The sequence below is a fragment of the Xylocopa sonorina genome, chromosome 11 (genome assembly GCF_050948175.1).
Source record: "Xylocopa sonorina isolate GNS202 chromosome 11, iyXylSono1_principal, whole genome shotgun sequence".
Classification (NCBI taxonomy): domain Eukaryota; kingdom Metazoa; phylum Arthropoda; class Insecta; order Hymenoptera; family Apidae; genus Xylocopa; species Xylocopa sonorina.
This window is the reverse complement of record NC_135203.1, coordinates 5,419,856-5,549,752: the sequence shown is the minus strand read 5'-3', so window position 1 is coordinate 5,549,752 and position 129,897 is coordinate 5,419,856. Positions and strand designations below refer to the sequence as shown.

Below are 129,897 nucleotides of genomic sequence, written 5' to 3'. Positions count from 1 at the left end.
TTTTTGTAACCGCGAACAGGAACGAGCATCCAGTACTACGAGGCATTTAAATCGTTAGTAGAAGGTACGTGTAGATAATCGTTAAACGATAGAACATTAACGACGAGCCATCGGGTTAATCGTAACGTCGACGAGCCCAAGGGTTACGATTAATTAGATCGCGCGTGGACGCATAGTCTTTGCTACCAACCGTGCATACACATACTCATAGGAAATAAACACGTGCGCCACTAGTGTGCACGCGCATTTGCAGCAGTCGCACGTTTCGAACGGATACACACGAGGAATGAAAAATAAAAAAAATAAAAAAAAAAAAACGAGGGACAGGTTTCACGTAACTTTCGATCCAAAGACGCCCCCAGGCACCCTCCACTGCGAATTTTTACACCCTCCGTTTACTTTCGCTATCTCATTGTGTTATCCTCTCGTGTGCGTGTTTAGGAACAATGTCAGATGAGATGTTTAGCGGTCCTCGAGGACGAAGATCAGAGCACGTGACTCTCGTTGCTTCACGAGAACCGACTTGTTCCTCTCTTCTCGAGACATAGGGTGAATTCGAGGAGCGAAACGAGGATAGGTAGATGCGAGAGAAAGGAAAGTACGAAAGGATCGGTTTAATTGGGTTCACCGCGTCGTATTGAACACCGCCGCGGATTTATCGAGCGTAAAAATGAAAGGAAGATGAGAAAAAAATGGGATCGAGATGATTTCGTGTGTGCGTCGTTGTAAATAATGAAAAGAAGACGAAGAGGAGGTAAAGAGAAAAAAAAAAGAAAAGAAAGAAAGAAAGGCGAAGAAGATTACGATCAACAATGATAACACGATGAAATTTATATTAAATACATAGCAAGTAACGAGGATAGGTTTCTAATAACGATTTATTATAAAAGTGAATGTACGTTGATGTCTAAGATTTTTAACGAGATGGTGAAAAGAAAAAAAACAAAAAAAAAAAGTAAGAAAATACACACACACACAAAGTGGTTATTATTAAACTATGATTATTAACTTATAACTGAGAAACACAAGTACTAATTAAACAAGAGAGCGTTTGAATACAGAACCACACTTTTTAGCCAGGTCATGAATTCTCTCACGTTGCATATATTAATTTTGTAACAGGTACATTACATGACACATACGATCACGGTCACGGAAGCCAGTACAGACAGGCGCCGCGTTATCATCGACCGACCGTTCGATCATCTCTTCTCTTTCTCCTGAACACGGTGAATTTACATATAAATTAAACAACAGCCGCGACATCGTGTTAAAAAAAAAAAAAAAATGGAAAAAAATGGAAAAAAAAGAAAAATGGAGAAGAAAAAATTCTAAAGATAATATCGGACGGTGACATTCGATTAATCGAACCGATAACCGGCTTGGGGAAAGAAACTATCGACGGTTTTAGATAGTTGTCTGACAATCAAGCGATCCATAATTTCTAAATGTAGCGCAACGATATATTTACTCATCGATTACTTTTCTCTCGGTGCAATTTTCTTTCTTCCTCAAAGAGAAAAAGAAGTGACGCGGCCCGAGGTGCGGCATTCGTGAACGGGATCGATTATAGATTGCGTGTGCTCACCAAGTATGCACGTTCAGTACAGTCGTTCATTACAAAGCATTACAGATACAATACAAAGTAGCGTAGCGTTCATAATGGTAGTCCACTTGTAGCGAAATAGTGTTTAAACAGTCTAAGCAGACAAACAACCAAAAAAAAACCGGAAAAAAAGACATAATCGTCAAAAAAAATTACAGGTAACCACAAAAAAAAAGAGTACACAGTAAACGTGAATATCGATCTTCATGGGATACGTGCAAGACACGCGCACACTCATACTCGTACACGTGCAGACGAAGAAGACATTTACACGCGTATATTCGGCACACATTGCGACACTTTCGAGGAGCGCCGCGACGAAGAAGCGACGCTTCTCTGAGAAAATAAAAAAATAAAAAGTATATATATTTAAATGTACACTCGCGCATTACGCGTACAGACACACGATACACACGTACACACACACACACATGCATACACAAAAGCGACGCGATTTCGACGGCCACGCGACGGAGATGACGCACGTGCGTGAGTTCACTTGCAAAACCAGCGAATGAAGAGAACGAGGAAAGAGGAAAAGAAGAGAGTCGACGACGCTCAAAACGTAGACTCGTCGGCGTCGCGCGAATTATATAAACTATATTGTATTATGTATGTCGATATACGGTCACATATATCGATGGAAAAACGAAAGTAAAACGAACGAAATGAAAACGAAGAGAGATATTAAAGTAACTGGAATACGTTTAAATGTGCCGGACACGAAGACCGGGCGTCCCTCGTTGAAATAATAACTAGTATACACGTACATACTCACTCACAGAACACAGAACAGTGCACGCGTACGACGGATTACGTCGTCGGCGTCTAAACGTTTCATTTTTGAAAGTACCTTGCGCGAGTCGTCTCGAATCGTCGAAGTACAAAGGTGATAGGGGAAAGAAAGGAAAGAAGAAATGCTCTCTCGATGGACGAGACGCGTACGATCCGCGGTTCCACCCCGGTTCGGATGAACAGCTCGCGGAATCGGTGAAGAAATCAGGTTTCCTTTTCTGCGTATGAGACAGTTAAACGATTGGGCCACGCTTTTGCGTGGGTTGTACGAACCGAGGGATTCGTACGGTGTTAAATGGTAAAAAATTTTCTGGAAATCGCGTGCCACGCCACTTTCGTTCAACCCCTCCCGTTCCACGCCCCTCCCCGTCTCTCGTTTGGACAGGCATTAATGAGTTCCTGGAATCAAATTGGTTGTAAAAAAGAATTTATATTTAAGCGATCGCCGCCTGTTCGATTCGAATGGTTGTAAACGCGTCGCGAATCCCTTCGCCATGGAACGCTTCTATTTTTCGTTTTCTTTTTCCGAGCGAGCGAAGAAAATCGATTTGGCGTGTAGGAGAAGAGAAAAAAAAAAGAAAGGAACTGCGATGATTCTCGATGCGTATCTACTGGGAACGCTGAGACACACAGAATAAACGATATATACGCTTTGTTACGATGATTTCTTGAATTTTATCGATGTTTAGGTGTACGTTTATTGTCGCTGTTTCGAAACGCTACTGCGAATAGGCGCTAGACGCGAAGGGAGATCGAGTTAGGTTCGATTATTTGCCAATTTTCGTATTAATCGGAGCTCAAATTTTTGCCCCACGGGAAATCGTGTTGCCTCTTTGAAACGCACAGACGTGAAACGACGGTTGTTCTCCTTGCGTCGCGTGAAACGTTTAAGTGAATTGTGTAACGTGCGATGAAACTGCCATTTTTTTTCTTTTTTAAATCGCCGATATCCTCGGAAGAGATCGATTATTGTCGTAGCCGTAGCTTGTTCGTTGTGCCCTGCCCTGGTAAATGAATGTTGAAAGAAGAAACGAAACGAAGGAACAGAGACGGAGATGCTATTGGTATGGAGGGATGTGAGTTCGCAGCGAGAGCGGATGTCCGGTTCGATCGCATTCTTGAATTTCGCGAGTCTTTCGGTACTGATCATATACAAATCGCTCATCGTCTCTCGAAGGCGAGCACGCTACATCTCACAAGCGGTACTTCTCATAAAGCACATAATATCCCACGGGACAATTCGTGTATCAATTGTACAAAATCAGGAAGGAATCGTTCGTACATTTACATTTGTCGGTCCCGCTTATTTATACGCGTATGTAATCATTTTCTACATCCTTTACTTATTTATATCGATTCGAAACGCTTTATGCTCAATTAAACACACGTTAGTGCATCTAGTTTACGAAAAGAATTATTATATCTTTAGCATTATGTACCTTTAAATGTTAATATCTTCGACTGAATACAATTTAAGGCGACTAACCGTTCGATCCGTTCCACCATCGAAGTAAAAACGAAAGATCAGTTGAACTTGTTAAATAACACATATCAACGATATTTTTTACAGGGTAGAGACACGTTTTGCAAACGGCTAGGGAATAATAATTTTAGGTGAGAGAACGAAGTGTCGCCGTGGATATCGTGTGCTCTTTGAGATCGAGCGTGTACACAGCGTATACGTAACAGGAAGAGAAGAAGAAAACCGCGGCGGCGTCTAGTATACGAAATCGCAGGATTCGCGATGACGAGAGAACGATGATATTTCGAAGCGCGCGACCATGCCACTTGTTTCAATCGATTCGACCCCATTAATTGGAGGCCCCAATTCGATTTTCACTCGAGGCACGCGTGCAATCGTATATGACCCACGAGCAACGAATCTCTCGACTTGCCAACCACGCAGCCGACGGTAGCTTAATCCTGCGAACTCGCCCAGACGCGATAACAATTGCTTCAAGTGCAACACTGTCGCCACGTAGAGGACAGGACTTATGAATCGACGAGGAGAAAAGTAGGGAATAAAGCGAGGAAAGAAAAAAGGGAAACGCGTCTGAAGGAAGAAATGCTCTCGAACGAATCGTTTCCCTTCCAGCATCCCCATCCCCATCCCCGCCAACTTTGAAATCTGTAAAGGTCTGTTTCAGATGTTGTTTAGAGCTGTTTATCGATTTAAAGAGAAAAAAGAGGAAGGAAACGAATCGAAAGTGAAATATTTTTGCGGTGCAAAATTTCGCAAACTTTCGCCCCCGGAACGTTTGCAAACGAAAAACTGAGTTCCTCTGCGACGCGTTGAGATGTGTACAATTTCTGGAGCCTAAAATCGTTGTACGATTGTTTATTATAGAACGAAGTTTATATTATATAGAGCAATGCGGAGAGAAAAAAAAAATGAAGATGAAAAGGAAATTGTTAAGTGTGCTTGTAAGTGTGCTGTATGATGATTTTCCCGGCGTTAAACGGTATTCGTTTCTTGCGGCCGCAATCTCGAATAAGTCTTGTTCTTGCACGTTCGCACGCGTTTGTACTTGGACCACCAAAGAGATGCACACTTCGTTAAAGTACGTATTTCTTCTCCAGCCGGCACTTCTGAGCGAACCATGCAACGATACACGCCGACGGTCTATTTTACCGCGCGACGTTAGAATTTAAGTTTCGATAGTTAGCTTTAACCGGTGCCATTTTTGTGCCATCGCTTTCCTTCTTCGCGGGCAATTAAACGAGCGGGAGACGTTCGTCGCCATCGGGTTCTGACAGTGATCCGAAACGACGCGTGTCCGTCGAACGATTAGCTTTCATTTCGAGTCTGATTTCCATCGATTCGCCGCAAAATTGAACGGGTTCGCGGAAAAGACGAAGAGAAGAGACGAGCGCGAGCAAGAAGCGGGGCTAAGGCAGAGGGAAGGAAGCGACGTCCGAGTAATCCGAAGCGTGAACATTTTGAGTAATATCGCAGAACGTGGAAACGAGATACGTTTTAGGCAAGACGCGTCGAACTAAGGTATAGACTTCTCGTGAAAGTAGAGCCAATGGAGAAGAAACTAATCGGGCGGAAAGGCAGAGCTGCTTCGGTCATCCACGTGAAAGCATACTCGCGATCGTACGGTCCTAAGTAAGAGCGGTAACAGGCGGGAAAGAAAAGCGAGGCGACTCACCTCGCAACTAAAGTGGGATGAAAGGAAGCCCTATTCGAAAGGCCTAGATTGCCGTGCTCGTTCGAAGTACTTCCCTGCAAGGATGCACGCAAAGGGTAGCGCTGTTGTCTCGCGAAAAAAAAAAAGATATGAGGAAAAAAAGGGGAGAGAAAAGTCGATTTGATTTGTGTATGTACACGGTGAGCCCGAGGTTCGTGCGAGGGCAGATGCGTTTACGCGGAATCGAGGGAGGTGATCCGTGGCTCGAAAAACATCGATTTGCCGAACCGCTTCTTTCTCGTAAACGCTAATGTCCTGCGGCGATTAATTGTTATTATACGAACGAACTCAAGACGGCATGGTATACAAGACTAAGAACAAGACCTAAAATGGGGATATAATATTTTATAACTCAACTTTTGTACAGAATAAATAAATACTTGTACTGTGGACCAATATTTCTTTTATTTCATTCGCCACCGTTTACGAGACCGATATCGCGGTGAGAACGAGATCGTCGGAAACTCGGGAAGTAAGCTGTAAGGGAATGTACGTGAACAATAAATTGTAACTATTAATTGGAAACCAGTAAACGATGCTATCTTTAATGGAATCTCTCTAGTCCACGTGTATAAAAAATTATAGGATCTATATTGAACGATTCGCGTTCGATTTGTAATCGAATAATTCGTTTTCTTCTTTTTCGAAGATAATTATCAACTATTTATTTGTTACTTGAATCAGTGGTATCACGACAATACTATTTTTTGCTTCCGGTATGCGCCACCACCTCCCAAGCCTATGCTCTTGACCGACACCAGCGATTAACTCTGTCCCATCCGGAGTGAACCACAGTGCATTTATAAAACCTGTTAATTGAATTTCGAACAATGGATTCAACGATCGAAAGGAATCACCGCAACGCCATAATCTGATAACTCCGTTCCGCGATCCTATAATCGATAATTAGGAGGAACCTATATAAATAAGAAATGTTATCATGCACAAATAAAATGTACGTTTAAAAGATACTTAAATACCTGACGCGACTAGGTCCGTGTTGAGAAACGTGGCTATACTGGAAATCCACATCGGTTGATCGTTGCTCGCATCTCTCCCATGCGCATTTGGTACACAGCACAGCGGTTTCTTCTTTAATGAACCCCAAACGCATAACTGTCCGTCATCCCCGCAACTGAAAAAGTTCTCCTCGTTTATAAGTTTCACAGCGTCTATGCTACCATTGTGTCCGTTGAATATAAGTTGCGATTCTTCTACGATCTTCCATATTCGAACCGTCCCGTCGAAACCGCCGCTTGTGATAGCTCGTTCCCGCGCAAGCGCATCAATCGACGTAACACCGCTTTGATGACCGAATCTAACAGAATAATAAAGTGATACTACTATCGAAATAATACAACGCTGCGTTAAGATAGTAGTTGTACAAAGAAAGTACTCACAGAGATTCAACGTACGCCATATCATCCAGATTCCATACTTTTACGCTTCTATCGTCGGAAGCGGAATACAATGTATGCGTCTCTTTACGAAAAACTAAACCAGTGACGGTATCCCTGTGACCTTGTAAATCTTTTATGAGATCTAAAGTATCACCGCAAAATACTTTAACATGTTTACAACCACTGTCTCCTGCTACCTTTAATGACAACAATCTTTATTCGCACGCTCTTGGATATAGAAAAATATTGTAACATGAAAATCTGTATAAACATACCAAAAATTTACCATCGGTACTAATCGCCAAGCACTGTACACATTTCATGCCATTCTGACTTGATTTTGTCTTGCCTTTAACAGCCTTTAATTTCGTCCTTTCTTTCAGAGACCCTAATATATAATATTCATTAATACGTTACTGTTTTTCATTAAAATTAAACAAATTTTAATTAGAGATAACATACATTTAACTAAACTACCATCTTTCGAACCGGAATACAAAAATTTCCCATTACTAGAGAGACATAAACAAGTGATCGAACTTTTATGCTCTTTACATCTCATAACGATTGGTTCACCATAATTCACATAGTTCGCAGCTACGGTCTTTCGCAATCTTCCCTTCTCCTCTAAATATTCTTCGTGCAATCTTTTTGTTACATCCCCTTCCTCGAATTCCTCTCTTTCTTTTTCTAAATTTACGTACACTCAAAGATTAGAATACATACAGTACATCGCATAAAGAATATGAAAGGATATTTAAATCTTACCTTTCTTTTCAACTTCTTGAAGATATTTCTTTGCAAGTCTCAAACGCTTTTCCTGCGCTGTCTCTTCCTCATCCTCGCTCTCATATTCTTCTATGTGTCTATGATACACATAACGATTAAAACACATGTAAAAAAGTCACAATATAGTAATGCGCCTTTGTATACCTTTGATTTTCTTCTGCGAGTTCTTCATCTGTACTGGCAATACTTTCATTGTCATCAGGCACAGATTTTGCAACGTATTTCTTTTTTCCTTTTGCTGTTTTAACGTGACCATTGAACTAAAAAATAACCATAACATGTAATTGTTAATACTATACTCTCATTATATCCTGTATTAATCAAGTTTACATATCAGAAATGAGAAATGTATAAACGTATGCGAACCACAGATTATACCTTTCTTTTAGCTCCACCACCACCCTGTTTATTTCTGATAAAAAAAGACATATTCACAAACTGTCTATTTAAACGAACTTTAACCTATTTTAACATAACCACATGGCACATCCTCTACGTAAACAAGCGCTGCCAATAATTACATCTAAGAAAGTTCCCTACTAAGTAGAAATTATGGACACTTTAATACCTTGTTGGCGGACCTGCTACAAAATAAATCACTATAGACGAAGCATGCACTGATTAGCTATGATTCTAAATTTTAATTGCATCATCTACGACTTTAAATTATTTCTAAGTTAGCTTATATTCCGAATTATATTATCACAATGAATTTTACTATTTATTTTATAAAAATTCCATTGTGGAGGTCCTTGACTACGATATTTCCTTCTAATTAACTCTCACGTTGCTTGCTTTTATATAACAATTTTATTTAACAAATAACAAGTCTTTAACAAATAAGGTAAACTGAAGTAGAAGCTTAGAAATATAAATCGAGATTTTGTAAAGGAAAATTATGATGTGTTGTCTTTGATGGCGCAGAGATAAGTGAAAATGTACCTTCCGAGGAGCGGAAGTAGATGGGAGTGAATGTATTTGCTGAGATGCGGAAATCGATAACGCCACATACTTAAGACTATTAGTTCCATCTCTCGCAGAAGAAGTAAAACTAGTTGTGAATTAGTTTCAGTACTTTTCGTAGAGATGGCGCCAGTAGTTCTTGAGTAGTTTACTTCTCTGTCGATAACGCTGTGCGACCAGTTTGAGCACTTTTCACAGAGATGGCGCCAGGGGTCCCAGAGTAAGGTCCGTCGCATCTGTCTCACTCTTTCCTATAGCTTTCTTACATATCTTTCTCTCTCGAGCCGTTACAGCAGGAAATTACGATAAAACTAGTAAAATATACAATAAATTACAATAAAACTATTGAAATATATTATATCTCGACAATATAACTTTGTCACAGTAATCACAGCACTGTAATGTCACTTGCGCCGCGGGACATTATATATTTATATTATTTATATGTAATAAATACTACATATTCTGCAATTTTATTAGAAATAGAGCTTTTTAAACCTCCATTGTATATCATCATATTATATACGATTTTTATGACGATTTAAAAAGGTATAATATATATGGTTTTCAGTAGCTATAATTGTTGGCTAACAGCAACCAAGATGTCTGTCAGTACTCAATATGTTAAGCATCTGTTGAGATCTGACGGTTTTAATTCATCAGAAACACAGTTTAACAAATGTCATTCTGCGACACTGGTTAAAAAAATCTGTGAATGAATATATAACGGACGTGATAAGCTGGTGCTCCAAAACGTGGTGTTATCGCGTGCTATCACAACCATCGACGAGTGCGGACGTAGATGGCTATGGAAGCGATGTCACACGGCGCAAGTAACATCACAGTGCTCTTACTGTGACAAAGATGTGTCGTCGGGGTAATTTCTTCTGCAATCGAGAAGTTCCACTTCTCTTTCGCCTACTAAGAAACATTTCATTATGCATAAATCACATATGTTTCGTTATTAAAAATATTTTCATTTACTTTCCCAATTCGCAGTATATCGTCCCTTGATTTCAAGATGGAGCGTTATACAGAAACACATTGTGACTCACTACTCAACGTATGTTAATTCATCTAAGTCTTCCATTCGTCGCATGCTTTTTGGCATCTGTGGCGTGTAGCAGTTCAAGATTAGGATCCCGCCGAGAGACAAACTCGCAGTTTGTTGGCCACATGGTCGTGGGCGTAGGTGTCCGTGGATCAAACAAAGACAGTCCTCGGGCGGAGCTTTCGATCGTGTAGCTGACGCATGCGTGCCTATCGTGTTCCTGGTCCCCCACGCGAGGTCGCATTCTCTGGAACAGCATGTGGGGTAACACACAGACGCGAGGGAAACCGACGCGTCCTTATTTCTTCTTTTTTTTATTCCATCGCCCTCTGCGACGGCCATTTTGTACGACGACTTAATATTCATCTCTCATTTTCTCTATTCGCATCTGTAACTTTATATCACCGCGATTAAGTTCAATTGTCGCCGTGGTGGTCCTTTGTTCCCGTGGACTTGGACCGTATAATCGAGTCAGTTAGCGCCCTTACGTAGCGAATACTAACGATTACAGAGCGGATTAGTCATCGATCGGTGACAATGACCGATCCTCCCCATCCGTTCTCGTTCGCGACACAGACAGATTATGGAAATCGAAAGTTAATCCAATTAGATTTCGCGCAGTCCTCGATCAATGTTTTGACGAAGTACAAGCTGTTCTGATAAGGTCTCTTCACCTGCGATAGCTAAACAACTCGATACCCACGATCCTCCGTTTCTCAGTTCGTATTCTGTAAAAATGAAACGACTAAGAAAATTGCGAGAACGAGTACGAGTATAATGCATCAGTGTTACACCACGGTGTTTAACTCTCTTCAAAGAGTGCCAAATAATCGATGATACCTTCTTACAAGAATTTATTCATTCCGGACGTAACACGCTCGACACGTTTACATCAAACGACGCGACGTTTAATTAAACATTCGACGCTATTTATAGTAGCGATAAGGGAGTTGATTAATCGAGACGGGAACCATAATGGAAGACAGGAGCGCGGCGGTGGTAGCGCGAACGCGAGCCCCTGCGCGCGGGTTGAACAAGGCGTAGGAGCGTCCTCGCGGTGGATTAATCATTTCAACAGCTGCTGTCGCATTAGCGAGAGCGGATAAGACAAATGAACGTCGTGGAGCTTGTTAAGACGTAATCCGAGAGATGTGTCTGCGTCGTCTCCCGCTTCCACCTTCGTCTCCGTCATCCTTCGCCGCCACCGTCACATCCGTCGTTTCATCCGGGATTAGACGGCCCCGTGTATCGAGTCGTCATTTTGCCGCGACGATCCTCCTTTGTTTAGAGATCGGACACAGAAACCACCGTCCTCGAATCGATTTCTATTTTTACTCGTCGTCGAATTAAAAATCGTACGGATCGTTGGAGGTTCGTCGCGTTTAGATCGCGGGAAGGTGTAAGCCTGGCATTCGTCAGGAAGCGCGAAGATACGATCTTCAGGCTTCCCTTGTTCGATGTTGGACGTTGTCAAACGCGATGTCCTCTCGTTGCCTACCCACGGGTTGAAAGGTCTCCGATGACAGATAGCGTCGATGCGGGTGCCATTGAAAGACGTTAACGCAAATCGCGATCGTCATCTCGTTTTATGTGGCGTTCCATTCTCTTTCTTGCAACGAAGTTCAGAAAAAATTAATTTCGATCATCGTTGAGCAGCTCTTTTAAGAGCACATTCCACAATTTCTCTCGTTTTACGTTTCAGGAAATTTTAATCAACTTATGGCTGCATTAACGCGATACCGTCTCCTCTCTTGTATATAGACCTCGACTTTTCAAATACAATACGCAGCCCTGAAGAAGCTGTTTGATTCTACTTCGCTTTTGTCGGGCCGAGTATTGCGCCTCTCCATTTTGTCATCCCCTAGCGGGGTTTCAATGTTGTAACCATGGAGACGTCGCGTTTCCGCAAGGGGAACGTGTAAAGGGTGTCGGGCGTACGTAGGCAAGTATGGTGAGGCTGCCATTGTTAAAATTCGTGGCTGTGCCGCGCGTTCAATTTGATGATAATGAAAATACGATACGAGGTCTGAGCACGGTGTGACTGACGTGTCTTGACTTCTTCTGTAATTTAACAGAACTGTTACATCGTTAATTGTAACGTCATTTTTTTTTTTTTTTATACAGCCAGTAACATTCTTTTTACGATTATCATGGTATCTTCCATTTCTTTTACCATATTTATATACACTATGGTAATTCGTAACGCAACATTCGTGGTATAATTGTTTCTAGATTAGTAACCAGAGTCCTTTCGTGTAATTTGGGAGTTTGCGAGTGGAAAATGTCGCGAAGGAGACGAGAATGATTGACGAGAAAATTCGCACTCGAGCTCGTCAATCTTTCAACGTTTATCGGCGCGTCCTCGGCGTTAAATGGCCAATGAGTTTCATAGGAGCCATTAAGGGGTCCTTGATTCGTAATGAGTCTCTCAAGGAGAATCTTACGATTATCCCCCATTAGGACGATAGAGAGAATAATAGTAACCCGGACTATCGGACGTTTCATTCGAGAAGTACCTGCTACAATTTTACTTAAAAAAATGGACTTTCAAAGTTGCCAACTTTTTGTTCCTCCACGTGAACAAATTTCGCGCGAATGTACAATCTGTTTTCTACATTTATGCTCTTCTCACGCGTGAAGTTTTATAACGTTTCGAGCGAAATGGAAGGCTGGGTGCGCACAGCCTGACGGAGGCGGAGAAAGGAAGTGAATGAAAAAGAGAAAAAAGAAATAATCGACAGTTTCCAAGCGAAGAAACCGTTTGTTAGTTCTGGACCATGTCACGAACGCAATTAGTGAGTGATTCGTCAAGCACTGCGAAGTCCTCGACAGTAATAGCGAAGGGCCCTCCAGCAGCTCAAGCACTCTTCCGGTAGCGACTGCATTTTGATTTGCGCTCCAATGTGCTTCCTTAAAGTGCAAGTTCACTTTAATGCAAACCAACGAACACCGCTTCAACGGTCACTCTTTTATCTTTCTCACGAGCCTGTACTTTTTCCTGCGCAACCAATTGTACAACATTTATCGCGCGCTGTTGACTTCGCGCGTGGAAGCTGCAGAAGTTAATTGTTCCGAGAGATTAATTGAATCTTCATCTGTACACTAATGAAATTCTTGAGATTCGACAGAAATGGTTAATAGTAACAACTCTTATCCGACGGAAAGTTGTTGCTATTCTAATTCGAATTCCTTTTTACTTTTACCAGCAATTATGAGCTATACTCGTTCATAATTTCTCACGTTCAGATACGAATCACGTTCCTCGAATCGAAGAATTCTTTAGAAGCGACCTATTCTACTTGCACTGATCTGGTCTTATTCTACTTATATAGCAATCCTATTTCTCTGTAAGTAGCTGGTGTGTCATGTCTCGAACTCGCAGATAAATACGATACGGAAATATCGAAAACCGTCGTTTTACTTTGACGCGTAGGGTATCGTGTTCTTGACCTCGCTGTGGAGAGACGAGTTTTCAAGGAAAAAGATTCGATCGGTCGTTGGCGCGGCTGTTTACACGCGCGGGAAAAGCGACGACGTTGGTTAAGAGGTCTAGGTGTAACCAGACTCCTATTAAACCAACACCTTTTGTAGCCAGAAACGGTATTGTCGAGGCATTATTGTATGCGGCACGGAGCGTATTATAATTCATTGTGCTCTCATGGTACGCAGCGTTCTTTGGCGCCTGGCATAACACCTGGTAGGTGTAACGTTGCCGCCATTTTCCATTATAAGGATAATTTGATACATATCGCGAACAAGGGTGCCACAATGGTTCCGTCGGGATTCTCCTAATCCCCCTTGGTGAATTCGTTGACGATACTTTCTAGGTAAACGGTAGTCGCAGCGGCGATCTTGATCGAATCTTGCGGTTTACACACGGATTGGTGTTTCGCTGTTTAACTAATGTCCTAGTACGTATTTTTTTTCAGATAGAAAGTGGATATCATCCGAGTATCTTAGATGTACCTTTAAAAAGTGTCAGAGGAATAGATTATCAGGCGTTTCCAGTATTACACTTATATTTTTTCAGACGCGTATCGTACGTACAGCAGTCCTGTATCCGGTCGGATTTTGGTCACGTAGAAACCCCATATAACGAAGTTATCCTAGAAGCTCCTTCTACGGGCGGACCATCGTATAACGTGTCTCGATTCCAAGAGCCCTGTATACTGGAGAGCCCATAGAACCAAACTCAATATGGCGGAGTCAATTGGACGTTCCGTACTTTAGGGTTCTCCCTTTCTCTCCCTCTCCCCCCTCTCTCACACACTCTCTCTCTCTCTCTCTTTTCTCCCTTTATACCCCCGCACAGAGTTTCTGCTTCTCGAGCATCCGGCTCTCCCGTTTTCTCTCGTTTTCTTTCTCTCTCGGTCGCGAGCATAATGGAGGCACAATCGACTTTGAAACACAATCGATAGTTACGGAGACCAACGAGAGAAAAATTCATGGCTCACCTACTCATCGACTTTGAATGGCACACACGAGGCCACCCTCATGGCTGGAGCAATTCCCTCCGCGATTCCGCAGTTGGGGCATTATCGTTGCACCATGGGGAACCGTAGGGTGTTCACCATTTTGTTTCTGACACGGAAGTATACGATGAAACCTTTGTGTCTATCTCGATGATATCTTTTTTAAACAATTTCATTTTTATCAAAGAAATTCCGTTCAGAGGCGATCCCTTAAAATCCAACGCTTAAGGTACATGTGTCTACGCAAAAAAATATGGCATATACTTAATTACTATGATACTCGATGACTACGCAGCGTCCATCGTCTCGAAATAAAAATTCCGTCCAATTTTTTTCTCCGCCGACGAATTTTCGAATCTTGGTCGATACTACGGTCCTGGAGCAGGGTCGCTCGGTGGCGTCGAGTTAAAAACGCCGATCACCACGTCGCATCGCCATGGCGACCAGCGTAGACGTTATAGAGCGCGCCGCTCATTTGTTTGTCATTTCCTCGCGGCGACTCGCGGAAACAAAGGACGAGGTACAAAGCGTGAAACAAAAAGCAATCCGGCAGCGACGGGCGAGCAAGCGCGAAAACCGTCGAGGGGGGCGGCTTGTTGCCGACTCGTTGGGAGGGCGGTGAACATCGTTGTTGTTACCTACGTCGTGGACAGAGGGATGAGGCGATGGGCTCGACCGCGATGGCTTGCGTAGCCTGCCGGACAGAGAGAGAGAGAGAGAGAGAGAGAGAAAGACAGAGCGAAATACCGGGAATTACCTGTTCGGAAGAGAGCGTTTCGTCGTCATTTTTATTTCATTTCCGCGGAAAACTCGCCGGCCGGCGGAACATCCTCTGCCGGATCCTTGCGACGACCGACCCGATCTCTCTCGACGCCCCAGTCTCCCGGGAGATTGGAGGAAATGTCGCGCAATATGCATTTTCCTGATCTCGTAAAACTTTGATAGATTTCTTATCTAAATAGAGGCTTCGAGACCCTGTCGTCGTCACGAAAGCACAGATAGTTTTTGTTTGTGGGTGTTTTGCTCCACATTTCCTCCCCAATGATTCCCACCCCGATTTCTTCGTCTTCTCATAAGGGTATCTTAGTGTTTTCTTTTTTAGATCGGTTAATTATTGATAGCAATGAGTATTATTGGTTTTACTCTTAGTTTGGTATTCGTAGATCTTTGTAGACTATTCGTAGACTAATTTCTGCAATGGTTGAGGCGTCGTTGATCACGAAAAATCTAGCACGCGAGTAATTTAATGGTAACGATCGCGTTATATTAGAGCGCTTGGCGATCCGCATCGGGTGGCTTAACAATGGTGATAATATCTGTCGCTAAGAACGAAGGCATTCTCGAGGGAAGAACGTCAATAATGACTCTGGCTGTCCGTCGTTGTCTCGTTAGCAACGATGACTCTTCCATTCTTTTCAGAACGGACTGGCAACGCTCCGAAACTAACTTCTTCTCGTCTCACGGTAGCCGAGTGTCGATTACACCAGCCGTGGATATAAATAAACCGACGTAGAAATTAGTTTATGGACCGTCTCGTTCTCGTACACGCATAGTTCTCGATTAGCACATTCTCATCGCAGACAGCTTCGCGTTGAACTCCACGCTCGCAAAATGATTTCTACTCGAATTATTCCTCGCTTCTCGCCTCTTCGAGTCGAACTGGGATAATTCACTTTTAATACCGATTCCTAAGCAATTATATCTCACGTCCGTTACACGGTTCCGAGGACGTTGGGAAGACGTACCTCCGTTGATTTTCTCCGACTACCGTAACTCTTTTAACTACCGTAAATAAGTTGCAGCGATCCTTTTTTGAAATCAGCGTTTCAATTAAACGCGTCGCGTGTTCCGTCGCGTTCGCAGCTTTCCTGGCGCGAGGAGCAGATTGCTCGCGTCTAGATTTTCGTAGCAATTACGAAGATTCAGCTGGAAACGTTCCCTACGCCGTTCATCGATGCCTTCGAGCCGTGATACTAAGTAATTAACAGGCGTATTATCCAGGGTATACCAGCTACTGCGACCCCCCTGGCAACACACCCTCCCTACCCTTGCTCTCTGGATAACCGAACGAGAGACCCATTGACTTCGTTCATTGATTTTACGTCAATCTGCAGAGAGAGCACCCTTGTGGGGTCTCCGTGATGCATTTACCATACGCGATAAGGGCGGTACGGGATGGGTTAGGGACCGCTCGACACACCCTATGAAAGGGAAATAGAATAGAAATGACCCCCCACGGGAGTCGCATTAGGGACACATGGCCAGGCGACAAAGCCCGATTTTCTGCCAACCCTCCCAGGATCTTAGGCATGTATACGGTTACATAACGTTACGTGCTTGTCATCCCAGGATCGGAGGGGCTGGGACCGAGGGGTTGGAATATACACGCGTTACCACCCCTCGTAGAGGCAGGAACGCCATTTTGTGTGTACGTCCAGGATGAACACCGGAACGGACATTTTTCTATTCAGCGTCTCGGCCCTCGTGGCCGCTGGTGTGGACATTATCGAAGTCAAGATCGCTCGAGATACTTTTACCTGCGCTCGAACTCGTAACCGTCGTCGCTGGTTTTCTCGCTTCTCGTTGATAACATCGACGGAATTTCAAGTTACATCCTCTGTTAGAACTTTGTTGTACGTTAACTGGTACGGTTAGAGAATACTGCTGTTTGTTAATGCCTTTTTATGCTCGTACGCGGTAACAGTCGACGGATGGAGGATAGAAGCATCGATGATACCAGCGTCTTCGCGAATAGTCGAGGGATCGCCACGGAGGATCCACTTTCACGGCTCGAAGTGGTGAAACGGCGGGATTGATCGCGGCAAATGGACTCGACGGTGCGCACCGTGTAAACCGGAAGATTTGTCGATTCATATCGCCAGGCCCTATGGACACCTGTTGTGTCACCGAGGATAGTTTTAGTTTCGCGTTATCGCGACCGGTTGAGTGAGTTTTCGTGTAAACTCGACGTATCAGCCTGGCCAGGGTGGCGTTGCGGGGCACGGGAGGGCAAAGGGGGACAAAGGTTAATTTGGTACGAGCTGTAATCCGTCTCATCCGTCGGATGGAGCCGCGGAACCCCTGGACGGATGACAGGAGCCTGGATTAGTGCCTTGTTCCGTCAAGGATTATATCGAGCGCGAAAAAAGATTAATCGATATTTCCACTCTAGCAGGCTGCCACGTACTTTTAATGAAGTCACCCCCGAGGCTGTTTAGCGTTTGTGTACGACACACGAAGAATCGCGTTGGTGTTCGCCAAGATGGATGTCCGTGGAGTCCGGTTAAACGGCATCGATTACGGATTCCGATCGAGACTCTTGTCCTCGAATTAAAACCGTAAATTATAAATAATCGAGGGACGTTCAAGTTTTTAATAAAAACGCTTGAATTTTGTAAACGACGATTACTCGATCGAAAAGTTCATTTTTTCACGACGTTGTCCACGGGGTTCGTAGGAAGACGCGCGGGCCTGAAGTATGAAATTTGGAAAATGGCCGTCTTCCGCCGGACTTCAATTAACGAGGTACAGTGTGGAGCCGCCTCCACGATTTGCCTCGCCACGGGGTGGAAACGTGCCCTGGATCGCGATGTTACCATTGTTCGTCACGGTAACATTACGATACGCGTGTAACCGTTGCGGGGCTGGGAAGTCGAGACTGGCGTGTTCGTCTCGTCGTTAATATAATGGCGAAAATGGTGAAACGGTCCGACATCACGTAGAGGTAATTCGGCACGCGTACACTCGTCTATCAAATTGATTTCCACACTCTGCGTCCTTACGGGCACGTTTATTTCGTCACGTTTGCCGGACGCTGGGTAATGCAACAACGTTGGTAAATAACGAGAACGTTCATACATTTTTTACTCGCGACAGAAGGTGGAATGTTTCCTTGCTTTCCTTTTTTTTTCCATCCCATGTTAATCACGTTTATTTTTTAGGGCTGGTACTTACGTGTGACGAACCAAATTGTACGTTATCCTGGTTTAATTATACTTCGCACATAGGTACTTAGTTTTAATTATACAACAATACTTACACGTAGTATATCGGGATAGTTATAGTTCTTATTAATCTGATACGAAGGAACTTTAATTGGATAACAGTTGAAGTAGCAGATATTGGTTTTTGGGTGTACTTCGAGTCTGAAGAATTACGTTAGATGGGATCCACTGATTTGAGGTAGCTGCTTGTCTGTTTGCACAGGTCGTTTTAGCGGTCCTCGCAGATCATAGACAACGTGTATTTTTCTCTACAGATGCTCCAAGTAAATGGCTGGGAGAGCGGAGGAACGGTAGCCAGAAGATGATGTTTGAGCACAGGACGTGACGAGACACTTTTCGAATGTACAAAGACGAGGAACGAGAAACGTTAAGTCCGCAACCGTCGCGCCGCTCGATGGTTTTGGTTCCAGGGCCTTTCTAATTGACTCGCGTCGCCGCTCAATTGGACGCTAAATTATACGTCTCGTGGAGAACAAAAAAAAAAAAAAAAAATAGCGGACGATTATCAATCGAACTGAAGCCTATAAACAAACAACTAACGATCTCGATATTCCGTGATACGACGGGGACTCATTAGGAAATCGGACAGTGCCAAGCTTTCGTACACGGTTACGTAATAACGGAAGTTGAACATTTGTTTGCCGTTTAATTATTTTAAACGAGCCCACGTTCATTCGACTATTTAAAATTTTAATGACTCCGTTCGTTTGTCGGATCGGATCGATGCACGGGTTCCCAGCGGAACGGTGCCAACGGATTTAACGGGTCAGAGGCGTCTGCTGCGGGCTGGTCGCACCCGCGGTTTGAGGTAAGCCCTAAAAACGTATTGTATCCGGCGTATTGTACGAAAGACGGGCCGCGTTTAAGAGAGTCGATCGAAATCTTATCGACGATCGCGGAAGCTCTGGGTCACACTCGAGTTGGCCGTTTAATTTATCAGCCGTGACGATTTCGGGGGCAGCGGACGAGCCTCGACGACGATGACGATAATAATAACGGCGCCCTGGTCGTAATAATAAAGGCAGTGGCGGAGCGGCACTCTTCGCGATTCGAATCCGCGGTATTCCAAAGGTCTACTTAGCATTCGGTGTCACGTAGAGCCCACGGTTTAATACATCAAAAACTCCGGAATCCATCGTCTACCCTCTCGGTCCTCCTTATCGGCGTGACACCCCCGAGGGGGTTCCACGGCGGTATTCATTTGTTCAGACTTGCAACCCTCTCGAGGACTGTGCGTGCCTTTTGTTTTGCCCGACACGAGCTCCGATTGGATCGTTCCTCGGGTACTGCCGGCCATGGCAGCCTTTTCCCGGGCTAGGGTTATCGGGCCAATAGTCTACTCGAGGGCGTTCCTGGGCGGGGATTCAAACGCGTCCTACATCTGTCGCTGTTGTCATCATTATTATTATTATCATCGTGGCTCGTTGGATGCACACCTTTATGAGTTTCCGGCCGTACCCGCAACGTCGATAAGGTAATTTCGTTGCGAATGTTCCGCCGTTCTCCGTCAGGTGGCGCTAGTCACACGATCACCAGAGTTTGTTCGATACGAGTCTCTGATAATAATAATTATAAGCCATTGATCAATTTTATCCGTGGAATAAATCTCGTCGAAGTTTCGCATCTATTACGAGAAACAAAATCGGTATCAGAAACAATGAATAATGGTAATCTATATGAAAACAATATGTTTATACGCTTAATTAATTGTTTTTAATATGTACATGTTAATTATACAAAGCGTCTTAATATTGGAAATTTGTTAATTTATGTGTTTAAACGTTTCGCAGTTCATTATAATTGGTATGGCAATAGTCGAGTTCGCTGAAAGCGTGACGTAGAAGTTTTCATGGAAATTGTTATCAAATTTTCGTTGGGTTTCGCGAGGATCAACAATCGTACACACACTTCGCCCTCTATGCGGCTGTCAGTCGTTTGAAGACGCCGATGTGCGGGGTATGGTGTCTTCGTGTGCGTCGCGTTGCAAACTTTAAAATTATTACAAATTTCTTACCAGCTATCGTTCCTCCGTTTATATCGCTGCGAAATATAACGCGAGTGAACTCGAGTGCGTCCCTAACCAAGCGAAGTGATCAGTAGTTCGTAAAATACCAATTTTCGTCAACTGTTGCAATCGTTCCAACATGGACGCGTCGTATTTTGAAAATAGTGGACAAGAGACAATGAAGGTTACATAGATGGATATACAAATCGTTTCCAGTGTTCTCGTAAGGATCGACGACACCAAATATCTCGCAACCAGCCAAGCTTCGATGGACTCCAAGGGCGTCGTAATTCCTCCGCATCGAGGCTTCGATCTGTTGCCTGTTGATCGTGGGAGAACCCCTGTGTCTTCAACGGGTAAGCGAATTTTGCATACATACGCGAGCAAGCCGCCGCTTGCAAAGAAAACGTGATGTCGTACAGCGGAGTCACGTGAACTTCGGCACGATTCATCCTGTGAAAGGTCAGAGGTTTTAATATCCTGTGCCGGACACCCACTTGGCAGCGATAATTCGAATTAATAAGCGCAAATTGGCGAGCCGCGGCTAATACAGGCGCGTTTCGGGGCTAACTCGTTGCCGAGCGTATGGATATTTTAACCTCAACGAAATGGATTCTTGGAACGTATCGAAGCGACCGATCGTGACAGACAGCTTCCGTAGTCCTCAGAATCGCGCGTTCAGGAATTAATGCTCGCAGAGCGGCCATGTTGGAATCAGAGGCGTCACATGTGGATTCAGCTTCGAAATTATATTCGATTGTATTAGACGAACACCCGCGTACGTTCGGTGCGCACGTCCATGGAAAATGCTTCATAATATTTATACGAAAAATCAATTTGCTCTTGGATCGTGTATTTTTACATACAAAACCACGGGCTTAATCGCGTTTTTACCAACGTTATTCCCGTCGTTTATCATTTTATACGTACAATATAATATAATACTTGGGCTGATAATTTCTGGTTTCGTGCGGCTTCGGGACGAAATGCGTTTCCCTCGTTAATTGATACGGTTCACCGGGCCAAGAGTGCCAATATTTTCCACAACGAACTTTTAATTGTCCGGGACTTCGCCACGGTGTATACATATTGCCGTGCATTGTGCGCCGTTGAAAGAAAGCGTATCGCGTGGCCAGCCCGAAATTAATATTTTCTATTTCCGCAGACAATTTTCCGTTCGCTTATTGTCATCTGTTGTGAAGCGTCGATGGTAGAGCAGGGTACGCGTGTATAAAGCGACCGTCGAAACGGTAGAGGAAGAAAGGAATAGCAGAAAAAGCCGCAAAAATATGGAACATAGCAGCAGCGGTGGTAGTGGTAGTAGCGGTAGGAAAAAAATGTCTCTCGTAGAGTCTCGTCTATACTTTTGTATCCCATCGCGGGTCCGTTGTACAAATGACACTCATTTGTACTGATAGGGATCGTTACTCGTCTTGCAAAAAGCGCGAGGCTTAATGACCGAGATGCGCCTACGCGATATCTCGTCATAGATCCGTCAGCGATATCGAGTGTGGCTCAACAATGCGTTCGTCGAAATTAAAAATGTATTATGCAAGCTGTCGTTCGGCTTGCGTCCCGTTTAATCGACTCGATTCTCGTCGCGCGAGGCGAAACTGGACAACGTTCTGCAAAAAGTATACGTCATTCGCGTCTCGCTCTCCATCTTTGACCATTTTCCCGTTTCAAAATTGCAGTCGTTCTCGCAGTACATTCCTTCGCCTTTAATATCTCTCATATCTTTCATGGAAAAAATGTAAACTGTCTCAACAGATTGATAACGTCCGTATCGAGAAGCAGTGTGAAAATGAGAAGGAAAAAGCGAACGCAACCAACAGGGTATACGCAGGAACTCTGTTTCGGTGCATACGCTCGGTTAGTGGAAAGATTAGCCGCGGCAATTATCGGGTAGGTTAGCGCTTTCCTTCGAATCGGGCCGAGTATCGAGCGATTTGGTGGTTCCCGTTTGACCAGAGCCGATGATGCAAGCAGAAGACGATAATTAGCAGGATAACGCGAATGATTGTGTAGAACGCCCGGCCCGCGTTAATTATACGTTCGCCGATACATCGCGCCGCGCACCTCCGCGTATTATCCGATTTATCGCCGGCGGACGTTTAGACGGATGCGCTCCGTTGTGCACGATGCATAACGCGTTACAAGCTCGTGCCAGAGCTTGCATCTGTTCCGTTGTTCCACGTTCTCGCACAGTGCGGCTACTCTTATTTCAAAATTCCCGAACTTCGATCCATTCGCATGAATTTCGAGCCTCTCCCTTCGAAAAGAATAGAACCGCTTGTTTCTTCTCCGCTGCGCAAAGTAGATCGGAGGACGTTCTCGCCTCTGAAGTCGCAACGAAGCCAAGGTGCCTCGTTAAAAGTTCAACGGATCCCCCGTTAGAAATCAGCGAATTAAACGTTTCAAGCTTCACGCACACGTGAGCCTCGTTTCCCGGGGAGCGCGATGCACTCCGCGCTTTTATCCATCAGCCCCGACCATACCACCTCGCTTCACCGTTATCGTCACTTTCCCACTTGGCTCCGTTCTAACCGGCGAGCGATCGTCGCGAGGAACAGACGAAACGGTTAAATACGCAAACAAATGGAAGGCGGTATCAAAAGCGAGACACGGCTGCGAGAGGGAGAAAGGGGTGGGATAGCGACGAAGCGGAAGACAAGAAAAAAAAAAAAAAAAAAAATAGAAAAGAAACGGGGAGAAAAGGAAAGCGAGGTAGGCAGAAACGTCGCGGCGGTTTGGCTGAAGGAGTTGAAAAATGTCAGCCGGTAAATTGGAAGTACGGGTCGAGTACGGCAGCCCCGACGTCAAATAAACATGCCAGGACGAGCAATTTCGAATATTAGAAGGTCCCGCAGGGTAGGCGCATCCTGCGTCAGGGCGCGTGAGCTACGGTGATGATGTTTGACCGCAGGACGCATCAGGGGACTCACTTGCGCGCCCGATGCAATTGCATATGCCGACCGCAAAGTAAATGGGCACTGGCTGGCCGGGAATTAAGGATTCACGCCGGAGAAATCGAGCGTGTCGAACGCCGAGCGATCCACCGGTTCGATCGTCGGGCGCGTTCGCGAAACGAGACACGCTCGTCGATTTTCCACGGTTCTTCGGCCCGATTCTGGTTAAACGCGGACACGGGAACTTCGTTTAACGCCGCTGTTACCGGGCTGACGAAATCGTCGATTATTCCTGCGGTTTGCGGCGCGCAGAATTTAATGGACGGACTCTAGCGGGCCGGGGCCTACCGACGAATGTTTATTCCCCGCTAATAACTGGCCTGTTGTGCAATTCAAGTAAGACCCGCGCGAAGGCGTGATCGAATCGTAAACGGAACATCTGGCATTGTTTCCAGACGATTTAACCGCCTAGAATGGGGAGCTGGTGTTTAATTATGCAACCTGGTTGCATCAGGAACGAGAAGCGTATTCGCCGCGTATTTTTGAATTATACAATGGAAGAAAAAGGCAGGGGGGGAGGTGAGAAACATTCGAGTCCTCCTCGCGGCGCAATCGCGTAATCGAATTACCCAGTCGCCGACCATCCCAACGCAATTACGACGGAAAGGTCTGAAACATGTCGGTCACGTAACGTTCCGAACGTCGAAACAAAGCTCTTGGGTAATTTCTGACGAATCAGGGGGGAGAAGACGAAAATCTTGGAGGTTGAATTCGAGCCGAGCGAAATTTAAATAATCTTCAGACGTCGATCCGGCAAGGGTGACGCACCCTGTAATCTCGAGCCACGTGCAATAACGACAGCCGAAGGGGGGAAAAAATGGCTGGAGAGAGAGCAAACGGTCGAGCAGAGAACCAGTCGATAGCAGTCGATCAACTGGCCCGATAAGTATCTAATAGGAATGTACTACGAGCTTGTAATAACGTTCTCACAATAGGTCGCGGTGTTGTACGCTTTCGTCGTGGGGAATTTATATCTACCCTTACATACCTGCCACGGATCCGCGGAGCAAACGAGACTTTGTCGTTTCCCGTGGCTCTCGAATAAGGTCCCAGGGAGTCGAGAGCAGCGTTCGCGAGTGCGATTCGCCAAATCTAATTTGCATGCAATCGAACGCGGAACCCACTTAAGCACCAGTTCCTTCGAGGAAAGTTTCCGCGGTTCGGGGGAAAAAAAAAGAAGGAAGGCGACTGCGTTCCGTGCCGGTTGAATTAGGTGCCGATATAATGCCGTCTTCCTGCCATTTCGGTTATTTCGCTCTGTGGTTTGCCGGATACTTATCCGAGCGTACGTACAGTGACTTGAGAAAATATTCGAGCGTACGTTTGCGATTTTAAACGGAACTCTTCTTCACTTCCTGCGTCGTAACTTTTTTTTCTGGTCGAAGGAAGTCTTTCTAATTACCTCAAGACTTTCCTCGTTTCGCTGTTTTGCTACGGGTAAAAGGAGAATCTCGAAGGTTTAAGAGTGTTCGTAACACGCGATTCTCGATCGATCGGATTCCATCGCTGGTCGGACAATACTCGCAGAGCAGAGGCGCGAGCCCTGTGATTCGTTTAAATTATAACGCCTAACATTGTCGAGGCGAGCGAGAGCAAACACGAGGGCGCAGGGATCATCCCGATAGTATCGATAAATTCAAAGAAGAGAGAGGGGCCCGAGCGTTCGAAATGCCAGATCCATTTCGCGCCAGCTCGATCTTCCTGGAGGGCAACAGTTCCGTAGGACGTTACTATTAGTCCGAGGGGAGGAACCCGTTTCCGTTCTTTCTCTGGCTTTCGCCGGGCGAACGTTCGCTGGTACCATTTCCATGCGGCCACGGGGCCCGATGGTAGGGCCCGCGGAAGGGGGCATGTAACTCGCTGACGACGTCTCGACGATGACTGGTGCATCCTGCTCGGGACGCGAACGAGAGACGCGTGATTCTCAGAAAAGGCCAGGTCTGCCTTCGGCCGTCCGATAGAGTCATCACGTGTCGGCGCTAGGATAGTGGTTTTATTGTAACATATCGAACGTGGATACCAGTTGGGGGCCAGGGCTCTCGAAGGAGAGAGGGTCCCGGGCACGTTCTTTCAGGCCAGCAGCCACGAGGAGAGAAACGAATTGCGGGGCTAGTTGTGTCCTGTATCGCAGCGGGACGCCCTGAACGCACGGTGTATGATTGATCTGACACGTAGTCGGGGCACCGTGGCACGGTCGCACGTACCTGGTACTTCGATTCCTTCCAGCAACCCCTGCCCGGGGATCCTCGAGGTCCTCTCCTCTCTGTCTTTGTCCGCTGGACGCGTTGCCGATATCGCAAAACCTGCCACGTGAACGCCGCCCTAATAAGAGATCCGTAAGATCGTTCTAACGATCGTCGCGGTTTTAACCTCGCGTGTGTCCATCATAATTGGATCTTCGTGGAATCGTTTGGCGGATTACCACGGTTGTCGTTGGATCGCGCGGCGATGTTGATAGTCGAAATTGGTTTCGTCCTACATTAATGGCACCTTTTCAGGACGGCGTCAATTATCCCCGGTCGTCCCAACGGGGCTCTTAGCCGGCGCGGTGCTACGGCTACAGAAAAACGCGCGCGCGCGCGTGAACGCGGGACGTGGTAATTAGAAAAATGACGAAACGAAACGAAACGAAACGAAACGCCGCGACACACCGCGCTCTCCGGGCTGACGCCCGGGCAAATGCATTATCGTAAGTACGGGATTGCGTGTTTCAATTATGAGAGGGCTCGCCTCCGAGGTATATTGGGATTCCTCCTGCCATCCTTCTCCGCCCGTTGTCTTCTTGGCCCGTACGGGGAGAATCGCTTCATCATAATCGGTCATCCAACGTTTTTCTACAGAGCTCACCCCCCGCTGTCTCTACGCCCGGATATCTTAGCATCGAAATGCCGCGCTGACAGGCAAAGAATTTGATATCGTGATTAGCTCGTTACGGTATTGTGCGTTAACGCGTTGCCGCGTACGACCCGGTCGATTGTTGCTCCACTCGAAACGCGACCGGGCGAGGCCTTCGTCTGGCAGCGTCTCGGTTCTGAAAGATGCTGCGGTAATTGATTTCGGTCACTCTATGCAAATAAGACGCGAAGGGTTATGCTTTGTAATCGATTTTAATGTCTAATTGAGTCGTTGTTAATATTGTCATCTTGATATTTTCTCGATAAAAAGGAATTATAGGTATAGTACTTGTTCCACAAGGGGTGCAGGATTCAAAATGCATACGTTCCGTTTGCGAAGAGAGTTCCGAGGAAAGTTTCTTGGCAAGACTATCGAGTGAGATCGTCGTCGTGATTCGTGGGGGTATTCGAAGGTGTTACTGGAACTCGAACTCGTCACTCTTTTATTTGCCGTTCGAGTCCCTCCTTTCGGCAGGGGTGCAGCGCACCCCCGTTGCTCAACCATGGCCTCATTACCAAAGCAAATATTTTATAGACGAGCCCTCGGTGACGGGCCGCGCGAGAACCCGAAGGAGTCGGGATGCTGCCGGAATCGACGTAAAAAAAGGCCTCGAATAAAGCGCGAGTTCCTTTTTCCTGTCTTCCAATCTCTCTGCCTCCGACCAACCCCGTCCTCAACTCCGCTACCGTTGCCAACGGAACGACAGGACGACGGAGGGGGAGGGACGGGGAGGGAAAGAGAGGAAAAGAAATAAAAAAAGAATCTCTTTTCACTGGCTCTCCCGATTTACCTTTCAACTCGCTTGTTTTATATCCACTGTCGAGCCCTCCTTGTCCTCTCGAGTCGTCGATATTCCGAGGTGAGACGATCGGCGTTAAAAATTAGATAGGTCGCGGCCTCCCGTCCACCCTCTCGTACCCTCCCTTCGGTGCTCCCTGCGAGTCGAACGAAAGATGGAAACGAGAACTGCGGGGACAGAACGAAGATTTTTTCTTTTTATTTCCCTCCTGGCCGCGGATATCTGCATAGAGGGGAATGGATGATATTATTACTGGGATATAACGTTTGGAAACTTTATTCTGTTCTTCGCTCAGTTTAAAATTGATCGTAGGGTGAGTTCGATCAAAGCTACGAGACAGAAACCTCGACGTCTTCTGCTTGCGATCGTTTTTCGTTGCGACCGTTTTGTTCGTAACTCTTAATGAAGTCACGATATTCGGCGTCGTTCAAAGGCGGAACGATCCCCCTTCCGTCGTTGCTGCGATGCACGAGGCGCTCGAGACGATCGTCAATTTCCCTAATACGCTTAAATTGATCCTTTAGGCAACGGTGGCATTGGCGCAGTGTATCCTTTAGTATTCGATTGAATCGTCAATTTGTCTAGCATTATCCAGAACGTAAGGAAAGGCTGGGGTGGTTCCAGTGTAGCGGAGGGGTGGCGGGCGAACGGGTGGGGCCGGGTGGAGGAACGGGCAAAGGCGGACCTAGCGTCTCCAAAGGATTTCGTGTATTTAGGATAACAAGCTGCTCCGCCCCTGAATTGGTATGCAGAGACCCACGAGTAACTCCTTTATATTGACATATCGTGGAACGTGATCCAAATACATGCGACATTATACCGAATTGCGAACAAAGCTGGCGCCGCTGCAACGGCGGCAGCCGTCGTGAAATTGTCCATGAATAGAAAACAAATCGTCCGTAAGGCAAATTCGTGGCCCCTCGTACGACCGTGTAACCGTACGAATCGATTACGAATGCGAGTCGATGCCTGGCGGACGTCGATTTCGCGTTCCCATGCCCCCCGTACCTACCAACACCCCTGGCCTTACGGGGTTTCAGCGAAGTAATCGCGGAAACAGGCTTTCGATAAGATCCAGAAGGGATGGCACGCGGTTCGATGTTACACTCTGCACTGCGGTGCGCGGCGCGAAATACGTCGCGCAGATACGGCGATCGTATCGAGGGGGTGGAAAATTTTCGAGTCGAAAGCCAGGCGTAACAGATATCGATGGGTCACGAGAGCCGGGCGAAAAAGTAATAATAGGAAATGAAGGTCCTTTCCGCGATCGTACCGGCCAAATAACAAAGTAACCGAAGATGGATATCCGTTTCAAATATTCACGCCCTTTTCGCGCCGCGGCGTGAAATTGATGCGTTTAGGAACCCCTTTACTGGTAGGCGGACAGTTACGCCGGCATAAATATTGCCAAGAGCCCTGCTGACCACATGGCACAGATACGGCCCTGAATAATGTGCGTGGCTGCGTACGTGTCCGCAGGCTAACCGAAAGATTTAACATAGGTAGTCGAAACTGTGGAAACCGTGCATCCTTCGGCGTTTAGGAAAATTTAATTAACATAACGCGTGTCCACCACCCCACCCCTCCTCTTTGTCCATCCAATATATTATCAAACGACTAAACGATTTTCCACGTAGACGAGCTTGCCACGGTCGCATCTGGTGGAGTTTTAAAGACAATAGAGAGCTAACGGTTCGACGTAAGGAAAATCTGTATGGCGGCGGCTGTGTGTTTACCCCGACACGGTCTTCGCGAGGTAGGAAGCGATATTTGTTCAGGCATCCCGGTAGGAAATTCAAGGCGACTAAGAGATTATTCGCGGCACCCGTTGCGTGAATATATAATAGCCCTGGCGTGTTTATGTATCCAGCTATGACAGGCACTTCCGTTTCCGTCGAGCGCTCTTGACTTCGTTCCGTTTCTGACCGCGTAAATGTGTTTACACCGTCGTATGTCACTGGTCCCCTGGCGGAGGAACGTTGCCGGCATTCGTCATCGATTTCGGATTTCCATCGGCGAAAATTCGCGAAATCGCGACGGACGCGAGGAATTCCCGTAGGCGACGACCAAATCGCGCGCGAGTTTCGACACGGTAATCAGCAATTAACTCGTCCCGAGAGACGAGTCGGGACGGGGTTATTAATTCGAATATAATTTCCGCAATTATTTTCAAGCGCCTGTCCATTGCGGGGCGTAATTTGTTTTTCGTTTTCCTCTTACGGCTCCTCGTCCTTCCGGCCATTTTCTTCCTCAATTTATCAACTTCTCCCCGGCCTCGCGCGTCCATTAACTTAATTAATTTTTCTCAAACGTTTCTACAATTTACACCGCGAAAGCAGTGCGCGCCGAGAAGTGTCAAATTAACGAACCTGTCCTGAAAAATGGAAGGCCCCTGCGCGCCGTCGGGTGTTAATTGTTTCGTACACGAATACGCGCGGGCGCGCGCTCGATCGCTCGCCCTCGCTGGGCGAATGCCAACGGTTTGTACGCCGCTAATCGCCATCTGTTCCGCCAAGTGACTCGACACGTTGCAATATTGTTAATTATTCAAATTCGTGTAACGTTATGCTCGGTGGTCTGTTCGGTTAATCTTATCGAGGCTTTGTTACCTCAGTACAAACGCGTTTACTTTACACTTCATTATCAACCCTTAATTACACTTTACTAAGTAAATTCCATTAGCACTTGGACAGCATCGCTATCCTCCTTTTAACAGAATGATCTTAACGCGTACCATCGAGGCGTATGGAAAAAGAGAGAACGCGTCCTGAAAGGGATGGTACCACCTTCTGCTACCACCCCTTCCACCCCAACGCGAATTCTTCTATACGTAACCAGTACTGAAGTAATTAACTTGGCAAGTAACTGACAGTCGGTTGTCGCGAAAGCTCGAAGCGGTTAAGCTTCGATCATGATCCGAAGTGGGCAACAGCAACGACAAGAACCACGGCAGCAGCAGAGGGACACACAAGAGAGTCCTGGGCACTCTCGCTCGCCGCGCGTATGGTATATCATTGGCCCGGGCTGGGCGGAGTACGGCGTGAAGTTGGCGCCGCCAGCGATAGATACCGCTAATTATCGATCGTAAATAACGTCGCGGGGCGCACGGCAGCCCGATCCTATCGGTTCCTCGGCCGGTTTTTCACCCCCCTCAAGTTCCACGGTCTTTCGATGATATAGGTGCTGCGAGTCGCCTCTGAAACGGGGTTGAACCTCGAGGAACTGGTCCCTCTCTCCGGCTCTCTAACGTCGTTTCTTAACGGTGCAGTCGCGCCCAGGGTGGCTTGGATATATTACAAACGGTGCTCGTACACGGTTATTACAACGTGTACGCGGTTATAATTGCGGACAAGAGGCCCACCGGCTCGCAACGTGTGATTTGTGCTCCCGCAGGAAGAGCGAAACGGCTACCTGGCACGTTTCTACGTGTTGCGGGCGACACGGACACACCTCCACTTGGACGGGACCAGCGGAACGTTTTTGTATCGATTCCTCTTTCCGATAGCGGTGGCCTCCATTTCAGAGAAAATCGGAGTTAACCCGTTCGATGTACGATCGTGAATACTAGCCTGTCCGCGGTATATAAAATAGTCCTTCGGCGATATCAGCTCGTTGCTCTCGCCATATATACGTACCGCTACTCTTCCCATCTGGACACCGATGTTTATGCATCCGACATGGTAATTGGCCCGTGCGAGATTTGTGTAATCGGACAGACTTCGGATGGGATTTTATAAAATCTAATCTGATCCCGTGGGTTAAATTGGAAACAGATCGAAAGGGAGAGAGAGAGAGACGGGGGAAGGAAGACGGCAAGCGTTGTTCCCTAGGCGTTTAATCCTCCTGATTGCTCCGTAGTGGTTTAATTTGCGAACTACGCTCCTAGCGCGGACGGTGCTTCGGAGATAGCCAACGGGGAATGCGGTATCGATTTTTGTCTTGATACCGTTCCTCGGTTAGCTTCTTCGACCGCGTTCAAAGGACCTGCCCGAAGTTCGACGAACTTAAATGGACACGCTCCATACCTCTACCCCGATACCGTACTCTTGGTGATCTTTAGTCGAGACTTTCATTCACGAACATCACGATACTAATATCATCTCGAATGATCGATTATAATCGACAGATCGTATTTTCTAAGAAAACGAGCGAAACTTGGATGACCAGGAAAAAGTTTGGTGTATCCAACTTGGTCCAACCACGAATTCCGCTTTGTAACGACAAACGTTCTCCCACGCCGCCCATTAATGGCCCGCGCGCGACTCCTCGCGTTCGCCTTGCTGCAGTTGACACCTCCGAGGCAACGATATTTCCTTACGTGGCCCCACCCAATGGCTTCTAACCGGAGGAAGTGCTTGTTCTCGCGAAAGACGCGGTCGTTTGACGGGGTCGCCGGGTGTCGAGATGAAAGGGTGAGGTGGGACGGGAGGGTAAGTCGTGCCCTATCATGCGGGGGCGATATCGCGTTACTAGAGCCGGCTTTGATCTCGCGACACTTACAATTTTCCCGACCTGCGATACACCCTTATTTCGCATCGCGCCACGCGAGTCCTAATGAGAGGCTATGGCTCTGCACCCAGCACCCTCTCCTGCCCCCGTGCTACCGGTAATCACAAGGCATGATGGCTCGTTCCTGGCGCTGTGTAACCCGTCACCCCTGCCGCTCGCCATCGGCCACCTCACCCCCGCCGTTCTACCCTTCGCCAGCGACGACGACGACGACGAGGACGACGACAATGAGGAACGTCGATCGGTCGTCCTCGCTATTAAGCCGTGTGAAATGCTAATATCGCCGGCTTCGTTCGCGTTTATCGCGTCAGACGATAGCACCCAGCAAACCGAACGCAATTAGTTTCCGAAGATTCATCGATTATCTTCCTCAGGCGGGTTTTTGTTCTTCGAGATGTTGAGTTTATACGATGATTCGTATGGATAGTATAATCACTGATTCATCCCAGTCTAGCCTATCTATGATTATTTCTGCTACGATGACGCTGGACAGTAGATTGGGTAATAAGAGTCAGACAGGAGTCAGTGAAACGATCAGTCATTATTTCTACTTTACGACGCGGTTAATGCTGTTGCACGCTACGCGCGTGTGTTAGCTAGTTTTATTGGGAACTCTCGTCCCAAGTTTATCATCCGGCGATTATCATAACTGATATTTAAAGAACAGACGCTGAAGGTTTCCGGTAACGTTACAAGGGTTGAATTCAATGTCCGCGAATAATTCTCGGCGTGAATAAGAAGAAGCGTTTGCCATCGCGTGCACACGTGTGAGCCATCGCTCGGAGCCTCGGTGTAAATACAATAACCCTTTATTTGTTCCCCTTTCCTCACGGGGCTGGCCGTGATTCAACAATACTCGACGTGTAGGCGGCAAACATCGCCGCCTCGTCGGGGCCCGCTCGCCCTTCGGCGATTTTCGCGAAATTCACCGGCGAATCCACCTATAGACGACTCAGGGGCGGGGGGCAGGGGATGAACACGGCCATGTCGAGTGCGATTCGAGAACGTTGCGAGAGAGCCAGGTCGGACGAGGACAGGGCCACGCGTCCTCTTGGAACCGAGAGCGACGCGTGATGAGCTTGAGGAAACTTCGGGCTCGTAGTCGACCAGAGAAAGAGAGAGAGAGAGAGAGGGAGAGAGAGAGAGAGAGAGGTGGAGGAAGATAGGGTGCCAATGGAATGGGAGCGTAAGCGTTGTTGGACACACAGAGCAAACACTTCAGGAGATTGCCGTTTCTGCGTTGCAACCTCCTATACCACCCTTCCGTTCCACGGAAATCCTTACTTTCCCCAAAATCCGTAATCTTGCTGAGGGGCGCGGATTAATTCTCTGGACTTGTCACGTGCGCCAGCCACGCTGTTAGGATCTCCGCTCTCGATTGTTAGGCGTCGATAGAGAAAAATATTGCTCGATACGCCTTTGTAGGAAAACCAAGGGGGTTCTCCTCGCGATAACGCGCACGGTCGTGGAATCGGTTTTATCTCCGGTTGGGAGCGCGGTGCCGCGCAGGTGGAATGCTAAGAACTCGTTTGGATATATCCTTAGCCTCGGTGCTGATTCTGCGCTTCACGAGCCGCCGGGGGAGGGTCCTGAAGGAGCAATTAAGCCTGAAGTGTTTCCTGCAAGGTGTGACTCGTAGAAACGGACAGACGGGAACGAGAACGCCAGCCACCTGACACGAGTGGCGACTCCTCTGCCACGTCAAACGGTAGTAATTCAACTTTTATTCGAGGAGGATGCGGTATATTCATCCGTGTGTCTAGAAGTCGGGAACCGATGCTCCTCGTCGATGCTACGTCGAGCTCGCAACCGGCTCGCAGCCGTACGTTTACGAAACTGCTACCAGCTTACCACCAACCAGAGTCAAGCGAATGGAAAATAAAGACTAAACGGGAATACCTCGGTTCAGTCGAAGACAAACGGATGAGGAAAAAACGTGACCACGTTACACTGCGCGAGTGGTTGCTGTGACAAACACGATACCTCGAGGCAGGCGGATCGGTTCTAAAGATCGTTCGTGCGTATCGCGCGTGTAGCGTACGGGATCATCCGAACCGTTGCTCGGTGAGGTAACACGGGTTACAAGAAGCCGGTGGTTTTTACGGCAGATGAAAGATTTTAAAACTGGCGCGTGAAACGAAATCGCCTCGTCTTCTCACATATTTTACAGAGCCACTGTTCTCCTATTGTGCGCACTTTATATTTTTCCAGTAGAACGTCCAGCGTTCGTGAGAAATTCGCCGCGCAACCGGCTACGCTTCGTATCACTGATTCCCTTCAGGACGATGGTTATGCTGGATAATAAAAAACGAACGCGTTCCCTCTGCCAGGGGACGAAAAAAGTGCGAGGCTGAAGGAGAGGAAAGAGTGTACGGTCGAGGCGACGCGCGACGAACATTTCAGTTCGCGGCCGTAGTCCTCGCGAGCTCGTATTTTCTTTACCACGTCTGCTTCTTAATTGCGGGAATAATAATCACGCAAGTTGTCACGCTGGCTACGTGCCTCGCGCAATCGGCAGAGATTTGCTGTCTCCTCGTCCCGAGGAGACGTCGAGAAAAAGGAAGCTGGTATAAAAGGGAGAATTGAATAAAATTTTGGCCTGTCATGCCTCGGATAAATCTGAATTAATTAAGCGGTTTCAGGCTAGACTTTCAATCACTTCTCTCTTTTCCTCATCCTCTCACCCTTTACCTCTTTTTCTCTCTCTCTCTCTTTCTTACACTCTACAATTTTTTCCCCCTTTATTTTTTTCCTCCCAATGCTTCACACCGCCTCGACTTCTCGTATCCGTCCTCTTCTTTTTTCCACGTCGAGATTTCGTGGTAACTTAAACGCGGGAGCCATTCGGTAGCTGATGGGTTAATTGAGAGTCGAACTAGCCTTCAGACACAAAAGCCTTTCACGGGCTAACGTGAATGCGATGCCGAATTGCGCTCTCCTAAGGCATACATACGTGCATTCTTCCGTCACGTTTCATCGTTCGAAGAATTAGGGGAATAGTCGCTTCTCTAACAATTTCTATTAATTTGCCGTTATCTATTATTCCCGTACAATGCTCACTCGAACGTATTTGCACCCTTTAACGTGCCGAAAATGTATCGACCTACACTCACTTTCAGTCTGCGCGAAGAAGCTGTAATAACAGCATGAATATTTCATCCCGTTCAATGGTGAAGAAGAAAGCTGAAAAACCCTTTGAACTGCTCCCTAGTTGGACCTTTCCGGGTCATCAGAGCCAGTTAATAGTCATCAATAGTCGAATTTCGGTGTCCTTGAGACTGGTTCGTCCACCAAATGGACCGACTGTTTCCGCAGCTTGCGACAGCATCCGGTAACGAGATGTCCCCGCATCAGGTTCCTGGACCAGTTTGTCTTCGCTCCGCTGTTTTTCTTTGCGTTTTTTCCCCGGTCCACTCCCGTGGACGATGGACGATGGTCAAGCCCAGTGGTTAAGTAACTGGTTCGTTAGAATGTTTATTTGCTTAGGGATCTTTTGTCAGGGCTTCGACTAATGTTATGACGACCTGTTACCGTCCCTGGTTTCTCTTCGTCGCATATGTTTCGTGAGCACAACAGGCGTCTTTCAGCCATTCTGGCGATCTTTCTAAAAAAATCTCACGTTTCGCCAAGGCGAATCTCTGGTAAAATAAATGCCAACTTTCGAATTCTCGTCAGTCTGGTTTGCATGGTTGCGTGGCGTATCCAAAAATGAGTGACGAAATATACTTCAATGGTAGATTTAAGATTGCGCGGGACGCATGGCTGGTGGACGTCGAAGAATTGTAAAATTCTTCTACAACTCCGTTCAGTTTTTAATTACGACACTGTGAAATAGAAAAAGAATTGCTTAATTAGCCAAAAAGTATATATCAGGGCAAGTTAAGTTGGCGTTATGTCTATCGTTCGTATCATAGAGCAGAGTACAGCGTTAGGCGTCAGAATTAAGACGTTTCAATCGCGGAAATTCCTTTCATCAATTATGATCGTCGACGCGCGGGACAGTAGCCGTTCATTAAATGCGTATATACGAGGCTGCTCGTTGCTCGAAGAAAAATACGCTAACGATACCGCCTCGTGAACGTGTTCTGAATACACGGCCTCGCGCTCTCTTCTGTATTCGTAATCCCCCCGGTGACTGATTCTTGGCCGAACGCGGCCGTTCGGGAATAATGCAAAGTGTGGAGTCACCCTGCGGATGGTAGTCAGGTATCGCTTCTGCTTCTTATTTATATAAATGACCAACGCATAACTCGCAGCAGCCGTGGACTAACGCGGGCCTATTTCCACCCTGAATGCTCCGCTAACGTGTCGACCCGATGATAAATTAATTGTGGAAGGGAACGGTTTTGTTATGGTTAATGTCGAGATTCACTTTTCAACGCTTGCCCCGTTTCTTTTGCTCGCATTATACGTTTCGTTCTACGCAGAATTCCATTCACCACCCCCTCCCCTTTTGTGCCACCGACATATTGTCTCCTTACGTTGGAAATAATATGGTTAATCGTTCACTGTTTTGATAGCGATAATTCTATCGACGTATAGAAACGTATCAACCTTGCGCACGCAGTACCTGCGCTACGAATCGGTAACTGGTTACCGGTGGTTCGTTTAAGCGACATTGTGGACGGATCGACCGTGGCGTCCATTGTTGACTCGTCACGGCTTTCAAGAGACGCCTTCCTGCTTAAAAGGGCCATAACTTGTCACGTTGGGCTCGCGAGCTACCGTGACTTGGGGATCGTATTTTTCACGATCCAACTTTTCACGATTCAACTCACGGTTAATTAGCACGGCTAAAAAACATTTAGAAGCGCGACCGCCTTCTCGTTCGACTTCCTGCCGCGCGTAATTTCCTTTCAGCTCGCATAAATCCTCTCGGACTCGAGGTTCGCTAATGGCACCGGTGGGCCCAATATCGAATCGCTGCGTACGAACCCCGTACAAAAAACTCCTTCTCTCTACGTTCCTTTCCGCGAAGATTCACGTGAGATTCGTGTCTTCATTGTGTGTATCCGTCCTCGAAATAATAGACCGCTCAGCCATCGAGCTTGGTTAACCCCATTTACTTTTCGCTCACGAGGGAATCGTTCGGTTCCTTTTATCGAAAACAATCGCGCCCTTTACCGTACGTACGCGAACGTGTATCGAACGTCTGCAGGGGGTGCGTGGGCTCCTCTCTCGATCCTCTTTTAAAGAGAATACTTGCCTCGATCGCGGTACCATTATTCCCCGCTCGCTATTAGGTTCTTGGCCGACTTGCGATCAAATCGATTGTAATCAGAACCCGTCGAAAATCATCCAGGATCTGACTGGGTGTATGGCAGTATAACCGATGAATATTAACCAGCAAACAGCGCTGGCCTGGCTGCTGTTGGAATGAAGCGTAGCCGGAGCGGTGAGAGTGGACCGCGTTGGAGTAGCGAGTGCCAGAGTAGGAGGGTACATATTCATGACGTTAACGAGCCTCCGTCGAACGTTTAATTCCGCCAACCGCCTGAGTTGGGTTAGGGTAACTCGCTCGGCAAACACGAGCCCTAACTAACCGTGCATCTCCCGGTCCCGTTCTCGCTTCAACCCGCTCCCCACTGTATCTTTCTCGCTCGCTCGCGGTCCCTCGCGGCATTGTGCCCGCACCTCTCCTCTCTTTCGCTCTCTTTTCGGCCCCTGCCCGCCGCCGCTGCTACGGTCCCCTATTTGTCTTTCGACACCGCGAAAGAACAACTCCGACGACGGCAGCAAGTGCGGTTGCGAGCGTTCGCCGCGTTCACGGATGCAGGTATTGCGGAGCTTCCCGTTGGGGCTATTAAACAGAGGTGTTTAATCGACGATTGAACTCAAACATTGGTTCGCGGTGGAAAGGCAAAAAAATCGTCGACTCCCCGATAATCACTTGTCCACGTAGATTGCGCGCGATTGCGTCGCTGCGCCGCGATGCTATCGCGTAGCCGCGCGCGCAAGAAACTTATTTGGACACATCTGTGTGGTACACGCGTGTATCATCGCCTGGTCGATCGGTCTTTAAACTCGTTAGATAAGGGACGACGGAATAAGTGTGTATTCAGACCTGATCATAATCCAGTCTGATGAAGGTGCTGTTCCGTACAAAAAGGCGCCGGTAGGCTCGTGAAGTTAATGCGTTTTGCATCGATCAATCGCGTCTTGTTCCTGATAATGCAAGATACCACGGGCAGCAGGTAACGCGGGTAACACGAGAACTCGGGAAACGAGCACAAGAAACTGCGCCAGCTTACGTACATTCCAGCGATCGGATATCTGGAGCCCACCTTCTCCCAGGACGTCTTACTTATAATACCAGGGCCTGGACGAGTCTCGGGTTAACGTGTTATAGGAGTGACTTGCGACTTGGTAATTTCATCCCTGGCGTGGTGCCTCCTTTTCTCTCCTTTTTTATTTCACGAGCCACTACCTCCGTCGCCGTCGCCATCATCATCATCATCATCTTCGTGGTCCTGGTTCTCCATCGCCTCAGTCATCGTCATCCTGGCTATTGTACCTGCACGCTCGTCTTACGTATATCGACTACATTTCGACCAACACAGGCTAGAGGTATCGAACGAGGAGCCAGTCGTGTTTGCCTACAAACAATCCACTTCAACGTAACCTACGTCTCTCGTATGCGTTTCTTCCCACTCTCGATCGTTCCTCTACAAGTTCCTTGTCCACTGAAGCCGTGGCAAGTTGGCTGAACGCAGGAACAGATGTCTCGGGACACGTTTTCCCACGTGGAACCGGCCGTGCGCCGCGAAGACTTACATTGGCCTGGCAATCGCTGCCACGACCGAATTTTAACTCGGATAATTCGAAGAGCTTAAAACAGGAGAAGCTGTTATATCGCACGAGATAACGATGGATCGGATCACCGTGAGCGAGCCAACGCAGCGGTCCGGCGAACTCATCCATTATTAAGGGCTCTTTATAGATTATACGTGTCGTACCTCGATAAGCGTGGGCGTAACATTGTTCCGGACGAATTCTTTTAATGCGGATCAGTGTATCCGCGCAACGAGGAGGGAGATCCGTCGATACACGGAGATATCCATTTTGACAGCTGGCCTTTTGTTTTACTCGATGGATGACGATGATGACCGGTACGGTTCCACGGGCCACCGTCTCTCTCACCATCCCTCGTTAGAATATAATACGAGAAGGCTTCGTCTAGATCTGGTGGGCGTTCGTAGGTGGTGTTAGTGGCGCCAAAGATAATCCCCGCGATAGTTTCCCCTCTTCTTTCCCTCACGTCAATCAGGATTGGATTCGGTTTTAGAGCTCTCTATAGCTGAACCCGTCGTATCAGAGGTGCTCAAATGGAATCCGATAACCGTGCGGCGAAATATCGATGGGCGAACAGTCTGCTTTTATCGTTCTAAAAAATTCACTGCGCTCACGCGCGCCCCTCGTTTCGGAGCACGAACTCCAACGAGTAGAGGCTCTCCGTTACTCCGAGACTCACGACACGATAGATCGTTCCGCGAGAGAAATCACGGTTCTTCCGATCGACTTCCCCGAATGTACACATCCTCGCACATCGGACTCACTTCCGGTGAGAAAACTCCGCGTGCGCGTACAAACCCGGGCCGGGGTAGGGTCCGTTAGAGGGTACTTAATGGCTATTTAATTCCTAATCCAACAGCGCGGCAGGTTCGCCGACGGCGGTACTTTCGCAGTAATCTGCGCGTACCCGCCCGTTGCCGTCTTCCTCGAAAACAGAAATACGGCAAAGACGGGGTCTAATCCACCGCATCTGGGATTCATGAATCCCTCTGACTTCCACGCGTCGCACTTCCGCCGCCCTCCGCCTTCACCACCTCTCGCTACCACCTCATTCACGGCAGCGACACGGGCACCGTGGTGGTGCCTCCCTACCCGCCTATCCCGGTCTACCCAATCGGCCGACGGCTCCCACTCTTCCACTTTGTAGAGTGCTACTTCCATATTTACATGGGAGGTAGTCGCAAAAGCGAAGTTAGCGCGGCTAAGCTGATTTAAGCATTCGTTATTATAATTCTTGGAGAAGCAACGGCGGCGCTTTCCGGTTCGAGCGAACGCTCAACTTCTAGCAGCCGCACCGGGGGCGGGATTGCCGCTAAAAGGATGCCGCGCGCGACGTCTACCGCCGCCGCCGCCGCCGACGTGGCCGCTACGCTCTTTGCCGTCTCATCAGGCTAGAATTCTAATTTATCCTATGAATTATCCGGGAGAAATAAACTTCAACGTTCCCGTGATTACGTACATTGTGCCTGGCTGATTCCTCTTGTTTCACCGCGGTTCCTGCGCCTCGCGTTCGATGGTATTGCGGTGTCATTAATTATTGCGTTGCGAAACAAAAATCGCACCACCTGCTAATTGGTTTCCGTTACCCGCTGCATTCGTAGAAACTGGTATTTGATTCAGGAAAATTATATTTGCTTTCGATGTTTCGAATCCTTTAAAAGTGAAAGATTTAAACTCGAATGTGTTATCGTTCAGTAAGTATTGGTCCTTGAAGATGACTACGTTGCATAGTGGTGATGATTTTTTGATGAATTTCGTCATTAGACGGTTTCATATTAATTAGCAGCTGTGGAACACTTCTCGGTTTCTCTTGTTCTGTTCCACAGGCTCCTGTAGATTCCACACGGAACATTCGACGGTAATTAAGTTTGGTGTTCCTAGCACGCGTAGTCGCTGCCTAGAGGTATCCGTATCTAGGCCCACGGCCCGTCTCCTAACTTCAAAATTCATCGTGCACGATTAATTTCCCGGGGTCCCCTGGGCAAATTTCAGGCCGTACGATCACTTGGTCCGTTCGTCCGTCCGTATTCTTAATTAATAACCGAGGCAGCTGCCCTGACGCTGACGTCATTACCAGCCTTTTTGCTTTTCTTCCTCTTATTCGTATCCCCCGTTTCTCTTTTTCTTTCCTTTTTCTGTTTTCTTTTTCCCCCCCTTTGTCTTTTTTCTATTTTTTTCTTTTTTTTTTTTTAATTCCCGTTCCAGCTTATGAGATATCGCTAACATACATCACTAGCGCCACCAACGGTGTACCGTGGAAAGCCTTAATGAAGCCGTACACCGGCGTTCGCCATATTAAACCTAGCCTCTAAGCCGACAATGAAACGACCTGACGAGATGATCGCCGCCGCCGAGATGAATGCGGCGTGCACCGTGAAATTCGCTAAACAAATGTCGCTCGTTTACGACGCTTCGAACGCTATCGACTGCGGGTACCCGCGTTTCTCCACGGCCAGAAAGGACAACTCTCTTCCCTGGCTACCTGGCGTGCCAACGCGTGGCTCTCGAATCCAGCCGACTGTTAGCGGATGCACAGTAATGGCGATAATGATGATGGTGATAGAGGCTTTATGGGTCTTCAGAAAAACTGACGTCGGAGCATGTGCGTGTGGAAACGGAGGATGAGGTATAGACGAGCCTCCGTAGCCGGTTAGGTCCTGCCGACCGTGCCACCGCCTCTCGACCGATCGTCGGGGTTCGAGGCGCGATCGATCTCGAGTTATCGGTTCCTGAACAGGAACCGCGCGTTCCTCGTCCCGATACTGTTATCCTAGCGAACGCGCGATCGGCCTCGCGTGTAAGAATCTTCGCGTGATACGCAAATGTTTGGTTTGCGTTCCACGGTTCGCGCGGAGGGGCTAACCGGTTCTCCGTAATTTGTAGACGGGCCTCGTTAGGTGTATGAGGAGCAGCAGATAGTTATCAGAGTCGCACGGTGTGCACGGTGCGGTTTGGGTAGTTTGTCAATCGTTACGCGAAATTTCCGCGGAGTCGAAATTTCGTGCGCGATGGGGCGTTAGCGCGCGCATCCCGGAGATCGAGGGATGCATCAACGTGTAAGATGGTATCTACGACCTTCCGTTGAGCATTCTGTCGGTGTCGCGGTTCCTACAGAGGTTAGGCAAGCCGGGGACTCGATAACGAATGGCCGGTCGTTACGGTAAATGTCTTACTCCGGGCCCCGAACGACCGATGGAGACCACTGGGATAATGATATTATTACGGCCATCTTGATTCTCCTGGGCCACACTATCATCATACGTCACCCGTTGCGCGCGGACGCGTTGAATCCACGCCGTATTACGGGCATATATTTCCTGGCGTGTCCTGCTCGAGCAGTTGCTTTTTGCCGCGCGGTTACAAAGTATGATGATCCTGCGGAGACGGGCCTGATGAAATCATCAGGGACGGGCCAGATCGTCCGTGGCTCGAGTTAATATCGACTAGAGACGGCTGCCAGGACAAAACGATTCCGTTTCTTCCGCGCGGAATGAGGCAATTTGCTCGCCGGACGATGGAACGGCGGCGGAGAAGAAGGACCTGCCGCAACTTCCGCAATCACCAATCCTTTCGCCGCGCGGAATCGTTCGGATTCGTTTCACCGTTCGGGAAGAACGTTATAATTGATCGCGGTATAATCGAGATTCCGCGGACCAGTTTCACCCTGGGGACGTTCTACTTCTCTGCAAACGGATTTTACATGTAAAGGAAATCTCGTAGCAGCCGCTCGGATCGCCGATGCCGAGATTTATTCGATCGCGGTACGAGATGGCGAGAAAAAGAAAATGGTAACCACCAGGCGGCGGGAAGGTGGTTCTCGGAATCCATTAGAGGAGCCGTTCGCCCTCTGGACGATTTTAAAGCCCACGGTATTACTTTAGTTAGCCGAGAGGCCGTATCGATAAAAATAATATGCATTCCTTCCTGTAGGATCGCGCAAGGATCGTGTCGTTTAATCATCGTGTTAACAAGCGTCCGTGCTTGTCTCTCTCGTTCACGCGACCGAGTAATTTACCGAAAAAAGGCGGCGATTTTCCAGGAACAGTTTCTTTCTGTTTCGCCCGGGGTTGGAATTCACGAATTAACGCGGACACGTGCCGCTTCTGCTTCCTCGAACGGTCACCGTATCATTATCCGCACGAAATGTGTCTTTTAAGGACTCCGGTTATAAACGCGCGCTGTTCGCGTCCGTTCGCAAATGTGGGTCAGCCTGTTTGTCAATCAATCCTTAATATAGCCTGCCGCCCCTCTCGTCGTTTAGACCGTGCTCGGTCGTCGTTTGCGCGCGAGTTATACCGACGAGGACGAACGTTCTCTGCGATTATTGAATTCTCGAGGACTCGACGCAGGAATTTCTTAGGATCGCGGCGAACTCTCGATCCGTTCAAAATCGCTCTCTACAGTTTCGCTACGCTGGAAGATGTTGCCGTGCGATAGCGCGAACGTCCGGTTCGTTCGAAACGTTTGGGTGGAGATGATCGACGACTTTTAGCGGCAGGACAAGAGCGAAAGAAGGGACAAATTAACCACAGGCTGCGGCTTGACCTCGTTGGCCGTCACAGAGTTGGAATACAACGGGGATACACCGAGTGAAACAAGGAGAGAAAATGAGAAACGGTAGAAAACCACGAAGAAGAGGAGGGTGGTCCGCCAGTCCCAGCATCCTCTCTGATGAATTACTCTCTGGCGATCAGTAGTTCCCAACTGTCTCACCCTTCGATCGAAACGGCTCGCCAAGGAAAATATTCAGCCGTGGTTCATATTGGGAACCACTGCCAACTACTGATCCGGATAATAGGAGCCGTGAAACCTTCGAGGCAATGTTCTGCAGACTTCCTTGCGCGAATATAACGTGGGTACAGCTACGGAACGAAGATTGTATATTTTACATTCGAGATATTTACTTTTCGAAGGGCTCCATCAGAAATATTTACGACAAGTTTGCTTTTATTCGCCTTTAATGCAACGATCGAGGCCCAGAATCGCGATCATCTGCTTCTTGCCAAGTTCGAATTGAAATTTTAATTAGAAAACACTTCTGCGTCGCGCTCTGTGAATTTCAACCCTTAAAGACTCTTAAAGGACGAGTCAAAACAAATTAAACAGAAATTAGAAATCGATTTTATTCTTCTCTTCGATGGTGCACCGTGCGTTTTCCGTGTCGTTTTCTATCGCAGTGGACTTTGTCGAAGGGGTCCACATCGTCGACGACATCGCCGTCGACGTCCTCGGCCAACGATGATGCCGCACAATGAAACATGAAACGTCGAGTTGGGCCCCTCGCCCCACCGGAGAGGAACTTACCGATTAACTCATCTATCAGAGGCATTGTTGCCCTCAATGAAGGGATACCGGTCGCGTTTATTATGGATATCGCGTTATTATACTAACCTACTCGCTTTTGTGCGGCGATATAAGTTTTCCGGTCGGTCGTTTGTCGACTCGCTGCAGGGGCAGCCTAGGTGAACGTGATCGAGACGATTTTTCTTTTACAACGGTAAATCTGCACCAAAGAAATGTAAGATCGAATCTCGTTGCGTTTATTCTGCTGTTCGCGCGATCGCCAAGAGAAATGAATGTACCTCGCTGGTACCGCGTCCATTGGTCCACGAGCGTTATTGAAATGGAAGCCCCTCGTTGACTGTTGCAAATTGCGGACAATCGCGCGGAGTTAATCCGCAATCCGCGCGATCAAAGTCGCGGTGTCATTAAGAAAGATTTTAATCACCGCCTAATGAATGTCGCGTTAAGAAATCAAGATTGATCATCGGCGGTGCCTCGCTCAGCCCGCCCCGTGGAACCCTTTTTTCGTATACTCCAGATTGCCACCACTGTTGGCTGAGATTGCTCCATTCGCGATGGGACGCGTTTCGCCCAAGCACCGAGAGGGGATAATAGTTCGAGGACTAATCGCCGTTAACAGAACGAACGCTCGTAAGTGAGATTAATAAACGACCACGCGATGCAATAATAAACCGTGTAATAAAAGAATACTCGATCACTTTCGCGGCGCGACCAGCCTGTTACCGATCGAAATTAATTACGATTATATATCGCGACGCGCGCGTATCCGTCAGACACGGAGTCACGGTTCTTTCATTGCCGCCATTAGACCGGGAAATTTGATTGTTGATACGATTAATGGGATCATCATCGTCTCGAGCCTCGTCGCGCGGTACATTGTTTTCCCTCGGAACGGTGTTGACCGATCTGGAAAAACGGTGGCTCGCAGATTAATCGAGCATCTTCCACCATCGAGCCCTGTCGCGTCGATCCCGTTGGCCAGGGGGTACCAACACCTCTTCGTGAACGGTGAGAGATCAGATGTACATACACGCTCCGCCGGATAAGTATCAAGTATACAGGCCTGGCAGATATAGTCGACCAGTATCGACCGGGTAGCCAAGTTCAACAGCCAATCCTCGGCTGCGCGTTAAAACCACGCCCTTTATTTCGCGGTTGCATTAACCACATCTCGCTGTCTGTATTTAAGTCAAGCCGGGATACTTAAACTTTTTCCCCGCCCGCGAGGAGGCGCGAAGGAGGGGTGTTGGCAAAGGGGTAAAAAGCAGTCGACGCAGAAGTACAAGTCACGTACGACGAATTAGGAATCCTTCGTTCAGCGCTCGTCACGTTTCTTTTCCTCTGCGGATTCGTGAATCGAAGATCGTACGATTTCAGCGACGCGCGTGAAACGCGGATTTTATTTGGAGAGGGTGGGCCACTGGGCGTTTGATGTTTTTTTTTTTTTGTATCGAAACAGAACGAAAAATGAGCAATGTCGCGCGTAATTGTCCGTGGGAAAGTTGGTCCGTTAACGAACGTTACGCGAGTACTGATATAGGAGCGTCCAGAGAGACGGAGCCACCGTTTAATTGAACTCATTCGATCGTAACGAGGAGGAATAATTACGATCGACGCGCCCGTATAGTACTATTACAAATCACCGTAGAAAGTGTCATTACAAGCTGTGGTAATCACGGTCAACGGTAGTCTGTCGTGGCATTGTCGTAACGATTTTTCCGGACGTTTTTAACGTCGTCCGTGTCCTCGAGACAAGCGTGTTCGTACCGATATAATTGCGAGCGCTCCAGCTCGTTTTTCGAGTCCTCGAAGAGTCGAATGCGTCGAAGAGTTATTTCGCTGAGGCAGCAGCGGGGAAATTGCATACGTTGAAACGCGGCAAGGTAAATTTACCGCAATTCACGGCTATTAAAGCTCTCGTATTTATGTAAATAAGGAATTCGGGCGACGGAGGCGTTGAAAGGAGACGCGAAAGGGTAAGGGAGAAACCGGTCCCAGCAGCCCCGTTAAGGGTATCGGGTGGTGGATGGAAGGCGCGTCGAAGTAACGGTCCACGGGCACGAAGGAACAGAAAGCTCTCGTTAATGAGCTTCCTCACCCTCAAAGCTTTGAAAGCTGGTTACACTCGTCTCACTCGGCCCCGCGGTGCGAGAGAGTTGTTCAATTCAAAGCTTCCAGGAAATTATACGTCTGTTACCGTTCTATCTTGAAGTAAAGGCTCAAACTCGCCTCTAATAGCGGCAATAGCGTATTTTAATCTCGGTCCGAGGAAGTGCATTTCCCGTCGCACAAAAGCTTCTCGCCTTAGAAGCTGCAATTTGCCGGCAAGATTATTCGTTCAACACGGTTTAACGGCGACGCGTTTGATACACGATGGAACTTTCCTTCCGTCAGGAAGTGAGCGTCTCGTGGCCGCCGTTTGTACGTTTCCGTGATCGAAAGTTAAGGACGGGATTGGTTTCCGCGACGGGTGAAATTTATCATTCGCCATCTGCTCGATGCTCCTGTTTCGAAAAGCTACGGACGGACGTTAAGACGGGAAAAGAACGCGTCCTCCCAGCGAGCCTGACGTAACTCCGTTTCGCGGCGTGCATCGTTGAGAAACGACGCTCGGAAGTTTCTCGACAGTTCGACGAAACCCCTTTTTAACCCCGTCGCGTATCATGACACAGTGTCTCGATTTTCCGCGATGCCTATCGAAAAACCGGGTATTAGGAGAGCCATCTGGACAGGGCCACTTCGACCGCTAAAGTATTTCACGGAACAGAGTTTCGACTTGGCTACGATGCCGTCACGGCAATTTCTCTGAGGGATGGTTACTTAGAATGTTGGCTTAAACAACATACTTAACCGGGCTACTTAGTACTCACGGCCGCAGACGTACCCCTTGCAATAATAACATTTCACCCCCTTTAATCCGCAGCCTGCTGTTAGTCCTCGGCTAAGTATCTGTCCTCCTCTCACCCTCCGTTCCCGTTCCATCGCTTCCCGAGAGCGAAATCAAAACACGGAAAAGCCGATACAGTTTTGCGTAATACCCTCGTCAGAAACTTCCTCAAAATGTTATTGGTCCTGTTGCTGAAAGGGGGGATCGTGGTTGGCGAAAGAAAAAAGAAAAGGAAGAAAGAGGGAAGCGGATCGCTACGCTAAGGGTTGTTTTGCGTGCAAACCGAAGTGCGACAATGAAAATCCAATTAATTGGTCGACGCGTTGCGATCATCCTTTATCACTTCTCGCTCGAGCGTTCACTCCGTTTATTATACGCACCGATGGAATCATCCATTTGCCAGTGCTGTTCGTACGGCGTCGAGCTGCACCGAACTTTGGAGAACATCGCATTGGTACCATATGCGTGGTCGAAGGATAAGATAACGTACGGTAGGCGGGGTACGGATTCCCATGTAAGTTCTACAGAGTTAGGAGATACCCCATCGAACATAATACAGCATAAACCCCATAGTGCTAAGCGGCTTAGTACCTCGCAAGGGTAGTGACGCCTGACATATCCATATATACCGGGTTCGGATACGTGACAGCTCAGAGGTGGAAGTTAGAAAGCTTTTCTCCGGGTTTAGAGAATTTATTTACACCTATATTCGTATTTTTGTGAACGTCGACTGGTATTTTTACATTCATCGTCGTACCTGGATTTTTTAATTCAATCTTGGCGCGCGAAGCGTCGATTAAAATTCATTATCGTTCGATCGGATGAAGGCGATGTTTGTCACGACACGATAATCCGTCGAGAGACGAAAATGTTTTCGGGCAGTTATTCCAGTTAGCTAAATATTTTGTTTTTCCCATGCGAAGTTGTCGCAGGCCTGGTCGAAAGGGGCCAGGGGTGGCGCGTGACACACCCCCATTGAAATCCTATGCACGGGATATACTTAAATTAAACGGACGCCGGTGTCGCATTATGGCCCAGACTGGCGAGTTATATCTAACCTCTCATTAACCCCGTGTGAACTCGAATGCGAGACCCACGATGAAATCGGACACGTCGATTTTTCGTATTCGTAATTCGCCAGCGGGGTGGTTTATTACTGGTTGCAGCGGGTCGTGCGAGGCATTTCGAGAGTATCTGATTATACGTATAGGTCCACGATCAGATGGCCCAACGGATATACGTAAGTATTGTAAAAGAATCGAGATGGAATGAAATTGTTGACCGTGGAACGTTCTGTTTGGGAATGCGGCACGGGTATTACCAACAATTTTCACACGTGAAAAGATTGTTTATGCGCTTTGCGGGAGCTTTAGACCGGGATAGAGAAATCAAAATGCGATTTGCCGCATAGCCGATCGTTCCGCGTCACCGTTGCGCCATTATTCTTCCACGTCGCAATCTCCCCGGCACAATATACCGATTTCTCTCGACGCGTTTCACGGCTTCTCCCTGTTCTACCCGCGCCTCCGGCTCGCTCTCGCACCCTTAAGCAGCCAAGAGACCATGATCTCGCCGACAAGGCCGGAAGAGCAGATCGAAAATATAGAACGTGCACGAGCTACCAGAAAGGGACGGGAACGGGGCGAGTGGGTAGAGCCTGAAAAACTTCTTACCGCAACAATGGCGAGTACCGATTTTAAAAAGATCCTGCGAAGATTTACCATCACTTTCACACCTCTCCGTGGCACCCCAGCGCCTGCCTAAGACCTACAACAAATACCTGGTGGGCATCGTAATCTCACTAAGGCCTCCCATAGCGGGGACCCTGTGGGCCCCCATTATGATTTTCGCGGCATTGTCACGGTGTCGAATCTGTCTACAAATAACCACTAGAGAAATGGTTACTCCGTCGATACTCTTCACTTTCGATCTCGCTCCCTCCTCGTCCGTCCTGGTCGCTCTCTTTTCTCCCTCCGTCGACGCCCCTGCCTATCTCCCCGCTCACCCCCTAGGCCACGCTCGTTCCGGGCCTCCGCCATTCAGAGTGGACTACATTATTTCGCTGTAAGGCCCCGACCACACTGCATTATCCTAACATCTAAATCCGGACAGCTGGATGTCTATCAGAGTCTCTCAACTAGAGCGCCGCGGCTCCTAATAGACCACGGTTTCCGGTTTGTTTATCCGGTCTCGCCGATAAAGCCGCGGGTTGGACGGCTCGATCGTACGACGACGATAACGAAAGAGGATTTTTACGCGGACGTTTACTGGGAGCAACGGTGTTTCGATGAAGCGATAGAAGGAGCGTAGAAAAGTTTCGACCGCGCGATAGACGCGGTACACTTCTCTTTCTTCGTTTAACAACACTGAGACGCGCTCTTCGACCTGAGAATTTCAAAGAAATTGTTATCAGCGTCTTACAAATTGTATTCTCTCGACTCGAAATAAGACACGTGAGGCGAGCGAAGAGTTTACGCTCGTCGCCACGATCGTATCCGCACCCTTTACAGGGTTACCTGCGGTTGAGAGCCACGTTCTAATGAATGCGCCAGAGGTGTCAGAGCAGCAACTGTCAAAACACGACCAGCGAGGCGACCGTGGGCATCCAGTGTGCGACAGAGACGGTGGCAACGCGGGGCGAATAAGGCCAGACGATACGGTCCTTTTCACGCCATATTGGGGATGTACCTTGAAAACGGCACCACGGGACCCGATGCGTATCGATAATCGCGACATTCATCCTTTTCATTTCCCCGCAGGACGAGGACTCGTCCGCGGCTGCGTATCCGATCCGTGCCGGCGACGTTGGAACGAGGCATTGTTCACGGTGCGTGTTTGTTGCACAACGGTTTCCCCGCCTTCCGCTCGTTGAATCGCAGACGATGCTTATCAAGAAGGCCAGGAAGGTTGTTTTTAAAAGGAACGAGCAGAAACCTGGAATTAATAGCTCGTCATCATTTAACGCTCGCTATATCTCCGGTGCGGCGGAGGAACGCGAGTCGTTCGCGTTGCCATTTAAAGTAGAGGAGGCACCGCTCCGTTTTCAGACATGATACCGTAATTTATCCCCGATCGAATCGACGCCACGTACCCGGATAAACGTCCGAGCCAGCCGCAGAAAGGCATTGTTCCCTCGGTTACTTGAACCGCGATCGGTTCTCCGAGCAGCATCTTTAAATCGAACGTCCACCGTTTATCCAGCCGGTGATAAGCGTCACGGGGCGATTGGCTCTCTCGATGCTCGCCTCTAAACACATTTCGCCGAACGACCAGTTTCAATTACTGGCAACTCGATCGAAGTAATTTAACAACTACTCGGCGAAACGCGAAGCCAGCCGCTGGAGAATGTCCCCGGCTGTTCCTGGGGCCTCTGACGACTCCATCTTCTAGCGAGGAATCCGTTCAGCTGCTGCGAACTTTCGCCAAGCACGGAACGAGGAAGAGAGAGAGAGAGAAATGGAGAGAGGCGGAGAGGAACCAAGATACTGGTGTACATATACCACAGAACGAAAGAAAGGGACAGACGGAGCACGATATCGCGAGAAGGAAAGGCAACGCGGCATGGTAGACCCGCGAGAGTGGAAGGGTAAGTGAAAGAGGGACAGAGGGGAAGGAGAAAGTGGTCGCATGTGGAAGCATCAGGGTGGAGTCGATGACGAGGACGGTTAGGCGTGCGCTCTGGGCATATCGGCTTTTTGGAGAGTCTTGGTCGATGTTCCTGGTTCCTGGTTAACCCGCGGGATCGGTTACAAGGCGACCCAGCCAGCTGATTGGTCCATTTTGTCAGCGACACCCGCCCACGCCACGTTATCGCGCAACTACTCTCTTCCTCTGCCTCTTTCCCTCTTTCTCCCTTCCACTCTGTCTTCCCATCCTCCTCTGGCGTTCTCCTACTCTGTTTCTCCAGCTGTAGTCGTGTCGATAACCTTCCTACGCCCGATCGCCCTGTCCCTTTCTATCTCTCCCCCTTTTCGTCCTCGTTTACGTCTCTTTCACGCTTTCCGCCACTTCCCTTGGTCCCTTCGCGAGTCTCGAACGCGGTCGACGCGTACGCGTACACCCATTGACCTTCGTCGAGAAGAGACTGGGTGCGTTTCGAGCGCGACTTCTACTTTTTCCCTGTCGTCGTCGTCGTTGTCGTCTTCTCAGGGTTCGTTAACAGGGAGCTGGGTGACTCTGCGAATTCGCCAGAGCTCGTACCCACGAGGGAGAAGCGCAGTGGCGGCCACGCGAGTCGCTCGAATTGTGGGAAGCCCGCCTGAATCGCCTCGCTCTTTCTCACCCCGGCTGAAAAGTTGTTTTTAATTGTTTCCACGCGCGTTTACGCCGTCGCCGCCGCCACCGCGGCGGGGCAACGATCAAAGCCCGCTAAAGCGGCTCGCGAATTAGCCTGGCTCGCGGAAATAACGATATTAATAGATACAATTGACGGGCGCGAATTGGACGGCGAACGAGTGACAAACGCGGGTATAATTGCCGGGAACGAACCGCATGATTTTAACAAGCCGTTCATCAATTTTGGATCGCGCCGCGGTTGAATTCGCGTGAATTTCGAAGAGCGGCGTGCTGGTTGGTCGCCGGCTCGCGGATTTTGGGAACGGAGCGGAGTGAATGTTGTGATCGGGTTCGGGTGCCGGCGATAATTGAAGACACACAGCGCAGATTTGTTGTAATGTTCATAATAATCTGTTAATATATTTTCGCGTGAATGTATGTACAGACGCAAATAATAATATTAATAATAATATTAATAATATTAATAATAATAATAATAATGCTTCTCATCTTCTCCTCGTATATTTATATATGTATAATTTCGTGTTAATAGTCTTTTACGTAAGGTACCTATGTATACGTGGACTGTAGTATGTTCATATTTATAAGGGGAGGAGGGGGGCCGGTTGATTATTACAAGAAATTTCAGCTAACTCGTGTCTCGTGTTCGTGTTTTGTATCTACAAAGAGAGAGGGGTGGGAAACGGGGACCACTCGTGGCTCGAGTGGACCCATCGATCGGCTCTTGTTTCCCCGACAATCGTCATCCTCGTGCCGTGCGCTACACTCTGTTACTCTTCGAGTATACGATTCTTCAAGGATCGCGTCGATCAAGGAAATTTACAAATCGCTAATCTCTACTTAAGCTAAACGGGAGGGAGTCTCGCGAAGTATCTTAAATTAGTTGCTCGACCGGGTGCTCCAGTTCACTTCCGACGACTCTTTTCACCGGCAGACAACCGTTGTGCGACATCGACTCGCCGAATCGGATCATTTTATGCGTTTGTCGGGTATATTCCTGGATGTCTCTAACGAGAATAGAAGGCTCACTTACGATAGTCGCGTATGTACGTGAATTTTTACAATGAACAGAGTTAGTTTCCAAGCTAGTACTTGGCCTCAGTCTACGTTTAGGCCGTTCGTACTTCTACATCGTCGCAATTAGCATCCTTTTCCTCTCTCGAGTCAATCATTTGAACGAGCCACGCTCGCGACAGCTCGCGCAGCTGGTCAATTCGAATCGAACAGTCTCGGGCGACGGATTACACCGAACAACATCATTCTCGTTATCGAAAGCGTCGTTATATGTACAAACTACGGAAACGATAGAGGGGGGAGCAAAGGAAATAAAAGACACCACTACACTTGAGTCCGTTTACAACTTCGAAGCGGATCGATCGTCTCGCGGTCGGTTTTCGTTCAACGAAAAACGTGTCCCACCTTCCATCGTGATCATCGTTCCTCGATGCTACGGCTATTTACACGCGACGATCACTGGCGTATCTTCATCGCCGGTTAAATTGCACACGTCCGCCCGTGCGATCTATCTAACGACGCACCGTCAACTAGAAATATTCTGGCCACTGTTTCCCTCGTGCGACATTCAATTACGGATAGATTCGAGAAACGTTCGTCTCGTTAACGGACACTTGGCAACGAACACCTCGAACCGGTGAACATCGACCGTTCCCTCGGTAGAACAGAAGTTCTCTCACGTTTTCTCCCACTGAGTGTTCGCTTCTCGTTTCAACGCTCCAACTGCCTCGTCCTCGTTCGACTCGATTTTCACAAAACCTCGAAACGTTTCTCGAAAAACTGCTGCTGCTCGTCGCTGCTCGCGATCCTCCTGGACGACACGGACCGATCGTCCTCCGTTTCGCTCGAAACGATCTCCACCGACTCGTCGCCGTTGTCGTATCACGCTGGCGAGAACGGTCTGTGGATCTGCGGTGGCTTCGGATTCGGCGGCGGGGGTGTCGCGACCCTTATCAATCCCTGGCCTTGAGACTGACCCTGAGGGGTCTGCTGACTGGATGGCGGGCTGCCCCGCGAGGAAGGGGTGTGAGGGCTCGGGACTGCAACCCTTAGCGGACCCGTCACGGACAGGTTCGTCGCCATCAGCGGCGGGCTGTGCGCTTCCGATAGGCTGTCCGAGAGCCGCGAGCCTTCCGATATCCTCGACATTCCTTCCGGTAGCTGATGCTGCACGTGCGGATGATGGAGGAGGCCGTCGTGCGGGTGCAGCCTTGGAGGCGGTAGTCCTAGCGGGTCTGGCAATCTGTAATTAAAAAATGGTAGGCTTGAGACGAGGATTTTTGCTTCATTTGCCGTCTACAAGGGTTATTCGAATTCGCATTCACGTTTAAAGGGATTTTGAGTAAGTCGAAGCTGAGAATGTGAATTAATGCAACCAAGGCTTCAAAGTAACATTACTTCTTCGATTAATTAACAAAATTTGTGAACAAGGAAGACAATTGGTTGCGATAAGTTTCTCTTTCCGGTGATTCTATTGGTGTTCGGTTAATCGGATGGTAGACGATCAAAGAGTAAGGTTTTAAAAAGGCACTCACCTCGATCCGAGATCACCCCTGGGCCCCACCGCCTGGAACGGGCTCGTTTCCGTCAGCCTGAAGATTCCACCGCCCGAGATGTTCGGATGATTGTGTTGCGGGCTGTGCGGTCCAAACCGGAAGCCGGTCGGCGGGAATTTGAAGGCCGTCGCGTGGTTGAATCGAAACTGCGATTGCGAAGGATCGAAGCGGAAATTTAAGGATGGAGGTGGCAGAGGACCAAGAGGCCCGAGAGGAACAGGAGATGGTTGATGAGTTGGCGGAGGCGAGGAACTCGGTGACGGCGGCGACGTACCGCCGAGAGATATATCGGAGTCCTCTGAATCGCTGCCGCCTGGCCCGGGACTAAGGGTGCGCCGTGTATTCCCGTTTCCTGTGCCAGATTGCTGTTGCATTCTGAAACATCACCAAACGGAACCGTATTACTTTCCATCCCCCTGGATATCCTTCTTTCCATTCTCGTCGCGAGAATTTCACTTTCGCCTAATAGAATTCGATCTGATCGAACAGATACCACGACGAACTATGTATACTGTGCGAGAGTCGATACGTCGCGTTCTGAAATAATTTGCAAAGAAATTCTGCAAGTGGTCCATGAAACGGTTGACAGTTATAGTAAATTTTCCAAGACGTCCCACGATTTCCACCGTCCATTCGGAGATCGGTTACTCCAGCATGCGTCTACCGTCGAAGGGTTAACGAGAGAGGTCGCTGATTATTGGCAGCAACTCGGTCAGCCCCGCCGCGGAGTTGATCCCCGCGTGGGCGACGGTTGCTCGCGATGAGAATTTCAATCCGTTCACGTTCAGCCAGGGACCGGGGTGCCCTGGGTGGATGCACTCGCGGCGCAGCGAAAACACTTTGTTTTCAGTCGTCGCCGCGGTGCCGGCTATAATTAATGAGCGGGCTCGTCCTTCCCAGGTGAGCAGGGGATTCACGGGAGAGTAACGACGATTCCCGGCGACGGGTTCGTACAAAAGGAGGATCCAGCTCATTACTCGCGAGATCACGTATAGATACAGAAACGCTCCGCGAGGCTTCTCACGCGACTCATCCTCCGCGGTCAGAGATAAATGACGAACGGTCGTGCCACGATCGGAACGGATGTCCCGACTTGTCGACAGGAAAGTATTATTCATCGCGCGCCACCCACGAGCGACTCCGAGGCGCGTCTCGAACGCGGGTAGAACGTCGCGAAGAAAATCCATATTATAATTCACTTTGTCGACGAGCACCCGGACTCGTCCTCCTCGCGGCCCTGGCCGAAGTAGAGTTTCCGCGCCCCACCCTTGGCGAAGATGGGAACTGCAAATACCGCGAGCTTACGTGGAAGTAATTTCTCCCTCTGTTCTAACACGGTGTAATCGTGTAACCGCGGTAAAATGGAAACACCGTGAAAGAATCGACTCGCGGACGAACGGGAAACGCCTCCACCGCGATCGGGTGGTATTAAGAGAAAGGGGAATCGTTCACCGTGGCCTGGCTGAGACAACGAGATGTTGTGGTCGCCTTAAAAGCCTCTTCGCTCCAGATCGATTCAACGCCGGGGCTCCTTGAGATACTCCCGTATTTTCTTTGCTAATCGAGTTTCGAACCCGCGCTGTTACCACGGTAACACCTCGAGTGATTTCGAACAGGTTCGCTGTTGCTCGAACGGGAATCGTCGGATCGTTCGGTGCTTCCTCACGCTCCAAAAAGAGGAGGCGCGGTAGGAGTCGCGATTCTCGGGCTGATTCATCTTTCTGCGATGTTGAACGCCTATCGCGCGAGATCTCGTTCACGCCTTCGTAATTTCGCTCACGATAGTTTATTTCGGTTTGCTCTGCTTTCGTTCCGTCTAACTTAATGCCATAACGCGAGTTGCTCGATTACTGTTTAATTTATTCGATGACGTATCGGTTGACCGTTTTATTTGTTCCACACGTACGCCTCTCTACCTGTGCTTAGCGCTAAGATCTTCGTCCACGCATATCCCCCATAAATTCGACATTCCCTTCACACTTTCTATAAATAGAAACACATAACGAGACGTCAATTCCCCTGACGAAGGTATGAAAGCGATTTATTCGATTCCGAGGGCACAGAGGAAGGCTAAGGGCGGTAGCCAGACGCGATTCGAGCATAGGCCACTCTCACGTGGACCTGTTTGAAACGCGTTGGACACGGTAATCGAACCCGTACCTCCAGTTCCTCCACTTTCTCTCTCCCTCCACGTTTCTGTCCGCGGTACCTTTTCTTCCCTCTCTACATTTTTTCTTTCCTTTTCTTTTCTTCATCGTGTCTCGCATCAACGGGACACTCGACGCGTTTTAATTATGCCCCAAGACCGCTCCCCTTTGTCTTGGCCCTTTCACGAGACACCCGCACGAGCGTGGCGCGACTTATTATGTGCCAGCCTCTCCCGTTTTGTTCCACTTAGTGCTCGTCCACCGATCGTCGTCCCTATTCAAGCCGTCTTAATGTCGTGGCATTAAAGTGCGGAGGCTCGAGCTTACGGTGTCAATTTTTCGACGTGAATACCGCCGGATAATTCGTCTGATTCTTTACACGATTCGTAAACTGCGCAAAAAAAACCGTTCCCTCGCTGGTCCGCTTGTTAAGTTACGTACGACCATCGTGACATTAGGATAAACTGTGTCCCTCTTTTAGAAGTTCGAGCGATCCTCTCGCTCGCTTCGTCAGAAGTGAATCGATGGTCGATGATGGTATCGTCGTATAAGATCTCGAAAGTGGCTGCAACGCTTGCGAAACGCAGCGATAATTCCTTGCAACACTCCCCCAAAGACTGGTCGGTGATAGTAGCATAAAAATGTAACGAGGAATTTCGACATTGCTCCATTTACGAAACGCAGAAACATTAGCGGAAAGTCGGCTCGCAGCAGAGAGAACCGTGAGCTCTTCTGCGTTATTTCCGCGGTTAACGAGGGATATCGGTGTTCACGGTCCGGCCGCTCGTTAAAACTCAACGAGCTAGCGAGCGAAAAACTGCCCACGGTCCGACGAATTTCGCAACGTGCCTGGGCTCCTTGTTCTTTCCTCTTCTTCTTCGTCTTCTTTTTTTCTTTTTCTTTTTCGTTTCTCCTCCTTTTCGCCTTTTTACGCCGTGCAGACTCGCGGTTAATATATTCGCGGGGCATGTGTCGGGCGCGTGCACGCGTCGACGGGGTTGGTATTCGCGTGGCGAATCGAGGAACCGCGTCGAACGAAGCTCGAAACGAGAGCTATCACAGGTGACGCGGTAAGTTTTCGACGGTGCCGATGGGCATGATTAAAAAAGAAATTCATCAAGCGTCGGGCCTCTCGTCGGGTGGAAAGTATCAGGTGCAACGTTAAGGAACGCCGGTGCCGCCGGTGCCGATGAGGATGCGCCCCGCCGTTAAGTATTTACGCCGCATGACGAGTCACTTTTGTAATCCCTCCCGTGTATGTTGTAAAGTATTATGCACACGCGGACGGCGACGGGGGCTCAAAACCGTGACGGAAGCTACTGTAATTACGCGCAAGATGGTCGTCCTTGCCGGTCTGCCTTCTGGGAGCCACGCGATTGATCTCCGATCGAGGAACTACTGCTCGGTGAAAGGATCCCGGTTTTCGTGACGCCACTGACAGCCTCTTTAAAGAGTGATTCGATCGTTCTCTGCGCGGGCAACAATAATAGTACACGCGCGTGTACATCTGTCCACCTTAGAGGCGAAGAAAATACGGTAATTGAAAATTTCATGACTCTTGCCAGCGATTCGATGGTTTCCCGGTTCTTCGTCGTCGAGTAATTTCGTTGATACTGTTCGTACCTACTACGTCGTTAATACGTGAAAATAAAAAGAAATCGAAGCTATCGAAGCAGATACGAAAATATATTTCAGCAACTTTGGCAATTTTGTACGGTAGAAAAACCTCGAGGCCAGCCACCCCTCGTCCCAGTAGAAACTAGTTTCTACGATTCTCCTGGGCACAACAGAAAGAGAGAAAAAAAGGGAACGATCAATTTCAACCTGATATCAGAATCGGATCTATCCTCGACTCTACTAGAGTGACGGGGGATATCATTTTAACAGAATCTACCCCCGTGTCTGAGCGGAGCGTAGATTTTCGTGGCGTCGTACCGAGCCCATCACCCCTCCCCCTGACCCCCCTTTGCCGCCACGGTTCCGCGTACCCTCTAGATTTCGACCAACCCCGTGCCATGCTAAATACCCGGTGCGCACAATGGTGAACATATCATTCGAAAATCTGAGCTACACGAAGGCCTCCACAAAAGGTAACTGGATACCGGTACGAGGAGGAGACGGCATGTGAACAGAGGGCCCGCGATTTCAAGCAACCTGGGGACCCCCTCGTCTCGTCCCAGCCACCACCGTGCCCCTCGCCCTCGTTTCATCGCTTTTTTTCCTCTCCTAGCTCATTTTTAATAGCCGCTAATAGAGACGTTAAAACGATACGGGCCCTCTCGACCGACTCGGATCCGATGCTCTTTACGTAGTAGTTCTTTCTTCGCTGGAACAGCCATCCTCCCCTCTCTCCCTATTATTCGCGTGTTAACATGCGTTCGTCTAAAAAAAAAAACCACCCTCGATCGTGTACCCTCCTCTTCGCGTGGTGCATCACGCGTTGATAAGATTTAATGGAACACTCAGAGTAGCGTCGAACCTGACGAGTGAATCACCACGACGTAGCCAGCGTTTCGTTCGTTCGTGTAGTTACGAAAGGAAAAGGAAACGAAGAGCGCCGTTGCGCGAGGAAGAAGCGCCGTGGCGAATCGTAGCATCCGCGCATTCGCGAAAATTTCATCCATCGCTCGACTTCTTCTACGACTGTTCGCCGTGGCGATGTGCGCGCGTATATATATCCGGTGGCACGGGACGTAGGCTGGAATAGGACGGGCTGGAGGAGCGCGAGGTACGTTCATCAGGTAGCCCATGATTTGCAGTATTTTAATCCGGGCCAGGATCGGGGGAAGCCTCGTCCCGGCGCAACATGGCGTCTAAAAGCGTACGGGTGAACGTGGCCGGCGTCTAGAGTGGCCTCGTTTGCGGGCCGACGATCGTTTTCGTCTTCCTGTCACCCCCTCGAACGGCCCTCCCGAGAAACCGGGCAAATGTTTACCCGCGAACAAAGAGTATCCACTGACGTTGGCGCTCCCCGCCCGCCTCTTCCGTTCTGTTCTCACCGCCGAAATCTCGATCTGTTTGAGAAGATTTTTAAGCGGAGTGCACAGAAAAACGATCCTCCCCCCGTTCTCTTTTCGGTCTCCAAATTCGTTTCTTCGGTTGAAAGGCGTCTCGTGTTTTGCTGCCGTTCTCGTAACGATGCGAAAATCGTGGGTGACTCACGAACGTACAAGCGTTCGAAAATTGTAGTTCCTCTATCTGTACTCTATAGTGAACCAATTCGTATTTCGTCTTTGTAGAAAATATTGCCGTTCGATCTTGTAGAATATCGTAGCTGCGCATTTTGGTCGAGAAATTAGAAATAATTGCACAGCAAAGGGTTGAAATTCGACATTTCTCAACAGTTCCCAAAGCAACATTCTGCCTTCCGTCTTGAAAGATCCTGCTCGTCTACCAGGAACGACAAATAATTTCCTACGGCGGCATAGACATTTCGAGTGTTTGCGCAGGTCCTCGAAGCGAGGCATCCGGCAGCCTCTGACCGTTCCGTGGGAAAAATCCTCGGAAATTAAATCCTTGCCCCAACCTACACCGGCTAGGATGCTACGTCGAGACTAATCCCGTTGTTTTAGGCTGCGCCGCGGCTTTCCCGAGCTGCCCACCGCTCGGAAAAATTACTACCGGCTGATTGGTCATCGCGAGCAACCCGGGGAAAGTTGTACGTCCAACGAGTCGTGGAAAAAACGTTTAAGCTCGACCGGTAGACAAATGAGACGGGGGATAATTTACCTCGAAGGAACATGACGCACCTCTTGTTACTGCGAGTCTCTCGAACAGTGGCCGCGCGTCTCGTTGGAAGACAATTTACCGATCAGCTTAATGATCCAAGAAAGTAATTAACCGCTTTCGATCATCCTTTGAGAAACTATAGATCGTTATCGAGCGTTTCCTTGCTCGCCAGTTTACTTTCGTTTGACGAAACGGACAGGACGGGCGAACCAGGGATGCTTGTTTTCCGTTAATCGCCTCGATATTAGTCGGCTGGCCCTCTGGCGAACGCAAGGTTCCTTCCCGATATTCGCTGGGGCTTGGTTCACCAGCCACGCTCTCAATGAGAATCCGGCGTCTCATTTAATTTAATGACTCGTTTTCGAGAAGCTGGCCAGGGCGCATACATCAGAAAATCACTCGGTAAATAATTAATGTGTAATCAGACTCCGTTTGTGTGTGCGAGGGAAAGGGACGACGACGGCGACGGCGACGACGAATGCCCTGCGACTCGCTGCGCAAGGCAGCGAGGGCGCCATCGAGGCAACGCGAGAACGAAGGGTGTTTGCCAGCAAACACCATGGAGTGCCTCTTAACGTACACTAAACCTATGCGTGGGGTTCTTTTCGTCGGACAGGCTGACGTGGAAGATGCTATCGGGAAAGAAGCAGTCGCTCGTGCTCGTCTTTTAATTTCTGTTCTGCATTCTCGAGGAATCCGTAGGGCAATATTTGCACGGGGCGCAAGTTCTGTCTGGAATATCGGAGATAGCGCGCACAGTGGAAACAAATTTCCCATCCGTCGTCCCCGGTATACGCGCTACTATTACGAAAACGGTTTCCACGATCGACCTCGAGGCTTCGTTCCGACCTGCCGTGAAATTTTTAACTACGCACCGACCGATCGAAGTTTGGTCGGTGAAAAAGTACGGCCGCCCCGTAGCTACCGAGGCGTAACGAGTGCACCACAATCGACGTCTCTCAATTATCGCGTGACGAGAAAGAGAGGAACTTCAATGGAATCCGATTGAGGCACGCGCCGTCGCTTAGAGCCTCTCCGAGGTTCGAGAGCCCTCGAATTGATTCGAGTCCCGTGGCACACTTCGGGGCAAATTAAGTTTCGCTTCTGAAATATGCTCTTCCTCGCTCTCTCTCTCCCCAGTTTCACCCTTTTCTTTCGCCCACCGTCGCGGCCCGCCGTCGCCGCTCTTCTCTCGCCATTCATCGTTACCTGTCTTTCATCCGCCTGAGATCGGTTCAGCGAATCGTGGTTGATGCCGTTGCGAATCGCATCGGAGCCGATTGTTTAGCTAGCGAAAAAAGTCGATCGCATCGCGACATTGAAACGTTCGCATCGTCTCGCCGGTTCTCGTCGCGCCCTTCGATGGGACGCGTGTATTCGCGGTGCCCGTCGCCCAGGAACGGTGGGCGAATTCACGGGCGACGGGAGTGTATCGAATTCCAGAAAAATCAGTCCCGCGCCACGGACGTGGACGGGGTGTGTCTTTAATTCCTATTACACCGCGTACAAGGCACCGAAAACGTAATATAAGGAGGCCGGTGGAGCGTTAGTGAAGCGAGAGGGAGGCGAGGCTGGCCCCGCACGGAAGCAAAAAGAGGAGACAGCCCCTGGTAACCTCTCGTTTGCACTGGCGCACGCTCAATTAACCATTTCCAGAGAAAAAATTCGCCGGCCAAATTCTGCGCGACAGCCCGTGAAGTCCGCGGCTCGTGTTCACCGCGAGGCAACCGAGCTGGACTGGCCGAGCAAGTGAACAGAAGAACCGGGAAGGAGAGGCCGAGCGAACGGGAACACGGCTGTATCGACGAGAACAGAAAAACAGAGCGAGCAAAAAAAAAAAAGAGAGAGAAGGAAGGAAGGAAGGAAGGAAAAAAGGGGGAAAAAAGAAAGATGGAAAGCGAGGGGAGGGCCATTGAGGTAACCCTGTATCGTTTTTCAAAGAGGTGTACCCCACCCGAGTCCATCTCTCTCTCCGTTTCACCGGCGCGTCCTCTCGACTTTTCATCCCTCTCCGTTCGCCTCCTTCCGCTGTCTTTTTGTCTCCTCCGGTGTATACGAAGATCGTACCGGGGCACGGTTGGGTGTAAGATTTCACGTGTACACGCGGGATGGATCAGATTGGCCCGGCCTTAAGCCGTCGCAAATTACCCCGTAAGCCTTTTAGTCGCCGTGTGTGTTTTGCTGGCTGCGCCCTAAACCTCCCCCGTCCCCATAGCCTTTCCTATCCTACCGCCAACGGCCCCGGCCGGTCTCGCGTTATTATTTTGTTGCTCCGTAATATCCTCGTAACCCCCTCGGGGCTTTGCCCAGGCCACTCTAAAGGGAATCTAACCGGGCCCTCGCGGTCTACGGGGGTGCACGTTACAGAAATAGTTCTAAACTCGGCGAATTATCAATCGGCCACGGGCTCCTTTTATCCCCGTCGTTCCCTGCACGGGCAACTTTAAATTGGATACGAACGTTTGCCGTTTAATTTGCTCGCGATGTCCTCCCGTTCCGCTTTGTATCTCATCGTACATATTTAATGTAGGATTCGAGTGTATTCTCTAAGTTCAATTGCATAATTTTCTATGATTTCCTACGATAAATCTAATTTAAAATGCATGGAATATTGTGATAGAGTTTGAAATGTGGTGTAGTCTGATCCACGGCTATCTTCTTTAAACCAGCGATCGGTCCCAGCATCAAAAGGCTAAGACGCGAGGCCCTCAGGGCGCGGGAGTAAAAATTTAACGCAATTCCAAGTGATTACCACGGCCCTGTGATACACCCCTTATACATCCACCCCTTGATTGGCTTACATTGTCGATGCTTAACTGTTTCATGCACCAGTGACCGACTAGGGGGATATCATTGCGCCCGATAGGGGTAACGTTTTCATAGCTCCGGGGGCGGGTCGCCGTCATTGTCAAGATTCAAATGTAAAAATCGTCGTGGGACGTCCCGCGATATATTCGGTAATTCCATGACCGGGATGATTGCCACGTTGGAACGGCTCTTTTTCGGCGTATCATTTGTCCCCATTAGAGGAGGAAATAATTCACGAATCGCGTGACGAAATGTTAACCCTTATCGCGGCTGTCGATGTCGCGTACTTTCCTTCTAATTATCATTTTCTTTACGCGGGCACGCGCGTCAACCGTCTGTCGTTCAACTGTAACGCTGTTTCCCGATATGTAATTTCTCTTATCGCCTCGATCGGTATTACCGGTGTCTAATAACGGCCGATACCATTAAACATTCAAAGGGACGTACTAAACTACCTTTTATTTCGCCCCATTGTTAGATAGCGACAATAGTCGTACGGGAATAATGGAAACGTTCATAATACTCGATTATATTGTAGAATTCCGCGATTAAAAGCAAACAGTGAGTTCGAAACTGAAAAAAGTCGTAATTTCTCGAGGGTATTGTATTCGCGACGGAGGATCATCAGGCTCGATGCCTCCGCGGATAGGAAATAACTTCTCCTGGCTCGTTGGAGCGAGGAAGAATTTGTACCGTGGGGTCACTCGATACCTTCCCGTGGCATAATACGCGACGCACCGCGAGCAGGTACGTACGCGTCAAATGTACGTCCAGGACGCCGGAGATACCATCTCATTCAAGGATCAGGATCAGGACTACAGTGTTGCGTTACATCACGGGCCACAGTTATCCCTTAATATAACGGGTGTTCTCTTAACGAGCCCGTGAACGAGAGTCGTGTTACGAGAGTGTATCGATTTTTCGCGAGGAGAACAAGAAAAGCGGGAGTGGAGGGGGAAAAAGAAAAAAAGATCGTGGAACAAGAAACTGTTTGTCAGAATGTCCGTGACACTACGCAACGTTAACTAGACAGAGTATCGCGGCGATCGTACGGGATATCGTACAATTACATAATTAAAATATCGGCCATGGAAGCCGAGCCGCGATCGCCGGGCAAATTACAAACCGGCCGTCATCGTTTGACGTCTCGTCGAGCGTGTTTCGCGGACTGTTATTACCGACCGTTTCTACTAAATACCCGTTCGTACGAATTCTCGATGGGCGATATTCGCGTGACCCGTTCAATTGTAGCCACACGTACCATCCTCGACCGCGGCTAGACGACGACGACGACGATCGTTTCGCGTTCGAACGCGGGGTAACCGTGGCTAATAGCTCGCGCGAATCACGGATACGCGCGGCCGCGTATCGTATCGCGCGTAAATGCCCGGCGTCCTAAGATTTACTACGTCTGATTAAGCAATTAAGCGGTACAGAGGCGCTCGGTGGCGTTTTTTGCCGTGGACCAGCAGCCGATTCTCGTTATAAATTCTGCGAGACTTCGACGTGGAGGCTTGCCAGGCACTCTCTCCGTCTCCCCCTCTCCAGTCTGCTTGGCCGTTCGCCGTTCCTGTCTTCGTCGCGGGGAGGAAACCAGCCGAGGGGTGCCGGGTGTACGTCAGAAATCTCGTCACGGTATAGCTCGCCGCTAATTGTCGCTATAATCTACGCGACGGGGCCGAAATTCCAGGTTGTTAGAAGCCTAACGATTGCAGAGCCGCAGAAGAGCGCGGAGAGGGGACGTTAATTATCCTAGCTAATAACGCGAGTTCTCGCTCGGGACGGGATCCAGACTTTCCATCGTCCAGGCTATTCACTCGCCGATCGAGGAAGAGTTTTATTAATGGAACCGCCGGCTGGAAGTCTTTCGTGGAAACGGCGAACGTATTAATTTTAACGGCGCGATCGCCGCCTGTATCGGTTCTGCGCGGGCACCAGCCGCGAGTTAATCAAGCATTGATTTATGTAACCGTGCAACCAGGTGGGGAGGGACGACGGGACGTTACCTACGTACGGGGGAACCGGACAGAAGCTGGAATCCGCCGGGCAATTATTCAGCAACGATTAGACGCGATTTCGTATTGGCAACGCGAAGCGCGCGGACACTTAACCGAGAGCCGCGTTGGGAAAGAATCCGTTTAGCTAATTTCTGCCGACAGACTCGACGGCGATGGTGGCCCTCCCCTCTCTACCACGGAGACGGCTGTTGATTCATTTTATTAATTTTTCTCATTCCACGGGATAACTCGATCCGGAGACGAAAGCAGAGGCGTCTTCGACGACTGGTGAATTAAAGACGTTACGTCGAGTCACCCCCGAAATCGCTCCGTTCGAGCGGACTTCTTTTCTGTTCCACCGTGTCGGGGAAGAAAGAGGGAGAACGAGACGAGGGAGGGAGGGAATTACGCGAGCGCACCCTCCAATGAAAGTACTGCGACAACGACGACGGATTTATCACCGACCTTGGACGTCATTATCATTTCCGAATTACGTTCGTCTCACGGGTTCGTCTGCAGAAATTCTCTTGATTAACATCCTTCCTGTGGAGACCCGCGGGCGAGTCAAGGTCGATAGGTGCGAACCCCCGATTTTTATCTCGACTCCTCTCTTCCGTCGACGAGGAATAGCGCACGACCGTCTCTATGGGGAATAAACGTAGCCGAGCAGAAAAATTAAACGCATTCAGTATCGCGTAGAGGGTGGACCAGCCGATGGGGGTGGGCTAGAGTGCGAATCAATTTCTAGACGTGCCGGCCGTGTCCGTGTAAACCAATTTCAGGCAATTTCGCGTCAAGAATAGCCTCTTCAACAATGAATTGACCCCACGCGAGGACCTTTCCAATTTTAACCGATCTCGAGGATACTTGTTCGAGAACGGGGCCGGCCTTCTAGGTACACCGATTCTCCCCCTGGACAGGAACGATCATGAGACCCGGGTGAATCAGACGTCGACGAGAATCACTCTGCTTGACCCGAAAATCGTTCCAATCGATCTAGTTTTCTTGAATCCGTTTCAAGGAACAACTTTTAGTCCAATTTGCCGATGCATCGCCAATCACGAATTATCAGTAGACTTTTGAGCCGTGGTAGTAATTTTCTTTCGTCGCATTGTGTCGACAGGAAGGTTTTTCCTGTCTCGTTTCGTTGGCTCGAAAGAGAACGGACTCCCCACAACGTCTGCGGACTATTTTCCCAAGGGAATTGCTCGCGCGCGTACTGTTTTATCGCCAGGGTGTTTTCGCAGAGGCCGCGTGTCCTGAGTGAAATTAGCGAATCCCTGCTCCCCCCGAGGCGGCAGGATACGCGTCGTCCACGGGCTGGTTGCTCCGCCACGATGGGCTACATGCGTCGCTTGATATTCCTGGCCCCCTTTTCAATGTTCCGGCTTCTTGAAGTGTCAAATTTAATAAGCTCGCTATCTAGATTCTCCTTCGACCGGAATACACTCGACAAAAGCCGGTGTTGTCCGCCTTCCTTTCTGCGCGGATATATATCGAGAACCAGCCAACTACCGAATTGGTTATCCGCGGAACGCTCGCCGTGCTCGACGTTACGCGACGTAAACTCGATGGGAACAGTGGTAAGGTTTTTCTGCGTCGCGGTACGCCTTGAACCTTGAACGAAGCGTTAAATGATAATACACCCACGCCGCGTAATTTGCCTAGACGTCGTCGTCGCGAAATTTATTACGCACCCCACAAAGGAGTCAACGTTGCGTTTCAGGGAAACTCGATTACCGAGGGGGGGCGCATAAATTGTCCGTAGCTCTCTCTTCCTTTCTTCCTCTCTCTCTCTCTCTCTCTCTCTCTCTCTCTCTGTGTAGCCTCTGCAGTATGATTCCATTTTGCTTCTCCTCGTGTCCTATCCCTTCTCGAGTGTCTCTCTCTCTCTCTCTTCCCCCGACTTCTACCGGATGGTTAAGGCAATACCCCGTCCACGATTTACGGCGACTCGCGTTAACGTGCCAGGCCAGCGTTACTTGGAAACGCGGTCTAGAGTAGCTGGTAACCTCTCGTGGAAATGTAACAACCCGTGCGCCATAAAGATATAGTTAATAAATGTATCTGGCAAAAGATCGGGACATTACTGTTAATGCCAACCTCTCGCACACCTAGCCCGGATAATTACACCTCGCGCAATGACCGAGCCCTTGTTAAAACACTCGCGACCGGTTGACAACACGTACCGCGCGCAGATACAACGTCATTAACACCGAGGAACAGTCGTACCAGACGTGTATACACGCGCGCGCCCCGGTTCTACGCCAGCACCGGGCAAACATTAAGGTCGCGGCTTATTTTTTACCGCAGCGGAGAGAACCGCGCAAGCTGCTCGCGGCCAGCCCTGTTGCACGTGGAAGTCGTCGAAACGCGACGTTACGCGGGGCCCCCGACATATGCGCAACCTGTAACGGTACAAGAAGCTTAATGGCGATCGACGAGGGATGCTCGATCGAGCGATAACGCCGCGCCGTGGCCCTTACGACCGAACGATTTCAACGAATTATCTACCAACCCCATCGATCCCAGACGCGTTTCGTCGGCGCGCCGCTTCCTGGCTGGATTACATGCAGATTTCCTACCGGGTTCTGCTCGCGTCGTTACAGTTTTTTGCAGGTTTTGCGCGCGTCCAGTAGATCCAGCGTTAGAGCCGAGCCTGTGGCCAGCCTTTACACGCACGTGCGAGAAACGCTCTCAGATCGTATCTGGCTGGGTGTTTACGCGGGAAAGGTGCTCGCTGGACATGGTGTAACAAAAGGACCGAGTGGACCGCGGGCTGCGAGCTAAGAACTAATTAATCCGTTATCTCTACCGTCCGGTCGCGATTAATTTCGCGTCTCGCCGGGACTGGCTGGATCTTCACGCGCGTTTCCATGCAGGAAGAGTTATGTCGGCGGCATTAATCAAAGTTGGGACCAGCGCGCACGGTTCCGGGGCTGAAAATCAACTGTCCGTTTCGCTAGAGATCTTTTTTATCCCGGTTTCATCAGTTACATCACGGCTTGTCGCGGATACCTCTTTTTTCCTCTTCTTTTTTTTCTTTTTATCGTCTCCGGCTGTGCTCGTAATTAACGTTACGAGATAGGTATCCGTATCAACCGTGCTCGATCGCACGAAATTCTTCTGTAAACGCGTTTCGCGGCTGTCTAAGCGGCAGGTTCATTTTTCGAGATCTTGCAACGTAGCCGTCAGCCGCAACCGGTTTCACTCTGTTACGTAGAAAGCACACGGGGCCTTTTTTCCCGATCGCAATCGCGAATCGATCGCGCACCGGCCATCGCCAGCATCGAGAACCGGCGAAATAGTTCCTCCGACTCTAACTCGTTCAACGTTCGCGTTGAAAATATTATTGCGCTCTTTCAGCGTCGTAGAATCGGGTTCGATTAAATCTCCCCGCCACGCAACGATTCTTACGATCGTCCAAAGCGTCTATCGTCACTCTTCTCACTCGTTCCAACTTCCTAATTAACCGATCAATCCGGCCAGCCGGGTATTTTTCAACGCTTCGTCCTCGAAACGATCGGATCGGGCGCCGCGGTTTTCTACGTTTCACTCGGTTAATTTACAGCCTGACCATAAATCCTTCTGTAACGGGGGATCGCGAACGGCTACCGTATCTAAAAACACGGCCGTAATTATCGCTACTTTGTCCGCCGCGTAATTACACCGTGCTATTACACGAAAAATGCCCGGGACCGGTGCGCGACCGCGCGCGCTCCACGGAGACAGGAAGTGCACAGGAGGCGAACGGAGGAAATCGCGCTTTAAACGATACCCACGCGCGCGAGTGCCTCGCCCGTTCGTTTGCCCGTGGCCCGCGCGTTCGTTTGTAATTATTGCGCAACCCATCAACAGGCAACGCGTATCGTACAAATTTTTCTATCCACCGTGCCTCGAAACCGAGCCACCGGGTGTATTTCGATAGTCAGCTCGCGCGCGCTCCTGTTCGTCGCTTTTCCATTTCCGCTGTAATTAGAACAACCAGCGTCAGAGCCAACCGGACCCTGCACGCACCTCTACGTACGTACGCGCGTACAGCTGGCCAGTCAGAGGTGAACACCGCCTATCTTCACCGCCCGTCTCTCGTAATGCTCGCCGGTGAAATTAGCGGCGAGAGCTTTTGCGTAACGCGAGAACGAAATCGCCCGGTTCCCCATTGTTCCCAGCGAGCGCTATTTTTGCCCCGGTCGAATGTGTTGCGCGCCGGTTTTTCACCCCGCGGAAACGAGCCGCGATCGAGAACGGGCGAGAGCGATGTATGGCGAACCGACCAGGCATCCAGGCTCCGAGAGCGAGTTCTCTCTCTCTCTCTCTCTCTCTCTCTGTCCGCTCTCGTGGCGCGCGTTTAGAAATTTCGATTCGACAAAACGATAAAACCGGTTTAGAACGATCCCGGTGGATTAATAGCGCTTTTTAGTCGGCGTCGTACGCGAGAACGGAGATTTTACAGGCACCCGGTGTGTCCAGAGCCATGCGCTATAGTCTTCGATCGTTCCCGATCGTGTTACCGGTGCCACTGCGCGTTCGCAAAAATCTCGCGAGCACCGCTCCCTCTCGCGGCTAAGAGCTGGCTGGTACCAGAAGGTGTGTTACGCTAAACGCGAAGTCACGAAGCATTCACGCGTTCCTCGTGTTCGGGGGCAACGGGAGCTTATCGCTGTCAAGGATCTTTTCCACCGGCGAAAACACCGCTTTCCACCAACGTAAATTAGGGCCCCGCGGCTATTTTCGATGGCGGATGTGACGTTGCAGCCTTCGGAAGTGGCCCTTTTTGTTAGGAGCCGACGCGGACCATCCGCTCTTGGCCTGCTCGGCCGGTTAATAGCGGTTTGCCGGGCACCCTCTCTGCCGCTCGTTTGCCGTTAACCATCGCGCTTTTTAGCAGGCCTGGATCCTCTGTCTTCGGGTGCCGCGATCGGAAAAAATTAGTCACCGACGCCCTGTCCAAGAATTCTGCGCGCAACGCGCGCACTGTTACGCGGTGTTCACTCTTCGATCGAGCAGCCTAGCTATATCAGAATCGCTACGACTGCGAGCACACATTGGCTATCAGACACGGTGAATTAGTCGAGCGAAGTGAAGTAGCAAGTATCCTGGCGTATGAAAAAGTTGCAACCGGCGATCAATGGATAACGGCAATCAGCTCTCGAGCTTAACACGTCGAACTGTGTTAGAAGATATCCGAGTCGTTTCAGATTTATTATTAACAGCGAAATAGAATATACGAGGTGCTATCACCGTGTCTTCCTAGTAGCTTCTCTATTGCTCGTTCGAAAAGAAATTCGCGTATTTAAACGAGAACGATTCCCGCATAATTAATCGCACGCGAAAGAAACGGCCCCGTTAGGAAGATTATAACGATCGTGTAACGAAACGCGAGACGAGCCGTCCCTTCTTCCCGTCTCTCGGTTCGACTCGTTTTCTTCGGGCCTGACTAGCCACCGCGAACAAGAACGAATGAGACGGCGATTTCTGCCCGCGATCCAAAGCTCCAACAGCCGTGCAAAGCCGCTGGCGTAAATGGCGACGTCGATAACGGGGCCTTTATCGAGACCTCGTTAAAACCTCGAGCGAAACACCAGTGGCGAACCAGTCTCGACCGAGTTTCGACGCGTATCGTCTAATTGTTCAGAAAAAAACGCAGCTGGGGATGGATGAACGGAGAGTCCGCGGTGTTGGACGTGCCGCGGAATGGAATTTCGATACGTCGATTCGGCGTCGCTGACTCGCGGTTTTCTTACGCGTCCCTCGATTGGCCGTTTCGTCCGGCCGGCGAATTTCACCGCTGGCTGGAATCGCGCGTCCCGCAATTTCGCTGGATGAGAAGCAGGAAACGTCCGCGGTGTGCCACCTGTCGTTCGCGGCTAGTTACGCGCGCGGCTTTCGCGCTTTGACGCCGCGTGTCATCCGCGATTTCGTGCGGACGCCGCGCGGCGGGACTACCCTTTCGCCCCGCTGTTTGACAGATGAATCGCGAACTATGCGAGAAATGCGAGTCGACTGGCTCGCACGCCGGTGCGCGTGGACGTTTCGATCGTTGAACGAAGGGATTTATCGGTGGGAAGAACGGAGAGACGATGGCTTCTTGGTTACGCTAGATGCGGCGAGCGTTCCGCGACCAATCGCGTTCTCTTCGCCACGAAATGGACGTTTTAGGCAAATATTACGAAGCATCGTTCCAGGGGAGTAGAAAATTTGAGATATAGTCACCGCGAGGCGAGAGCCAATCCATTAGACGCGACGTTTTTAACAATTTCACGATTAACTGAAAAGTACCGCGCGTCACTCTCGAGGTTATATTCAAGACAGTCGAGTGGAGTATCTATCCGCCATGTTCGTGCACGAACTGGTGTTAAAACAAACGCGAGAGACAATTCCAGCAATGACAGCGGCGCGCGACACGCGGAAAAGTCCGGAAGATTTATGCGCGTCGGTGTCAGCGATCGAGGGCACGGGAATATCGCATACGCGTGTCACCTTGCGCCCTCTCAGGGAACCAAAGGTGTCCGAGGCGCAGAAGTCGCGTCAGCCACGCGGTTAATTATCCCTTACTAATCAGCCAGAGGTGAGGCATCCATCTGGTCCCTCAGCGGGGCCCAAAGGCGAAGCGCGGCCACGATGGCACGACGATAATCGCAAATTGGATTATAATTTGCGGGAGATAAGTCACGCTCGTCACCTCGACTGCGAAATGGCCGAGGACCGAGAACGAGAGGGAACTCGCGGTCGGGAGAAGGACGGGAACGCGTGTGCGCGAGCATTCGTCGAGAGCCCTTTCGACCCTCCTCGCCTCTCGTTTCTTCCCGCGCCGTCCACGAGTGCCACCCTTTCCGTCAATTATTTAGTAATTGAATGCGGGGAAGCCTAGAGTCATCGTTTAAATTATCGTTCCTGGTAGACCAGCCGTCGATGTTACTGTTTATCAGCAGCTGGCCCAAGAAAAACGGGACGGCCGCTAACAATGTCCCTCCTCTCCTCTCCTTCCAACTACATCCATTTCTGGATCGGTTTTTATCGAGACGTCCTCGAGGAACTTTTCATTTGTCCCGCAGTCGAGGATACTCCGGGCTGCCGCGGTTAAAAGACTTCGTTTCCTAGCTGGAATCCTCGACGCCTTAATCGAGGCAAGATAAAATGACCCTTGCGAAGGCGGGGGGACTGATCGCGGAAATGTACGCGAGAGAGGAGAGGCCGAATCGAAGGAGATAACGAATCGACTTTCTGACTGGTTCCGTTCGGAGGATATCGAATACCCCTGGATGAAGGTTGGACAGCCGCGGTACCAGGCGCAACCCTTAAAGGCTGAACCTCTCTCTCGAAGCGCACGATTCGTCCCGGGCGGCGCGGGTGCGAACGCGTTCACGGCCGATCCTTATCCGCCTAATAAATAGCTCGAGACGTGACTACGACGTTTCGTGACAAGTTAATCACGCGGCGAAGGAGCAATCCCCAGGAGGAATCGGCCCCTCGCTCGTAGATGAATCCACAGAAACTGCACATATTTATGTAAATGCCCGCGTCGGCCAGTTTCTCCCCCCGCGCGGCGGCACCTAGGCCACGTCTTTGTTTTACAAATATGGCACTCGACGCCGCGGGAATCAGGCGGCCATCTTTGTTTGATGACTCGACAAGTAACGACGCGGAGGAGGCCTCCGCGCGCCCCAGCAACCCCGCCGATCATCGCCCGGACGATTGGCATACGATTAACACGGAATTCAGTGGTTCTAACCGCGGTCTATGCGATCTCACGAACTACCCGACCGGTTGTCTATCGATTTCGATCCGTTCGATTACACGTTCACCTCTTTACGCGCGCGTACTTAAGTCTCGATGGATGGATTTACCTTGGTCGAGACGGTCGTTAAGTGGCGGTATCACAGTTCGCAAACTTTTTAGCCATAGATCTCGCGTAGGCAGAGGCTGCGATTAGTAAGTGGTCGCGATGACGATTGTGAGAAAACGTCGGGGAATGAATAACGCCTCACGGGCGTGTCCCGTGTGCACGTCGTTGAAACGTAGGCAGTAGTCGCAGCGATTGTCAGGGTTGGTACGAGAGAATAGGAAAAGCCATTGTGTCCTCTCTGCGACTGTCGGAAGTGAAATTGTTTATACGATACGAGAATGTCCTGTCGCGCTACGCCAGATTTTATAATTAACCGTACACCGACGCCTGTACAGATGACGAGGTTCCCCTGACCGAGGATTAAACCTATCCGCTTACTTCACCCCTCGTAACGTGGTTGTTTTCGATTTTACACGGTGTATGTTTGCGCTTCTTGACGGGGTCCTAGTCGCGACGGAGGCGGGATTAGTCGAAATGGTAATCCCGTAGGCAAAGCGCGGCATTACACACGGCCGGTAGCGGCGATGTTTTTCCAACGGGGACACGTTAGCGCCCCGTCACTTGTTTCGTGTTTGCTCGCTCGTTTGATCTTCAGCCACGCTTCATTTGACGCTTATTTGCCCTGCGAGAGAGCTGCACGCGCGCTCCCCGTATGCCTGCCCGCGTGCGTGCGCGCAGCCTTTCGTCTCGCGCCTCCGCGAGTTGCGACATACGGCTGAGATTTCACAGCCAGCCTCGAGTTTTTCCGATGGAAAAAGCAAACATCACGATTGCTCGACCGGCTCCTTCCGGAACGAACGAGCGTAAGTAACCGTTTCACTGCTCGCCCCGGTGACAGTCGCTTCTTCTCGCGACGCGACCGCGGTCTGACCAATCCAGCCGCTTTCACTGAATTCCTAAACGAGCCGGAGGACCTCGATCGCGGGGCGGACCAATCGTTTCGATACCGCAATATCAGAGGCAAACTGTCGTGTACGTTCTTTACATAATAGAGCCGCGGGAAAAGTGCGATTTATTAAGATGTAAAATAAAACCAGTAATTTGATTTATCGAGTTGTTAATTATATAATTTAACTGGTAATTTATGGTAATTTCATGGTTATTTATAATACCCGCGATTGGTAATCTATTACCATATTATAATACAACTCTTAATAACACGCTGCGTGTAGAAAAATGATGGTCGCGATTATACAACTTTTTATCATCGCGAGTGGGTTTAATAAAAGTTCCTCCGCAGAACCAGTCATCGCGGAGTTAACCTTTCCTTGGATCTCGCTTCGCGAATCGATTATCTTCTGAAAACCGCGGTAACTATAAAAGCAGTTACCTCTTCTACAGTTCTAATCATACGCGAATATCTGTTGGTAAAAAAAAAAGCGTTTAACTCGATACAGATAGAGAGAGAGAGGGAGAGACAGAGAGACCGGTCCACTGATACGATCGTTCGACTCTGACCCGCGGATACAGATAGATTCACGTGGAATCCTCGGCTGGCGTCAGGCACGAGCGGCGATCAATTTTTCTTGAACGTGAGCGCGGACGTCGGGACGTGTAGATATGAAAAATTTCGAGCAGCCGGTAATGAGGTGCGTTCACAAAAGGGCCGCGCGTTCACGTTTGGATAGCCACTGTCATTTGTTCTCGGATCCACGGTCATTTGTCTGCTCACGGGCCGGGCCTGTCTTTTGTTACACCGTCAAAACAGCATTGTGCCGGACTAACGACGTTCATTCGCGCCACCCTCCGCACCGATACACACACCCGTGGTCCGTCGTTTGATTTACGCGAGCGCGCCTCCCCCCGTCTAATCGCGCGTTTATCAAGGTCCTCGACGACGAGCGGACTACTTGCGCGTTACGTCGACGCAGAAGGTGATTCCTTCGAGATCGCAGCCAGTCTTACAAACCAGGCCAATCATCTCGTGGAAACTCTAATAACACGAATTATTAAATAAACCGTGGCACGAAGCTCGTTTCGCAACGCCACGTCCACGTTACAACAACTCTGCCCAGCCGCGCATGTACCCGAGCGAAATAAAAGTGAGAAAACACGAAGGTTCAGCGAGTCGGTTAATTAATGGCGCGTAATTCCTATCGGGTTTTAATAGATATCGCACGCTCGACCGCGGCGTTTAGAGCTGTCGGCGATCGGCGAAACATTAATCAAACTAGTTTCCTAGCGAAATTACAATCCGGTCCGATTTATCGTGGTGTTCTTGCGTACCCTCTCTCGACGGCGTTCGCGACGGAATGCAAATTGCAGATATCATCTGCGCGGGTAATTAGGAGCATGACAATTTTCAGATTCGCGGCTGCGTTCGTTTCGTAGGGTCCGTAATTGGTCGACTGGTTTACGTTTCCTCAAATAATAACGCGAGTCGACATTCTCCAGTGTTATTTCGCTGGAAACCCTCTCGAACGGTCGTTTAAATCGAAACGCAGAAAGTTTTCAGGATAAAAATGGTTTTTTCCTTCTTTTTTACACGATACGTGGCCGTTTCGGTTATTATTATTATTCCGTTGGCGGAGTGTCCTGTAGAATATGGATTCGTTTCGTTGACAATCGGTGGCACCACCCACCGAGATGCTGCGGCTCGGGCTATTAGCATCCGGGAACAATCGACCGCCGCGGGTCATGACAGCACGAGAAACCCTATGAATTTATCGTAATTTTATGTATGGCACAATCAGCGGCCTCGATGGCGGATAAAAAGGAAGGCGAAACGCGTGATTTACTGCCTTTTTAAAGAACGCGGCCGCGAGACCACAGTAGTAGACCCGTGGCTTCGAACTAGACGCGTTGAAACTGATACTTTTGCAAGTCATTTATTAATCTATTCGTGTCAAAAAATTGACGTTAGTTACCCCGTGGCGTTCTTTACCCTTTTTTTCTTCCTTCTTCTAATTAGACGTTATCAAACGGTTTCCGTTACGCAGAATTAAATCAAGCACCGACGATCGACCGTGTCGAACGTCGAGGATTTCGCGGTGTCGCTCGCACGTTCGCGCAAACGATTCCCTAGGTTGTCCCTGAGTCATTACTGTGCCAGGACGTAATTATACAGCTAATGATATATGAGGTGTTCCGAGGCACCGCGCAGATTGCCCGTAAAACCGTGGCATCCCCTTAACTTTCCCGTTAACCAAGTTAATCACACTTCACTCGAACAAACCCATAGCGATATCATAAATTTTCGCGTAGAGGCGAGCAACAAAGTCGCAGAAGCCTCCTGCGGGGCTATCTTTTACCGTCATTTATCCTAACAGGCGGGTACGCGCGAGTGCCCGCCCTTTAATCAATTTTTTCCATATACACCGGGCACGGGGGACCTCCGCGGGCACGTAATAAAATGCACGACACGGACCACGGTTCGATTTATAAATTCGACAACCCTGATGTCCCGGGTAACGAGGGGACTTTTCCAAACGGGACGCCGCGCGTCGCGGGGCACCATCACGGTGGGCCTTTTTGCGCAACCCGGGCCAAGATAAATGACGGGTGGATTAATCGGCCGGTGATCAGTGGAACCAAGGCAGCAAAATTGTGTGTAATCGTCGGCCATGGTGGAAGCCAGTGGCACAAGTTGCCCGTGGTTAATCGGTCCCGCGCGTATATATAGTCGAGTAATTTATGCAGCGTGCAATCACCGCGGCCACGAATTGAGCCAACCGTACGAAAAAGAAGCACCGCGACCAGGAGATTTACTGCGCGCCACAGCCTGATAGACGTCGAGGACAGGAAAACTGGGAACGCGTTCGCGTTCCTCGACGAACAATCCTCGAACCTGAGACATCGATACTCGAACCAAGTACAAATAACACCTTCTACAAACCGTGTTCAGAGGCGTTTGCCAAAGAAGACAGGATCCGACGACTCGCGAAGGCCCACCCAAGGGACGAAGCGTCGCTCTTTCCACCCCCGTGTTCAACGAGGCGCGCCATACCTTCGCGAACTTTCTCGTTCCGATTTTTATCGTGGAAATTAGAACTGGCGTCGAAAACACCACACTGGTGAAACGTATCTGGGCCCAGACGAGGGCGTCTCTTCGACTGCGTGTCCCTGAGTTGAACGCGGATCGGTCCTCGTCCGGTCCGCTTTGCCTAACGATCGGAAACGATGTCGTGGCTCGACGAGGCTGGTACGCTCGGTGCAAAGACCTGGCATACTTTGTAACCTCATATACCGTGTCTAATTGACACGCGAGGCGTAGGGTATCGCGTCGTGGCCGGGCGACGATAATCTGGGAAACACCGAGTCCGGTATTATACTTTATAATAGGAGCGGCCAGCTCGAAGACGGAGCGACGAGGTAAAGGGTGGCGGGCAGACCGACTGGAGGAAGAAAGAGGAACGCGACTTGAAGAAGGGGGGAGTGGAAACGGGGAACGAAACAACGAGGGAATCGACGCCGACATTCAATTTCCTTGCTGGCGACTGGAGGCTACGCTAGGTGGAAGGATAAAGAAAAAAAGGCTAACATGGTTGACCGACGGAAAAAGTCGTCCTGGTGGGCTGTGCCGTAATGTTCGAAGGCTCTTTTATGCCACGCGAGCTGTACGATCGACGCGTAATGAAGACGTATTATTTAATGTACTGTGGCGGCGGGGAATCACCCGCTATCGTGCGCGTTTACACACACGGATAATCTTCGAATTTATGCGGACGGTCGGTGAATTTCATTGGCACACGCTCGCCAACGTTTCCGCGATCGATTCGCGTTCGATTTTCGAGGAGGTTCCCCTTGGCTGTTGCGTGCGCGAATCAAGGATTCGTCTAGCCAAGCGACTAGCTATAAATCTGCACGGTAACGATCCGGTTCCGGATTATGATTTTTTCTTGCGCTCTTTTCTTTGAATAACCACCCTTGCAACGATTAACTCTATTTGGAATGCGAATTCAGTGGGACGTCTGGTCGTTCAACGTCGTGTCTAACTCTTGTTACTTAATCTACTGTCAGTCGTAACTTCAGAGCGGGGAGAGCGAATGAAATATCTGTTTGTACGTTTGTAGTATCGAGTATAAAGCATTTGTATCAGAAAAACCTTCGTGACAAGTATTCGAAAAAGTGCTTCCTACAAGAAATAGGAGACAGTTCAATTTTCATTCAACTATCACTAATTTCGATCATCCTGGACCCAGCGTTAAACAAAGCTCTTCTAATACAATAGACTGCGTCGAATGTTTTTGTGGCCGATGTTATCGTGTCGAATGTTTCGAGAATTTTTAGAGAGATATCATCAGGCTTGACGGCCGATTGGGCACGCTTTTTGCTCGAGATCGGATCGGGGCGCAGGGCGGGGGCGGCGGGGGAAGAAAGGCAAAGCCGAACGGTGAAGTGTGAAAAGGAGAAAAACAAAACACGCTCGTAGGAGCAGCCTCGAATCGAGTGTCACTTGTCTTCGACGCAACGAACGTCCCCCTGGGCACTCGTCGAGTGCGTTCGCCAAGGGGGAGAGAAGCGGTCAAATCGATACAGTGTTTTGTTTTAAGTGACGTTAAAAGGGTCGGACGAGACAAAACACACGGGGCGTACGAGTCGACCAACCCCCTCGTTCCCCTCGTTGCTGATGGAATTTTTAGATACCAGTCTCTGCGTCTTATTGATGAACTATTGTCGCGAAAATCTCAGGATTCTCCTTGCAACCGTCATTTTCATATTCTCCCGCGCGCGTTTCAATCGCGGAAATTTCGACGAACCTCGAAACCCCGCGTTTAAAGCCCGCGAGAGGGGGTGAACCGCGCGTCGCGTCGCGAGGACGCGCTTTGTTTAATAAAACCGCGCAACGAAACATCGACGATTCGATTGAGCGCGGCCGCGGTTGGGGTGGTTTTTTCGCGCGGCGCGCACGAATCGAAAAGAAGCACGGCGCATTAAGTACGAATGAACGTGACGTCGATATAAAATATGCGCGTACGCGGACGAAACGGTGAGAATCCCGCTCGCAATTCCCAGAGCCCTTCCGCCCCTCTGCGTCGACCACCGCTCTCGTATAATACCGTCGGTAATTTTTTCAATTTGCAAAACGTTACACAAAACACGGCCCAGGCGGGACGTGTACGCCTGGCGGTGTTGCCTTCGGTGGTGGCACGGTCGGCGGACACGGTCGATCAAAGCGCCGTGGCATTGTGACGAGAAACACGAATTCCTGGTCTGGAAACGAGTGTTTTAACAACTCCACCCCCCAGTGGCCGGGGCCCAGGGCTCTCTCAAAATCTATTTTCATCGTCGGACAGATGTAACTTCGCTCTCTCGTGGCAGCGACGCGTGCATCGATCGTCAGATGTCTCTCCCGCGCGCCCTCTCCTCTTCAGCCCCTCGTATCCTCGTTCTCTCTCTTCAATCTGCAGTCAATTGTTTCCAGCTAAACTGTTTGCCTTTCAGTCGGCACCCTTTTGCCGCACGGCACCGTCTATTTGCTCCGTTTAATGTGGCGCGCTTTCGAGACTCGCCGAATTTTCCAGCGACAGGGAGAGAGCGAGAAATGGGGTAGGAAAGAGAGTAGCGGTTGTCGTCGAGTTCCACATCGAGGGGGTGAACCGTCGAACGCAAGAAACTTTCCGCGGGGCGAGGCCTTTCTCGCTCGTCTACACGCGTCACGAATTTCATCGAGATTTGCGTAGAGGACCGTACGCAAAAAACTTGTCCGGAGATGAGACGCGCAACGATAGCCGCAAAATCGTTAATTGAAACCGTTAATGATAAGGGTGGCGCGTTCCTATTGAAACGTGCACAAATTCACCGTAAAATCACTCTTTTGTACCCTAGAGAGAAGCGAGGACTCGATAAGTTCGAACCAGTCGTGGTTTCTTCCTTTTTTTCACCCCTCTCCCCGTTCCCCTCTCTTTTCTTTCCTCCGAGGGAGAGGAGCTCTGCGCGTTCACGGTGCGTACGGAGCGTATAAAGCCAGCGGACTGGTTTCCGTCGGTGTTTGTTATTCATTAGTTTTTTAACGTCGAGGGGGGAGCCGGCCGCGTAATTACGACTATAAGTTCCACGTCCTGTACGTCCTAGCCGGGGCACGATGAAATTAAGACGGCACCGCGATAGGTTTTCAATTCGAAAACAATTAATCACCACCACCTCCCGCGCGCGTCCACCGCCTTATCCAGTAACGGCTTAATTATAAAACAATCACGCTCCGCCGGGGCACCGGTACACGTAAAAGGCGATCGAGACGCGAACGAGCCTCTCCCGCTGGAATATGTGCTAAATCATCTACTGGTCGTTTGTTGGCAGGCACCGGGGCCGCCTCCTGGTGTAACTATCAGCCGTGGGGCCAAGAAACGAGAGACGGTGCCTTCGATACTCCGACGATATAATCCGCTCTCGTTCCTCTCTTCGAATCGCGCCACGACCAACGGCTGATACCGCCATGTTTCGTTCTCCATTCGTTGACATTTCAATGTTAAAACGGCACTTTGTTCCGTCATCCTTGGTATACGAAACGTTCGGATTAGTAGGCTCTTAAAATACATAGCCTGTAACAGGAGCATTTCTCCTTCTGGGGTCCCGTACGATAAAAGGAACGACCACCTAAAAGTTTACCCGACAAAAGATTGAGAAGTTCGTTGATCGGGAGTATCGAGGTTTCCCGGGCGGACGGGAATCGTTCCCGAAAGATCATAGGGCTGCCCTTCCACTGGGTTAAGTTTCAAATCCCCGAGAGTCAAGCGTTCACCATTCTACCGGCACAAACGCGAATAATCATAGGGACCCACGCATCGATCCCCCCGTAAACCTATCTTCGCGAGCCACTCTACCGCGCGACGTTTTCCAAAAAACCGGCCAATCCTCCTGCGGGGTTCATCGATCTGTCCGATCTCTCTCCGGTAACCAAAGTCGCCGGCCCTTTACAGAACGCGTCGCACCACCGATCCAGCGCGAAGCTGGACCAAGGGGGACGCACGACGGAACGCCATTCAGCGGGAAGTTCTAAAAAAAAAAAAAAGAAAAAGAAAAAAACCGCAGCCGACGATCCCGCGGAGGGGCCCTCCGTACGGTGGGCCCTCTGGTAATCAGGATGATCGATATCTCGTGCGGTCCTCCGCTCGGTTTCTCCCCCCTCGCCTTGGTCCATCTTCGCTTCTTCTTGTTCTTCTTCTCGTCTTCATTCATGCTCGAGGAATTCCTTCTGTTTACGAGTTCCTGAAGATCGCGGGCCCCCCTGGCCGCTAACCGTCTCGTGGTCAGATTGTCAGCCGCTTAATTAACCGTGAAACGGGCGAGGGGTAGCCGGACACCATAGACGAGACCGCACGATGGCAGGACATTCGATACACCCCCGAACTCGCTCTCTCTCTGTTCGCTTGGGGGCGATAGAAAGAAAGAGGAGGCTCGTCGGTGAAAAAGTGGGTGGTTGCGAGAGAGACGGAGGGTGCACTGGAGTAGATGAGGTTCTCTATACAAGGTAGTCCTTGGAGAGCAACGTTAGGTAGGTTGCTCGAACCAGGTAACCGGACACTCTGATCACGGACCGCTGGAACTCTATATCACAGGTGGTAGTGGCTCCGGTACGAAGGTCCTCTGACTGTCAAAGATGCTCTTTTTATTCCCTTCTAAGAAGCACTTCTGATGGATAGTTGCGGTAATAGCGTATATCGAGATGTATTAGTAGGGAAAACAGAAGGAGATATATCAGGGGGGAACTACCCCTCTTTGAAGCACGGAGACGTTTCCAAGTATCCCAAAATTCTTTTAACCGCGTTCAAAAATTTCTACGCGCAATTTTTCCGCAACGCGAAACGTAGCACAGGTCCAAGACGGTTCTAAACTTGGCAGCAGCGAGTTTCTCCGCTGGCGACTACGGAGCCAACCGCTGGCTGTGACGTTAATTGATTCGTAGCTCGATCGATTAGCGTAATGCTGGCGTGGACTCGATTCGCCTTCGTCAGAGGCCGAACGGTTTCCTGCTACGAGACACCGTCGTCAGAACGAACGGAATCGAACAGGAACTCGATACGAGCCAGAGATTTTCCAGCGACCTTGGCTGCGCCTGCCCCCTCGCCATCCCTCACCCTCCATTAGTACGATATCGTTAATTATCCGACGAGCAGTTGTTGCTGCTGCACGCGTGTAATGAACAGTGTCAGGTGATCGAAGCTCGTTTCAGCGGATCGGTTGGCAGAGCGTTGAGGTCAGCCAGCAACACGACGAGGTGTATCCCCTGGCACCCCTTTCCGAGTTACTTAATATCATGCGATACCGCGCTGGTGATTCATTGCTCGTTACGCGTTCTTCGACACCTGCCTAGGCGCGGGCAACCGGATTTCAATAGACCCAAAACGAACCAGCATCGTCTCGCGAGAGAGAGAGAGAGAGAGAGAAATGTCGACGAACTCGATGGGCCTCGAGAACACCCCGACGATGCTCCCGTTCTGAGTTCGATTCACGGCGATAGAATTTTATATTTCATTTCCGCCGTCTGACGAGGAGCCTCGAATGGATTACGCGGTCCCCGCGCGGGATTTCTTCGCCGCTTCATCAGGTTATTTATCGCGAGTGTATTATACGAAGCGGGGAGAAATAAATGGGGAAGTTGCAAGTACGTTTCAATCGGAGTCTAAGCGGGCAGGATGTAGCCAGCGATATGAAAGAAATTACGAAGCTCAGTATCTCTATCTAGCCTCTGATAAGCTCCTCGTTCGCGACACGAAATTAATTTCCACCATTATTTGTACGTCGCGCAGTGGAACGCGAGTAAGACAGGATACACTCGAGACACGAGAGAGTCTATGAATCTCTTTCCTCCGCTGCCCAGCCCGTGTACAGCCATGCCCTCGACATGAAATCAATTCCCTCGAGACACGTGGCGAGTCCGCGATCGCAGCAATTAAAAATGTCCCGTTACCATGTTGCGGTGCTTCTGGTGGACGTTTTTGGGGACCGCGAATCGCTCGTAAATTCGACCCGCAAACAGGACAGCGGGTATAGGTGGAGTTGAGGCCGTGCGTCGGCATGGGGCACCGTCGCGATATTTCATTTCCAGGTCCCGTGGAACAAAGCGGTGTCGGTAGAGAGGGTATCGGTTACCTCGCGAGCCCCTTCGCGTACCTCGAGTACTCTTTTCAACGCCTTCCACGGGTCCATCCTCCTGCTCGAAGAAAAAAAGAAAAAGGAAAAGCTTCTTCTTCCCTCTCTCTTTCATCTTCTCCGTATGTTCGTTAAAAAAATTTCTCTTTTAATTCGCAAGTCTCCCTCCGTCTCAGTCCAGCGTTCTCCAAAGACGACGCAGCATCCCCCGTCCCTCCCCTCTACCGTAGCGCGGTTCCTCGCCACGGCAATCCGGCTGGACGTTCCTTCTTTTCAGCGCGCATAATACGCTCCTTTAGCCCCCTAATGAGCGGCAATTACGGTGTCTCTACGGCTAACGATCAGTGACGATCGATGATCCCTCTCGCGCGGAGGGTGAGCACGCCCTCCGTGAACCGGCGGTCATTTGTTCGCGCGCGTATCCCGAACAAAACAAAAGGGAGCTGGAAGAGGAGCGTGTATACGGCGGCGCGAGCGGTGTAACGCGTTGTTGAATGAACCGATGAGGTCGCACGTGGTGTGATCATCATCATCATCAGCCGCGGCGCGTTCAACGGGGAAACGACGCCGCGGCGAGATAGCGATCGAAGGCGTGAACGATCACGATGACCGATCACGATCCGCTCGTCAGACAGATGGATAGAATACGTGGTGAAACAAAAGGAGACCCCGCTGCCCTCTCGGGGTTTCGTGCAAACAGACTCTCTCGCGGTGGAAAGGTGCGCGTTCGAGCCTGCATTGTGTTACGCCGAGATTAATGCTCGGGAACCGCAACGGAAGAACTAGCCTAGCACGAGGGACGATTGAATTAGTTTCACTTAGACGCGGCGCGGGAAGCTCGCCTTATCCCCGCTTCGATCGAGGAACAGCGAAACATCGAAAGTCACTGCAATTACGAAAACACGGTAGCCGTATGTGGTACAACACCATCCACGGTGTGCACGATCGAAAGTAACGCGTCAGAGACAAACGGATGAGCTGATTCCGTGGGAACGATGCTCGACGGGTGCCACCAGCGAGAGGATTCCGCGTATGGAGAAGCGGGTCCGCGAAACGACCGTTGAATGAGTTAGCGAAGGTCGATCGGGGTCCATTAACGAAACATCCCCGGTTCAAGTAGAGTTAATCTCCGCATGAATGACAACGCGTCAGCCGCGTTGCGCTTGCGGTTTAATATTAGCGAGACGCGATCAAACGCGTCACGCGACCGAATTATTTATATCGTCCTGTGCAGCGGATCGATAGTCCCCGGCTATTTTCGTGCCCCGATTGATCGTCCGCTGTCACGAGCGCGTGAGAAAGGATCCTTCGACCGAAAACCTCCTTCACGTGATCCGAGGGCAACAATACCGTCATTGATACAGAACGTAAAGTAGAAATAAAACGGAACGGGAGGGAGGCGCGTTCGAGATCGACTCGAACGATTTCAATTCCGTCGAGATAGCCGATCCTTCGATAACGACCCTGTTACGTACCACGAGCGTGCAACGGGTATAGGTGTCCGTCACGGAACAAGATCGTCGACGAAGTTCTCGACAAAGGCTCTGGGCCACGCCGTAGGAGGCATTAAAACCGTTGGATACCGCGCGCAGGAAAAGGGAGGCTCGCGGCGGTGGTCTACGCTAGGAGAGAAATTGCCGGATGCACATCACCCGAACGATTCCGTGTCCGAATCGATATCACCGTACGAATTAGTAGCTTGCGGTCCAATATCTCACCCTAATATTTCGAGCCACGCCGCCCTTCTGACCCCGCTGGCTCGCACCCTGCTCCACCTCCGCGTATGTTTCTGTATCCGCGTTTGTGCGCGCACCGCGTGTGCACGAGGGGGGACCCCCATGGCGATGGCGTGAAAACAGTCACCAGGCGCTCTGCACGTTCCTTCCTGCCTTCCTTGCTCTCGTTCCCTCGCGATCGGCCAGCGTCTCCTCGAGGCGAGACAAAAAGGCGACCGTCACGGAAACAAGTGACAGCGGAACGCACCGCGTCAATTATTGCCGGTTCCTACCTTTTTTCTGTTATTGGTGCACCTAATTGCGCGTCAATGTGTCGCGAACGGGAGATTGGTGGTGAAAGGTGCCCGGAAGGGTGGTCTCGAGCAAGACGTTTCGGATTTGGCGACGCGTGGTCGAGGAGAATTAAGGGTAAAGGACGATTGACGACTATTCTGTTACCAGTATTGTGTATCAGGAACCATTTCAACGAAATATGATGTTCTCAGTGCGGTGTAATAAAATTGCAGTAGCTCGTATCGTAAACGGACCGCGAAGTTTAAGCCAGCTAATATGTACGCACCTGAAAGTGGTAGCATTTTTATACACGGCATAAATTTCAATTCAAGATTATCTGATCAAAGATTGTTTGCGTGAGACGCATTAACGTGATGCGGAAATACATTACAGGATGATATACCGTGCTCTCCGCGGAAGGAGCGTTCGTGGTCTTGTTGCGCGGAGGAAGTGAACCGGACATCGCGGAGCGTGTCCGGAAAGAAAGCGATTGACCAAACATATGATGATCGAAGCATATGATCCTCGGAGGATCGCGTGAATCCTGAACGAGCCACGTGAAATGCGCCGCGAACGGTGACAATTAACAGGCGTCACCGCGATGGTACCGCGACTCGCGATTTCGAGTGCTGTTTTAAAAATGGGGGCGCACCGGTGTTATTTAATTCACCGTTTGTCCTACGGTCCCGTAGAACACGGGTCTGCGGCCGGGGACGGCGCGAGAAACACGAATTTCACGTGATTCGACCGTGCCACCGCCGCACCATCAATCACGTTACATCGTGACAGGGTTTGACAAAAAGCTGCCACGCGAATTCCGTGGCCACCCCGAGATAGAGAGACCGGGGCAGTAATACCAGGCGTTTCTTTTTTCATTGCTTCCTGAATATCGCTCAGAATGTCGAAATACGGAATCATTAGTAACCGCGAGAGAGATCCTCTTCTACCATTCTCCATCGCCGTGCTGGCCATGGTAATCTATCACGAAGGGCTCGTGCGAGCAGGTGTCATGGCAGTCTGCCGCTAATGATCCTGGACATCCAACGTGGAATTAATCATTGCCTTTGTCTCTCCGGTTCTTTTTGCCACGTCGTACGCGACGCCGCGCGGGCTTTTCGGCTCACGCTTATTCCCCTCTTTGCGAATCGTCTGGGGCCCCCGTTCTACCTTCGCTCTGGTCATTATCGTCGTTAACTCATCGCTCGTCCGCTATCCCGCCGATTTCCGACGTTTCCTTAAACGATCGACTTCGTCTTCGAGATCAAAAAGAAGAAGCAAAAAGAAACCCTCGAAGGAGGGGGACACAGAAAATGAAAAGCAAATATATTTCTCGATCAGCGAACTACGATTACGCGTGTACCAATCCTCGCCTCGAGGTTGTAGGTGAAATACGTTGAAATTGAATGACGGTGGCGCATTAACGACGATGGACTAACAACCATGAGATCGTTCAAGTGGAACCGATTAACTCGACCAGGGGAAAGAAACACAAACGGCGGGCTGGTGATTTCCCCGCGTGGGTCGTCGGCGCTTTTCAAAACCGGAATTCTGTCCGTTTCGTCAGACAGCTGTCGTCCTATCCGGCGGTGGACGGATCCAGAGACGCCTGGCGACAAGACGAAACCTTCCTCGCCTCCTCTCTTTCCATATTTCTTTCTATATCGCGGGAGCAAGATTGCGCGACGCGTAACACCGTCTACCCCTTCCACCTCCTCCACCCTCTTCGCCCCTTTCGATGACATTCGCGTCTTTCTTGTATTCCTTTCTCGTTTAGGGTCATCAAGATAACGGAGGAAGATGCCTCTGACTGACGCGCGGTCATCACTGAACGGGCTAACAGGTATTCCTCGCTGGTAATGATTGGCCGGTGCAGGAAACGCTGGCCGCGCGGTCGTAAATCCTCCGGGGCCTCGCTTTACGCTGCTTATTGAAAATTAAAGTGGAATTCTTTGCCGTTTACGCGCCGGCGAATCGGAGACATTATCTCAATCGTCCGTTAATCGAAATCCCCTATCGTCCCTGGCGACTCTCGAGTCTTTCAATGGAATTTTATTAGCGCGATCGACGCAACGACGATGACTGGGTAGAACTCTTTGATATATATCGGAATTGTTTTCGAGAAATTCTTTCCCGTTCGATTCTCAGTCGAAGTGCACTCGAAAAATTTCAATTCGATACCACGCGAGGGACGCTGCCAATAAAACCGAGTACTTCTCGAGGCGAGAATATTTTTTCTAGTTACCGTACGTGTGCACATTCGTAGCTAACAATTCGTTTCGCACCCCTCACGAGTTATGTCACGATAAAGGAGGAAAGGTAACACTTGTACGCTGAGAATTTGTCGAGCGCAAAGAAAGAAAGAAAGGCAACTACCGGCACCCCGCGGATCCTGATGGAACAGAGGCAGAGGGGAGAGATGAGGGTGGAGTGAACGAGGTGGCAGCCAGACAGGATCTGCGTGGAAACGCAAACAGCGCCGGTCTCTAATACACCGGGGACTTTATCAAAATCTGATAACTTCAGAAGCGAAGGCAACACGGCGAAAGAGGAGAGGTGAAACACGCTCGAGCTAAGCCACCCCCGAAAAGCCGCCAACGCGGAGGGTTGTTGAGGTGGTTATCCCCTCTTCCGCGTACTCCTGACATCCCTCCGGATGGAAAGCCTTGCCACTCCTGCGAGCTACGTACCGCCGCCTCCTTCGATGTAACCTGTATTGCGACGCGAGGAAATTTGCGTTCGAGAGACGCGTTTGTACACACCGCGTCGACGGGATTCTTGGTGTCAGCGATATTCGCGGAAACGGCCAGACTATCCTCCCTCGATTCCACGCGGAGTCATCCAGCTCTGACGCTGAATAAACCAGTAACAGAACACTTTTGCAACGAGAAAAACTGGGAGTGCATTCGTCGCGTAAATTATCCTGAACAGATATACTCGTAATAAGAAGAATTGAAGACAAATCGTATCTGCGTTACATTAAGAAGAATCTCGTAACGGGAATGAAAAACTGTGGCGAAGTCCAACCCCTTAACATGGACGTAGGCAACCCCGAAATCTACCCTTCCCACCGCTGTATTCCATTCGGTTTCTGGCGCGAATTATTCAGACGAAATCCACGTTATTCGCGGTTCCACTGGTAAATTGCGATCCGCAAGTTCCCGCAACGTAGCGCGATGTAGAACGTGACCGATTGCGCTCATATAGTAAAGTACCAGCAGGCAGAACGTACGTGTCCCAGCCTCGTCCCCGTAATATATAGCCGCTGCATGGAGATGCGCATACGGACGTCGTCGTCTCTCGTGCATGCACACGCGACACACAGTCGCGCGCAGAGAGACGCTCATTTGTACGTGTACACGAGGAGAGAGAAAGAGAGAGAGAGAGAGAGAGGGAGAGAGAGACAGAGAGAGGGCGAGCGTAGACGTGGAGGCGCACGGGTACGTGTGCAAGTACGTGCGAGCCACGGAGATTGCTCCGGGGCTTTCGGGGTTGAGCATATTGAATAACTCGCTCGCTGGACCGCGAAAATATACCGCGAGGCTGCCAGTATGCGGATCGACGTTCCTGAAAGGACCTTCCAGGATCCTCGGGGCGGGCGCTGTATCCTGTCTACAGTGTCTGCCTAACCCACCCCCCCAGAGCGAAACGACGACGACGACGACGATGACGGCTACGCTGGGGCTGAAAGAGACTCACCGCGCGTGTATTACCAGCCACGCTGGAGATGGAAATGCATCGTCGAGAGAATTTCGCGCAGCTTCGTGCCATTTGTACGGCCTGAAACGAGAATCCGTGTACGCGAGTGGAGGCCTTCTCGTTCTCCACTGTCCCCTCGTTGTCGCAGCCAACCCCCTCGCGCAATCTCGTTCGCGTAACTACCCCGCGACCGCATTCCTCGATACCAGAAACTAACTCCAAAATCGATAGCGGATTCGTTGCGGTGTTTTACCTGCAGATGGTGTACGGGTAATTCCGTTGGCTGTTACGAGCGGACCGCGAGCGAGCAGTTATGGAAAAAGGAACGACGGGATCGCGACGACATCGAATGTTGCGCGAGCCTCGAGTTCGATACGCGAAATCGATGTTTTCGAGAGAACCAACGGAGGCTTTCCGCCCGTGGCTGGGCACGGATGTACGTACGTAAGGGGCGAGGCGGAGGGATCCGTCCGGGGATTCGCTGGATTACGTGCAGGAAAATGTGGCTCGAGGCCAGAAACGGAATGTCGTTACGCTGGGGGTAACGATAGGTACGGGGCCACGGCCATTGTCGGATAACCTGACTAGAATACACACAGCGCTTGTATCGGCGGAAGAGTAAAGAGAATTGGTCATCCGAGCATCTCGAATTTCTTTGCAAATCCATAACGAATCGGAGATCTCTTTCTGGTGGTACGCCCCCTTTTTTTACCCGTCCCGCAAATGCGCGAGTAATTCCTCCGCTCTGCCCTCCCCTTTCTTTTTGCATCGCACCCCATCTGGTTTAGAAGCCAGCAAAATCGAACGGCTTTTACGTTGCTGTTAATACACGTTACCTTGGGAATAATTTTCAACCTGCTCAGACGTTACAGGTATAATTGGACGTGATTAAAAATTTGTAACGTCGAAACGTTCGTAATTGAAAATTCGAAAGTCGAGCGGGTGCTGTGAAAAATTGGGGACGCGAAATGTTCACGTCGCAATTACTCTCTTTCTACTTCACAATGCATACGTGAATAGCCACGCGGGGCATACATTATACTACCAATTGGAATTGAAATCGTTCCTATTCAATGGACGGGGGAAAAGAAAGGCGGAGAAGCAGACGAGCCACGAAACGTTTCATCCAGATGCAAATTCCGGAATTACTACAATTCGTCGCGAGCTTAAACCGCCGGGGAACGGATCTGGACGCAGAGTAAAGACGTCGCAAGACTGAAACGTGTAATCTTTTTCCCGTTGCACGGCCTCATCAAGATCAATTAGACTACCAGCGTAGTCGGATGATCCTCGACGGTTAACGATATATCAATTACAGCATAGACGTAGGTAATAACTATTAATGACTTCATTCAGGGCAGAGTAATTACAGATGTCCGCGCGCGACCGGGAATCTGGGTCGGGACGATTTTAGACCGGCGAACTTGCCAGCTTTCGAGGAGGACAGGCGAGAGAAAAAAATCGTGAAGCGATCCACGACTCCATTTGCGAGTAAAAAACGATCCGTCAGTTTGAAACAAGCTTTCACCCCACATTAACGTGGATTCTCAAGTTTTCCGATGGTCCGTTGGGCAAAACAAATTGAACGCATCCCCCTATTTTCACCCCACCACTCGAAACGCTTTCTTCGCTGTAAAATCGAGAGCGGTCGGGAAAGGTGAACGCGTCTCCGTCGTAAAAAAATAAAACTCTTTACGATACTCCGTCGCTACGTAATAAAAAAAAAAGAGAGAGAGAGAGAAGAGGACTCGTTCCATCGTCCACCCCAACTTTTACACACGTCGAACATACGCAAACTGATATACACTCCTGGGCACGAGGAGCAAACCGCTCTCTTAGAACGGCTTCGTTAGAAACTCGTGAAGGTCTTTCCACTGAAGCTCGTAAATCAGAAGGAAATGCGGGGTCGTATTTCGAAGTTTCGCAGGGTTTAACCGACGTCAGATATACGCTGGGGCCAGAAGGGATCGAGGCGCGTTAGCCACGGGGAAAAACCCACCTTTAGTTTCCACGTAGCGAGGGAAACAATGCCGGCGCTATATTCGGCCACGACAAATACCGGGACAATACCGCCACCAGACGTTACCTGAGATTGAGCTTCCTCGAATCGAAACGACAGGTGGTGGTGCAGCCACTTTTTCTACGATCAACGCCCGAGCGTCGACCCCTTAATGACGACCAGTCGTGACTAATCGAGGGTGGAGCGGATTATCGCTTCCCTTTATTTTATTTTACTAGCTGTGAAATAGTCGAGAACGCCTCGAGAGTTGTGCGGTCCCTGGCTCGCGATCCATCGCGCGTACGAGCAGGTTGTAAATTCGATTTTAATTAACTTTGCCTTGGAATCTGGTTCACGTACAAATGATTCGACGAGTAAGAAAAATCACAGCAGAAAACTGTCCATCGTGACTATGAAACGATGTCCAGGGGTGGATACGGTTATATAATTGGAGGGCTCGTTTCGCGTCCCGTTCGAAACGGAGCGAGCTACGAGATTGACCGGGAACGGTGTTTCGAAGTCGATCCTGGTAGGACTCGCCTATGCAAGGACGTATCGCCAGTCGAGAGCCGTGGAGAGCATCGGCGAAATACAATTTGAAAGACGTAATTCGAAAATCGTTGTTCGCCCGACGGCAGCGACCCTCCGTCGGACGTCAAAATGAAATTACGCGACCCTCCGCGCGGGGACCTTGGGGCAGGCACAAAGGCTCGTTTGCTGAGGACACGGCACAACAATCTGACTAAAGGGACCTAAACCACTAATCGTTTCGCGATTAACTTCCATTAAACGCTACTTAATGAACAAAACTTTCGTATCCTCTTACCGACCAATCGGAACCGTTCACGGGAGACGAACAGCGCGAGATTACAGATTAATTTGTTCTCTTGAATCGCAGAAATCCTCGAACCTCTTGGTTAAAGAGAACGAGTAAAAAACACGGCGCATAATATCGAGGCGGATTATATCCGCGTTTACTTATCAAGCGAATTAAGCATCGACCGCTAATTCATTCGATCTACCTAACTTTCCACGGGAGAACGGTTCATAGAAACTTGGCAAAGTAATTATCGTCGCTACTCAACGAGTTACTTTCAATCCCGTCGATTTATCTGGCGAACAATTAAAAGACAAACTGCGGATAAATAGGTATCTCGTGGACGTACCTGTTCTTCGCGGCAGCAGCTCGATCCCTCTGCCTCCTGTTCTTGAACCAATTTCCAACCTGCGTCGGCGTCAGCCCCGTTGCAGCGGCCAGTTCCCTCTTCTTACCAGGATTCGGGTACGGATCCTGGAGATACCACTCCCTCAACAACGATCTGGTCCTCTCCTTGAAGCAATGCGTCTTCTGTTCCCCGTCCCAGATCGTTCTGGGCAACGGGAATTTCTTCCTGACCCTGTACTTGTCGACTGGGCCCAACGGTCGACCGCGTAGCTTCTCAGCCTCCTGGTAATGCGCCTCGAGCCACATCGCTTGGAGCTTGCCATGGGAGTCCTTGGTGAACTTGTGCCTCTCCAGTATCGCGTACAGCTCCCTGTAGTGTCCTGAGTGGAACGCGACGATCGCTCTCGCTCTGAGCACAGCTTCGCTCTGATTCAATTCCTGGATGTTCGGATGGGCGACGGGAAGGCTCCAGAGGAACCTGGCCAGTCTCTCGATGTCGCCGCTCTCCTCGAGGGTCTCGCAGACGGTCGCGACCTGGCCGACGGTGAACGACAGCGTTGGCAACGCGAAAACCGGAGCAGGCACGATTGGACCGTTCGCGGTGGGCGCCGCGGCACCTGTGCCCGCTGGCGCTACGGCCGACATCTCTTCTCGATCGTCCCCGGTACCAGGATCCACTTACCCCGTGTGCTCTACGAACCGCCGACCGCCTCCTCAGAGCATCGATGTCACCGACTAACACGCTCCCTCGTAAACTCAGGAAACACTCCGACCCGATTTGTGTTTGCTCTTCGCTGTTCTCATCGTGACGCGACACGAACGTCTCTCATCGTCCTCGACTCGTCTCTGTCCCGATCACTCGGTCGGCTACAAGAAAATATCTCACTTCACGACTGTCGCACTGAATCGTATACCGTTTGAACCGAGTAAGACACAGCTCCGAACCTGTCACCAGTCAGTCCCTGCTAAAACGCGACGAAAACCTCGACGCCTATCCAGGACCGTTCCTACGACTCGTGTCACACGACGATCCGGATAACCCACGGAAACGGATGTCCCGCGAACGAATGCCCGATGGTTCCCGTCGTCCTCGCTTCGTACCTCGCGGAGCGAATCTCACCCCCGTGCGCTACCGTTACCCGACTGGCGGCTGCCCACCGGCCGCAGGTAACGCTCCTCCAGGTAGACATCCACGGGGTCACGCCGGACGAAAAAGCGCACGCTGACGTTCTCCTCGGCCACGGGGATATCACGCGAGGCCGCTGTTGCCTGGATCGTATCGGATAGCAAACTGGTTTCGTTTACAAGCCGGCATCTCGGCACCGGCCCTACCCAGCATGATACGTTTGTACGCGCCCGTTGCAACCGGGTAGTCCCGCCGCGGCTCTCGGCGACCTACCTCTACCTCGTCCTCTCGGCTCGCCCCGTCTCGCTCCCACCATCCTGGTTCGCCCCTCGTGTCCTCGTCGATTCTCCCTGCCCCCGGGTACCGAACCGCCGTTCAGGGCCAGCTGGATGAAGGGAGACGGCGATACGGTGCTCGGTGGCCAATGTAGAGGCCACGCCTACCAGCCAGATCAGGATTGGCCGGATCCCATCCACGTAGCCATGGTAACCTTTCTTCGTCCTTCCGTACACCAGTGTCCGTGTTCACGTTTGTGTCCGTTTAATTATCCCTTCCCACGTGCCAGCCAGCAACGCCGTTCCTATCCCACCCTTCGCCACGGTCTCCTGCCTCCCTTCTACGGCTCTCGCCCATCGTCGCACCTTCGCCCCTCGCGCATGGTACCCCTGCCAACCATCCGAACCGCTCCCGCCAGCGACGTCTCTCGCGAACCCTCCCCCTCTCGTTCTTCGTGAACGAGAAGGCAGAGTGAGAGAGAGAGAGAGAGAGAGGGGGACGCGAGTGGGAGCGAAAGAGGGAGATGGGACAGACGCAGAGAGAGAGAACGATCGATGCATCGGGCTGAAAGTGGGACGGAGAGTACGGAAAGCGGGGAAGCAAGGACGGGGAACGCAGGCATGATCCCCACGTTCAACTGCTGCCGTTCCTGCTGCCGTTCCGTACCTTCTGTTGCTCCTGCTGCCGTGATCTCTCCCGACGAGACTCCGCCGCTCTCGTTCGCGTACCACCAGCTAAGGCCCGCCAGGCCTCTTTCGACACTGTTCCTCGCTGTTAACTTCGCGCCATGTCTGTCTGAACTGCGATTCTCGTTTCTGCGGAGGCTCGACTGGTTTGTTGCTCACTAGCTTTTAGAGATGTTCGCATTGTCTGTGGCGGAGTATGGGTTCGATGGATATGTCGTATTGGGGTGTTGAAGACCACTGTTGAACCCTGATGTCAGAGGGTTAACTTGGTCAACGTTCGTTTTAAATTCGTTCGATGTTAACGCGGGTATTGTTGTACGAGCGTTAGTCAGGCTCCAGTAGTAGTTTTCGCTCCATTCTCGATTGTCGAAACAGCGATCGAATCCCATCCCCGTGGTACCAAGGCAATACGTATAGAAGCCCTCCATCGACACGCGCGACTAGATTTCATTCCTCGTCAAGACGACAGGTGCACACGTATCGAGAAGCCGAGGACGCGCGACGGCGCCGAAGGCGTCTCCGTTTTATCGAACGCACAGCCGCCACAGGAGCTTCAGTCTCGTGATAAATATTCTGATTTGTTACTCTGACGTATCCAGGCCGACGTGTCTGCTCCCTAGCCACCGCAATATTGGTCGTCGGCCTTTTTACCAACTTCCCCCGTCGCGCCTCCTCCCTATCTGCCATCGAACACCTTGCAGCCCCGCTAGCAGCCCTTAAGACAGACTTAAACGATTCGCGAAGTCATTCGATAGAAGACGCCATCGGAACCTGAGAGCGTCCTTTTTATCCGAGAGATCGAACGGGATGCACTCGACGATGTTCCTCGCTCTCTTTGGTATCGCATCGCCCAGGACGAGGCGAAAGGAAATATAATCTCGAGCGTCGATGACGAGCCGTCGTTCGCTCGCGCTCGACGATCGCTCGTCCCGTTACACGATCGACACCAGACGATTGGCCCATCGTTAAATCGGATTACGGGGAAAAGCGGGATTACGAGTTTTTCGAAAGACGCCCCCGCGGCCCTTCAGCGCCGCGCGTCCGCGAGTTTTACCGGATACGATCCGGCAACCATCCGTCTGCGCCGCGTCGATCCATATAACAGTCATTACCCGATAGCGGCGCGGGTGGCGAACGGGGTCGCAAAGGGGTGTCGCTTTAGATTTTCAATAGCCGTGGCGCGAAATCGCCTCGCGTAATCTAGCTCGGCGACAATACTGCGCTCGTGGCATTAGAGCCGGATAATGACGCGACTTTGTTACCGGAGGAGTCTACGTAAATTTATGCCACTTTCGACCGGCTATCACTTTGCCCTCGATTACGAGCAGTCGCGTTAAATCGCGTTCCCACCCGCCCGTTCGCGTCCGTTCTCTTCATCGCCCCGTCGCCACGCGGACGGGGGTAGCCTAATCGGTTCGATAAAGGAACGCCTCCCGATTTTTCTGTTTACCATGTTAATACTATTTCGAACACCGTTCCATGGTAGATTTATGGGATTTCGGCTCGCCTCGTCCTCTCTCCTCGTTTCTTCTTTTCTTTTTTTGCTGGCAAACATCAGGCAGGATACTTATCCGCGCTATATATAAATATTGAATATATTATTTATGAAGAACGGAAGAGGAGAGGCCTTGTTCAGCTCGTGGCACAAAGGGTATTAACGCTCGCGTGATTATTTACAATTTGAGTATCTACTTACAGATCCATAACGGGACAGGGATAATCAACAGGAGATTGCATTTTACCAGAGATTTATGACCCGGGTACCGGATTCCGTTGGTCTTCTAAGAGGGTGTTCGAAATCAGGTGTAATGTTTCTGGAAGGTGATTCGCAGCAATCCGAAACACATGTTTTCGCCGAGCACGGGCATTGTAGGGTGGAAAACGCGGGACCTTGGGTTTTCCCCGAGGAATTCCCAAGGATACCAGTCGACTGGGTACGGGCAAACCGGAGACAATGAGGTACCAGCAGACCCCCGCCGTGACTAGTGACCGACCATCAAAATCGAAAGGTGGTAAATACTTATAGGGTCCAATTATCCTTCAACTGGTGGCTTCATTCTTCTCTGGTGCTGTCCATGGGAACCGAGGCTCCTCGATGTTTCTCATTGTCCCTCGTATCGAGAGATTTCGTTTGTTTGCCGATGTACGCCGATGAAGCCTCGCTCCACGGACAATCCTATTATCTATTAAGCTGGAAACAAGCGTTGTACTCTGTATCGATGTTGAGAAACGAAAAAACGCTGGTATCGTTTGTCGAACGGCTCGTTTCTGGTGGCTTTTAATAAGGATCGAGCGATAACTGAATTCGAAAGCTTCTCTCGCGATAGCCCTAATCACCGAGCGTTTGTTTAGGTTTACGAGTTTGCTCTGTCTCTCGTTTAATCGCGTATGCATTATCGGATACATGTATATTATACAACAAATGTTTCTGCGCCCGATACGCTAACCATCGATTATGGTTCAGATCGGTATTACGATAGAGAACGTTTTCTGATTAATGGCTAGATACACGCGCGTTGATATGTACACCGGAGCTTCCAGGAAATCGTTTGCAATCCCGATTGATAGGTCAGATTGCGCATAGCTGGTTGTATAGGCACGCTACCGAGCGGCCATCGAGGACAACGGATTCTTTTTTAGATCGACCTTAACCCTTCTTTAATCTTCCTGAACGGCGAGCAATTAATTGCCCCGCGCGACGAATGAATTCCGCTGATTACGCGCGCTGGTTCGCGCGGACGAACGCCTGTTTATTATCGAAACTAATTAACTTCGTTAGATGTCCAGCTGACGCGTTCTTTAGAATCCTTTGAAACAGCTGCCTCCGTTCGATGTATTTCGCTCGACATTCGATCACGCGAAATTTCATCTTCGATTACCAAAGAAACGACGGATAAACGTGTAACGCGCGTTAACAACGTGAATTCTATCAGCATGGAATATAATAGAATATCGGGCGCGAAATGTCTCGCAGATAAATGTCGCGATAGCAGACAGGTAGGCAGTGAGTATTACATCGCTTCATCGTCCCACCCTCGATTATACGAATCGATCTATCGGGCTATAGTGTCGCTTGTTTGTTGACTTTTCTAGTTAGACAAATGATTCCACCGCACGACAGACCATTTTCGCTTTCCAATTTCCATCCCTGTAATTTGTCCCCTCGCAATTTTTCCTGGTACGCTCTGTGTGCTCTCTCCGCGTTGATAAGTATCCGAATATTTGCTCGATTTCCCGTGGCACCGCGTAAACGTGATATTAGAATACCTAAATCGACGATACGCAGCCGATAGATCCACAAGTTTCAATTATTCACAGTACACTCCGCGAGTACAGAATCGTTCAAAGAGGGTGGCCATTCTCGATAGATTTCTTGATGGTCGCGCGTAAAAATGAACGTCGTCGCATCGTGGACAGTGCCCTGCGATGCGCGTCTGTGACGATAAATAACGAAACGGCGGTAGGTACCCTTATCTGTAATTTAAATCACGCTCCGTCAGAAACGTGGCGAGCGTCCGGATATTTTGAAGCGGTAAAGTATATCCTCGCACGTTCCAGTTTCCAAGGCAATTCCCCGGCCCGTTCCAGCGAACCTTTCATCCTTTCGACCGCGTTCCTCAAACTCGACGGGCAAATCTTTCACTCGGCGGGGCGAGAGAGAAACGCGGCCGCTGCTCTTATCAACCGTCCTGGTAGTAACAAGGCGGCGCGCGTTGGCCCCTGCCCCGCAGAAAGGTTCTTTCATTGAATTCCATCGGTTGCGCCGCTATTACTTTCCGCGATGAGAACTGTCAAGCGTGGCTCGTTACCACCGCGGGTAGATTAATCACGGTCTGGAAAACAAAGAGAGGAAAACGGCGCGGGCCCGTTCGCGCCCCCCGTCCGTGTATCGCCTCGATACGTCGCGTCGCACGCATAATGAATTACGCGCGCGCCGCAGCGGACGCCGCGCCGCGGATTAGGAATATCGAGCGACGACGTACGTTTTGGTGATTCGATGTTCGATGCTCGACGTAGACCAGGAAAGACGAGCGTATATTCTTTTTCGCGCGTTCAATTTCACGCGAAGGAATAATGTAGGATGATGGGTCGTTTCGAGAATGGAACTCGATATGTCGCGCTGCGGATTAGGAATATCGAGCGACGACGTCCGTTTTGGTGATTCGACGTTCGATGCTCGACGTAGATCAGGAAAGACGAACGTACATTCTTCTTCACATGTTCAATTTTACGCGAAGGAATAATGTAGGATGATGGGTTGTTTCGAGAATGGAACTCGATGCTCTCGGGGGTTGATGTAGAGGGCGCTGAACTTTCGCGTTCGTTCCTTTATCGAATTAAATTCTAGATTACAAACAGAGAATAGAATTCAGTTTACATCCAAGCATAGTCAGTAATAGCTAACAAGACACCAGCAAAAACCACGGCTGGATTACTGCGCATTACATCGTCGACTAAAACGTCCCTGTTTGTCGCCGGATTAAACCGTATAAATCACTCGTCGAAACGATTCCGTCGAACGTCGAGCCCCGGAGTCGATCGAACGGGGATGCCCTCGTGCAGCGACGCGAACTTGTGCCGTTGCTGGTTGCTTGCACAGGGAAAGGGGGAGCGCGAGACATATCGTTGTGGGATAATCCTCTTCTGGTTGCGCGGGCTATAGGGTGCCCGCTCCTAATATGGAGGCTTTATTATTTAACAGCATCCTAATGGGGCGTTGCTTGCCCCGGTCCCGTGTATTATTGTGCAACCTCGCGTGCGAGTGCGTTTCAGGGCTGGGGTCGAATCGCATCCGTCTCCATTAAAATCTTCTTTACAGATTATCGAACCTACGCGTATACCTACGTGCAGGACATAACGCCCTGTCTAAACAGAGTCCACCAACGTTGCTTCGTCACTGTACTCGGTGTGGCGTGCCTTCGCCATCGTTCTCGATCTCGAACCGTTCGTTCGTTCGTTCGTTCGCCAGCTACAATTTTCTTCTCGGACGAAATTTCGAAAGCTTAACCTCTCCTGTTATCTGTAGCGATCAGCTAACAGGGTCTAGCCCAAGCTATCCAGGAGAAAGGAGGAAGGTGGTCGGTCTACGTGGGGCAGGGAAAAGTAGTCGGAAAAGTCGAGAAGTCGATTTTTGGGTAGGTCACAAGTGGCGCCTGGGATGTCTCTCCGCGCGGTATGTTTACAGAGGAACCTCGGGAGCCGGGGGGACGAAATTTGAGGTTTCGAGCAACGGGAAGCTTGAAGGCGGATGGGGTGGACGCGTCGGCGAGGGAAAAGCTGGCGCGGATCGCCGCGGAGACCAGGTTCGAGTCTGACGGGGCTCATCTGCGCGATGGCGCCACGGCCATTTGTTTGTTTTACTTTTCTGGGCTGGCTGCCTTCTAACCCGGCCCTCCATCGCTTCTAACCGTGGGTTAATGAGGTCGTTAACGAGGCTCCCACTAATTCCGCTATCTTAGCCGAGAAGCTGCGCCGCACCTTCCTCTCGACCAGATAATATCGTACCTGGTTACGGTTCGGGCGTCATGGTGGTTTTGTTCCGTTCGTTTTGTTCGAGCAGCCACCATGGTGGACCTTGAATCGATGCCTCGCAGGGCTCACCCATCCGTCGAAGGTGAAAATACGTGGCTAGCTTTGCTCGAAGAAGCGGGCACAGACGCCTCTCTTCGCTGCAGTTTCAGCTTTTTCGTTCGTAATACACTTAACGTTACCCGACGCTGTATAATTGATCGTCCGGACGCTTCGTCTGTCGGATTAAGGGCGATCCATATTTTAAATCGTCCCGCGTCTAGCCGCGACACGATCGTCAGACTTTTAAACGGCGCACGTCGCAGAAAATGTATCCCGGCGCGAAAGTGGATTTATTAAAAAATTGCTCTTCTGCGGAATCCTGTTTGCGCGTTCATCTAGCCCGCGCTTTTTTGCCGCGCGCCGGAAAAATCTCATCGTTCACCGTTATATCCGAAATGCGGAAGACTCGCCGCGACAGGCTTTTTCACAACGCGTCTACGTTCTTCCCTTTTCTCTTTTCCCTTCTTTTTTTTCCCCCTTTTTTCCAAATATCCCACCGAAGAGCTCGCCCATGCGCCGATTAAACGTTCCACGCTTTTTTTGCAATCCGCCTTCGACTCTACCTCGCCCACTGATTCCCTCCATTCCTTTTACGTCACTCTTTTTAACCCTTCTACCTGTCCCCCTTCAAGTTCGTCATTTTATATTCTTTACGTCCACCTTCTCCCGCTGTTCCATCCGACGTTTTACTCTCTTTCTCGATTTTATCCCCTTATCGCGGTTCTCTCGATTCCTCCTCGCTCGCGCCCTCCCCCGTCGGTCCTCTAGATTTTTATTCCCACACTCTTCCATTATCTTTTTGCCTCGCACGCACCCCTTCGCCCTCCCCTTTCGAAACGCTCTCCTGGATGTCCGCCTCTTTCTCTCTGTCCGTATCCCTCTACGTCCGCGTCCGCGTCTCTTCTCTCCGTCCCCGCGTCCTCCTCCTCCTCTCATTATCACGCTTTTTCGCGCTCTGCAACTCATTACTATTTTTCGCGGCGGTTCGCTACGCGTGCCGTTGCTCGAGCGGCCGATAAATTCTGCCGCGATATTGCGTTTGGCATTATCGCAATCACGAGCGCCAAGTACCTTCCTCGCGCCGCCCTTCCCTGCGACCAGTGTCGCCGCGTCCCATCGCGCCGCACGCGCGCGACCAACCCCGCACACAGAACCGTGCACGCGAATATATATATATAACCACCTGGCTCTCGCGCGCGAACGCGTGCACCCTCCTCGTGTGTACGTACACGCGCGTTGTCCCGAATTTACATCGCGCTTTTAACATCGCGCCGCCTCTGCCGTAATTTCCCCGCTGCCGCGCGGAGCTGCCCGACCGGAACGCGTGGCTCATTACGTTTTATCCCATGCACTGACACTCGAATTTCGGCACGAAATATGTACAAAGAACGCGGCCTGACGCGGCCATAATTCGCCGACGTGACGGTGATTTTACATTCGCTGGAAAATTGACGGCGCCGATGATTATCGCCGGCCAATCTCCCGTTCCCCTTATTCCGCCCGTGATGTTGTTGCGCCGCTGTGTTTTTTCCTACCCTCTTCCACCGACGATGAAAGCCAACGCTCGATCCTCGTCTATCTCCCTCTCTCTCTCTCTCTGTCTCTCTCTCTCTCTCTGCGGCTCTTTTGTCGTTTTCCATTTTTTCTCCCTCTCCCTGGCCCCCTCGCCCCCGTCTCTAACGAGAATCCTTTCGTTTCCGCGATTATTAATGAGATCGACGGACCAGCGATGAGCGACAGACTTTGTGTTTCGCGAGCGGGGATTATCGTTCGTTCCGCTTCGTTCGCGCGCGGTAATTAATGCGATTGTGGTGTACGTCGTTTGAGCGGATTTTTCAAACGACCGACCGCGAGTAGGAGCCGTCGTTGAACACGGTGGAAAAGAAATTAATTGCGTCGCGACGAATTAAACGTCAACGTTGAAGCGAGCGTACCTATCCCCTTCTCTATCACCGATCGCCAAGAACGCGACTGCTGTTTGTTATTACGATTCGAAATTTGTCCGCGCGTGTCTATCGTTTCCAAGTGAAACATCTCCGCGCGTTCGTTCTTCGTTCTCTCCTCGAGGAGCAGAGAGCCAAAAAAAAAAAAAAAAAATGAAAAAAAAACGGAGCGAAACGGCGAGAGTAAAAGAAAAAAAAAGAGAGAAGAAATACACGTTCGCGACTCTAAATGCACTCGTGAGAAGGTCTATTCTTGACGCTGTTCAAGAAGGGTGGCACTCGTCACTCCCGGGAGGGACGTCAGGTCGGCGAGAGTGCAACGGCGCCACGAGGCAACGAAGACGATGATGAGGCGCAGGAAGTGGACGGGAACTCGATCTCGCGCCGGGGCAAATACGCCCCCCGGCCCTGGGGCTGTTTGTTATGTTACATCTTTGCCTGGCGAACGGGGTGGCCTTTTAAAACGCCTTCGTTGTCACTCGCCGTGGCGCTACGACGGGCACGGTGACGACGGCCGTCGCTCGCTCTCCCTCGGAAACGCGAAAGGGCTGTCTAATCTTCGAAAAATCCGCGGGCTTTCACCGCGCTTCCTGAAGCCCGGCCCCGTCTCCCCCGTGGATAACGACGGGCTGAGATTAAACGTTACACTCGGTTCCACGTTGCCGCGAGGCCAGCCTCCATTCCGCCGCTTAAAGCCACCGTGATTTTTCCACGGACCCTCTTCGTTCGCAAAGTGGCGGTAAAGCCGTCGCGCGGATAAAATAGAGGGTAAATAGAGGACTCGCATAGTGACCAAGAAAATCCAAACCCGCGATGGTACCTTTGACCTCCCCGACGTGAAAGCCGCGCGCGCCTTTAAACTTCCCTGGTCGATCCATCGGGAATTGCCGCGAAAATTGTCGGGGTAGAATTACGGTGCTCCGAGTAATTGCGTTCTTCATCGACGGATCGTAACTCGCGCGCTTCGAGTCACGATTAGCGAATCGTTCGGGAACGATTATCCCTCATCGTTTTAACGAACGAGGTCTATAAAAAGTAGTCTCGCGTTCGAAAGGAAGTATAACAGACGCCCAATAACTCGCTAAACGCTTCCTTAAACACTGTTGTATACCAACGATCGACAATGGGGAGCAGCTCGTTCCTCATTTGCCGCGAACGCTACCCACAGAGGGGAGAAAAAAGAGCCTAGCTAATAGAGCCAAGCACGGATTACCCGAGCACCGGATTACGAAATCGAACGGGAACCGCTGCCGTGAGAAGTCGGCTGGTCTCTTAGCCGTAGCCAACGCCTTAGCCGCAAAGTGGACTCGCCTTGGCCGGATTTCAAGTTTACAACCGGCGGTGACCAATAAAGTTATCGATCTGAAGTGGGCACCAGGGATGTCCCGTATAAACTACACGCGTCGAGGCCTGAATGCTCGGCTCGAGCAGGTTCCCGGCACGAATATTATGGGCGAAGCTTCTTCGACAGGTTCGAGGGCCGTGGACACTTTGTTCGTCGGCCACGGGACAGACAATAAACTCCGAAACGACGCGCATTACATCGCTCGAGGCCTGGGCCACGCCACATCTGGAAGTAATTACGGTGTATACCGAGGGTTTGCGCTCAGGTGTAAGATCCCTCGAGGTGGACGAGGGGCGGAAGGTGAACGACGAGGCTCTCGCGGTACGGAAACGTGACGATTCGACGGGTACCGGGATTAGCGGTCGACGGTTCTCGGTTGTTCCTCCTGGTTGCGGAAGAGCCAGGAGTCGCGATACGATCCGTCTCTTTCTCTCTCTCTTTCTCTCGCACGACGTTTCGAAACGGTGCACCCGTGCACCTCGTAACTGTACACCGAGCCAGGGTGTATTATTCTCCTGTTGGAGATCGCTCGACGATGTTTTACATCGACCACGACGCCTGCGACGATCGTTCGATATTCAGCGCGAGGTGTTTGACGTGCTCGCTGAGTTTGCCAACGGTTCAGGCGTGCGTCGGACGAGGGTTAATTATCGGGGGATGATTTAAGTTTGTCGTAGCGGGTGTGACTCTTGTCGATGAAACCTTCCGCGGAATTTAATATTCGCGTAATTTTTTGGGGGGGAATTTAGTCGCGATGAGTTAACGAAATACTTTTCTCATCGATTCCAGACAAAAAGTCTCTGCTATTTTTTTCCTCCAGAGAACCTCGAGGAACGTGTAAATCGGACGCGCAACGATAGGACGCGAGTCGACGATTGCGGATTCGATTCGCGTCGCGGCATTATTCCGCGGATGGAACGTGCCTCCGTCAGGATTGCCGGGGCTCGACGGAGGCCCTCATCCCGGAGAAGTGCCCGCTGGGTATTTAAGAAGCATATTCCCCTGTCCATTTGGCATTGTGCGGCCGTACGATGGACACTTTCGCGCGGAGGGCGAGAGATCGAAGGATCGAGGTATTGATCGTAAGCGGCTTGCCCCGTGGGGACTTTACCTTTGTGCTTGCGAGCGGACCGGCTATTTGCCGGGCTCGTAAGTTTCACACCTCGGTATAATCGGAGTATCCGGGAAAGCGGGACGCGTTCGACCATTAGAGGAGGGCGACACTTACACCGCTTGCGGTGGCGATCTCCTTCGCGCGGACTCACAAAGAAGACCGTGTTAAATGCCCGGTGATTTAGGGGCCCGTTTTTCAAGTGTACTTCTGCGAAAGAAATCGGTACACGCTGCAGCCATGCATCTGGACGAATTTTAAGCTTTTCGACGGGCTGTTCTCGTCGAGGCTGTCCGTTGCGATGAAATTCGAGAAATCCCCGACGAAATGTCATTCGCTGCTTCAGTCGCTGCCTTCGATCCTTAAGAGTCGATGATTGGATACGTTACACGCCTTCGTCGAATCGATACTAACGATCGAAGAAAGTTGGCGAGGGAAATTCGCCATTTGTAACAACACCGGTGTAACCACGCAGCCCCCTGATTTGCCGTTTAAATCCGTGTCTCGCGATGGGGGTTGGCGAAAACGTGCCACGTGGAAAAAGGGGCCTGTTTTCTTTCCTGCCCCCGGGTCTGGCGCGCGTAAATGCGCTCAACGCGCGCGCTTAAACGCGCAGCGTGTGCACGCGTGTACGTACGTGAGCCGTTCCTCCCGTCTCCCTGTTCACGGGGGGGAGAGAACTCCATAATGTAAGTTCATCGCTGCCGCGCTGATGCGTATGTAATCCCGTGGTGCTTACCGATACCATCGTGGGTTTTATTTTCATTATTCATTTGTTCGAACCGTTCCCCATGGATAGCGGGGGGGAAGCTTACACGCGTAACCCCGTGTTTCTACGTTGGTTTAATCAGATAAAACCTTCGAACGCCAAAAATCGCCGCACACCGTAACCAGCCACGCTCTAACCTTCCGATGGCGGTCGAAAACAAGGCCCGCCCCGGTTTTCGACCCTCGACGCCTGGCTGTCTTGTGTCGCCTTTGTCGCTCGACTATCGCCTTATCGTCATTCACCCTTGTCCAGGAACGTGTACGAAGGTGGTGAAAGAGAATTTCTCGCTGTTATACCCCGGGTTTTCCCCAACGAGCGTAAGCTACCTGTCTTTCATTCGGTTTTTGGCTAGGTCGCAGGGGTGGGTCAAAGAGTAATACGGTTTTATTGTTCTCGCGTGTTGTATTGATCAACTTGCGAGTATATGGATTATTATACCTGTACCTGACAATGGTGTCGCGTCAATACGCATTATGCTTGGCGCTTTATTAGGAATTTTAATTAGCTCGCCACGGATTCCACTAATCTCCTTGGACGGCGCACAATGGGGGACCCCTGGTGTAAAGTTATGTGGAAATTGGGATAATGCGTCCGCGTCGTTGAAACGCGTGCATTGTGCCAGTGGGTACCTGCGAAATTTTCTACGAACCCCAGGCAATTAATCGTATCCGTTTTATTCGTTAATTCTCGAGCGCTGCTCGGTCTTACGTTTACGTGCATCCGCTTTATCTTGTTCGCGATCCGATCGTTCGTGATTGATGAAACGGCGGAGGAACCGCGTACGCAAATAGAAAGTGAATAATCGCCGGTGTATCCGTGCGATCTCTCGTTCGGAATGTTCGTTTAAACGTTGCAACGTTTAGGTGAGAGACGAGCGCGAGCTAACCATTAAGATCCCACCTCCACTCGCCGCTTTCAGTTTCCCACAAATTCACGCGTTAAAACACGTGATAAGGTGAAAAAAACGAAAGGCAACAAAGTCGCAACAAAGAGATCCCGCGATCTCTCTGGCTGCAACGACGAGACCACCGCTCGCTCGTTCGCTCGCCTCGGAGTCGTCGCTGCGGCGTCCTTTTTTCCCGCGTTTCCGGCGACCTCGGCCGCTTCGAACAGTAGGCGGAATGCGGCGGAGGAAACGGGGCGGTCGACGGGAAACGAGAGGGGAGAGGAAACGGGCGAACTATCGGAGCCACGGTAATTAGCGGGTCAGCTTGGTTAATGCAAGAGCACCGGCTTAACGAATCGTAATGTGGAAAGTGTGATATTTCGAAAATACGCGCGGACGAGTGCTAAGCAAGCTGCACACGCGTTTCATTAATCGGCTGTGCGTATCCCTGATTCGCGTCGAATAACACGCCGCTCGAAAGAGCCGGTTTAATCTCTGTTTTATCAACGAGGCGTCCTTCCAGCTCTTCAGAATTTATTTTTCTTATTTTGCCTGTAGTTGTATCGCTAATTGTATCGAGCGATCGACGAACTTTATCGATCAACAGAGCGAGATATCAACAGCGGTTTTTCAATCCCTGATACAGAGGAAGCTCGAAAGCTCCTTTCCTCTGCATCCATCGACTCCTCGTCGATTTTCATTCATTTTTCTCCTCGTTTTTTCCATCGAAAAGATCGCCAGGGCTATCGAGGCGTATTAAGGGAGGATCTCGTAGTTACTTGGCCCGGAAACACGATATTCTCGATACACCCCGGTACCAAGGGGCTGGCCCACGTATTCCGGCCGTTGAAACTCGGCTTCTCCGCGTACTCGCGACATCCCGTGCCCCGACGCTGGTAGGCGGTGTATTATTTTTCGCCAAATTGGCTCGCACGGATTCGATCTCGAATTACGGACACTCGATATCGCCGCGTAAATCGTCCAGCATCCTCGACGCCTGGTCCTCGGGACCAGCGAGACCGTCCCTGCCCAGGAATATCCAAAAAGGAGCACCACAATGTTCCGTTGAGCGCAGGATCGGTATAATCGAGACCTGCCCCCGATCTCCTCTTGAACCACCCGCAACTCGCTCGATTTTCACGCGACTGCTGTTGCGAACGAGCGCGTTTCGCGGGCTGTTATGCAACTTGGTCGTTCTTATTTTTATTCTTTTCTTCTCATTTTTTTTGGACCCGCAAACACGAGTCGAAGTTGATTCAAAAGTGTATCTGCTTGTTGTTTCGCATTGGCAATATTATTTATAGATTACGATTATCCGTGCTGTATTGTATCAGAAGTTCGATATCGACTATCAGTCTTCCTTTAAATAACTCTGAAGTCTACAATATTCCTGTTTTCTGCGAGTTTTTCATTCCCATTTGTTAATCGCTGCTTGAGGAAATATTAGCGCAAAACGTGAACCGATTAACGTCTTTCTATCTGCGCTGGGCTTCCTCGAGTTTGAATGCGTTAAAATCGGCGACCATACTTCCCTGGCGTAACGTGTCCCTCCATATGGAGGGCTCCCCAGCCGTGGCCCGTAACCCAATAGGCTTCCCGTAGGAAGATCATACTTCGGTACAAAGGCTGATCGCTACATCGCACGCGATCACGGTGCACGTCATGGAAACTGACGATCTTCATAGCACCATTTGCTCGCTGGTCCTCAGCCACGGGCAATATCGCGCCCCCTTCCCGTACAAAGTGCACGCCTCGAGCAGAGACGTTTCGTCGTTATCAACGGGATTAACCCCGGTGTCATCTGTAGCGATCGGTCGCCGTTCCACACGTGTATTAATCCCTCGCAACAAATTATTCGACGCCGTTCTAATTTCCGTTCGACGCTCCTCGTTCGACTCGCACGCCTGAAAGTATCCGTAGATGAGGATCGAGGGGGTTAGTCAACTATTTCGAGACAAAACTCGATACGTACGCGGCATTTCTTTTTACTTCTCGCAAGTTGAACGTCAACCGACCAAGTTCTGTTCAGAGCGCGATCCTCTATGCTAGAGCGAACAATAGAAAACGCCCTTTTTACGCACAGAAGCCCATTGTTCTCCAATTCTGGTAGCCGTCCGCGAAGCGGAGCCGAAGAAGAGGACCCGGTTAATTTCTGCGTACAATGACTGACTTCGAAGCTCGGTGGTTCGAGTCGGTTAAATAAAAGTGTATATTCTTCGGCTCGAATTCCCCGCAAAAGCGAGGTAGCCCCCGCTGGATCTCAATTAATTTCTCTGGCGAACAAAAAAAGGTACGCGCGATCCGGCGATGCGTGGAATCGTGGCTCCGCCGCGAGGCTCTACCATCGCCGAGGATCTTTCAAAGGAAATGAGCCATCGGTTGCTTTGTATCCATTCTCTTTCATAGAGCAGACACTTCGTTTCGCAATACACCAGATACAGAGAAAGAGAGAGAGAGAGAAAGAAGGTGGGAACTGGGATAGGTGGAGGGTAAAGGGTTTCTCGAAAAGTACGTCGATACGTGCCGACAAAAAGACGTTTTATTCGATTCACAGAGAGGTCCCACATTGTTGGCCGCCCACTCCAGACGACGCTCGAGCACTCGAGGCTACTGTACGCTGTTACCAGCTTTAAGGGATGCGCTGGTGCCGCCTGCAGTATTTACAGGCTCGTTTTTCCGCGTTTCGACGCGTGGCCGTTCGGCACAAAGCCTATTGACGGCCCATCGGGGTGCACAATGTTACTCGTTACATCTATTTATACTCGTATGAAGACATCGTTAATTCCCGTCGCTCGATGCGCGGCAGGACAGGCTTGCATTGAAAATTAGCTGTGGTTTACGGTTCTACGTGGACGCGCGAGTCTGCTCGACGCGATCGTGGCTTATTGGGAGAGGAAAAAGTACGGGTTAATCGATGGAAGGGATCGCGAACTCTCCCGCGAGATACCGATATCTGAAGAGTTCAAAGCGTCAACGACACGATCCGCTCGTATTTTGACGCCTCGAATCCCCGATATCTTCCTACGGATTAGATTAGCCACCGCGAACAGGATCTCCCTGCGGTTACTCGTCGACGTTCCGCTCGCACGGAATAATAAAACGTTAAATCATACTTTAATAACTAAATTTTCCGACACTCCCCTTTGCTAACGTTGGCTCGCGCGAAATTAAAATCCAATTCAGTCGCTCGTTTCGCGATTGTACCGCGCCAAGGTAGTTAATTTTTCGATTAACCGATTAATCGACCTGTTTCATCTTTCGATCGAGAAATTACACGTCGCTTAGTTTATAAATTGAGCGCGCGAGCGCGCGCGCCTCTTTAAACGGTGGCTCGAATTAATACGTTTCCAGGACCCTTCGCTCTTTCCGTTCTTCCTTCGTTCATCCTTTCCTTCAAGCGTCTCGATGCGTCAGGGAACGAAACACGCGGTTCGTTCACTCCTCGTTCCGTTCGAACGTCGCGTCGGACGCCTCTCCGACCGTCAGGATCTTCACCATGTCGCTCGAGGTCTCGTCGACGTTCGTGTAGGTGACCGTGTCGTGGTTCTTTCGTATCAAGTCCCATTGACTGAGTGGTCGTCGTTGCACGAAAAAGCCCACGGCTAAGATGATCGCCACGATCAGTATCAGAATGCAGGCCCACAGTACTGGCTGGAATACCGATGTCTCGCCTTCGCATATCAGCTCGTATGTCGGTATACTGCTTAGCTCTTTGCCAATTACTTCTTGTGGACTGTAGCATCTGGTAATTGAAATTAAATAGTGAGCAATGAGAGTCGATTTAAAAAAAAATAGTTCAGCTAGTGAGATAAAGCGTGCGAAAAATGTTTATTGAACATCATAATTTTGTTATCCAATTATTAGATAAAAGCTAGCGTTTCGATGAAGCGTCGAATATTGTGTTCAAATATTAATCTGATAGCGTTAAATTTGAATAATAAGTAAGCATAGTATTAGGGCAGACATCTATAGTAGACTCGCTGAAACGTTTCACCATCGATTCTTCCAATTACCGACTGTTTCGCAGCGAGATGAATTGGTTTAAAGGGTGAGATGGGTTTTCTACTCACATAATTTCACGGCTGAGAATCCTGGTCGTGTTCAACATACTTAGCCACTGCATTTTGCAGTCGCAATTCCAGGGATTGTCCTTCAGGTTCAAGATAGGCGTTCTCTTTATTATCGACACGAGGTTGTACTCCAAGGTTCTCAAAGCGCAGTTAGTCAACGAGAGCCGCCGCAGTCGCGGCAAAATACGCTCCTCGTACGGTAACATTTTCAAGTGCGACAATTTCTTCGACCCGTCCAGAATCAGTGTCTCCAAATTCGTGAAATTCTCGAAATCGTTGAGAAACAACTCTCTCAGGCTTTGCATGTTGTTCATTCTGAGTTCGCGCAGTAATGGTAGGCAGACATTTTGGAACCGTGTTACGTGAGTGTCGGACAAATCGAGCTCTACCAATGTGCCTGGCAGTAACGGTATCGTGCTTATTGGATTTTGTGACAGATCTAGCTTGTATAAGTTTTCCAGTGTTTTGAAAAGCTTTGAAGAGAAATAAGACGATGTTACGTTGCTCAAATTCAAGTATTGCAGCTTCTTCAGATTCCAAAAGGAGTTCTCGTGAATCCCATCGCTGATCGGATTGTTGGCTAACGAAAGGTACTCCAACAGCTGAAAGAAAGATACGAATTATTTGTCGCGAACTCTTTCTTGTTACTTCTACGTCAAACATTATAAAGTGTAATTACATCGAAATGTTCCAACATCGTTTCATTAACGCTCGGTAGTTTGTTCCACGAGAGATCGAGCACTTTAAGTTTCGAGGTTCGATTGTTCAAGGCGTTCTCGTCGATGTATTCAAGACTGTTGCGGCTGACGTTTAACACTTCCAAATTGTATTCACTTTTGCAGAGGAAGAAGAACTTCTGGAGGTGATTCTGCGACAGATCGAGCGTCCTCAGGTTCTCGAGATTGGCGGAGCAGTCGAGGAAGCTGTCGAACTCGTTGCCTCGAAGAATGAGATCAGTGACTTCCGGTACGTTCGTGCGGTGCTGCAGATCCAGGAAGAAGTGCTCCTTCTTCAAGCCTTGATGCGTCAGATTCAGCTGAAACGAAGGTAAGTCCTTTAAGAAAGTTTAACTCGTAGAGAAGGATTAACGGGTATTCAGAACTCGTTCGTTGTTCACGTGAAAACCGCGAAAAGTCAAATTTTCCCGCGCCGCAACCTACAAATTGGCGCCACTGCGATTCGAAATTTAAATTTCCCGTTCTTCGTTCTTTAATCCGATACTTGCATAAATCATTCTTACTAAATAATTATTCTATCTAAATATTATATAATATTTAATTGTAACGTATCGCCATGCATAATGTTCGCGCAAAAGATCTCTCGTAACCGAATGATAATGGATTATCGGTCAGAAAAGCGAAAAACTCGCGTGCAAACCCACCAGCGTAGCCGAAGACGTGGAAAGGATCAAAGCTAGGATCGTGATAGTCTCGAGCCACATTTTCCAGGTGATGGTTGATTGTCTGTTGCACGGATAGACGCGGTGTAGTTTCTGTTTCGCTCGAAGATGAGACCGTCTAGTTTCAACTATGCCCCTCGCGGAACAATTTATTGGAATGACAATGAATTTATCCGTGGCATACTCTGCATACAATCACAGTGCCGAATTAAGAAGGGAGCAACAGGGGCTTCAGCATCCTGATTGCTATGGTACAAGTGATCTCGATCTCTTTTCTTCTTTTCCTGTAAAATGTATCTTAAAGAAATCGTCGAGCGATACGGGACACTTCCACTTTCGATGCTTCAGAATCTGAACTTCGATCGACTTTTGTACGATCGTGCTAGTTCACTGGTACTTCACTGAGAGTAGCTCGCAGAAGAGGTCCTTTCGTCTTCGCTATTTGCTTCTTTACTTCGAGACCCGCGTACTGGACGGCGATTCGCGCGACACAATCGACGAACGAGGACTGCGAAAACGATCTCATCGAATAGGTTCTTCGCGGGGCACGCTGTCGCGTTAATCCGTTCGCGTCCAGTTCAGAATCCGAAAGGCTAACGCACCACTTTTTCGATAAACCGAGATTAGACGGACGATCCGCGCGCACGTTCTGTTCTGCGCTCGCTTTTTCCCCCCCGAAGGCCCCTTTTAATCGCCGCGTATTCTTTCAATTAATTTATATTCGCGCACTACACGATATCGCCGGACGTTTGTCCCTCGCGACGAAACCCGTGGCGGGCGTTAAACGATAAGTAAAAATAATAGACGATAAAAAGCAGCGAGGGAGAAGAGAATAGAGAGAGATCGAATGCATCAGGTTCGATTCACCGTTGAACACTTCAACGTTTCTCTCGAACCGCGGTGCCAGACTAATTATTGGACGGTCGAGAGAAATGTTGGAACGTATCTGGTCAGCTTCCACGATGGGAAAATAAAAGTATATCGGACGGTGATAAAAAGCTGGATAGCCCAGAGGTATCTAGCTACGATAACGCGTCGCGCTGCAGTAATTTTGTTACAATTACTGTATAAAGTGGAATTTTTTTTATGCTTTCTCGCTCCACGGTTTGGAATCTTGTATCGCGATATCGCTTGTTTTGCAACCGTGATTACCGAGGGATACAAATTGTAGATACGTAAAGCGCCATTTAATGAACCGGTTAAAACGAAATTGGTATCGCAAATCATAAGTATTCGTGTACTATAGAATTGTTTAGAATTTCTATTCGATCGATGGGGGGAATAAGTATAATGGAACGTTCAGGATATTCAGTGTAGGGTAATGGAAAAATCAGGCTTGTGAATGTAACGTAAACAAAATAGCTCGTTAAGAGCAGGTGTTTATTCACGGAATGACATCATGATTGCACCCACGACGAATGATTGTCGAGATGCACTATACATAGTAACAAATATTTAAACATTTTTAACACGTGTTACTATAACAGTGGCAAGAGGGTTGTTCACTTTTTGGGGGTTTGAGGTGTGCTCGTTGCTTTGAACACCAAAGGATTCGATACTCGAAATATGCTGGGTAACATCGTTGCCAGGGTACCAAATACTTCCTCGGACATACCCTAAGTATAGGACAAAAATTACAGTACAGTTTCTTCTCTTTTTATCGTAATTCTCGTAGCTCGGATCAACCTACCTTTGGTACTAGAAATTGCAAATTCTTCAACTCGGCGCCACCCCAAGATGCCATTTCTATCATGAACCCTTTCACGCATTTAAAAACTAGTTCCGCTCTTTTCGTACACCACGCTACAGTCATGTCCTGAGATGCCAAAATAAATTGATACATTAAGGAAAATAATATTCTTTACGATTAATGTTATACCTCCGACATCTCGTGTACGAGGAGGACAGGGATAGTTAACGTGGTCACGTCGTTGCAGCAAGCAGTTTTCAAGATGTTTCGTAATCCCAAAATGACCGGGTGCCTCGAATTGATATCGCCTGGAAATTAAGCAAAAATTCTTATCGACGTGAGGAATCACACCGGGCAGAAAAAACATATTTGATACCCACCAGATCGCAACGAGTCGTTCACAACCATATGGAAAATAACATGAACTTGCGCTAAATTCGAATGCCTCGTAATGTAAACGTCGCCTGTCTGTAAACTCTTGCTACCCGTTGATCGTTTAGTCTGCAACAAGGAAAACATGTATAATTAGAATATACGTTTAGCGTGGAATAGATATCGAGATTTTTTAGTCTGCCTCTGCTCACTTGTGACTCGTTCGTTTCTCTGTGATGCGCTTGCCTCCATGCAACCGCGTCTTTCACGTCGTCCCGTATTTTTTCCAGCTGTTCGTCGATAGGTGGGAAATGAAACTCTGTCGTCAATTGACATATCGAACATAACTCTAAAAAAAAAAAAGAAAAAAAAACCACACGATTAACATGGTCAATTAAACATCGAATATTCGTTCGTTCGTATAGTACCTTTCGTTATCCCCGAATAACTTCCTAAATGATTATCGCTCAATAATACTAAACCACACAAATCGTTCGAATATAATCCTAGAGCAGTTTGTAGCCTTTGAGGCGTCGGATCCATTCTATTTATCAGAAGACAAATGTATCTATTATTCGATTGAATTTCTGTCTGCAAAGTAACCGTACATAGTATTCCTTTTACATCACCCACCCAGATTCGCTCTTTTTTGTTCTACAGAAATCCAACACGTCCCCGGTTAATATGCGTATGTTGTGCATCTGTTTCATTTGGGAACCTAAATGGATGGTGAAGCTCTCCTCCAAGATAGGATAGTCCGCCGTGTTCTTCTCCTCGCTATGTACAAAGTTGTCCAACGCTGGTCGTATCGGTGGCATCGACAGCATCGGAGAACCCCTAACAGTCACATTATCTATAATTATCAAGTCCACGTTGCTCGTGCGTAATAGTTTCATTTCTATAAACGTACACCGGGGTCGGTAGCATGTTGGTCTGCTGTTCCTCCAGTAACCTCATGATCCAGTTACGATACTGCCGCCTCTGATCCAATTTCAACGCGTCTACCCTTGAACCCCACTGACCTTGCAATAAACTTTGCTCCTCGAAATGCCGGCCAGCCATTTCGTTTATAGACTTTTCGGTGGAGCCGGCCTCGAGGGCCTCGACAGCGACCCGCATCTCTTCGGTTTGCCTAGAATTCATTTCGTTCACTTTCTTTTTCTTCCCTTCCTCTGGCGCGTTCTTAAAATAACCGGAGGTTAATTGCTCGTTATACAAACTCGATAACCGGCCGACTGCATTCGCGGCTCGCAGTCAGATTAAGGGAGGAGGAGAGGGATGGGCAATTAAAAAGCAGGCAAATTGTAATTTGAGATTGAGAAATGTTATTAAAAAGCTGGCAAATTTTGATCGAAGCTTTTGTGTTATTTGCGTCAGGTCGAGGAGCAGTGACTGTTTCCTTGAGACATCGTTCGTGCGTGTTAGTACAGGCTTGTCGCGAGACAATGGATAATCTTGATACTAACTTTTGAGTGAGTTGCTCATAGTGTGTATCTCTCATCTGAATAACTTCTGTTACATCTCTTCCGAATTTATGTTCAGCTTGAAGAATGGGTTCCAACGAGGGGGAATGTACCAATCTGTGATATGCAGCAGCGAACAGCTCTTCATCAGTTGTTCCAATGGGATCAGCATATTCTACTGTCTTTTGCTTGTAGATTTTCTCCCAATTTTTTATGGTCTCTTCGATATCCAGGGTTCCTAATTTTGCATTCTTAAGGGCCTTCTCTGCCTTCTCATCGTAAAATTCTAATGTTAATGTTTTAATAGTATGCTCCAGTGATTGCAATAAAGTTGATTCCACATAGCACGGTAATTTAAAGGATGACATTATACGGTGCATGAGTTCTTTGACAGAACCAAGATATGGTATTTTTAATGGTACTTCCAATACGTATTCTTGATTTGTGGTGCATGTTGGAAATTTATATACAAATGTTTTCTCCACATATTCTTCCTCAGGCATATTCATGTTTTCTAGAATAGTTTTTCATTATATTTTCTTACAATCCTCCTATTTATTCTCCGCTATAAAGATGGTGCTTAATTTATGAATAATAACCAGTAAGATAACGTTTAACAATAGGAATTTCTTAAGAGTTAACAACAACAGAGGGACATAAATTAGATATGCGATATTATAGTTTATTGGTGGTGTGCATTTAGGCATAAGTAGAAGTCGACGTTATTTCTTTTTAGTCAATAATATTTCTCAAAGGTCAGCTTTCACAACATGCAGGTCTTAAGGTCAATGATAAGCGACAGAAACACCTCTAACAGTACTTTTTTTTATCCACTCTTTTCAAAGCAATTATCTTCATATATTAATTATAATGACTTCAGATTTGACTTCTTGATAAACTTTATTATCGTACGCAAATATAAATTCGAGAGTATTACAACAAAAGGCTAATTAAAAGCATGCAAGAAGTAATTTGAGTGCCATTAAAAATGTTCGTTACAAAATTCGATATAAAACATTTCTGTAAACCTCGTTTCGTATCCCGTAATATACGATTGATCGAAAATAGCAAAATTTAAAGGTCCAGTTGTTTTTCAATTTTTATTACCGGCATACGAGGGCGCTACCACGAAGATCGCTGTTTTGTTTATAAATTATTGCTTTGATAATTATGGTCTGTATAAGATTATAACGCATACATTTCACACAGTTTCGTGTACATAAACATTCTTAGAAATACGTTTAACTTCAGCAAGTATCGCGTTAAGTTGACGTATCCGTCTCAATCTTTGGTTAAGCGCCTAACCTAAATTATGAAATAAATACTTGCAAGATGTTTGTTTTTTCGTGGACGACGAGTCTTGCCGCGTCAAGCCATGTGCGGACATTTAGAAAATCTTCTCTTCTGTTTCGAGTCAAACATTTTGTACAAATAAACCACTCGCACGCATAACAATTGTTAAGAACGTTTAACGCCCCCCAGTCATCTGTTCGACAGTTCCTCCAACACTTAAACGTCATTTAGATGAATCAGAAGGTACAATATTCTTTTTTATTACATATTGGAGACACGGGATAAACAGAAAGGACTCTTATTTGTCGCGAGACTGATCGTATCGAATAATGTAATTAACATTCTATTTAAACATTGCCATTTATTGTTCGTATTCGAAGGAACGTTGCCACGTTGGCTGCACTGCATTAGACGCTTAACGTCGGTATTACTTTATTATTTTTGGCGGCAGTATATTTTTAAGTATTAAATAATATCTTCACAATGGTTGAGGACAAAAATCAAGCCCCAGAATTGACGTCCCACGAAGCTGAATTATACGACAGACAGATTCGTTTATGGGGTTTAGAATCACAGAAACGGCAAGTACAGTACAACTTAACCTATAACATGTGTACTGTCTCTGAATAAAATCGATTGTGAAATGTAAAAACAATCGAAGAAAGCTGACATACAATTTTAATAAATTCCAGCCTACGAACAGCCAGGGTTTTGTTAATAGGCTTAAATGGTTTCGGAGCGGAGATAGCGAAAAATATTATTCTCGCAGGTGTTAAATCGGTTACGTTTTTAGACCATAGAAACGCGACAGCTGAAGATCGCTGCTCGCAATTCTTAATACCTAAACAAATGATTGGAAAGAATGTAAGTAAATAGATTAGGGTATTGGAAAGTATAATGCTTCTATGCAAATCATATTCGCAGAGAGCCGAAGCATCCTTAGACAGAGCGAAGAATTTAAACCTATTGGTTAATTTGGAAGCAGATAAATCTAACATTGACGATAAGCCAGATAAGTATTTCAGTAATTTCGATGTAGTCTGCGCAACAGAGTGTACTATTACGCAAATAAAGAGGATTGACGAGGCCTGTAGGAAGTATAATACCAAATTTTTTGCTGGTGATGTATGGGGAACAATAGGCTATACTTTCGCTGATCTAATGACTCATGAATATGTCGAGTAAGTGGGTTACTAACTACTGTGATCTATGGGAGGTATATATAGATTAGTTATTAAAACTAAGATTCATCTTATAGAGATGTAGTGCAGACAAAGAAAATGCAAGTAATAGAAGGTGAGCCTACGCCAAAGGAAAAGTTTGTAAACATAACTGTAACTGAGAAACATGTAGATACTTTTGTGCCTTTCGAATCGATTTTAAATGTTCCAAAATCTTCCCTACCTAAAGAGTCAGAAATATACTATATGATGCTGAGTAAGTGTTTAGGTAAAATACTTTTATAAGGATGTCTGTGAAACACATTTTTCCAATAAATAATTTAATTTTAGTAATGCTCAATTATCGCGAAAAATACGGCAAAGATCCATTACCCAGCGAGAGGGGTTCTGAGAAATTGAAAACAGAAGTGGCAGCAATTGTTAAAAAATATGACCTTGAGGACAAACTAAATTATTTAGTCGAGTATGTACCTGAACAATTTAGAGCAGTTAATTATTAATTTCGTTAAAAATAAATCGCACCATCTATTATTAATTTAGGGGAGATATATATGCTCAAGTTAGTCCAGTGTGTGCTATCATTGGCGGTATTATGGGGCAAGAAATAATCAAAACCGTTTCAAAGAAAGGCGCTCCGCATAATAATCTGTTCATCTTCGATCAAGAGACATTATGCGGAAAGATATTGAGATTAGGTCAGTAAAGATGATTTTGAAGGATGGTATGTTCAAATTTCTGTACATTGTGATTTGTCATTATTATTTTTATAGTCATCCATTCCATATTTTTTACAATAAAAATGCAATAAATTGTATCGATAATGATAAATATCATCGTGTTGTAACTATTTTCCCTCGTATTATAGCCTTTAATGCTAAGTCGAAATAAAACAATCCACAGAAATAATTCTATATTATGTGGAATCGAGTCATCTCAGGAAAGAATATCTTTTTGGACTTTCCTAATAGTCAAATATCAATTTGTCGTAATACATTACGCGCTGTATGTGTTCGCTTCAAAACCGAAAAGGATGTACCGCTCGAGTATCGAGGCGGTAGGTACGATTTGCAATAGTTTTCATGTTTTAACACGCTGTTCCTTTTCTCCTGTTTTTCCCGTTCGAAGCAGTCCCATTCTTTCAGTAATCGCTGTTTATCGCAGCTCGTTCGCGTCACAAGATATTCTTGTTCGCCGTGTAACAGTCGTAGGAAACGCGGTGGGGTCCTCGGGGTTGTACGTGGAAATATGACTCACTTTCCCGGTTTCCGCCGGGGCAATTTGAGACTCGCTTTGTGGATTTTTTTCGTGCCCTCTCACGTGGAAAACGCGGCGGGAAACGTGAAATGGAAATTGAAAAATTGGAAAAGGGGGAGCGAGTTGGAGCACGGCTCGTTATGCTTTATCGGCTCGCCCGATATTACCTTTCGTACGCCGCGACAATCTCTTTTTATGCCCTAGCATTATTTAAAACGTTGTACCCTTTCGTCTAACTTCCCGAATGAAATCCGCTCGTTTCTCACTGTTCATATTTAATCGATCCTTTTCCAATCTCTACCCTCCTTTCAATTGTTTATATCCATCGAATACTATAGATCCTTTTAATTTTCGTAATTGCAATTATCCTGATAATTGCAGTTACTGGCATTTTAACATCTTCGTACATGGAGTTGAGAATTGACACGATTTTCATTAGAGAACCATGATTAATAGCTTTTCTACATATGCAAATGGAAGTGGCTAGTGTATAAAAATGTTTCTCCCGCGTTCCTCTTTGATTGCAGGTACACGCGCGTAGTCAGTGTTCGCTCCTTAACGATGCAGCCACGTGCTTTCATGGTTGTCGAATTATCTTCATTCAGGCGCTGTTACCCGCGTCGTACGCTCGTCGAAAGACCATCAACCCGATCGAGACTCGTACAAATGGTCACCCTTGCTCCTCTTAATTCGCGTTTTGGTAATATACGTTGTTCCGCAGCTTCCCTTGTCCAGGGGAGGCTGCGGACCGCTACGTGACTGATCTGCCGTCACGTATCCGCGAGCGCAACCAATCGTGTTGACTGGTGATTTATAAATTTAATAGTCCATCGTCGTTCCGACGGAAACGAGTTCGCCTCGGGCGAAAGCTTGGCTTTGGTGACAGATAACAAATTTCATATGGATGCGAGTGGACCCTTCGAGTGGCTCACGCTCATTTAAATTAACTATGCTCCAGCGTAACTTTGGAATTTTTTTTTTATAGTAGAACTCTTGAATTGTAACTTCTAATCAAATCGTTAACAGAATGAGACAGAGAAAGAGTGGACAATTCAAGTGAATTATATACGAAATCAATATTGTACATCTATATAGAATAAAAAATTTAAATCCCAATTTCCGTTTAGAGATAAAAAGAATGGAGGAATTAATGATCTCGTAGGCGTCAGTTTATAGAGCTCACGGGTCGTTTTTCCGCCTTCAGATACGGAATATGTTGTATCCTGTTATCGATCCAACGATACGGTTTTATCGCAAGGAAATTCAGCCAGGCCGTGTACCAGCACCGTGGAAATGCACGGGGCCGCTCTAAATAATTGTTGCCGACCAACGCTAGTAATTTATCCGTGATATTATCTCACGCCAAATGGGTTAGAGTACGTGGAGGTACTTTTCGTGACTCGGCCAAGGAATTTATCGAGGCTACTGTCACGGGTTTCCGTACATGTACATATTCATCGAATCGATACCACAGGTGCACGTTTCATCATTCCTCCGAATTGCTCGTTAAAGCGGAATTATCGTCACGCGAACGCGTTCGGGCCATTCTCCTCGGCGTAACTGAATTTTCCAATTTTCGCGTTCAAATCTCGGTTTACGACTGCTTTAATCACCGTGTTTCATTCCTTTACAGGAATTTTACGTAATTATATATTATTATAGCATGGATATTAACTCGCAATGGTTTGGAGCCATTCCTCGTTATTTGGAGGAAACAAGATTCTTCGTTAATTAATGCAGTCGGTTGTTTTAATAAATATTCTTAATAAAACTTAAAAGAAAGTATTAGCTACCGAATTATCGCACGTTTCAAACTTTTAAATGGTATTATATTCACATGTATATAGGTTCTAACATTGCGAGAAATATTCGACAAGAAAATACTTTCCCTTTTAGCCATTAAAAGCTCCAATACCTGGAAGTTCATGCGGAAAATCGGAAATCTTTGAGAACGAATAATTTAGTTAGTCTCTGACCTCCTTCGAGGCAGAATAGTACGTGTCTCTCGAATCTGAATTGAATTTAATGCCTCGCCAGGGATTTTTAGTGAACCGTAACGTTGTTAATCGCGTATGCACGCCTAGCCACTGTGCTATCTGATACCGTGTGCACTGTTTCTCTCGATAATCTGTTAAAGTCGATTTAAATCACGCGATTAAACGCGACGCACGACGACAGTGAAAATTCGATCTGAAATTGACCACGCTGAGGAGCTTCCAACAGATCAAGCAGGAAGGTTTGTCTTTTTAGAAAACATCGAAGCGTCAATTGTATTAGATGTCTGTCGCAAGGGTGAGAACACGTTCTCTCTTCAAGTTCTTCGTAGCTAGAAAGGAAAAAACGAATAATAGCAACGAGTAGAAAAGAGAGAAAAGGGGGTGGCGTCATTCGCACATCGCGGCTGCAGCGAGTGATTTACGGTGCGACGAAAATTATTGCCGCTGTTAAAATACCTCGAGGCACCGTATTTATCGACAGACACGCGTTTTGCCCCCGAGACGACAAGACTGTACTTAAGCCGACTCTAAACGCTAGCTGTAAAGCCTCCCGACGTAAGCGAATCGCGAGGGTATAGCTTTGCCGTTCTCGCTAGAAACGTTTCTTCCAAATATGCTACTTTAATGGCTTCCCCTTGGTGGCTTCCGGGCGTTGCTGCGGAGCACTCAAGCGTTCTCGAACTCGTCGATCGTTGAATTCCGTTAAAACCATTTATTCTCCTCTTTTACCACGGTGTATTCTCCCTGTTATGGTACACGCGTTCTGTTGCGATCTCGTACGATTCTCGAAAGAAAGCTTAAGAGATTCTCGAATCTCTGGCTAGAAATGATCGAAATTGCTCCATCGAGGAGCGAGAACGCGGCGCCTGGCGCCTGGCATTCGCGATTACAAGCGGCGCGCCGGTGGTGGCCGACTAAAATTAACCTTTCCGGCAACAACCCCTACGGTTATCCGTGCAAGCATGCATCGCCAGTGTGTTAGCCGCCGCTAAATCGCCCGTGCACGTAATATTCGAGCAAAGGATCGGCTGGCGGCAAAAATTGCGTACGTGAGCCAACTGCTTACGACTTCGTTCCTCGGTTGGCTATTTCCTATTTATACCAACCGCCACGATGTTTCGTTCTTATCAGTGTCTTATTGCCCGTGTCGTGTCGCGACATCTACTAGCCGCTGTTTATTAACCCCCTAGACAATCCTGATATCCTTTAATTTCCCTGTGCAAGGATAATAAAAGTTACTCTCCCTTCCTTCCTCCCTCCAACGATTATTTTTATTTATTCGAATCGTCTCGAAAGCGAGTGAAATAAGCCTCTTCGCTTGAGTTACATACGGGTGTGAAGGGTTAAAAGCTTTCGTCGGTTCTCCCTGACCGCGTAGGAGGAATTCCGCGGACGAGACCAAGGGTGGAGTGCATAAAGGGCTTTCATGGCCCGTTTTCTGACCGTGGGGACATAATATTTCTTCGGAGACGTTGGAAGCACGTGGATCACCGCGCACCAAGTGCATTAACAAAATAACGTAATAAAATCTGCCCCCACGGTCACTCCTCCGCGTCTCCCGTCATCCCTTTCATCCCCCCAGGCGAACCCCTTCGGTTCGTTCGTCCACCGCGCTGTCGCCCGTCGTACTTCCGCTCGTTCTTCTTTTTCTAGGTGGCCGCTCGTAAAATCCGATACATTGTGCGGTCAACCCGGGCGCATTCGTCATAGCCAGACACACCGAGGACACGCAATCGACGAAACGAAAGGATTGACCCCGCGGAACGACCGCGACCGACCTCCTCCCTCCACGAGGAACGTTCGTCCACGGGATTCCACGAAGCGCCCTGGGGTAAGTCGCACTAAAATATTTTTCCATGGCGAATCCTTTACGCGCGACGAGTTATTTATGTAACTCGAGCACGTGATCGTGTATTTTCTTTAAATTTCGTCGAATCTCCCCGCGATTTTTTATTCTCGTTGAAATCATATCGACTCGCGAGGGAACTCTTGAGAGAATTACTGCGATATCGTTAAGTTACGATTAAGTTAACATCCAAACCTTGAACCAGTATCCCAAATTTATCTACCACCGAAATCTCGTCGTTCAATCGTAGGTTCAGCGAGATTTTAGCACCCAGCTCGAGTCCAGCCAGAGGATTTCGTGCCTGGCCACGATTCCCCGCGACGTAGACCAGGTTTACGAGCAGCCATTGGTGCAATCCCGGCAGTTTTTAGGGTCAAACGAATAGCTAATGCAAATACGCCTCCGTGGCTCTGGTATTATTTCACCGGCCGTTTCCACGGGCCGCCGTTAGTCTGGCTGGCGACGACGACGGGGTGATCCTTCGACTATATCCCTCTCTCGTCTTTACCCATTTCATCCCTCGTACCTCTCTCCGGAGGGACGTTACGCGAGAACTTAACGCTGTTCGTTATCAATTAAGACACGGTCGTTGCAATTAATCCCCGCGGCTGGTCTGGAAACGAGGACCGGAAACGGCGCCGTCTTACGAGAGGAGAACGCGAGTGCTCCATTCGAATCGCGGACGAATATCTTAGCGATAGAAACGAAGCGGATTTCTTCAGAGAGTGCCTTAACGGCTGCGTAACGATCCTGATTAAGCGAAGACACTTCCGGCTTGTTTCATTTCAGCAGACAATGGCCGCGTCCGTTTCTGTTTCCGCGATCTTCTTGGAGTTTAATAGCGCTGAAGCATCGCTCGATCGTTCTACGCTATTAAACTTTAAATGTCTGAAGGTTCTGGTCTAGAGAGACATTTATTCGACGATTGTATACATTGATACAAACCAGAATCTTTAATTATGATAAAACGTTAAATAAAAAACATCCCCTAGTATCGTTGATAGAATCACAGCAGCGTATCAGCAGTTATTCGCATTTTAATTACAGTAGAGTAGAAAAGTACCGTGAAACGTAGACATTAGAGGGATTCGTATCATTTACAGATATTACGCAAAAAAAAGCAGCACGATCTTCGAATAAATAAATCTTCGCGTTCTCGTGGTCCGAATCGAATCCCACCCCTTCTGGTTACCGAGAGAATGATTACACGGAACCCCGCGAACGAATAACAGTCGGAACCCGCGGACCAAACGATGAGAAATAAACGAACGGTCGATCGCGCGAGAAAAAGAGGAAGCGGAAAAGTCCTGGGAGGGGGTGGAGGAGAGGGACGCGGGGGGGAGGGTCGAAATTGAATTAATATGCATAGCCCGGCGCGAGGTCCGGTTCGGAGAGCGACGGTGATGGAGCGGCGAAATCTATCTCCGACGCGCGTCCCGGTGGCCGGAGAACAAACCTGTAATTTGTCAGAGTGCCGGTCTCTAAGCCCAGGCATTATAATTTACGCCTATGCAGAGAGCAAACTAGAAAGGAAGAGGAGAGAGAGGGTCAACAGCCCTCTGGACGAGTACACTCGGCTCTGTATCCGTGAAATCGATCCGCTCTGCGGATATTGCTCGGAGAGAGAGAGATAATAATTCGTCGAAGCTGATCAATTCTTTAGGAATTTCATGAATCCAACGACGAATCAATTACGAATGATATACAAATATGCAATTGTATAGCTTGGATTGTTTATTCGATCGCATTGCGAGTTTCTTCACCCTGTGGATCTTCGTAGCGGTATCCATTCATCGCGAACTGTTCTCTTATTAACATCATTATACCTCGTTCTTCGGGTTCTTCCATTGTTGCAGAGTAAAAATCCGGCAAACAGTAGCGCTTGGTTCGCGACGAGTCGTTGAATCGTCTCCTCCTCTCGTACGGATGATTTGTCATGTTTCTTCTCGCTTTTGGCCGTGGCTTGGGTTCTTCTTAAACCCCGCGGTGAAAAGGAACTCTCGAGGAATCCTGTTGGAGGGGGGGTGGAGCAGATCGGAGGAGGAAACAGAGAGGAAAAGATGGAAATCTCGCGAACGAGAACGCATCCGTTAAATTACAATGGGCACGCTGCCGCGTTACGATGTTTTTCGTTGGAGTGTGCGCGGGAAAGTGGAGGAAGCGTATCATAAGTTACCGTGCGTGGCAGAGGGACTCGTTGACGTCGGCTCTAGTCCATATTTCATGCTTTTGTTCGATTCTGTCGGGCATTATTTTAGGTTACGTCGAGAAATGCTTTCTGGATCGCGGTTTACCGTCCTCTTCCTCTCGCCACTTGGTTCACTGGTTTCTTCTTCCGTTCCCCGCCTCGCGTCTCTTCCTCGCACTGTTATTTGGCCTCACCCATAGCCGATAACCGAAGAGGGAGAAATATGTCGAGCTTCCTGGCTGGCTGGCTAACCGTACGAGGGTTCTAATGCAACCCCCTTGTTCGAGCCACGATTTCGTCCTGTACTATCGACACTCGACGTTGTTTGCCTTTTTTTCCGTGCCCACGCTTGGACAAATAATATCGAACGACCGGCGAGAACTGCTTAATTCCAAAGTATACACGGTACCCTTGATCCGGAAGAAACCTCGGTTAAAGGAGATCGATATAATCCGATTCCACTTCTGGAGTTGTTTTATTAGAGCCGTTCGAGATGGGGTTGCCTTGCGATTTTTATAAAAATCGAACCAGAGAGATATTCGTTTCACTTATCGCTGTCTCCTAAAAGGAAAAATAAAATTTCAACGTTCGATAAGGTGTATTGTTTAAGAATCGCGTAACACCAAAGAAATCTATTTTATTACCGTGTATTACTCCTCAGTACTCTCCTCCATCGCTATCAATTTGTACCCAATAGGTGACACCCGAGCGCAGCTTTAGGCGTTTTTATTACACGCATTCGGTGTACAAATTGCGTTACTTAGGGACCGCGGTTCGCCCGTCTCGATCCCCATAGGTACGAGCATAAATCAACCGGGCGTTATCCCGTTCACCGAGCCAAGGGGTGGCGGGTTTTAACGACACCTCGTCGTTCGAAATCGTCGCGAAGGTTCGGCCGCGTGTCATTCTTGTCAGCCGTTTAACAGCGACGATAAAACACGTCCAACCCGGGTCCCGTCCTCTCCTCGCGAACCATCCGAAACGTTCCTCGAACGCGGCGCACGGGCTCGTAAGAGCGCGTGCCACTTTAAACCATTCTTGCCCGATACAAGGGGTTGACTTATGGCTCGCGCGATTCTTCTCCCCTCCCCCCACCTCGAAAAGAAAAAAACGCGCGGAGATTGCACGAATAACCAGCGCGAAAGAAGAAAACCAGGACGAAGGAAAGTATGAGAAGTACGAGAGCGGTGGAGCAGCGTGGAAGGGGGTAAAAAAGGAAGAGGGTAGGAGAGAGAGAGAGACATACGCGGTGGCGTCTCGACCGGGACGACCGGGATATTGCATTGTGTTTTCTTTCGGGACAAATGATTTACCGTGTTTCCCCTTATATTGCCGCGAGCTACTACACAGCCCCGCAAAAACACGTAAGGGGTTGCGAGGAGTCACCGTGAGTCGGGGAACGCTCAGTGAGAGAGGAGAAGGGGCAGGGATTGTCGAGCCGTACGATATGGGAGGTATTACATATTTATGGGCTTCTGGTACGGGCACGGAAGCAAATTTCAGGCAAATCTTGCTCGGGAATAACGTTAGAGCCATTGGGACGTAAGGCCGCGACGTTCCCGTCGACGACGAATATCGACGCGGTCTCGAATATTATTTTCCGCCGCCGAGCCCCGGATTCGGACCATTTTTTCTGTCGACGATCGTTCGCACGGGTTGTTTATCGCGTATTAAACCCGGATATTTGAACCGTTCCTGCGGCAAATAGGCTTGCACGATCGCTCTACTTCTTGGACCGTCGCTTGTGATTTTCGTAGGAATTTTATTCGAGGAACTCGCGATACACTTTTATTAACTTGGTGAATATTTCCTGGCAAGAAAATAGTTCTCTTTCAAATCCAAATTACACGTATGATAGCGTACAATAACGAAAGCTCGCAACACGAACGATTCTTTCGATTGACAGTACACCTCACGCTTAATTCCACGCAAATATTCTCAGAAACCGTTGCCAAGGTCCACGAGTTGGTAAAGAGGGTGGCGAACTCATCGAGAAGTCCGTGAATTAATCGGACCGCAGGACAGTTAACTCATAGGGAATTCTGCCGAGCGTTTCCAGCGGCAGTGCCCAAGCTTCATAGAGAATTCCGCGGGGCGACTAGCAGGAAATAACAAGCTACCGTTAGCAATCATGCAAATTACCATTGGCGATGCATCATTCGTTCCCCTTGTCTTCGAGGGCGCGGAAGAAGTCTTCGACGTGCCCGGCAATTACCGTTTCTTTGTTCCTGGTGAATGATCGCGGCCGATCGCGAGCGTTGCCCGTCCACGTTCGCCGTTAATAGCGCCATTAACGTGAGATATTGTCGCGAGTGCGCTCCTAGCGACCGGAAGAAGTTAACCTCGATCCCGTCGCGTGTGGCGGGACGCGACTTCCGATTTGTTTCGGCGATATTTCACGGCGATGGCCAGCGGGTCAGCGCGCGACCCTTGGGGGACCGGAATCGTGCACGGCTGCCCGGCGAATTATTGAATATTGAGCAGAGCCACTTCTTTATGATCGCCCAGAATCGAGAGGGAACGAGAAACAATGGCCAGCGGTCGTAGCCATCACCCAGGAGGCTGCGACTCGACGAGAACGCGTAAACCTGTTCCCACCCGCGGCGAGACAAATTTTTCTTAAACGACAGAGGCTTAAACGGTTGGAAGTTTCAGCGAGGGTGAAACGAGGGTCTCGAGGCAATTAAGAACAGGTTAAAGGGTATTATACTTGAAACATAAGCAATCGATAAATTCAAGTTTGAAATCGAATATTCGATATTGACTCTGAAGAGACTCGAGACGCTATTTAAATGGTAAATAGAGTTAATCTAAACTTGGAGCTAACTGCACGCTGACCTCTTAATTCGGCTAAACGTTTCGATCCTCAAACGAGCAACCATCCCTCTACTTTCTCTCTCTTTCTATCTCTTATTCGATCACATAGAACTCTTGGTATTAGATTCGTTCTTTACGAAAAGACCAGCAGAAAACGGTCCCTTTGCAGGTGGAACAGCCCCCGTCAGGCTTTCGCGTCGTTTCACCCCGGCGACCGAGTAATTTTCGATTGCCAGGGCGAAACGACGGATGAATAAGTAAGAAGATATCGAGCCTGGAGCAGTTTGCGTTCACTTTGTAGTCGGTCCCGACTATCTCTCCGTCTCCTGGTGGATGCGTCGGCTGGCACGGCTCGAAAGGGGTTTCCGCGGTGGCTTTCCACGGGGTGGCTCGGTCGGTGGGCGGTAGGGTGGCCTGGATACACTGGGACGGGATTTCGCGAGCAATTACGTGATTAAGACGCCTCCGGCTGTGCTTGGGTTCTACTAAGTACGTACTTAGGTCTGATCCGTTACCGTGCTAACTGGCTGCCTCTTCTCCTCGCCTGGCTCCGTCGCGTTCCTCCTCCTCCCTTTTGGTATCGCGACGGTATCGCGCCTCGTCTCGCTTCCACGATCCGTGTATTACGCGCAGCGTTGAACGTTTACCCCCGTTTGCGCCTCTTCTTCGAAACGCCTTGTCTCTTCACCGTGGCACGAGTGCTAGAGAGACACACAGCACGGCTACGAGCGAATCAGCTGGCTTCGCATGGGCGTTCCGTGTCTCAGTTTACCGGAAATTAACCGAATAATTCAGGCGACGGTTGGTTCGCGGTTCGACGGGCTCGACGCGGAGACGCGTCGCGTCTCTTTTCTACCGTCGAATGGGGTTTCTACTTGTCAAATCTGATTTTTTACTCGAAGTATTTAGTCGAAGAATGCTAGGAGAAACGGTTATCTCCATCTATGGTATTGTATGTTCGCGGTGTTTTAATTAATTAGATAGCACGTGCTATATTTGGTTCGACTAGCCGAGGCTTCATCGAGCCGCAGAGGCGAAACGGGTAACCTGATCGATCTGTCGGGGAATCATTAATTCAGGATTGTCGTCCGTATACGACACGGTATAACGTAGATGTACAGCGCACCGTCCGTGGGGGATCGCTGCGCGAGTAACGAGGAATTAAAAGTGGCCGAGTCGCGTCCATCCAGGCTTTTATCATCCGGTCGCGGTGTGTCGCGTACAGTTTTATGGCCTCGTGAAAGGAGCCCGCGACGCGTTAGATATTCATTAGGAGCAGCGCGGAACGCGATCCCGCGCGTCGTTACGAAAAGACGCGGACGAGCCGGTCGTTGATGTAAAAAGTACAATAATTGCCCAGATGACGGAGTTACGCGGCGGGTTTAAAAAGCATTTTACGACGCCCTTAATTAACCCGGAAATCAGAACGCGCGGAGCCGGAGCCAGAGCCGTCTCTCTCTGTTTCCGTGGGCGACGGGTCGAGCCCCGATCCGGCACGCGTTACGTTTAATAAAATACCCTTCGTTAATTATTGCTGCTCCTCGTTTCGGCTCTTCCAGCCTCGCTTTTGCACACCCCCTCCGGCTCCTCTTGATGCACTTGTTACTCCGCTTCCCGATCCCCGCTGCGCTTTTACGTCGATCTGCTCGTTTTCTCCGGGAACCAGCGTCGTAAACCGTGGATTAAAACCGTTTCGTCTCGAGACGTCGATGGGCTGGGTTAAGACGCTCGCAGGGTTGTTCTCTGAGAGGTGATCTCACGCGTTGCAGAGTAGCTGCAATTTTATGAATCGATTCGTGGTTCGAAATGGTGTTGCACCAACGGAAAAGTGTTAAAGAATCGATCCCAGGGCGTTTGAATCTGAAGAGCGTTTAATAAGAACCGGAATCACAATCTGGACGGAGCTATTGGCAGAACGGATAACTATGAAAGCTCGGAGGTGTATCAGCGACGGAATCGACGCTCGCCAACCCCCATTCTTCCAACGATTTCGACGCGTCGAACCACTCGAAGCGCCTAAGGGGTATATGACGCGTGGCATGGTGTGAACGAGGCCTCATTTGAATTCGAATGGAGACGATTTTCGCAGAAGAGGTTGTCAGTAAAATGGCAGCCAGCGAGGGTGAGAGACGAGGAGGGCGACGCGCGACGGAACGAGAGGGCGAGAGGAACGGTTCACTCTACTTTCTGGCGTAACGACGATGCCAGCAATATGTCACCGACAGATATTCCTGCTGGTACTCGGGAGAGTGCGAACTATCGACCGGAAGCTCATGTATTTCCGTTTCTATATTGCATCGGGCTCACTTCAATTCCCTTTCACCGAGTCTGCCCGTCTTTCGTCCCTTTCTTTCCCTCCTTCACGGCCCCTTTCGCGTCGACTTCTCTCTACGGAAACGCTGATTTCACGATTACGAGTATCCATCGATCAACCGTCCGGATTTCTTTTCTTCGCGGTTCATTCTGGTCCTCGACATCGAAGTCGAATAACTTTTACTCATTTTACTCGTTAATCACGCTCGTTAATCGTACAGTCGAAGTGGATAATAATTTAACAGCGTACAAAAATATTGCAAAAACGATTCGGATAATTGTTCGTTTATTCACTCCACAGGTCCACCCAGGGCAGATGAAACTTATCTCGAGGGGTGTTTCATTTCATCGGCTTACATTATCGCCAGGGGCCTTGGGGCAAGGTGGCGGATTAAGTCGCAGGACTTGTCAGCGAAGAAAAGCAACAGCTCGAAGCGTTCTCCGAATGTCGCCGTTCGACTATTAGCACTCCAACCACCCACCCCCTATCCACCACCGCCCGTTTCTACTCTTCCTTGGTCTGTTTCGCTGCCGGGGTTATTATCCTGCCGATTTCATAACATCCTTCGAAGTAGACGCTTTTCCTTCGCGTCTTACTCCCCTCTCGTCGTTACCACCCTCCTCTTCCGGGACACCAGAGCGCCGACACTCGCGCTCCATTAAAGTAATGAAGACACCGAGGACGAGCGTCCTCCGTCTCCGTTCCGCAGCGTCGCGCGACGCTTCGGGCACCAAAGGGTTTCCTTCCAAGGAATTTATTCCGCGTCGAGGGCTGTTAAACTGAAAACAAACCCAAGCCAACATCCACCCGCTCACCCTCGCGCCCCGTAACCCTTTCTCATTTTCCGTGGCTCGCGCCTCCTCCGCGTCTTATCCGTCGACGCGGTCGTCGTCGTCGTCGTCACGCCGCGGAGGACTTTATCGTTTCGCCTGCTTTGCATCCAGGACATTAAGCCACGGCTGACGACCGGGTATTATTCTTAAACTGCTGCGCTCGCGGCTCCACGCGCACCCCGATTACCCTCTAATTCTAATTTGACGTTCTCCAACCCAGCTAGACGCTGGTGGTTTTGGCTTCCGTAAAAACCTGCGACGCGGCTTCTTCTTGCGAGTCCCGTTTCTCCTCTATCTTGGTTATCGTGGTAGTAAAACGAGCGTTGTTTCTTAGCCCTGAACAAGTTTCTCGGTGTTATTCGCTCGGTGGTAATTGCTTCCGTGGAAATTTGTTGATTACCTCGAGTCGAAGATTGGGTAGGTATACCGTAGAGTTGATTAACCGAGGCGCTGTGTTGTGATACTTAATTAGAAAATTTCGTGAAAGCAGATTGAATTTCTGGTCGTTCAAGTTTCCCATAATCGACTAGGAACTGGGAACGACCACGTAACACGATCGTAGCAGAGGACAGGCACTTCCGCGAAACAAACGATTCCGCTCGGAGATTCGGCTCGTCGAGCACCAACGACGAAGCGGGTCGAAGGATCTCTCGCGGTTCACGTGCGCGAACGAGCGTGCATACCGCTCCACGTCGTTCGCCATATGTCGCGTGGGTCGCGTGCCTTCACGAGTGGCCAT

The 129,897-nt window shown here is 49.2% G+C and overlaps 5 protein-coding genes across 7 annotated transcripts; 1 reads left to right on the top strand and 4 right to left on the bottom strand.

Moving 5' to 3' along the window:
- Nucleotides 1-5,981: 5,981 nt before the first annotated feature.
- U3-55k (U3 small nuclear riboprotein factor 55K) lies at nt 5,982-8,317 on the bottom strand. The gene is made up of 8 exons (XM_076903875.1): nt 8,163-8,317; nt 7,929-8,044; nt 7,764-7,861; nt 7,458-7,685; nt 7,271-7,383; nt 6,996-7,192; nt 6,576-6,913; nt 5,982-6,488 (listed from the first exon to the last, which is right to left on the bottom strand). Exons 1-8 carry the CDS (start codon nt 8,211-8,213, stop codon nt 6,256-6,258), a joined length of 1,374 nt encoding a protein of 457 aa, XP_076759990.1. The 5' UTR covers nt 8,214-8,317; the 3' UTR covers nt 5,982-6,255.
- Nucleotides 8,318-38,090: 29,773 nt separating this feature from the next.
- Nucleotides 38,091-110,011, bottom strand: LOC143429152 (toll-like receptor 2). Its single transcript, XM_076904614.1, has 5 exons — nt 109,893-110,011; nt 109,191-109,547; nt 108,512-109,113; nt 107,868-108,183; nt 38,091-38,101 (listed from the first exon to the last, which is right to left on the bottom strand). Exons 1-4 carry the CDS (start codon nt 109,950-109,952, stop codon nt 107,877-107,879), a joined length of 1,326 nt encoding a protein of 441 aa, XP_076760729.1. The 5' UTR covers nt 109,953-110,011; the 3' UTR covers nt 38,091-38,101; nt 107,868-107,876.
- Nucleotides 52,514-91,458, bottom strand: Optix (optix). Its single transcript, XM_076904613.1, has 3 exons — nt 90,730-91,458; nt 53,280-53,675; nt 52,514-52,987 (listed from the first exon to the last, which is right to left on the bottom strand). Exons 1-3 carry the CDS (start codon nt 91,371-91,373, stop codon nt 52,627-52,629), a joined length of 1,401 nt encoding a protein of 466 aa, XP_076760728.1. The 5' UTR covers nt 91,374-91,458; the 3' UTR covers nt 52,514-52,626.
- A 1,244-nt stretch (nt 110,012-111,255) lies between the features above and the next one.
- On the bottom strand, nt 111,256-114,948 carry LOC143428902 (ferry endosomal RAB5 effector complex subunit 3). 3 transcript variants are annotated; one of them, XM_076904171.1, is made up of 10 exons: nt 114,543-114,948; nt 113,439-113,949; nt 112,883-113,104; nt 112,606-112,809; nt 112,401-112,516; nt 112,185-112,321; nt 111,981-112,101; nt 111,790-111,908; nt 111,601-111,726; nt 111,256-111,526 (listed from the first exon to the last, which is right to left on the bottom strand). In XM_076904171.1, the coding sequence occupies exons 2-10, from the start codon at nt 113,942-113,944 to the stop codon at nt 111,413-111,415; spliced, it is 1,665 nt and encodes a 554-aa protein (XP_076760286.1). In that variant the 5' UTR covers nt 113,945-113,949; nt 114,543-114,948; the 3' UTR covers nt 111,256-111,412. The 3 variants fall into 3 exon arrangements, with proteins under 3 accessions (XP_076760286.1, XP_076760288.1, XP_076760287.1); XM_076904173.1 differs by having other exon boundaries at nt 114,761-114,948; XM_076904172.1 differs by having other exon boundaries at nt 114,765-114,948.
- A 134-nt stretch (nt 114,949-115,082) lies between these two features.
- On the top strand, nt 115,083-116,739 carry Aos1 (SUMO1 activating enzyme subunit 1). The gene is made up of 6 exons (XM_076904174.1): nt 115,083-115,309; nt 115,421-115,592; nt 115,653-115,909; nt 115,987-116,165; nt 116,240-116,372; nt 116,450-116,739. The coding sequence occupies exons 1-6, from the start codon at nt 115,212-115,214 to the stop codon at nt 116,610-116,612; spliced, it is 1,002 nt and encodes a 333-aa protein (XP_076760289.1). The 5' UTR covers nt 115,083-115,211; the 3' UTR covers nt 116,613-116,739.
- Nucleotides 116,740-129,897: the final 13,158 nt, after the last annotated feature.

Bases quoted from the DNA above. Each gene is read 5' to 3' on its own strand.
- Optix (XM_076904613.1), bottom strand. From the start codon at position 91,373: ATGTCGGCCGTAGCGCCAGCGGGCACAGGTGCCGCGGCGCCCACCGCG. The intron at 53,676-90,729 runs GTACGTCCACGA...GTGATGTTTCAG, and splicing joins GCTGCTGCCGCGAAGAACAG to AATGCAACAGCAATCTGGCA. The intron at 52,988-53,279 runs GTGAGTGCCTTT...TTTTAATTACAG, and splicing joins AGGGGTGATCTCGGATCGAG to ATTGCCAGACCCGCTAGGAC.
- Aos1 (XM_076904174.1), top strand. From the start codon at position 115,212: ATGGTTGAGGACAAAAATCAAGCCCCAGAATTGACGTCCCACGAAGCT. The intron at 115,310-115,420 runs GCAAGTACAGTA...AATAAATTCCAG, and splicing joins GGTTTAGAATCACAGAAACG to CCTACGAACAGCCAGGGTTT. The intron at 116,166-116,239 runs GTAAGTGTTTAG...ATTTAATTTTAG, and splicing joins AATATACTATATGATGCTGA to TAATGCTCAATTATCGCGAA.
- U3-55k (XM_076903875.1), bottom strand. From the start codon at position 8,213: ATGTCTTTTTTTATCAGAAATAAACAGGGTGGTGGTGGAGCTAAAAGA. The intron at 8,045-8,162 runs GTATAATCTGTG...GTTATTTTTTAG, and splicing joins GTGGTGGAGCTAAAAGAAAG to TTCAATGGTCACGTTAAAAC. The intron at 6,914-6,995 runs GTGAGTACTTTC...TTATTCTGTTAG, and splicing joins ATGGCGTACGTTGAATCTCT to ATTCGGTCATCAAAGCGGTG.
- LOC143428902 (XM_076904171.1), bottom strand. From the start codon at position 113,944: ATGAATATGCCTGAGGAAGAATATGTGGAGAAAACATTTGTATATAAA. The intron at 112,810-112,882 runs GTACGTTTATAG...TGTGACTGTTAG, and splicing joins AACATGCTACCGACCCCGGT to GGGTTCTCCGATGCTGTCGA. The intron at 112,517-112,605 runs GTGGGTGATGTA...TCTGATAAATAG, and splicing joins ACAAAAAAGAGCGAATCTGG to AATGGATCCGACGCCTCAAA.
- LOC143429152 (XM_076904614.1), bottom strand. From the start codon at position 109,952: ATGTGGCTCGAGACTATCACGATCCTAGCTTTGATCCTTTCCACGTCT. The intron at 109,548-109,892 runs GTGGGTTTGCAC...CCTTCGTTTCAG, and splicing joins CCACGTCTTCGGCTACGCTG to CTGAATCTGACGCATCAAGG. The intron at 108,184-108,511 runs GTGAGTAGAAAA...TTCAATTACCAG, and splicing joins ATTCTCAGCCGTGAAATTAT to ATGCTACAGTCCACAAGAAG.